Source organism: Haliotis rufescens, unplaced genomic scaffold (genome assembly GCF_023055435.1).
Source record: "Haliotis rufescens isolate VD_foot unplaced genomic scaffold, xgHalRufe1.0.p SCAF_13, whole genome shotgun sequence".
Taxonomy (NCBI): Eukaryota; Metazoa; Mollusca; class Gastropoda; order Lepetellida; family Haliotidae; genus Haliotis; species Haliotis rufescens.
Window position 1 is genome coordinate 36,185,453 of NW_025963813.1, and position 144,179 is coordinate 36,329,631.

The 144,179-nt window shown below is 41.2% G+C and overlaps 5 protein-coding genes and 2 long non-coding RNA genes across 8 annotated transcripts; 6 read left to right on the forward strand and 1 right to left on the reverse strand.

Moving 5' to 3' along the window:
• Positions 1–16,801: 16,801 nt before the first annotated feature.
• Positions 16,802–60,995, forward strand: LOC125378736. The gene is made up of 5 exons (XM_048394691.1): positions 16,802–17,242; positions 30,032–30,086; positions 34,812–34,842; positions 35,875–35,979; positions 60,912–60,995. The coding sequence occupies exons 1-5, from the start codon at positions 16,939–16,941 to the stop codon at positions 60,993–60,995; spliced, it is 579 nt and encodes a 192-aa protein (XP_048250648.1). The 5' UTR covers positions 16,802–16,938.
• Positions 60,996–65,525: 4,530 nt separating this feature from the next.
• On the forward strand, positions 65,526–95,073 carry LOC124152543. Its single transcript, XM_048394491.1, has 4 exons — positions 65,526–65,591; positions 73,160–73,212; positions 92,209–92,250; positions 93,306–95,073. The coding sequence occupies exons 2-4, from the start codon at positions 73,194–73,196 to the stop codon at positions 94,424–94,426; spliced, it is 1,182 nt and encodes a 393-aa protein (XP_048250448.1). The 5' UTR covers positions 65,526–65,591; positions 73,160–73,193; the 3' UTR covers positions 94,427–95,073.
• LOC125378644 lies at positions 74,911–80,391 on the reverse strand. Of its 2 annotated transcripts, none has more exons than XR_007220448.1 (3): positions 80,231–80,391; positions 79,895–79,976; positions 74,911–75,142 (listed from the first exon to the last, which is right to left on the reverse strand). It is a non-coding gene; the product is annotated as an uncharacterized LOC125378644 (long non-coding RNA). The 2 variants fall into 2 exon arrangements; XR_007220449.1 differs by lacking the exon at positions 74,911–75,142 and adding an exon at positions 76,424–76,459.
• On the forward strand, positions 80,469–82,578 carry LOC125378643. Its single transcript, XR_007220447.1, has 3 exons — positions 80,469–80,823; positions 81,294–81,352; positions 82,487–82,578. It is a non-coding gene; the product is annotated as an uncharacterized LOC125378643 (long non-coding RNA).
• An 8,238-nt stretch (positions 95,074–103,311) lies between the features above and the next one.
• LOC124152553 lies at positions 103,312–113,233 on the forward strand. Its single transcript, XM_048394692.1, has 3 exons — positions 103,312–103,357; positions 103,788–103,832; positions 104,958–113,233. The coding sequence occupies exons 1-3, from the start codon at positions 103,312–103,314 to the stop codon at positions 111,539–111,541; spliced, it is 6,675 nt and encodes a 2,224-aa protein (XP_048250649.1). The 3' UTR covers positions 111,542–113,233.
• Positions 112,516–114,223, forward strand: LOC125378737 (proteoglycan 4-like). Its single transcript, XM_048394693.1, has 2 exons — positions 112,516–112,581; positions 113,750–114,223. The coding sequence occupies exons 1-2, from the start codon at positions 112,516–112,518 to the stop codon at positions 114,221–114,223; spliced, it is 540 nt and encodes a 179-aa protein (XP_048250650.1).
• Positions 114,224–137,561: 23,338 nt separating this feature from the next.
• Positions 137,562–138,002, forward strand: LOC125378738 (fibronectin type 3 and ankyrin repeat domains 1 protein-like). The gene has a single exon (XM_048394694.1). The coding sequence runs from the start codon at positions 137,562–137,564 to the stop codon at positions 138,000–138,002; it is 441 nt and encodes a 146-aa protein (XP_048250651.1).
• Positions 138,003–144,179: the final 6,177 nt, after the last annotated feature.

The window sequence follows — 144,179 nt, forward strand, 5'->3', positions numbered from 1 at the left end:
ACAACCCTACCAGACACACAGGAGCTACCAGACACACAGAACATATGACACACACACACAACTTACCAGACAAACACAACCTACCATATACACACAACCCTCCCACACACACACAACCTATCAGGCACAAGCAACCCTACCAGGCAGGAGCAACCCTACCAGACACACACAAGCTACCAGATACACACAACCTACTAGGCATACAACCCTACCAGACACACACAACCTATCACGCACAAGCAGCCCTACCAGACACACACGACCTACCAGACACAAGCAACCCAAACAGACACACACAACCCTACCAGACACACACAACACTACAAGACACACACAACCCTACCACACACACACACCCTACCAGACACACGCAACCCTACCAGACACACACACAACCTACCAGACACACACAAACTACCAAATCGATCGGTTATTGAGTCAAATGGGTGTTCTCGTCATCTCATGTGGCACTTTGGACCTAGCTACGTATAGCTATATACTAAACTACCGGGCAAAAGAAAGTTTTCACCGACTTCACTTGACCAAACACCAAAAACAAAGGCATATGTGAGATTTATGATGATCAATTTATAAACAGAAATCATTTTCCATGAATTAGAATGAAAATGCATTGTAATGCCGATATTGCATTCTCCGCAGTACACAAAGAAAGAGTCAAAGGGTCCAAATTAAAAATTACACAAATCAGAGTTCATTGCAAAAAGTGCATGAAGAGTCCATTAATGACACAGTAGTCAGGTAACACGTTATCAATAGCGAGTGTGACCACCCTGTATATATATATATATATATATCGAAAATCATCAAAAGGCACCATTTCATCACTAGACTTTTTCATCTCGAACTATTAAACAGTTTAGAAGTTCTGCTCAGGATACGAGCACTACCTTCGTTTTCCAACTCCAAATCTTTCAATTCATGTCATTTCATGTCATTTAATTTAATTTCATGTCATTTCACTTCATTTCATTTCATTTCACTTCATGTCATGATTGACTGCAAATAAAGCAAAAATACCATTACTCTAGATTGTAAATACAAATAAACTAAACTCAAAAACGTTTCTTTGCAAAAGAACATTGATTTTAGGACACATTAGGAAATTTATGGTAATTACAAAATGTTATTTACCAGAAGCAATGTATTTAATTCAAATACATAAAATCAAAATTATACATCCAAAACTAAAGATATTAGTAAAAATGCTGTTGTATTTACCTAGTTGTTGACCACTTTTATCAACTCATGTGGCTACCTAGCCAGCTGCCATGTGGCTCTGTGCATGCCTTACATGCCTTGATTATAAATAGACTAGTGCACAGCGCACCCTATTGGGCTTAAAAAAATGAAAATAGTCTACCTTGATACCCAACTGAAGCATCATAAAATGAGAACATCTTTAAAGTGTATGACCATTACAGATGTCAAATTCTTTATTATGAGGAACACAACGTTTCATCAGGTGAATGAATGACATGAGACAGAGAGCATATATATGTACATGTCATTTATTCACCTGATGATGGAGTAAGCATATACTTCGAAACTTTGTGTTTCTCATAATAAAGAAGTTGACATTCATAAACTCTCTTCCTTGAAGTTCAACTTGTTATGAAAAAATAAAAAGTAAAAAAACTTCCAAAATCATCAAAATGCACCTGTTCCCCACTAGACTTATCTATATAGCCAGTTTCAACAAGAAGGTTTTTGGAGTTCTGTTCCGGAAACGGAAAACAACTTGTTTTCCTCATGAAAATTATGAAAACAAAACAAAAACCGGGGGTATAAAACCCTCTTCTTTATTGTAAGAAAAGTCATGATAATTGGTTTCTGGACAGTGGACAAACAGCCGTAAAGGAGACTAGACTCACTTTGGAATTTTGATACCTGTCATCCAAAATCTATATGTTATTGTGTCGGTTACTTATATGTTATGATGTGTAGTTGATAAAGAACTTTATTACACACAGAGAGTGTCTCAGGCTGTCTCAGTCACTAATCACAATGTCCAGACCAAGACTGAGAGTGAACCAGGTCGGAGAGTCATCCGTTAATGAATGCAGAGCCCCGGGTTCTGGTTAATTACCTGCACAGTAATACATTAGTGCGTTCTAACTGCATTCAGATCGATCACTCAAACTAAATTATTCAGAATGTTGTTTACCATCGTCACACCTGATGCAGAAATATCAATACATGGAGGAATGCATCACAGAATTAATCTGACTTGACAGAACATTAATGTCTACACTTAATGACGAATGTTCTTATTGTATGTAATTACCTCTTGACGCAAAGAGTAGTTGATAACAGACACTTTGTCTTACCAATAATGGGAATCTGAGCGACAAAACCCTTTAGAGTAATAAGACATCTCTGCTATAACAACCTCTTGACACAAGGATCTCGTACATGACACACACTTTGTCTTACCAATAATGGGAACATCAGCGACAAAACCCTTTCCATAATTATAAGAATTCTCTGCTAAAACAGACTCTTGACACAAGGAAATGGTACATTACACACTGTTTGTCTTACCAAGTAATGGTACTCTAAGCAACAGGATCTCTGCGAAAACAGTCCATCGCACGATTTGAAATATGAAAAAAGCATGCCTATATGAATCTTTTTCAAATAGTGATGATACCAGATGTTCGCGAACAGGTGGGTGTATCCATTATTGGCATCCGTCACAAACACATGCACAGGCAAGTAAATGGTTCACCTGAAAAAAAACATGTCTATCATAAAACATACCTCAGCTCTCATAAAGTCCAGGTTTACACTTAGTGTTTGTCTGTGAGTTATTTGAGAAAAGGGGGAACTCACCTTTGACCCAACAGGTTATGGGATCTCAGATGTCAATCACTTATTCACACACACACACACACACACACACACACACACACACACACACATACACACACACACACACACACACACACACACACACACACACACACTACACGTGAAGATCCGAGCTGGATATAGGTCTTCAGCAACCCAGACACGACTGTGCTTGTCATCCAATTGCGTGGATCGATGCTCATTATGTCAATCACAGGATTGTCTGGTCCAGACTCGATTATTGACAGGCCGTCATATAGCTGGAATATTGCTGAGTGCAGCAATAAACAACAGACAAACCAAAAAAACAAACACACACACACACACACACACAAATAAACAAACACTCTCACACACACAATTCACATATTTTCATTTTGCCAAACCCAGCAGAAATGCTGCCTCGACACAGAAACATATCAGCAAGGAGGGGACCACAGTTGGTTTCCCTATAGGGACCACCAACTCTTGCCTAAATGCCTAGACGACTGGGCCACCCGTGCCCCTCCCCCCTCCCCCCTTAAGAGTTGAAGACAGAGATGTAACTATTCATACGGTCACCACGTTTAGTGAGAGATGCTCAGTGGATAAACGAATGAGTTTTTTCTTTATTTTGTTAATTTGGATAATGGTGTACAAAGCGGAAACATCCAATGATAGAATTGAACTGAATCCCATTATGAGATTGCCAAAAAAATAGAAATTTGTGACAAATCAAGACCGGCTGTACCCTGGTTATGCTGTTTGAGGCCTTGCAAGTTAGAACAAGTACAACGTTTCATAGATGACAGCTGGCTAGGGCAGAATAGGTTTGTTCCAATTGTTCCTCCTTTTCAGTTAATGCATTCTACCAATGACAGCATTATACACTGACTTCACCCACGTACGCTGAAATACTTTTAACAAATACGTCTCCTCTTCTCCGAATGATCCGATTTCAATTTCAAGATAAAAGGTTAATTAAAGTAACTTCCATGCATTGTCTGCGGGTTTAAGTGTGGAGAATGAGTGCTGGTGTGTCTTTGTCGATGAGTCAGGAATTGAATATAATAATATATCCTTAAGTATTTTTCATAATGCTGATCCGTTTTAATGATATGTCTTTCCTTTAGCTATGGTTAGGTAACACACTACTCATTTGCCTTCGATTTTTTATGTTCGACAAAGCATACAGGATATAATACGTGGAAAGTTACTGTAATCAGGGTGACAAGAATCTAACATGAAGACATGGCCACACCTCTTGTGTACTGGATTCCAGAGCTCCATAAAACCCTGTACAACATAAGATATGTTGAGGGATACAGCAAATGTCACCAAATCCCTTTCTCAATGTTTAACCACAATCCTAAATACAACCAACTAAGGATTTTCTATATATATTTGCAATCTCATTAAAGAACCAAGTTCAAATTTGCACTCAGCAATATTCCACCTGTCTGACGGAGGTCTGTAAATAATCGAATCAGGACCAGATAAACCAGTGATTGATGTCATGAGCATTGATCCACACAATGGATAGTATCTGCACTTGTATGACCATCGGGAGCGTGCACCAAGCGGGTATTGAATTCATGAATGGAAAATATTTCATTATTAACCTGATTATCATTATGAATTAAAATTAATTGTCTTTGTCTTGTTGTTAAAGTTTGTGTACATATGCTCAGAAAACAAATTAAGGACCAAATGTAAAAATTTTGACTGAAATTTATAAAGCAACAACAGCAACGGAGTATAAAGTTTTTATTGATCTAGACATCTTTACAGTTCACACATTTACAGTGGGTGGGTGAAATGGGGTTTAACGTCGCGTCCAAGATTATTGCACTTATATAGCGACATGCATCTACGTTGTGTGTTTGTGTGGCTGCTTGTACTAGTCCGGACTGATGCCGATGTATAGTGCTAGCTCACTGAGATACCATGCCGCAGTTTAACATAAATACCCCACTCAGACACAATATACTGACTCCGAGCCAACCAGTCCTTGTTTTAGTCCCTTAAAGCCGAGCGTCAGACAGGGTAACAACAAGTACCATCTTTTAACGTCTTTTGGTATGACGCGGCCGGGGATCGAACCCCGGACCTTCCGCTTTCCGGGCGGACTCTCTCCCAGGGAGGCGGTGCACAAAGATATTAAGTCCTTACGTCATGATCTACAGTGTACCCCACAATATCTAAATCACTTAATCAGCACGAGAACACTTTATATTTGACATACAGGTCTTGAAAATGAGACTGCTAAAGAGCTGAAAGAGGGTTGTATATAGTTTAAGCGTGCAATGTCACTCATACTGCAATGGCATAGAGAGTGGTGTTAAGTAGAACATGGCTATGGATAATATCCTGCCTTACCATGTTTGAAGATCCTCCGATTTGAAGATCCTCCAGTTTGAAGATCCCCCAGTTTGAAGATCCTGCAGTTTGACGGTCCTCCAGTTTGAAGATCCTCCAGTTTGAAGACCCTCCAGTTTGAAGATCCTCCAGTGCGGAGAAAGAAGGATGGAAGGCAATGAACTGAAGCAAGTCCAAAGTATCTGACTGTTTACAACAGTTTCTTGAAGACAGAATGCTGATGGTTTTAATAAGTTTGGTCCGATACATTAAACCTGCCCCCTTATGTACTGCAAAACGAATATATTTCTTTAACATTTTTCAGCATCTCTGCACTTGTACACAAAATATGTAATTCATAATTAACACATCGTTTGTATTAGTTTTCACAAAATCAATAAATGCATTATCGTGGCACTGGTGATTCTTGTTTATCGATCACTTCATTGTCTGGTCGCCGTCGCAAGGCAGGAGTACTGCTGTGCAGCGTCAGGTAAGCAGTACTTCCTTTTTGATGAAAATTGTGTGAACAGCGTGTGCTAACGGAAGGGCAGGACGTACTTACCCTTACCTGGTGTGACTTTCAGTGGTTCATTCATATAATTTTCACAGCTATTTTATGTCTTTAAGCTTAATTTAAAACTGTGATACTTTGGACTGGATGTTCGCTTGCATTGACATATTATGTTTAAATCCTGGACTAATAGTTGGAAGAGTATGTTCTAGGTTTGCTTTTGCTTTTTGTATGTTGTCAACATTTCTTTCCGATGGAGGTTGTGGAGAGGATTGATGATTCTAGAGATAAATATGAAAATGGGAACTTTTATTATCCCAAACGGGCTCCGTCCGTCCGTCCGTCACGTTTCGTTTCCGGAGCATAACTCATAAACCGTCTGTCAGGTACATGCTGCACTGGTGCCTTTTGCTATCTAGAAATTGTAGATAGTTTTATTTTTTTACGTTTCCATGGCAACAAGATAGACTTAGGTTCCAAGCAATTAGGTTTTTGGGCAATTTCCATAAGAAGTTCCACCTCGATCAAAAAAGGTTAGGGTTTGTTTAGATTTAATTATGTCATAAATTCTGCAACAGGGGCCACGTTAGTGGCAAACTCTTGTTGAACTTGATAGTTTCAGTGAAGTAAGTTATTCTGCAACCTGAGTGGAGAACATGTGACGAATATCCATTTTAACCATGTCAAGTCTATTTGACATTATATTGGTACTGGCGGTCTGGTGTCAGAGGGTGTTCTGGTGATGGGTGCATAGATTTCCTTTGATTCTGTGTTTTGAGCAAGCTTTCTGGTGAACATCAGTTTACCTGTCTCCATTTGTTGTTTTCTGATTGGACAGTCTTCAGAGAAAGATAAGTGACTTCCAGTTCAGTTGTTATATACTGAACAACAAAAGTTCCTGTGACATTGAATAAGATTTAATGCAAAGTTTATTTTTTTACCAAACAATTGCGGTTTGCAACAGATAAAAGACTCCTGTAAGTGTTCAAATGGTTTAATTTGCCATACTGACTTCAGAAAATGTCAATGTCCAAATCAATAGCGTGTGTGTCCACCTCCGGTTGCGACAAATCTTCGTCTCATGGAATGGACCAGGCGTCGCACAAAGTCCTGTGGGACATCTGTCTATATCTGCTGGAGCATGTTTCGAAGTTCCTGGAGTGTCTGTGGAACACGTGGTTGACATCGAAGGCGCCGATCCATCTCATTCCACATGTGCTCGATTGGTGAGAGATCAGGGGAGCGAGTCGGCCAGGGGATGACATTCATGTTGTTTTGTTGAAGAGAATCCTGAACAAGTCGAACAATATGAGGCCGGGCGTTGTCATGTTGAAAGATAATGCCTGGCCCATGACGACGCAAAAACGGTAGAACAACAGGGCCAATGATCTCGTAGCGGTAGCGCTGTCCATTGAGATTTCCCTCTACCACTATCAAACGGGTCCTCTGTCTTGCTGTAATCCCACCCCATACCATAACGCTGCCGCCCACGAACCGATCTTCTTCCATGACACAATGATTGACGTTCACCTCGACATAGGTACACTCGAATCCGAGACTCGTCTGTGAATAAAACCTGTCCCTTCTGCATGGCCGTCCAGCGTAGACGCTGTCTGAACCACTGTCGACGTGTTTGACAGTGGTTTCCTGTCAAAATGGGACGTCTGGCGTGTCCTCTGGCGACAATCCCTGCACATCTGAGGCAACGACGTACGGTTTGTGAAGATATTGGTCGAAGGCCAGGGATGCTTCTTGCAGTCACTGTTGCAGGCTGGAATCGATTTCGTAGGTGTGTTGTTCGAATCTAGTTGTCTTGTCGAATATTGGTTACGCGTGACCTGCCACTCCGAGGATGGTCTCTGACTGCATTCGTTTGTTGCCAACGTTGCCATAAACACCAAATGATGTTTCTGTGGACGTTAAATTGTCTTGCAACATCACGTTGACTCGATCCTGCTTCAAGCATACTAATGGCTCGCAGACGCTTATTTTCGGACAGGCGTGGCATTTCGTAATGTTGAATAATTGCGTAATTTTGTTGTTTTTCTGAGTGGTTGTTGTCAGCACGATGCTAAACAATGCATGTGGAATCCCGTTAACGCACATGTTTTTATACCCATTCTTGGGTAGTGAAATGCATGGGGCTTGTATAAAAGTCTACTTTTGAATGGAATGCATGCTTTTCTATAGCAGTTGCGTTTTTGTGACTTGATTCCATACATGTACTACAATATTGAAAACCAAACTTTACTTGTTTGAAAAATACATTAAAATATTGGTGTCACAGGAACTTTTGTTGTTGAGTATACACTACTGCCTTAAGTTCATTCCCCTAACACGCGTTGAGAACGCGTGTAACACGCATGTGACACGGGTGCTCAACGGATTGCACACGGGGTGAGCACCCGTTGGACACGGGTGTGCAACGGGTGTGTAGCGCGTGTGCAACCCGTTGCACACGCGTGTAAGACGGGACCGGGTTCCAGTTGTAGTTGACAAATTTATCAAATGAATAGTGAGATAAAACAAAACAGTGAGATGTGAAATTTGAGTTAATGAGCGGCCATTGAGCTGTGTTCACCAGACCGTAAATACAAGGTCGGCCCGTCTTAATTAGTGTTCGGTTGCTAGGCTTTTATGGCATGAACCATTCCACTAGGGTCCAGTCTAGCCATTGTTGCTAGCCGACAGTAGAACAGTAGTGAATTTAGATGCGAGTTTATTGCTAGGGGAACCCCCGTGTTGACACGATTGTCGCGGGTTGGTAAATGTTCGCCATTAAGGAATATGTCCCATTTCCCCACACCCTACTTTCTGTTTTGTATTTTGAAAGACTAAATAAAAGAAGGTTTAGTGTGGGACACTTTTATACTAATTATTAGAGGATGTTGTAAATGAATATGAACAGCCATGCTGTCTGACTGTTGATAGAATTTGAGATCTTCACAATCACCGGGTGTGACCATGTAGACAGAATCTCGTTAGGGTTTGTGATTTTTACATTTGCCCAATGACCATTGTAAGTTATTATTAGAGGTTGTGAGTACCTATACCACGTAGATAGGATATCTTTAGGATTTTAATCCTTCTTTGAGAGGCATTTAGAAGTTGGAGTACTACGTTAGGATATATATTTATGGGTGACTTTAATCCTTTCTTTCTCTGTGGGTAATCCTTTCACGTTGATTGGAGGAAGTCACTCAACCAGGTCATGACAGGTCGTGAGTTTACTCACTAACTACTGTGAGCGTTTTTGGCATGACATCTTTTCTTGTATAAACATAGAAACGATGCTCACTCACTCACTGTTAATCTTCTGCAGTTTGCTGGCAAAGTGGGGATAAACCTCAGTGTCAAAGACGATAAAACTTAGTTTGAATCCTTGTTTATATGTGACATCTCCCAAATGGGGACATTTTCATAAACTTGGCAAGTGATGATGAATTTTAATATTAATATTATTATAGTTTATGAAATTGTTAATAAAACTTTAATAAAATTGTGCTTCACTCTCACGAAAAATATATTGTCTGTGAGTAGATTTATATGTCACGTTACATCGGCATTTTTCAGTGATATTAGGACTACATGAAACATGGCTGGTTTTACATTTCTGATACAGGTGCTTGACTGACTGAGTAGTTCATGATCAATTAGATAATTTTAAATCAGTCAAGTTTGCAACAATAGATGAATAAGTTGATACATTTGGACCGCAGTTACCGATTAACAACTTAAGACATAGAGACAGGGAGGAGATATATAACCAAACCTATGGTCCTGTTGAGACAGTTGACAGTTAGAACGTTGGATTAAATGACAGTAACTCATTTGAACATTCCCCAGTAATATCATAAAATACATCATAACTCATAACAGTCCGAGAGACAGCTTCCAGCCATATACTAGTATTGAAGGGACAATCGCTTTTGACAGTTTAAAAATAAACTCACCTTAAGGTGCTCGGCAAGTAAAAACTGATCTCCCCGAATATGTTTTTTAGGTTTGACAGCGACTATGCTTGTGGATTTCAGAGATAGACATGATTTGTTAACTAGATGTTATTACAATAAGCGAAAATGTCTTAAAAGTCCACAGTTTGTTTAATAGTACAAAAAGTGTGTTATAGATCTATCAACGTTTTCTTTTATTGAACATAACATTTGCACTATATTGCTGTAAGCTGTAAATAATCTAGCCTCCCCATGTACGTAACTTACATATATTTATTTTTGACCAGAACAGCAAATAAAGTTCTGGTAGATAGGTACCTCGGAGATTTAACGTGCGCTTTCCGACTTAAGCCTATCTCGCACACGGGGAAGCACTTATACTATTAGGGTAAAAAAGCGTAATGATTAAATAAAGAAGTGCAACCCCCCAAAAAATATATAAGTTTACAGCCTATTCTAATAAAGTTAAGGGGGTTGGGGTTTGGCTGGGTGGGAGTGGGTGATAAAAGAATATTCAATAATATGGGGTGGGGGGGGGGGGGTGGGGGGGGGGGGGTGCGCAAATAACTGTGTCAAGTCCACTGCCGGGCTGATACGGTGTCAGTGTCAGCGATGAACATGAATGCTCAAATTATAGACCTGTAGCACTCACAAGTTGCTTAGCCAAAATATTTGAAAAGTGTATATTCAATTCTCTGATAACAGCAAATATAACCTTAGAAATAGATTCAACATACAAACAATCAAATGTAGAACACAGACCTATGCTTAATCATTTCTTCTGGATATGATCAACCTGCGGAACCCTCTATCCGATGAAGTAACTAATGCACGCTCATTAACAGAAATCAAATCCTTAATTAATCGTTCTGATGCAATTATTAATAATTTTGACTTCAAATATTTTCATAGATCATGCCAAATTGTCCACTGTCGCCTTAGGCTCGGCTGCAGTGACTTAAACGCTGATAAGTTTAGACTACATGTATCAGACAAACCAGACTGCACTTGTTGATATCACCTTGAAGATGCAATTCACTGTTTCTATAACTGTCAAAAAATACAATAATATCAGAAACACTGTGTATTTCTACACACATGGGTATGGTCTAAAAATGATATTAAATGGCAGTAGTTAAGCAGTTCTACAAACATGACTCTTCTTAAATCAGTTCACGACATCATTGTCAAAAGCAAAAGGTTTGAGTAGCTTAATTTTATGCATGTAGTCAAGGAAAACTGCATTACCTTATTTCACAGACACCACTTGCTTCAGTGTATTGGCTTCGTGTATTTCATTTGTGCATTTTGTATGTTTATGTTCAGCACTCTCTTATATATATCCAGCTGTTGTTAAATTGTTACCCGGAGAGGTATTACATAAGCAAGTTTTGCTTGTTTACCGATCCAGATTTCTTTTGAAATAAAAATACGTTTAAGCCAACACAGCTAGCCCTAAAACACATGATTGTAAACTATTCAAAAAGGGGCACTTATCTCTGGCTTCTTCTCGGTTGTCGGACTCAAACTCAAACTCATTTATTCTTAGAAATAACATGACATACAATTATCTTCAATTTTTATTATGTACAATTTTACAAAAATAATAAAAATAGGATACGTGGATACTAATACAATTTACCAATTGTATTGTACACATTGTTAAGGAATTTAGATAGGCCTTTTAGATTTATTACACTGTTAGTGGTCATAATTTTCTTAAATGTTTGGAAACTTAAGATATTGCTTATTTAAGAGTTCATATCGCCGTTGGTGAAAAGCTTCACATCGGAATAAATAATGCAATTCATCTCCCACAGCGATATAATCACAGAGTGGACACTGGCTGTCTTCCCTGGGAATGTTCAGCCATCGACCAGTTTCAACTGGTAATCCTTGGTTAGAAAGTTCTGACTTTTGATATTGGGAGAAATATTGATTTTGAGAGCAGTAGATATTTCTCAAATGAAGGTTGATTCTTCAGGTAAATACGACCTTTGGATTTCCGCTTGGGCTTACTAGCTGCCGTGAGTCAATTTGCTCGTTAACGGAACCGAGCGTGACAAGAGACTGGGCTACCAGTCTGCAAGGACAGCTAAATAAACTTACGCATTTTTGAAAACTGATTGGTTACCCGTGATCTATGAAGATTTCGACAAAGGGCGCATGGTAATTAATTTATTCAGCCTAAACAAACAGACAAATAACGGCGAAAGCTCATCGGATGTCGTTATTTGGAAATACCCCTGATGGTTACAGTTGAATAATTAAAAAGTATCCCTGAGTGAAAGCATTTGCGGATTTCGGATTGCGTGGATGATACAATTACTACTCCCTCGTTGTCATCCATATTTTCTGGTATAACCCTACACTTGTGTATTTGTCGTAATTCATTTGCTGCTCAGTTAATGAATTTATAACATGTATACTTAGTTGTAGCACCACTCAGATTACCTTGTACTTGTCTTTCTTGTACCTGGGGTAATTATTCAATCTAAATCCAGGTTTGAAGTGAGGTGGAATGTGAATTATGTGATATGCACGTGGCAGCCCAGCAAGAGATGTATGGTCAGTTGCTTTACTTTTTTTGTAAATCAACTGATCATTCCCAGACATCAAAGGATCAACAGGAAATACGTTGATTGATTAATTACTGTTATCTTGCACAGTGGATATGTCAAAAGTAAGTGTTTACATGTGAAGGTAGGTTTACTAAACCTAGGGAATACACTCATATCAAAGGGTAACCGATAATACACTGACTGGTTGTTCATTGTTATCTAACACAATGTATGTTTTTAAGAACCGTGGACATTATAAAAATAGTTGTCACGTGGGCTTTCTCAGCTAACTTGGCACCTATGTTAAACAATTGAAACAAACTAAGTGATCAGTTAAGAAACAAACACGGGTTATAATATTCGATACATTTAAATAACGTTTAAAAAAGATATATTTAAATATTTTAATATATTTCATATATATTCCAAATATTGTTTCCAAATAATTGTTATTAAAGTATTTGATTCTCACATAGACATTTGACATCGAAAAAGTATTTTTGTACAGCTGCAGACGCAATGGATATCGTTCCTTTATGTTGATATTCCCGGATACATTATAACTTTGGTAGGTTGTAATAATGATATTTGCATTTTGTTTTCATTCATTCGCTGCAGCTTTGAACAGAATCATTCTTGTTCCTTTCCGTTTGGTTGGGAAGTTTTTCGATGCGCGATAGACGTTGTTTTCACAAGTATTTTCTTTTGTAAGCGTGTATATGTTACAGTCAACGTGTAAAATATGATTCACTCAGGCAATTTATTAAATATCTAAATAATTCAGTCATTTTACAAATTGACTGAATAATCCATTCATTTATTTAACCGACTGACTAAAAATGATAAAGACGATCAAAAGAGCTTAAACACATCACAATATATTAATTATGCTAAGAAAAGAAGCCAAACAATACAGAACTGTACTTGGTGATGATATTAAACATAAACAAATATTTGGAATTCGTTATCATATTAATAAAGATGGATATATTTTTCAGTTAATTTGTAAAATAAACTGAATATTTAGGCGTTTAATAAATTTCCTTAGTGAAATCTGTTTACATTTTGAATGTAAACATATACACACGGTAAAATAAGCAATGTTCAGATGAAATATTTACTTTGTGTTGCAAGTCAAAATAGTGTACACGAAGATCGCACAATTACCAAGCAAGTGACTTATCAAAACTGCATCACCATTACCGATGCTCCCCACAAATATACCTACATTTCCAAAACTGTATGTCATTTTTGTTGATCAATGTGACCATACGTCCTTCTACTATCAATAAAAATGCGCTTACGAATGGCGAGCACAGGTCGCGAACAAGTCTAGATTTCTGCTATATCATACGGGTACTCACTTGGAAAATACAGTAATGCACAGGTAACAACTACTCCCGCGGGATTGCTTTAGATCAGTGCTCCTTTGTACGTTGAAATACTATATATTGTGAATGCCAAAATGATGTATCAAGGATCAAGTAGAAGATGCATTGACCGTAGCGCTGGGAGTTTATTCAACAGACCCGTGAAAATAACACTGCTGTATCTTATTATTTACTTTAGATGAGGCAGTCAAAGCTCACTTCTCCTGGCGGCCATTATCGAACGGCCAGCTAAAACACAACCCCGCGCTTACGTCTACAGGTCTCTTCCTGTAGTACGGTAATTAGTATTCTCTCCCTCATGTGTATCCTCAATGATATAACCCACCCTCATTAGTTTCATGCTGCTCTTTTCCAGCCTCACGGATATGGAGCTGAGATAAAGAGTCCAAGTCATCATAAATTAATTAGGGTCCAATAAAAACAATGCGCCGCCAAACCTCATACATATTATCACTGAAAGTCGTACTACAGACGGTTAATGTCAAATCACAATAAAAGCATTTCAATTGCAATAACATGTTCCAGGACCATGTATTCTCTTAACCCCTTCGGATTTAGAAGCAATGGTCGTATAAAACAAGACAGATCTATTTAATCACAACAGTATTTTTATGTTATTCCCACAAATTCACATAAAGAAAGGAGACATTAGCAAATACATGTGTATTATCATTTTTCTTCAGGATAACAAATTTTTCTCTCCTTGTTACCAGCTCCAGGTTCTGCTTAACACGGGTCCTCCTTTGGTCAAACGTTTGTTCCCCCTCTAATGAGTGTGTCACGCGTTGCACACGAGTGGCGGACGGGGTGCACACCCGTGTGCAACGCGTTGCACACGGGTATCACACGCGTGACCAACCCGATGCACACTGGTTGCGTAACGCGTTGCCCATGCGTGTAAGGGGAATGAACTTCTAGGCAGTAGTGTAGTTACTGTGACAGTCTTCGGTGTACTAACTACACTGAGCTCCTGGAACGGACTTTGTGAAAGTATTTACACCATGGCCATATTTTTGGCATTTGAAAGATCGCAAAGGGATTGGAATGCTGACTTCAACATCGATATTACAGTAACCTGGCTTTGACGCATGGAGAAGAAAACGAACAGAGGTAAGCGTTTGCTAGTGTTTCAGAAATTTTGTGGGTTGTGATAATTTTTACATAGGAACCGTTTCTAACCTGGAATCCCGACGGGAAGAAAAGCACAGCTTGTTGGAGGCCTATTTATACCATAACACTAATCAACCCTAGCCATATGTTACAACAAAAATAACCAACTGTCTTCATTTGTTAATCACAATAAAAAGAAATCTCTGCTAAAAGCACAGTCGATGTACGATTATATCATGATCATGTGTTTATGAATAACTACCAAATCGTGATGATACCAAGTGTTCTCGAAAAGGTGAACGCACCCTGCCCTATCATTGGCACCTGTAACAAACACATGCAACGGCAAGAATTGTATGACGCTCTATGAAATCTTGGTAGGAAGAGCATGCTCATTTGTACCTCAAAATGTGAACTGTAGACACAAGGGCTAGAGCTGCAGGAATATTGCCAGACGTAAAGGGAAAATTGACTATTTGAAAGTTAAAGTCATCTTGTCATACAAACCCGTGAAGATCCGGGTTAGAATCGGTCTTCAGCAATCCATGCTTGCCGTAAAAGGCGATTGTGCATGTCGAAAGAGGCGACTAACGGGATCGGGTTGTCACGCTCGCTGACTTGGTTGATGCATGGCATCGTATCCCAAATGCGTGGATCGATGCTAATGATGTCATGTACTGGATTGTCTGGTCCAGCCTCGATTATACACAGACCGCCGTCATACTGGAATATTGCTGAGTGCCGTGTTACAACAACCAAATATTATTGAGTATCTGCAATTAGATAGCACGGGACCGAATGTGTTACACAATGAGAACTCCTCTTCCTGGAAAGAGGTCACGTCAGGCGTTAGATGGACCAGATTGCAAATTGTGCAACGTGGTTTACACTGACAGATCGAAATTCATTCTAAATGCTGCTGATGAAAGGTTCTGTATTTACAGAGGCGGGGAACGCGGAGGCATCGTAGTGGTGGCTGGCATACCCAGTAGGGGAGGAAGCATCGTAGTGGTGGCTGGCATACCCAGTTGGGGAGGAAGCATCGTAGTGGTGGCTGGCATACCCAGTAGGGGAGGAAGCATCGTAGTGGTGGCTTGCATACCCAGTAGGGGAGGAAGCATCGTAGTGTGGGTTACCTATGTTGGGGAGAAAGCATCATAGTGGTTGCTGGCATATGCTGAAGAGGAGGAAGCATCGTAGTGTGGGATGTTTACACAGTAGGGGAGGAAGCAGCATTGTGTGAGCTTAACTGACCTTGGCATCGTGGAGCGGAACATGCTTCCGTCTTCAAAGAGATCATGATGCGTGTGTACTGCCATCATCTTCTTTGCACAACATACAAACATGACTGATTTAGAGATTGTCCTATGGTGCCTCCCAAAATAATGATAAACTTAAAGTTCAGCATCCTTCTATTGTGTTGTTGTCGACCCCTTTAAATTGTTTGTCATCGTATCTTTAAAAAAAAACAGTTCACAGGTCAGATGTGAAAATATGTACACCAACGTTAATTTCTCTGTCTTGTAAGGTACTAGTATATATATATATCATAATACATCAGAATACCTGAAGGAATAGTGCTGGCTTCTGTACCATCAAAAATATGGTACAGGATTATATTTCTAATGTTCATGTTCATATAGCAACGCAGCTCCAGTATTTCTCTTCTATCTTGTACCAAGCGTCCGCCGTAAGGCCATCTCAGCTCATCTCATCAGCTACTGCATATGTCTTGTACCCGTCATCGATGTCTCTGGTTATGCCTCTCCCCAGCTCATCTCCCACAACGGAAATGTCGATAATCATCCACACGAACATTGTGAAGTATTCCTACTTAAATATGCATCATTCAGCTTGTAATAAGCAATAGAAGAAGACATTGCCTGAACTATAACTAACGATTTCGCACATGGGTAACCAATGTAGGGTAACGTCAATCGAAAGTTCCAACCAATCAGAGAAGCATGCCAGCAATCTGAAAACACTGAACAGCCAATAGGTGAAACACGTTAATAATGTAACCATTCTTACTCTGTTGGTAAAGAGCCTGGGTATGACCACAGTAACACCGCACCAGTTAGATCATCCAAGTGTATCCTGGAGACGATACTTGATGCCCGTGATTCAGAGGACTTTGAGAGAACATTGCAGGTAGCAGGAGTGACGTTCAGTCGACGAACCAGCTGGAACTACCCACAGACATGATGGCCGGATACTGGACCGTGTGGGCAGCTGCTTTGTTAATCGGTATGGCCACTGGTCAGAGAATCACTTTGACACAATGTAATACTATGTATGAATGCGACTTCTACCAGGACTTGTGGATCGAGAAAGGCATAAGACGACGTGTCAATGCGACCAGTCTGGTGGAGTGTTTGTTGTTCTGCCACCGATTCAGTGTCAGTAACTTCTTCTTCAACCAGGCCACCCAGGACTGTATCTGCCCCCTGGGTGAACCTGTAGGATTGTATTTCGCACCTGGTTATACGTACCACGGAAGACCAGGTGAGAATTCCAGATTATTTCACCTTAGATCCAAATTTAAGAGATAACAGTGTTGACAGGTAGCATTCTTACGTTCAATACAAATGAACATTCGACTCGGTTCGTTTGCTCTGTTATTCTTATTCTATGTTTTTTATTGACAATTTAAGCAGAAGACGTATTATTTACCTGTAGGTGTTGAATGAGATGTGTTTGTACCAGGGATGAAACAGTACACCAAAGGACATCTTCAATTCTTTGAAATTTCGTTTGATATATTATTTTCATACGTTATCAAAGTGAACGCTTTACTACATATAGTGAAATCTGTCAAAAACAGTATTTAATTCTGAGTTAAAATCCTGTTTCGAAAGATCACCACGAAAACAATGTCCTGACATCACTGAAGTTGACGCTTATCAAACTTAATGAAATTCATTTCAGAATACGCACAATTAAGAAAATTATACACGTACCACTATTTCTGGGACATAAAGGTCTCATTGCTTTCACACTCTGGCTTTGAATCTGTGAAATCTTGAAATTAACAGGTTCCTGTGTCAAAATAGCCAACTCGTCTGCAGCCGAAAAAGCGGCTTCAACCATGTCAACAGCCATTGGCAATCGCATTGTACCAGCAGGCTCATTCCCAGTAAAATCTACAGGTTCATGTTGAACCACATCAAAGATCGGTGTTGTCATCTTGCTCGTGTAACTTGTCTGAGGCACAAAACGTAAACACAACACCGTCAGCCATTGACAGTTGTGAGGTGTGAGTAACCGTGATGTAGGTCAAGTTCTGCCACATTCAAGTTCGGGGTGGAGAGGCATTTATTTTGATTTTTTAAAGTATCTAAGGGTAATTGCTAAGTAACTAATAAGAGTTACACATGTTAAATGCAGAATGGAATGTTAATTCATGAAGTTTGTTGTAGAAATATATTCGTTTAACATTTTAAAAACTATATTTTCAACCTGTCACCCCTACAATGAAAATGGCATGTTCGATTTCCAAGACATACCTCCCTCGCATAATTCTAAGAAATGAAAGTGCAGAACAGGTTGAAAGAAATTAAAACATTTGTCTTTGGACTAGGTTTGGGGGGTTATTTGTTAACTTCCTTTTGAAAAACTATAAATTTTGAACACTTATTTTGAACTACTCACGACTATGGTGTTTTAAATCTTCAACTTTAGTAATAATTGTAACATATATAACTACCTGTGACCACTTTTCGGAATGATCTAAGATTGCGGACCTGTGTGCCTGTGTTGTTACGCATTGCAAGAGAGCGCCGTTTTCAAAGCGTTGTTGCCGTCAGGGTAGAATGGAAATAAACCTGCTGTGTTTTGAAATTTGATGTAGTCCCACTGTAGAGTAGATATTAAAATAAAGAGGTATCTTGTCTACAGTGGGACTACATCAAATTTCAAAACATAGTAGGTTTATCTCCTAATTTATAGATTGTGACGAAGATGATTGAAGCATTGAAATGGTTTGTACTACAACAATATGAACATCGATGATTGATTGTTGTAATAAGCCTAAGGGAGATAATTCTCATTTATTTTTATTTTTCGCCTGGTGGTCCGTTTTCTACATTCTATTTAAAACAACTATTTTCTCTGTCTTTTTAACCGATGATGTTCTGTGAGTGAGTGAGTGAGTGTTTACACCGCTATTAGCACTATTCCTGCATCAAAGCGGGCGACACCAGTCACCCATGTAGGGATTCGAACCCATGGCCTACCGTGTGACGAGTTAATGCAGAGCTGTATAGAAAGGGATGATTACACTGTACTGTATGGAGAGGCATATATGCAACAAGAATGTGTTACACAGAGAGGAATGTATGTAATAATACTGGGATGTATGGAAATGAATGTATTTTATAGCACTGCCCAGTACAGAAATGCATGAATGTAATAAAACTGCTACACTGAGAGGCATGTATGTAATAACATTGTGCTGTTTAGAAGTGCAAGAATGCAATAACACTGTGCTGTATGGAAGCGCATGTATGTAATAACACTTTGCTGTACGGAATGACGTGTATGTAATAACACTGTGCTGTTTGGGAAGTCATGTATGCAATAACACTGTGCTGTACGGAGAGGCATGTATGTAATAACACTGTCGTGTATGGAATGGCATCTATGTAATAACACTATGCTGTATAGAATCACATGTATGTAATAACACTGTTCTGTATGGAATGGCATGCATGTAATAACACTGTGCTGTTTGGAAACGCAAGTATGGAATAACATTGTGTTGTGCGGAATGACGTGTATGTTATAACACTGTGCTGTACAGGGAGGCATGTATGCAATAACACTGTGCTGTATAGAATGGCATGTATGTAATACCAATGTCCTGTTTGGAAAGTCATGTATGTAATTGCTGCAGCCTCTGCTGGTCTGGCTAAATGAGGACCAAGCCTGCGGTGTGTGAGACACCTGTTTATTCTTGTTATGTAACGTGGCTGTTACATGACACTCTGTAATAACAATAAAATATGCAATTAGTATTCCTAAACACATCTATAACATAAATATATAAATCAATAAAATATTGGATAAAGGACAATTAAAAACTTATTGTCAAATCCCTGCATATCTATATATGATATGCAGCATTAGAATTTCATAATAAGTTAATCAAGTTAACTTATAAAAGAATAGCTATATACACGAAACATTTATACAGGTGTAATTGAAAAAGGCATATATATATATGCATGTATGACAGTTGCATCTGGGCAACATATATATTTCCTAAATAGAATTTGTCCATATGTACAGTATTCCTGATTATTAATATCAGATAATAATCATACAGATAAAGCTTAAAATATGCATTTAGATTGAAATATTGAAAAGCCATTACACTGAAATCTAACACATTGTTTCATGAACCCATTCATAACATTGATGCTCATAAATCACGAACTTTTTACAATATCACAAATATTAAATTACTGTAAGTTATTTAATTCAATCATTAAGATTAATATACTTTTAGACATTAGACTAAGTTTAGTAAGTAACAATATTAACTAACCTGTGAACTTGTACTGTGGTGCAGTGCTGTGATAGTGACTATGGTCAGAGGTGTTTAGATGGCTGGTGACATAGATATTCAAAATCACCAATCAAGACAAAGAATTAACCTTCACTCCTTTGATCAAGACTAATGAAACAATAATACTAAAATGGAATAACCTGACTACCCTTAAAATAAGAATGAACTGACCCTATAACTTGTTAAAGCTATGAGAGTATTATACTCGAGATAGAGATAGATAGTCAACTAATTACGACAATTGTTATAAACAAGCAGTAGTCTGTTGAAGAACCCTATATACATATATAAAATGCATAATAAAATGTAAATGGTACTAGTGAGAAAAAATGATTTTATCCCTGTAACACACTTCCCCCTTCTGACTAATGTCGTCCTCGTCTTGAAAGTTTTCCGGTCACAAGTTCCACTAGAGCATCTGAAGCTTTTTGGGAAAATATCCTCTTCGCTATGAGTGAGCTAAGGTAATCCGCCCGAGAGATGCATTCTTCATTCTTATCTGCAGATACTGCCATGACATAGTCTCCACTGGTATGCCAACCTGGTGGTATCTTTGCTCTCTGTGACCTACAGAGAGGTAGGGTTGGCAATATCCTCCTCCTACGATTTTCGGATACAAGTCTATCAGGTGGCGATGTTCCCGAAGCTGCATCGGGTGGCGGAGCATTATATTAGGTTCAACTCCCTGAACATCTGGAATTTGAATTATGTTTGCTGCTTCTATGTGACCTTCCTGAGCAGCGTGACCTTCTAACTAAACCTTGATCCCTTTCCAGAACGGTATCTGTATCAATTTCAACCTCGCCTTCCATTGGCCTATCAGCTGGTATACCAACTGAAACTGAAAGGTCTGGGTAGGTCAACGGTACAATTGTGTCGTCATCATAATCATCATCATCATCATCTTCTGAACTCTCCATGGCGGTCAATTCCTCAGGGACTTTCTGGTTAGATGCTCCAAAATGACACCTTGGGTTTAGATCTGTTAACTGGTACAGGTGTGTCTGGGACTGGTAACGAACCGATAGGAAGCAATAGATTCCTATGGAGTGTTCATGTCTTCCCTTCTCCATTTTCCTTCCTGACAACATAAACTGGAATAGCTGGGTTCGGTTGTTTAAGAACGACATAGATGCCCTCTTCCCATTTAGACGCCCTCTATCATTTATCTTGTGCGTGCCATCAAATGCTACTACTTTCACCAGAACCCGATCTCCCGCCTCCAGCATGGCTGCTCTAGCTTTGATGTCATAAGTCTCTTTCTGTCTTGCTTGAGATTTATTTACAGATTTAGAAGCAAGATCATAGGCTTGCTGAAGTCTGGAGTTACTTGGTTCAATCAAGCCAAGTCAACTGGTAGTCTGGGTTGCCTTCCATACATCAGAAAAAATGGGGATTATCCTTTTGATTCATGCCTTGTAGAATTATACGCATGTACAAAAGGGCCCACATGAGTCTTTCTTTCCGCCAGGATCAAGTGTCCCAAGCATGTTAAGTAGTGTTCTATTAAATATTTCTGTGCATAACGTGTAAAATGATCTGTTACAACAATGATGTGTTGTTGTCCTCCTTTAGATGGTTCAAGGGTCAAGAAATCCATGCTAACTAATTCCATAGGCTGTGAAGTTTTGATACTGACTAATCGAGCTCTCGCTGCTGTTGAAGTTTTTCTTCTGAGGCATCTCTCACAGTTCTGTACATGATTCTCGATGACATTTGTCATTCCTGGAAAGTAGAATCTTTCTTTTATGAGGGAATAAGTTCTGTCTCATCCAGGAAGGCCATTATGATCATCAAGACAATGAAGCACAGACTGTCGACATCTCTTTGGCAATACTAATTGCTTGCAATCTTCTCCATCCACTGATGTTATCGTGTAGAGAGCTCCACGACACAATCTGAAGTTAGAAAAGCTCTTGTTTAAGGTGATCAATTCTGTATTCCCAAGAGGTATCCTCTGTCATATCGAGATCTGAGTCATCCACAACTGATGATGATACACAGACACTTTCATCTTAGTGAGTGCAGTTGTCATGTTACAAATGACAGATTCTGAAGTTATCACAGATGGCTGTTGAAGTCAGGACAGTGTGTCTGCTTCAACATTTGACTTTCCTGGACGATACTCAATGTTGAAGTTGTAAGTAGATAAAGCTATCCAGCCATCTATGGTCTGTAGCATCTAGCTTGGCACAGGTGAGGACATACGTGAGTGGGTTGTTATCTGTTAGTACAGAAAACTCATGGCCATACAAATAATCATGAAATTTATCTGTTATAGCCCATTTTAAACACAAGAATTCCAGTTTGTTAGCTGAGTAGTTGTGTTCTGACTCTGCTGGCATAAGCAATGACTTGTTGATATTCATCATGATGCTGATACAAAACAGCTACAAGTCCATGGGTGCTGTCATCAATGTGTAATTCAAATGGCCATGAGTAATCAACATAGCCAAGAACAGGAGGTGATGTCAGATGATCTCGCAATTCTTGAAAGGCCTTTTCCTGAACAGGTCCCCATACCCACCTTTCTCTGTTAACTTTGTCTTTCCCTGATCTTGATTTCTTTGAATTTGTCTTTGGCATCAATTCTGAAAGAGGTTTAGCAATTTTGAAGAAGTTTTTTTTACAAATTTTCTATAACTTCCAGCAAATCCTAAAAACTTTCTCACTTCCTCTAGGCTTGTTGGCGTGGGCCAATTTTGGATCTTTGCTTTTTTCTTTGGGTCTGCCTCAATTCCATTTTCCAACACTATATAATCAACATATACTGAACAACTAAAGTTCTAGTGACATTGAATAAGATTTAATGCAGTTATGTTTTTTACCAAATATATGAAACAATTTCGGCTTGCAACAGATAAAAGACTCCTGTAAGTGTTCAAATGGTTTAATTTTCCACACTGACTTCAGAAAATGCGTGATTTCATAAAAAAACCATGAACATGCCAAAATGTCAATTTACAAATCAATAGCGTATGTGTCCACCTCTGGTTGCGATGCAAACAACACATCTTCGTCACTTGGAATGGACCAGGCGTCGCACAAAGTCCTGTGGGATATCTGTCCATATCTGCTGGAGCATGTTTCGAAGTTCCTGGAGTGTCCCTATAAACGTGGTTGACGTCGAAGGCGCAGATCCATCTCATCCCACATGTGCTCGATTGGTGAGAGATCAGGGGAGAGAGCCGGCCAGGGGATGACATTCACGTTGTTTTCTTGAAGGGAATTCTGAACAAGTCGAGCTGCCCATTGAGATTTCCCTCTACCACTATCAAACGGGTCTTCTGTCTTGCTGTAATCCCACCCCATACCATAACGCTGCCGCCCCAAAACCGATCATCTTCCATGACGCAATGATTGACGTAACGTTCACCTCGACGTCGGTACACACGAATGCCTCCATCGCTGTGGCTGAGGTGAAAACGAGACTCGTCAGTGAATAGAACTTGTCCCAACTGTATGGCCGTCAAGCGTAGACGCTGTCTGCATCACTGTAGACGTGCTTGACAGTGGTTTCCTGTCAAAATGGGACGCCTGGTGAGTCTTCTGGCGACAATCGCTGCACATCTGAGGCGACGACGTACGGTTTGTGAAGATATTGGTCGAAGGCCAGGGATGCTTCTTGCAGTCACTGTTGCTGTCTGGAATTGATTTTGTAGGTGTGTTGTTCGAATCCAGTCCGATTATTGGTTACGCATGGCCTGCCACTCCGAGGATGGTCTCTGACTGCATTCGTTTGTTGCCAACGTTGCCATAAACACCAAATGATGTTTCTGTGGACGTTAAGTTGTCTTGCAACATCACGTGAACTCGATCCTGCTTCAAGCATACCAATGGCTCGCAGACGCTCATTTTCGGACAGGCTTGGCATTTCGTAATGTTGAATAATTGCGTAAATTTGTTGTTTTACTGAGTGGTTGTTGTCAGCACGATGCTTAAAAATGCATATGGAATCCTGTTAACGCACATGTTTTTATACCCATTCTTGGGTAGTGAAATGCATGGGCCATGCCTAAAAGTCAAGTTTTGCATGGAATGCATGCTTTTCTATAGCAGTTGCGTTTTTGTGACTTGATTCTATACATGTACTACAATATTGAAAACCACACTTTACTTGTTTGAAAAATACACTAAAATATTGGTGTCAAAGGAACTATTGTTGTTGAGTATATTTTACACGATGTTGTCTTAGTCTATTTCCCCTACCACGATAATGTAAGTCTTCTCCTGTTGTACTTGCTTGTTTCATTCCAGCTACCTCTGTTGCAAGCTTGTTTAACATGACATTAACATCATCCATTTCCTTCTTCCGCTCAGGAGGCTGCTGTTCTGTGGCACTCTTTGCAGTGGCTGCGGTGCGCTTCTTGGCTCGGCAGAGCACAACTGGTAATTCTCAATTTCCTGTAGAGCTTGTAATAGGTCATCGAAGTTGTCCAGAGAATCAAACTTGTGCCGAGATATGTTCTTTAAGGAAGTTTTTAAGTCTATAGATACACAGCCATGCGTGATTGAGTGAAAGTGTAATAAACTCTAATGTGCTTATTATTAATTATGTTTATTTAAACAAAATTTGTTAATTAACTAGATTAGATTAGATTAAGCTGTGCTGTGGTTTCTTTCTTTAGTTAACTCGTGTGTGCTTGTTATTAATTAGGTTTATTTAAACAAAATTAGTTAATTAGTGAATTAACTAGATTAGATTAGACTAAGCTGTTTTGAAAATGGAGGTCGTCTTGCTTTAGTGGTTATGTAGTCGTGATAAGTCTTGCGTTTGGTCAATCTTGCTGTTGTATTACTTTGGTTCTTGGTACCTGCTACTGGTCTCCTTGTCTGGTGTCATTTTGTGCTTTTGCGGGATAAGCTGGTGATAGAATTCAGGATTTGATTACTGGATTTGAGTTGATTTGTGGTCTGGTTAGACTTCTGGTTTGTTTTCGCTTCTGGTATTTCTATAGGTTTTAGGTGTTTGTGGTTGCTTTCATGATGTGACTGTTACGGTTGATTTGCATATTCAATTCTTGTGTCAGTTATTAGTCTATGGCTTGGATATTTTTGTGATTTGAATATTGGCGTTTAAATGTTGATATCGTTGCGTGAATATCAGAACTGCTTTGCTTCCCCTCTATTGTGAATTAATATTGGACATTCATTCCTGCGTTACTCATCATGGATTTCACAGATGAGGCAATTAAGAACATGCTTGAGGTGTTTAAACGCGGAAAGGAAAAACCTAAAGCCAATACACCTGAAGACTTTTAAGAATGGTTAAAAGGTACCCTCACTGTCAAGACAGAGCCTACCCCAGAAGCACATAGCAGTGCTGCCCAATCCTCTTCAGTTGTTTCTCAACGTTTCCCTAGGATTCCCCCATCCAGTGGTGATAGGCATGGCAAGGACACCTCATATGATGTTTGGAGGTATCACGTTGACAGTCTTCTGGAATCCAAGAGCTATCCCAAGGATGTCAAGACTCAAGCTATTAGGGATTCACTGAAGGGAGATGCCACCAATATAGGTGTGACCATGAGGTCTGGAAGTGATATCTCCACACTCCTAAGGAAATTGAAAATCATCTTTGATATTGCAGAGAGGAAGGAATCCAGGATGGTCCAGTTCTATAGTGCCAAACAGAAAGATGGTGAAGATGTTTCTATGTGGGGTTGTCGCCTGGAGGAACTGTTGGCGTATGCAATAAAGGACACCCAGGGACACATTGATGGAGATGAGATGCTGTGGAACATGCTCTGGACTGGACGTAATTAATAATAAGCACACTAGAGTTTATTATACTTTCACACAAACACACAGCACTCAATCACGCATGGCTATGTATCTATAGACTTAAAACTTCCTTAAAGAACATATCTGGGCACAAGTTTGATTCTCTGGACAACTTCGATGACCTATTACAAGCTCTACAGGAAATTGAGAATGACAAGTTGTGCTCTGCCGAGCCAAGAAACGCACCACAGCCACTGCAAAGAGTGCCACAGAACAGCAGCCTCCTGAGTGGAAGAAGGAAATGGATGATGTAAATGCCATGTTAAACAAGCTTGCAACAGAGGTAGCTGGAATGAAACAAGCAAGTACAACAGGAGAAGACTTATATTATCGTGGTAGGGGAAATAGACTAAAACAACAAGCACGTGGACATCATAACTGGACATGCAACCCTGGCCGTGGTCAATCACAAGCAAGATATGATTCTCAGTGGAATACTCAAGAAGACTATACAGACAACCAGCAGTGGAATAATCAGCAAGGTTATTCAGACGACCAATCTACAAAGTAACAGTATTCTGTGGAAGCAAGAACTTGGAATCCGATGGGGCCTTCTTGCTGGAGATGTGGTCAAGTTGGATACACACAGTACTATTGCCGTGTGAGACTGGACCATAGTAGGAGAGGACGAGCTTTAAACTCGCACAGACCTATTGGAAGGGGCCGCCTGTAGGCATCTACGCGCGCCCTAAACGATTCTCGACTCGGATTGTAGTAAGCACGTTCCAACTTGGATACTCATTACTGCCCCTAGTTCTCACCCTCATGGTGCCTGACAGTCAGCTGGCTTTATACAGAGCTCCGTGCCGCACTGTGATGACGTCGAGGTTTCAAAAACATATACATTGCATCAACAGTGTTACAATGTGCTTATTTCTTCACACAGTGTAGGGGCGGACGGGTAGCCCAGTGGTTAAAGCGTTCGCTCGTCACGCCGAAGACCCGGGTTCGATTCCTGAGATGGGTACAATGTGTGAAGCCCATTTCTGGTGTCCCCCGCCGTTATATTGCTGGAATATTGCTAAAAGCAGCGTAAAACCATACTTACTCACTCACTCACTCACACAGTGTAACCAAATAATATAACATTCAGCTCGAGTTGATTTTCTTTCCAACAGCATCTCAAGTCAACAAATCGATAGAAGTGCTGGTATTGTCAGTTTCCTAATTTGTTTCATTAATCGCAATATGGAAGCACCCGAATGTGGCAAGTAAATTGAAACAAGTGCCCTTGTTTGAAATCTATGTATATATAATATTAAATAATTATAAAATGTTATTAATTACGTTTATATTTGTTATTACAAATAATGTATTTCAAAATACTTACTTATGTTATCACTTTAATAAATATAAGAATTTCACAAATTGCATCATATGGTATGGTGACGTATTTGTAAACTTTGTTCTGCAGGGTCCCGTTCCACAAAGCGATCGTAGCGCAGCGACAGTCGAAAGTTTATGTTAAAGTATGGGAGTTACAATCATCTTAGCGTTAGGATAGCTTTGTGGAACGGACACCTGAAGTCGAAAGGTAGACCGTTGTATGGTATTCAATTAATGCATGTCAACTTTTAATGTGTTTGAAGGATTATTCTGTTAAACTCAATTGGGTGATGCTGTCCATAGCGTAGATCTCTGCCGCCTATTTACACACGACGGTGGCTTTTTGAAAAGTAGTACGCGGCAAGTAATAAATAAAACACCAAACTCGGATCCGTGTAATGCCAATTATATGAAACATAGTTTCATAGTTTCATGGCTTCATAGACGAAGTTTCGCTCTTCAGATACCAGAACAATTTATTCATTTCATAAAATTGGTATCACAAGGGAGCTCTTTAAGTATTCTATATAATATGAATGTGTCACGTCACAAGCGAAAATGTATTTGTCAGGTTACAAACGAATATGTATGCGCCATGTCACAAACTGATATGAATGTGTCACTTCACAAACAAAAATGAATATGTATGTGTCACAAACGAATATGTATGTGTCACGTCACAAACGAATATGAATGTGTCACGTCACAAGCGAATATGTATTTGTCAGGTTACAAACGAATATGTATGCGCCATGTCACAAACTGATATGAATGTGTCACTTCACAAACAAAAATGAATATGTATGTGTCACAAACGAATATGTATGTGTCACTTCACAAACGAATATGCATGTCACGTTATAAACGAATATGAATGTGTCACGTTACAAACGAATATGTATGTGTCACGTCACAAACTGATATGAATGTGTCACTTCACCAACGGAATATGCAATATAGCGACAATGCCACTGCTTACGCGAAATCATTATCAAAGATATATGTATTCTAATTAACAAGCGTATTGTGAACTCTAAAAAATATTGATATTTTTATATTTTAATATACTCACACGCAAAAGAAACGCAAGTCGAGTATGCAGTATACATGTTATTTATTTTCAACAGTAAAGACAAGAAATACTAATAGGGCAAGATTGGTAAAAATTTGACTGAAGACAGTTTAATGGATAAAAAGGCAGATGACATAATTTTTGTTTTCAACTGTTAAGGGCTTACAGTTTCGGGTCAATACCCAAAATGTCAGTCAATACCTGGTGTGACCACCATTAGCATCGTTCACTGCCACACTTCTCCTGTACATTGAGTGGATCAGACGATTTGTGAAGGCCCTAGGGATCCTCCTGCACACATCCAGAGCAGCTGGGCGCACATTGCAGACGCCTTTGAACCTCATCCCACAAGTGTTCGATGGGGTTCAGATCAGGGCTGAGGGCTGGCCACGGTAGAACACGGATGTTGTTTTGTTGCAGAAAGGCCATGGTAGCTCTGGCAACATGGGAACGAGCGTTGTCCTGCTGGAAAATGTGTTGTTTATTTGCAAAAAATGGAACAACGTGGGGTCTGGTCACTTGGTCGATATACCACTGAACAGTGACGCTGTGTACTCGACCTTGACCAACATTCAGAAAGCACATGGGTCCAAGTCTCGCATTAAGTCTAATCCCTGCCCATATCATGGCGCTAGGTCCACCCGATTGATCCCTTTCCACAACGTTTCTGTCAGCGAAACGATCACCTCGACGCCGCCAAATTCTGACTCTTCCGTCTGCATGGGAGACACAAAAGCGACTTTCATCAGAGAAGATGACACGCCTCCACTCACGATGACGCCAATTGTGATGACCCTGTGCCCACTGAAGTCGTGATTGTCGATGCCGTGGTTGTCGATGCCGTCGGCGACATCTGAGGTTGTTGGAACGGAGACGTCGGATCACAGTGTCCCGGCTAATGTGTCGATTATGTGTTCCTATGGTCTGTCGAGCACTTTCACTTGCAGTTAGGAACGGATGTCGCTGGTAATCTGCCGATCTTGTCGAGGTGTGGTGACCCTAAGACGACCGCTCCGAGGAAGGTCATCTGTGGTCTGTGTAGCATTGTATCGATGCAGGAGACGGTAAATTGTGGTTATGTTAACGTTGAAATGACGGGCAACATCTTGGACAGACTCTCCAGCTTCCAAACGTCCGATAGACTGGTTTCTCTGAATTTGAGTTGGGCGAGGCATTGTTGACCAAGGAGTGGTAGGTCCAAGAATCGGCCACAGTTTTATACCCACTACAGTTCGTCACTGTTCGTGCATTTTCGATTTCGCGAGAAATGGGTGCCTGATACCCACATATTCATTGAAATGGTGCGTTTTGGCGATTCTTTTTTTAATTTTGCGTTTTTACTCGGGGCTTCCAAAATGCAACCAAAAATATTGATAACACCATCAGGTTCACCACATGCTAAAACTCGTATCAATTTGTGGTTCCCTGTTTGTTACCCATTTGCTTAAAACCACTTGCGTTTCTTTTGCGTGTGAGTGAGTACACATGTGTCTTTATCCTCTATTTGTAATTTGTAGTAACTTCGCTCCTGTTTCTTTCATAGGTCTGATTTACAAGTGGGTGACAGAGGCGATCAACGCTTCTTCACAAGACAATGGGTAGGTTTTTGTCATCCCTACTAGATTAGAATTAGAACAGCATATCGAATTTATGACTTGGTGTCATTATTTCAAATATTCCGATCAGGGTTCCAACACGTTGATGTGTAATCACGTAATCACATACAATCGACAAAGTCAACTCTTGAGGATGAAAATGAGTACCAGCGCATGCGATTTCTGCCCGGTAGAACAGTTTTATCACAGATGAGTGAGCAATGTCAATTATAGTGAGTGCGGTTTTACGCCGCTTTTAGCAATATTCCAGCAATATCATGGCGGGGGACACCAGAAATGTACTTCACACATTGTACCCATATGGTCAAGGGTAGGGGTAGGGTATTGTCGAGGGTGGTACAGTGAAGTGGTGATATTGTCGTGTGTGGCAGAGTGACGTGGATCTATTGTCGCAAGTGGCACAGTAACGTTGGATATTGTCACTAGAGACGACGTTGCAGTGGCATGGTGACATTGGAGCTATTGTCACGTGCAGCCCAGTCACGTGGGGCTATTGTCACGTGATATCCTGTCACGTTGAGAATTGTAACATTCTTTTTTTTAATTACAGCATTGACTTGTATTAGCAGTGATCACTTCAAAACGTTCAATTGTTAACATTTCATAACATTCATTTAATGACATTAAGTTCATAACATCTTTAGATCACTGTTTATCAAATGCATGTTCACATGTATTTAGCAGTTCATGACTTACACACAGGGAGATGTGTAGTCAATGATTTAGAAAGCTTGTAGCTTTTAGTGAAATTCTGAGAGTAGCCCTCGAAGAGAATTTCCACGGTATCTAAGGTAAATTATGTACTACTTACAGAAATATAGAATTGTTTTACTTTGGAGCGAACATTACATACGATATGTAAGTCGATGTCATTTCAGTATATAGCACGTCACGTGGTGTACTTATTAAGTGTAGGTTACATACCTATATAGCAGACAGTAAATTTTAGTTGGCTACAGGTGTACAACAATGTTCACAAATGGTGAAACAAGCAGGCTCTATTTGCCATGCTTATTAACTAAGTGTGAAGCTAAATCCTTACAGCACACTAGTGGAAATTGTTCATGTTCAAAATAGAGACATATTAACTGGACAATTCATTTGCCAAATTTTTCAATTTTCTGTCAAACTGTCTTATTGTATTGTTTTTGTGTGCAATTGATTTGTCAATCCGAAATATATTGATTAAAGTCTTCAGAAAGTTTTCAAGTGACAATTTGTTTTTCTTAATACTTGATACATGTATATATTTTTGTATGCCAGTACGATGTATTTAAACATAATGTTAGAGTTGTACCCAAGTAAAACAGAGTTTTTAAAATGTAAATTGTTTTAAACATTTTGCATTCAGAAAACATTCAACTTTGGCCCAAAACTCTTTAACATGCTGACGATCCCAATATGCATGAAGTAAGGATTTAGTATCAGTTTCACAAAATGAGCACAGATCATCATCGAGAATTTTCATTTTAAACAATTCTTTCTTTGAATTTATGATGCGATGAATAAATGTATATTGAAAGACAAGTAATTTTACATGTTTTGTACAGTTTCTGTATCTGATAAAAACATCCTTCCACGATATATTTATGTTAAGAATGGTATCCTTTTTTTCACTGTGATACTGTTGGGAGAATGGCTGTAGTTATAGTTTATCATAAAAATATCTGGAGCGCTACAAGTAAATCTATCAAAGTTGCATTTAAATGTTGATTATATAAAATAATGTGATTATTTCTAATAGTATCTTTCCAGGATTTTAGTATGTTTTATAGAACCTGGTAATTGTCAATATCTGTGCCTTTAATTTGGTATTTTGTCTTAAGTTCATTGAAGGGCATTATATCACCTTCATTACAGATATCTTTAATAGTGTAAATTCCCTTTAAAAACAATTTCTTATAATGAAATCAATTTTTTTAAACTGATGGTTACACCAAAGAGGTTCTGATAGTACTTCTTCAATGTTTGTGGAGTTAGTTTTGTGTCTTCTATACAATGTTTCCCAAGCAGCAAAAACATCTCTCCAGGAAGGGTTAGTTAAGTGCATACATTTTTTAATATTTGTGAGGTGAGGTGAAATAGGGTTTAACGTCGCGTCCAAGATTATTGCACTTATATAGCGACGTGCATGCACGTGTATGTGCGTGTATGTGGCTGCTTGTACTAGTCCGGACTGACGCCGATTTATAATGCTAGCTCACTGAGATACAATGCTGCAGTTTAACATGAATACCCCACTCAGACACAGTATACTGACTCCGAGCCGACTAGTCCTTGTTTTGGCTCCTTAATGCCGAGCGCCAGACAGAGTAACAACAAGTACCATCTTTTAACGTCTTTTGGTATGACGCGGTCGGGGATCGAACCCCGGACTTTCCGCTCTCCGGACGGACGCTCTACCATTAGACCACGGAGGCGGTCTTTTAATATTGACCCCAAGTAGGAAAACGTTTTTCAGTGGAGAGATGCTAGGGTTAGTACAGTTTTTGTTTTGAAGATGTTTTTTAGAACTGACAGTTTTAGAGAAATTATAAAATACCTTACCTCTATAATTCTCAGTCCGCCTTCGTCACTGTTGTTAGTTTTATTTTGTCCCTTTTGTCATTCCAGATGAATCTGTACAATATGTTGTTTAGTTCATCAATAAATTCACTTATACTCTGTATACCCATATTCTAAGATCCTTCCAGAAGAAATGAAAACTTCTACAGGGAATCCATCAATACCTGGGCTTTTGTGATTTTTCATAGATTTTACGGCCTTTGTTATTTCATTCATGTTAATCAGGTCTTCTAAATAATCAAACTGTGATTTAATAAGTTTTGTTGTGTTTAGTTTGTGTAATAAATATTTGGACTCCTTAGTTATTTCTTCACTTGAAGAGTATAGTTTCTCATAAAAAAGGTCTCTGTCCAGTTAAGATGGATTGTCCATGGCTTATTGAATCCCCTTTTTTAGTTATAATACTGTTAATTAGTTTACTGGTATAGTTCCTGTTTTCAAGATGACAAAAATATTTTGATGGTTTCTCTCCTTCCTCGTACCACTGGATTCTGTTTCTTATTTGAATTCCCCTTTATTCTTCTTTTAATTTTTCAAAAAGTACTTAATATTTAGACAAGTCTGACAGCTTTGATTCACTTATATTCTGAATATTTGCCCTTATTTCCTCTTCTATTTGCTTTATGTTTTCTTTTAAGTTTTTACTTTCTTCATTTTTGGTTTTCCTCAAATAAGTGGAAAAAGATATTGATTTGCCTCTCACTTTCATCCAAAATGTTTCCAAAAAAAGATCATCACTGATTTTTTATTTTAAGTTTTGGTGTTAAGTTTTTATGGTTCATCTTTGGAACATTTACTGTTTGAATATTCTAGCTTTGTTTCTTCTAGTGTATCTTTCACTATTTGGATATATTCATTGTTAAACAGTACAGAAGTGTTTAACTTCTAGTAGTCCCTAACTTTTCCTTTGCTAAGTGTATTTTAAAAAGTCAATGTTATTGCAAAGTGATCGGATTTGTATCCTGGTGCAATTGTAGATCAATAGTTATATTTGCAATGTCTTGTGAGACCAAAAAGAAGTCCAGCTCGTTGTTCTGGCTTTTTCTTCCACCATGTGTATTTTTTTGCATCTATATTTTTTTCTCTCCAAATATCAATTAGATCAAAGCTTTCTGGGTTTTTTTCAAGTACTTACTTTATTGCTTTGGGATTGTTGATATGCTTAAAATATTCCAAATCGACATCTGGATTGAGTACCAAGTTCCGTCACAGGGCAATGCAAAAAGGACAAAGTGTTCACGACGAAGAATTTCGTTCGTCAACCAAATTCAGTGATAAGGGTGTGACTTGAGCACTGTAACTGACTTAAAGCGATGTGATATAAGCATTACTATTTTACACAAGATAAATACATTTCATAAGTAACATAATAACCATAAGATTGAAATCCAATTGAAATGAGAATATTTTATTGCACCTCGCTTGATTGTCAATATCAACTCATCTCTGACTAATACTAATAGAAATAGAACTGATGTGTCAAGCACCACACAAATACAGAATCAGATACACGAAGTACAGGTACACAGCGACTAATGTATCCAGGTGAACTACCTATTTTAAAGGTGATTTACTGTTGGAATAGTGGTGGTGATATATATGTATTTTCTCATCCATTCATAAATAAAATCCAATGTTTATTTTCACATTATTGATATGGAAAGGGTCACTGTATGACTTGTAATATTCCAGATATCTATTAAGCAATGTCATTGGAGGTTCTGTCTGGAAGCCAAGGTCGGATGATGCAGCTCCGTGGATTGAGGTGAATATTATCGTTAGCATTACTTCATCAAAAAGATCACTTACAGTGTATCTTAGTTGGTGCAGTGTCTACACAAAAAAAATGTAGCACTCAAATCTATTATATAAACAATCTACATGACAGCTTGACCCGTTATGCATGTTTGTCATTTAAAGGAAAATACGCTTCAGGAAAGTAATTACACTAACTACGGAAATTGTGGGAATCGCCGACACATGTAAATCTAATACACTTATTAAATAACACCCGTCCGGGCAGCAGGGGTATATTGACCACTGGGATGTAATTGCCTGTGGCATGAAGAATCATGCCCGTCTGTCATTGCCAGTAAAGCAAAAGAGGCTCCAAGTGCAACTGGCTTTTTCTATTGTTCACAGTGAAGTCGGTGACTCAGTCTGTGAGTCCACTGTAAGTCAATCACTTTGTCCACAAGATAGTCTAGGTTCAGTACATGGAATTTAGTTCCCGACACTTTCCCTGCCAGAAAACATTTTTCCCAAACAAAATTCATAAATTTGTGATGCAAGTGTTGAATTACCCACAACAAACACCATTGTTTACAGAGCATGGTTTGATAACTTTAGGATATGAACATAGGTTCAATCAGAGTTACTGTGTAGTGCTCCACGTGATTCGAACAGATGCAGAATATACTCATAAAAATGCAATTAGAAAAATGCAATTCAAATTATTCTGTTATGACATTTATTATTCTGCATTCTGACTGGTCCGCCAGCGGTATCCTATCTACGCAGGACTTTGCTTTTGCTAATGATCGCGTCAATGCAGATGAAACTATTTCTTTGAAAGCAGTTACCTGAAACCCGACCGGTATTAAATTTAAAATACCGATTTTACAGAACAAATGTTGCGGAACAAAGTGTTCGAGATCCAGATTATTTATAGCAAATGTGACATTACTTTTTCAAATGGGAAATCCGACGAAGAACGTCTAAGAGAGGGTGTGTTAAGTTCAGTTACATTAACAAAGTTTGATATTTAGTTAGAGCTCATTTATAACGTCCTGTGACGTCATGTCTATCGCTTCATAACACGAGGGTGGTGTGTACAAGCTGCAAGGGTCGCTTTGAAAAGTGTTTACACAGTATGTGTGGTAGATAGTTCTAATGTCTCTTATTGAAAACATTTTAGTATTATGGTGTTAATTATGTTTTGAGTAAAAACAACCAAACAATCTCGGATTAAAGCTTACTGATGCCTAAAGTTGACCATTCAGCCTATTGTAAATATTAGACTTAATCCATGCAACGTCACTTATTACTTCTGTGTTACGAAATCGTTCGAGATTATTACATATTTAATGTATCTACGATGTATTTTGGCCTTCGGCGGAGAAAGAGTTTAGTAGGAAAAACAGATTTGGAGGTGTTTTGTCTAAGATGACGCATTCAGTAAATTTAACTGTTTTCTCTTCAACAGCTTGGGATAGATACTTTCCTCTACTTTGCTATGGTTGAAATCTGGCCCGACATCTCTACCTTCACGAAGGACATCTGGTTTCGGGACTCCAACAGGAACTGGATGGTGACATGGACGAGGAACGACGAGGCATCCATTTTGGGATTCTTTATTCCACACTGTAAAGTTAGTTTCTTATTGTACATGTTGAATTGATGCCAGTTTTAACACATTTTGAATTGATCGGTCTGAATTAGAAGAATAACGTCCACCCCTTTTGGGGATATGGGTATTTTCGCGAGTATGACTTGACAAAAAGTAAAGTCATTTTCCTGTTGTATGAAGTTGCTAGTTTTAACATCGATAGTTTAAACATTGAATAGACTATTGTCTATACATTCAACCACAAGTCCGATTTTATAGAAAATAATAATCTGCATATCGGTCATTTGTTGAAGTAAGCCCATCGCAACACACATACATTTCTCGAGAACTGTGACATCTACCTGTGATCCCTAAACACTGTGCTGGGGACGTTAACATAACTGTACATCGCCCTGTAACACTGCCATTTGTGATCCTTAGGAACCGTGCTGGGGACGTTTACATAACTGTACATCGCCCTGTAACATATCCATGTGTGATCCCTAGGAACCGTGCTGGGGACGTTTACTTAGCTGTACATCGCACTGTAACACAGCCATGTGTGATCCCTAGGAACCGTGCTGAGGACGTTTACTTAACTCACATCGCCCCGTAACATATCCATGTGTGATCCCTAGGAACCTTGCTGGGGACGTTTACATAACTGTACATCGCCCTGTCACACATTCATGTGGGATCCCTAGGGACCGTGCTGGGGACGTTTACTTAACTGTACATCGCCCTGTAACTCATTCATGTCTGATCCCTAGTGACCGTGATGGGGACGTTTACATAATTGTACATCGCCCTGTAACTCATTCATGTGTGATCCCTAGGAACCGTGCTGAGGACGTTTACTTAACTGTACATCGCCCTGTAACACATTCATGTGTGATCCCTACGGACCGTGCTGGGGACGCATACATAACTGTACATCGCCCTGTGACAAATTTATGTGTGATCCCTAGGGACTGTACTGGGGATGTTTACATAACTGTACATCGCCCTGTAACATGGTCATGTCTGATCCCTAGGAACACTGCTGGGAACGTTTAAATCACTGTACATCGCCCTGTAACACAGCCATGTGTAATCCCTATGGACCATGCTGGGGACGTTTACATAATTGTACATCGCCCTGTAACACAGCCATGTGTGATCCCTAGACACCATCCTGGGGACGTTTACATAACTGTACATCGCCCTGTAACACATTCATGTGTGATCCCTACGGACCGTGCTGGGGACGTTTACATCACTGTACATCGCCCTGTAACATAGCCATGTGTGATCACTAGGGACTGTACTGGGGATGTTTACATCACTGTACATTGTCATGTAACATAGCCATGTGTGATCCCTATGGACCGTGCTGGGAACGTTTACATTACTGTACATCGCCCTGTAACACAGCCATGTGTGATCCCCATGGATCGTGCTGGGAACGTTTACATTACTGTACATCGCCCTGTAACACAGCCATGTGTGATCCCTATGGACCGTGCTGGGAACGTTTACATTACTGTACATCGCACTGTTACACAGCCATGTGTGATCCCTATGGACCGTGCTGGGGACGTTTAAATAACTGTACATCGCCCTGTAACACAGCCATGTGTGATCCCTAGGGACCGTGCTGGGGACGTTTACATCAATGTACATCGCCTCGTAACACAGCCATGTGTGATCCCTAGGGACCATGCTGGTGACGTTTAAATAACTGTACATCGCCCTGTAACACAGCCATGTGTGATCCCTACGGACAGTGCTGGGTACGTTTACATAACTGTACATCGCCCTGTACCACATTCATGTGTGATCCCAAGGGACCTTGCTGGGGACGTTTACATAACTGTACATCGCCCTATAACACATGCATGTGTGATCCCTACGGACAGTGCTGGGGACGGATACATAACTGTACATCGCCCTGTAACACATTCATGTGTGATGCCTAGGGACTGTACTGGGGATGTTTACATCACTGTACATCGCCCTGTAACATGGTCACGTGTGATCCCTAGGGACACTGCTTGGAACGTTTAAATCACTGTACATCGCCCTGTAACACATCCATATGTGATCCCTAGACACCATGCTGGCTACGTTTACATGACTGTACATCGCCCTGTAACACATTCATGTGTGATCCTTAGGGACCGTTTCTGGGGACCTAGACACCATGCTGGGGACGTTTGCATGACGTACATCGCCCTGTAACACATTCATGTCTGATCCCTAGGAGCCGTGCTGGGGACGTATACATAATTGTACATTGCCCTGTAACACAGCCATGTGTGATCCCTAGGGACCGTACTGGGGACGTTTACATAACTGTACATCGCCCTGTACCACATTCATGTGTGATCCCAAGGGACCGTGCTGGGGAAGTTTACAAAACTGTATATCGCCCTATAACACATTCATGTGTGATCCCTACGGACCGTGCTGGGGACGCATACATAACTGTACATCGCCCTGTAACAAATTCATTTGTGATCCCTAGGGACTGTACTTGGGATGTTTAAATAACTGTACATCGCCCGGTAACATGGTCATGTGTGATCCCTAGGGACTCTGCTGGGAACGTTTAAATCAATGTACATCGCCCTGTAACACATCCATGTGTGATCCCTAGGGACTGTACTTGGGACGTACATAGCTGTACATCGCCGTGTAACACATTCATGTGTGATCCCTTTGGACCATGCTGGGGACGTTTACATAATTGTACATCGCCCTGTAACACATCCATGTGTGATCCTTAGGGACCGTGGTGGGGACGTATAAATAACTGTACATCGCCCTGTAACACAGCCATGTGTGATTCCTAGGGACACTGCTGGGAACGTTTACATAACTGTACATCGCCCTGTAACACATTTATGTGTGATCCCTACGGACAGTGCTGGGGACGTTTACATAACTGTACATCGCCCTGTCACACATTCATGTGTGATCCCTACGGACCGTGCTGGGGACGTTTTCATCACAGGACATCGATATGTAACATAACCACAGATCCTAGTCAACCATGATTAGTTAAGTTAACATCTGTCACAATTCACCAGTCTTGTTACACCACGGTGTTTTTCTCACAGATGCTGACAATTCCTACAGACGCAGTCAGAATCACAATGGACCAACACAGCAGTCTTCAAGTACAACGCGTCCGTGTGCATGGTCATATGTAAATTCATTTCAATACAATACCATCATTGTTAAAAATCGCCTCTGCCCAAACATCTTCAGCTATCACCAACAGCCTCGGCCCAAACGTCGTCAACTCTGTCACCAACAGCCTCGGCCGAAACATCGTCAATTCTGTCACAAACAGCTTTGGCCCAAACATCTTCAACTCTGTCACCAACAGCCTCGGTCTACACATCTTCAACTCTGTCACCAACAGCCTCGGCCCACACATCATCAACTCTGTCACCAACAGCCTCGGCCCACACATCTTCAACTCTGTCACCAACAGCCTCGGTCTACACATCGTCAACTCTGTCACCAACAGCCTCGGCCCACACATCATCAACTCTGTCACCAACAGCCTCGGCCCACACATCGTCAACTCTGTCACCAACAGCCTCTGCCCACACATCATCAACTCTGTCACCAACAGCCTCGGCCCACACATCTTCAACTCTGTCACCAGCAGCCTCGACCCACACATCTTCATTTGTCACCAAGACCGCTTTCGTGGTCTAGCGGATACAGCCTCTGCGTGGAGAGCGGAGGGTTGTGGGTTCGATTACCGGTACCTTAGTGGGCTAGCACCATAAAATCGGCGTTAGTCCGTACTGGTACAAGTAGCCACGCACACACACACACACACACGCCCGCACGCCCGCACGCACGCACGCACGCACGCAGACACACACACACACACACACACACCGTTAAACTGCATTTCACCTCACCTCACTTCATCTGTCACAACGAACCTCGGCCAACACATCATGCATTTTGATGTTGGCCTACAGTGTAACACTGTAGGCATGCAGCGTTTTATTTATCTAAAGTCAACCACTGCGTGCAGTCTATTTTCTTTAAGTCTGCATTTGTACTCTGCCCGATGTCTGTTCTGTATATGGGCATTCTGGAATTAGTCCCAAACCTGCATTTCCAAGTACGTATAGGCCTGACCTTCCACGAGATGGTCAATACCTTCCAAGTAATTGTTATTATTATTAAAGTTATTATCATTATTATTATTAACAGATTAAAATAAAAAATGCAGAAAATGGGGTTTGGGTGATCATGGCACAGTCAGGCTGGTTAGGCTCATCATCAGCTCAGATCCCTTGTCCCGTCTACACGCAGCCCAGGCAACGAATGGAACTTCTCCCAGGAAGCGCTGCCTAGTCGAACCCACTGAGAACTTTTCGGAGAATGTGAAGACTCCCCAACACTGTAGCCTTCTGCATTACCCAGAGTGTCGGAAGGGCTATATTCCTGGTAGCAAGCCCGGGTACTCTCTCAATGTCACTCAACAGATTAGGAGGTACCAAACCTAAGGCACCGAGAACAATGGGGAGTCGGACAACTTGGAACTTGCGATGAAAGTGTGGCATTTCCAAGCGAAGGACTCTGCTAATCTTCTCAACACACTGCACATAAATTCAATGCAGTGGTCGTTCAGATAGCCTCCTCTTAAAAAAACTGAGTCAGGGCAGAATTGATATAGCACTTTACAAGGTTGACACTCATTCCTGTACGGTCCAGCAGTACAGAACCATCAACAAAATCAACACTGACACTGAGATTATGTCCCACATCCTTTCTTCTTCTTCTTCTTCTTTGTCTTCTTCTTCTTTGTCTTCTTCTTCGTCTTCTCCATCTTCTTCTTATTATTATTATTATTATCAGTAGTAGTAGTGGTAGTAGTAGTAGAAGTAGTAGGAGTAGTAGTAGTGTTGTAATTCTTGATCATAATTATCAGTTATCAATGCATTATATAATCCCGTTGCCTTTGAATATTGTTGCGTAAATCAGTTTCTATTGTCGATTGTTCTAGATGACGTTTGCGTCATGGTGGTCAGGATGAAGTGACATACCACAAAACACTTACTTTTGTTTATGGAAAGATTCAGCGTGTCAAACCCCACCATTTATATCTGTAATGCGCATTTACGTGAGGTCGTGTAAATATGCATGGACATGTCATGGAGAAAGACGTGTACAATATCTGTCTAAAACAGCAATGCATTCAAACATTTGTAGATATGGCTGAAGTATTGCCGATGTGACGTTAAATATTAACTCACTCACTTACTCATATATTAACCACTGCTTGTTCATTGGATCAACATTCAAATCGGGAATCTGCAATACTGGCGAAACGTTTGGTTTGGTGATGAACCACGTGTTTTGCTTCAGCGTTGTGATGGGAGATCGACGTTCAAATGGTTGATGCATGTCATCGTATCCCAATTGCGTGGATCGATGCTCATGATGTCAAACACTGCATTGTCTGGTCCAGACTCGTATATTTACAGACTGCCGTCATATAGCTGGAATTTGGCTGAGTGCGGCTTTAAACAACAAACAAAACAAACAACATCAAATGACGTGTCCGAGGTCATATCCTACACGCAGAGATCAAACCCTGTGTACTTACAGGGGAATTTAACGGTTATTCGCTTCGGGGTGAAATTGTGAGACATTACATGGTTCCCATTATTGACTGTCGGTGGGAAATGTTCCAGCAAGATAATGCCAGGCCGCATACTCAACGTGCAACAGTTGACTTTCTACAGAACGAAAACTTTACAAATCTCCAATGACCTTCCAAATCCCCAGATATCAACCCAAAAGAACATCAGTGTTATGACCTGGATAGACGTCAATGTCAACCCATACACTTCAGCCACTTTTACACGCATTTTCTGGACGAGTTGGCTGGGATCCCACAATCCCAGTTTGTGGTTTGTGAGAACAACGCCCACGTGAACAGACGTCAACACTCAATGAACTTCACACGTCACACTGTCACACAGGCGCACAAATTGGGATGCTTTGAGGGTTTGCTTGAAATTGACCACCGTCGCCTCACTTTTTGAAACTAGTTGGCATTGGGATGTATTTCATAATGCATATTTTCTATATAATTTTTCAACATTTTCTAAATGTTTTGACACATAGACCACTGATGTTAAGGTTCAAGATCACACTCAAGTGGCAATATTGTTGTTAATACTATAAGTGATGACAATATTAGGATATCAGAAGTAGGTCACTGTGAACTACTTATAGTGATAAGCATATGCTTTTCTCCAATGTTACATTGCGGTTACCATATTTTGTATATTTGCTGGATAGCCATTTGGAACGTTTTTGAAACGCCCCACTGATATTCAATGTCAAATAACTTTCTTAATGAGGTAGCTAGGGGCATGGAACTTTAAAAAAGTCGTTTTGCATGAGGCATATGTTTTCCAAAACTGGACCTATTTTTATTAGACATGAAGTGCATACATTCTTATTAATGTTCTTACAAACACGGGACTTTCTGTTTAAAATTGTATTGCATGAGACGTTTCTTGTCCCTAGTCGGCAGGGGTGTAACTTTCTTATTACTGTTTTTGAAGGCGTGTTTTAAGGTCGCTCTGAATATGACGTGTATTTGCCAACACAAAGTGATACCATTCAACCTGAAGTGCGTAAAACCTTCTTTATAAAGTAGTTTTAGGTACAGGACCTTCTGTTGTAAAGTTGTCTTGCACTAGGCACGTATTTTTGAAATATGATTATTGAAACGACGCAATCAGCCTTGATGTCTGAGTGATGTCATTGCTTTGGAAATGGCTTTGGATTCCTCATTATGCTAGACCAAGGCAGGTATGGGGTTGTAGTAGGCATGTATTTCACCGTAAATTTCACATGTAATGGTACGACACTGGAAACGTGATGGTAGGTAATGATTTCTGAGCAGTTCTAGAACATGTGAGGGGGCTGCTTCTGTTTTTGCAAGTTCGTGCAAACACTTTTTTAATTATATATGTATGTATATGCTTGTGTATTACATTACATGTTTTGTTTGTTTTTAATAGTGTATTTGTTGTGTTTGTGCAGCTAACGACTTATTGAAACCACCGCTCTCTGGATACTAGCTCATGCTTTAATTCATTTCTAGCTGGGCTTAGCAGTCATATCACACTATTACGCTTAAACCCGCTTAGTCTGGAAACCCCAGTTTGCGGACGCTCATTCCGGATTAACTAGGTTTCGTTGTATTTTCCGAACACTTTCTCTATTTCTTCCGAAACGTATCAGAGTCACAACCAAGACAAGAATCACCATCTTCAAGGTGTTGGGACATTAATGTGAACGTCCTCGTTAACTTTAAATTATATAAATCAGTTGTAATTTGAGCTATGTAATCTTATTACTAATGTTTGCATTTTGAATGTAGTCTTGATATTGATGTCTAGGTGTCTCTGTGATTTTCCATTAAATTAATATTGTTGTAATCATGAAAATAATTGGCATTCACTTGCTTACGTGATCGAGGATCGATTGACATATTGCCACACATCTTGTATCGTTACATTTCCATTCCACTTACGAAAGCGTATACCAGAACCGAAAAACACACTTTTAGTAAATTGTGCAGCACATCATTTGATATTCAGATCAGAACAATACGTGAAACATGTTAAAGGAAGAACAGTTTTCCTAAAGTCAGTAATTCTACTCGAAATATTTTCTGATTTGGTGTTGTTTAATGTCTTTATGTTGTGTGTTATTTTTCAAATAAAAAGATGTTCAGCACCGTACACGTTGTTTATTCTCTATTCGTGTGCGTGTGCGTGTGCTTGTGCGTGTGTGCGTGTGCGAGTGCGTGTGCGTGTGCGTGTGCATGTTTCTTTTAACGGAAAAGCTGCCATACTCCCACGAAAAGGACAAGAATGGCCACGGGGTTTCACAAGAGGTCATTCCAGAGGTCATTCAAGGGTTGTACTTTAGCAGCAATATCAGGGGTTGTATCAGGGGACACACGAGAAGTCATGCCGGAGGTTTTTTCCAGGGTTGAACTTGAGGAGTGATAGCAGGGGTTGTATCAGGGGTCACACAAGAGGTCATGCCAGAGCTTATTTGCAGGGTCATACTTTAGGGGCTATATCAGAGGTTGTATCAGGGCTCACACAAGAGGTCATGCCAGAGGTTATTTCCAGGGTCATAGCTTATGGGCTATATCAGGGGTTGTATCAGGGGTTACATAAGAGGTCATGGCAGAGGTTATTTCAAGGGTTGTACTTAAGGAGTGATAGCAGGGGTTGTATCAGGGGTCACACAAGACGTCATGTCAGAGGTTATTTCAAGGGTTTGACTTTAGGGGTTATTTCAGGGGTTGTATCAGGGGTCACACAAGAGGTCATGCCAGAGGTTATTTCCAGGGTCAAACTTAAGGGGCGACATCAGGGGTTGTATCAGGGATCACACAAGAGGTCATGCCAGAGGTTATTTCCATGGTCATACTTTAGGGGCGAAATCAGGGGTTGTATCAGGGGTCACACAAGAGGTCATGCAAGAGGTTATTACCAGGGTCCTACTTTATGGGGGATATCAGGGAGTGAATCAGAGGTCTCTTACCCGGTCTGTTCGGTCAGATTACACTGTCATAAGGTTATAAGATGTCCCTCACAAAGACATAATACAAGATTAAAATTTAAAATGTCGAACTTTATTCAGTCAAATTCGCCTCGCTGCAGAGGTCTAGAAGTACAGATTTGGAACTAATATCCCTACCGTAGTCGCTAACATCTCCAACATTGCCTACACTTGTAAAAGGCATCAGCTGTGCCCCTACATGTATATGACGCTGATGTTCGGTATGTTAGACCGTTATTTTGATCATGATAACACTTATCCCAGTAATTTTGATCATGATAACACTTATCCCAGTAATTTTGATCATGATATCACTTATCCCAGTAATTCTGATCATGATAACACTTATCCCAGTAATTTTTATCATGATAACACTTATCCCAGTAATTTTGATCATGATAACACTTATCCCAGTTATTTTAATCATGATAACACTTATCCCAGTAATTTTGATCATGATAACACTTATTGCAGTAATTTTGATCACGATAACATTTATCCCAGTAATTTTGATCATGATAAAACTTATCCCAGTTATTTTGATCACGATAACACTTATCCCAGTAATTTTGATCAAGATAACACTTATCCCAGTAATTTTGATCATGATAACACTTATCCCAGTAATTTTGTTCATGATAACACTTATCCCAGTAATTTTAAACAATGATAACACTTATTCCGGTAATTTTGATCATGATATCACTTATCCCAGTAATTTGTCTACTTTCCCTATGGTCAGTTCACGATCGCCAGGTAGACAAGGGCAACGCCTTGTTTGTATGTAAGTGGTATATTTTTATTGCCATGCGTTTTCAGATTACGAGTTATTGTCAATGTAAACACATGCTATAAGAAGCATTGCTTACTTCATATATTTCTTTCTGAAATGACCGCCTCCGTGGTCTTGTGGTAGAGCGTCCGCCCGGAGAGCGGAAGGTCCGGGGTTCGATCACCGGCCGCGTCATACCAACAGACGTTAAAAGATTGTACTTGTTGTTACCCTGTCTGGTGCTCGGCATTAAGGGTCTAAAACAAGGACTGGTCGGCTCGGAGTCAGTATACTTTGTCTGAGTGGGGTATTCACGTTAAACTGCGGCATGGTATCTCAGTGAGTTAGCACTATAAATCGGCATCAGTCCGGACTAGTACAAGTAGCCACACAAACACATACACGTACATGCACGTCGCTATATCAGTGCAATAATCTTGGACGCGACGTTAAACCCAATTTCACCTCACCTCACCTTTCTGTAATAATGACAATAGCATAGATCTTGCTTCACCCCACTTCTAGCTTGGGCTAATTGTCATATCAAACTGTTAACCCGTCAGTCAGTGTGTATCCATGCCATGGCAATATGTGACCTGGTTACTTGTATATGTCACGTCTGAATACAATCACTGTGTATCACATGCTGTGACGAGGTGGTTAACCCTACCTCCCATACACAACCCTACCAGACACATAGAACCCTACCTCACACACACAACCCTGCCAGACACACATAATCTTACCTCACACACACGACCCTACCAGACACACATAATCTTACCTCTCACACAAAACCCTACCAGACACATAAAGCCCTACCTCACACACACGACCCTACCAGACACACAAAACCCTACCTCACACACACGACCCTACCGACACATAAAGCCCTACCTCACACACACGACCCTACCAGACACACAGAACCCTACCTCACACACACAACCCTACCGACACATAAAGCCCTGTCTCACACACACGACCCTGTCAGACACACAGAACCCTACCTCACACACACGACCCTACCGACACATAAAGCCCTACCTCACACACACGACCCTACCAGACACACAGAACCCTACCTCACACACACAACCCTACCGACACATAAAGCCCTGTCTCACACACACGACCCTACCAGACACACATAACCCTACCTCACACACACGACCCTGCAAGACACACATAATATTACCTGTCACACAAAACCCTACCAGACATATAAAGCCCTACCTCCCACACACGACCCTACCAGACACACAGAACCCTACCTCACACACACAACCCTACCGACACATAAAGCCCTACCTCACACACACGACCCTACCAGACACACAGAAACCTACCTCACACACACGACCCTGCAAGACACACATAATATTACCTCTCACACAAAACCGTACCAGACATATAAAGCCCTACCTCCCACACACGACCCTACCTCACACACAGAACCCTACCTCACACACACGACCCTACCTCACACACAAATCTTACCTCTCACACACAACCCTACCTCCCTCACACAACCCTACAAGACACATAGAGCCCTACCTCACACACACGACCCTACCAGACACATAAAGCCCTACCTAACACACACGACCCTACCATACACACAGAACCCTACCTCATACACACGACCCTGCCAGACACACATAATCTTACCTCTCAAACAAAACCCTACCAGACACACAGAACCCTACCTCACACACACGACCCTGCCAGACACACAGAACCCTACCTCACACACACAACCCTACCAGCCACATAAAGCCCTACCTCACACACACGACCCTACCAGATACACAGAATCCTACCTCACACACACGACCCTGCCAGACACACAGAACCCTACCTCACACACACAACCCTACCAGCCACATAAAGCCCTACCTCACACACACAACCCTACCAGACACACAAAACCCTATCTCACACACACGGCCCTGCCAGACACACAGAACCCTACCTCTCATACACAACCCTACCAGCAAAACATAAAGCCCTACCTCACACACACGACCCTACCAGACACACAGACTCCAACCTCACACACACGACCCTGCCAGACACACAGAACCCTACCTCACACACACAACCCTACCAGCCACATAAAGCCCTACCTCACACACACGACCCTACCAGACACACAGAATCATACCTCACACACACAACCCTACCAGACACATAAAGCCCTACCTGACACACGACCCTACCAGGCACACAGAACCCTACCTCACACACACGACCCTACCAGACACACATAATCTACCCTTTCACACACAACCCTACCAGACACACATAATGTTACCTCTCACACACAACCCTACCAGACAGACAGAACCCTACCTCCCTCACACAACCCTACCAGACACATAAAGCCCTACCTCACACACACGACCCTACCAGACACACAGAACCCTACCTCACACACACAACCCTACCGACACATAAAGCCCTGTCTCACACACACGACCCTGTCAGACACACAGAACCCTACCTCACACACACGACCCTACCGACACATAAAGCCCTACCTCACACACACGACCCTACCAGACACACAGAACCCTACCTCACACACACAACCCTACCGACACATAAAGCCCTGTCTCACACACACGACCCTACCAGACACACATAACCCTACCTCACACACACGACCCTGCAAGACACACATAATATTACCTGTCACACAAAACCCTACCAGACATATAAAGCCCTACCTCCCACACACGACCCTACCAGACACACAGAACCCTACCTCACACACACAACCCTACCGACACATAAAGCCCTACCTCACACACACGACCCTACCAGACACACAGAAACCTACCTCACACACACGACCCTGCAAGACACACATAATATTACCTCTCACACAAAACCGTACCAGACATATAAAGCCCTACCTCCCACACACGACCCTACCTCACACACAGAACCCTACCTCACACACACGACCCTACCTCACACACAAATCTTACCTCTCACACACAACCCTACCTCCCTCACACAACCCTACAAGACACATAGAGCCCTACCTCACACACACGACCCTACCAGACACATAAAGCCCTACCTAACACACACGACCCTACCATACACACAGAACCCTACCTCATACACACGACCCTGCCAGACACACATAATCTTACCTCTCAAACAAAACCCTACCAGACACACAGAACCCTACCTCACACACACGACCCTGCCAGACACACAGAACCCTACCTCACACACACAACCCTACCAGCCACATAAAGCCCTACCTCACACACACGACCCTACCAGATACACAGAATCCTACCTCACACACACGACCCTGCCAGACACACAGAACCCTACCTCACACACACAACCCTACCAGCCACATAAAGCCCTACCTCACACACACAACCCTACCAGACACACAAAACCCTATCTCACACACACGGCCCTGCCAGACACACAGAACCCTACCTCTCATACACAACCCTACCAGCAAAACATAAAGCCCTACCTCACACACACGACCCTACCAGACACACAGACTCCAACCTCACACACACGACCCTGCCAGACACACAGAACCCTACCTCACACACACAACCCTACCAGCCACATAAAGCCCTACCTCACACACACGACCCTACCAGACACACAGAATCATACCTCACACACACAACCCTACCAGACACATAAAGCCCTACCTGACACACGACCCTACCAGGCACACAGAACCCTACCTCACACACACGACCCTACCAGACACACATAATCTACCCTTTCACACACAACCCTACCAGACACACATAATGTTACCTCTCACACACAACCCTACCAGACAGACAGAACCCTACCTCCCTCACACAACCCTACCAGACACATAAAGCCCTACCTCACACACACGACCCTACCAGACACACAAAACCCTATCTCATACACACGACCCTGCCAGACACACATAATCTTACCTCTCACACACGACCCTACCAGACACACAGAACCCTACCTCATACACACGACCCTGCCAGACACACATAATCTTACCTCTCACACACGACTCTACTTCACACACACGACCCTACCAGACACACATAATCTTACCTCTCACACACAACCCGACCAGACACACAGAGCCCTACCTCCCACACACAACCCTACTAGAAACACAGAACCCTACCTCACACACACGACCCTACCAGTCACACAGAACCCTACCTCACACACACGACACTACGAGACACACATAATCTTACCTCTCACACACAACCCGACCAGACACACAGAGCCCTACCTCCCACACACAACCCTACTAGAAACACAGAACCCTACCTCACACACACGACCCCACCAGACACATAAATCCCTAACTCACACACACGACCCTACCAGTCACACAGAACCCTACCTCACACACAAGACCCTACGAGAAACACATAATCTTACTTCTCACACACAACCCGACCAGACACACAGAGCCCTACCTCCCTAACACAACCCTACTAGAAACACAGAACCCTACCTCAAACACAACCCACTGGGGGCTATGTCTAGGCTGTACAGTTAAATCACCCACCCTACAGCTCAGACTTAGCCTTTAGTGAATGTTTCTTGTGACCCACGTATATAAAAGGTGTTTATAGAAACCACGGTTAGTATATTTTCGACGCTTATTTGTAACTAAACCTGGTCCTGGGGATTTCCTGTTCTTAAAACCTTTTACAACTGTGATCTCGGACACAGATGCTGGATAGAGTCTGTACCACCCAGCAAGTCTCTATGAAAGTCAAAATTTTCAAAAGGACCAAACAGGTCGCAGTAACACTTGGACCATACGTTACACACATCAGAAGACGTTGTCGCCGATATGGTATTGTACACAATATTTTCGTCTACGTCTGTGCTAAAACATGAGTCAGTGAGTGAGTTGAGTGCTGAAACTTGAAAAAAAAAATTATAACAAAGATGATAAGATATCAAATGTAACTAGGATGTATTTTTGCCTGCGGCGGAGAAAGTATTTAGCATAAACATATTTTGAAGGTGTTTTGTTTCAGATGACATGTTCAATATTTCAAACTTGTTCCTCTACTTTCCTTTTCTTTTTTGGCGTTCGAATCTAACCCGACCTCTTTAACGTCACGAAGGACATCTGGTTTCGGGACTCCAACAGAAACTGGCTGGTAACATGGACGAGGAGTGTTGGGGCATTCATTAGGAGGTTGTCCTTCACTCCATATTGTCAAGTTAGTTTCACACTATATATGTTGAATCGTCCCAAGTTTTAACATCGGTGTGAAAGAGTAGACAATTGTCCACATAGTAGGGGATATCGGGATAATCACGAGTACGAATTTATAGAAAGTTATCTGCACGTATTCCCGAAGCAAGAGAGTTAACTGACTTTAAAAGTCCAGTTTCCACCCTTGCCGAACTAGGCTGGAAATCCTGGGTTCGATTGTAGCGCCACCAGTGGTTATTACGAGTTATGTCCCTTCTATGGACCAATCAGATTCCACCTCTCGTATCACTTGCGTTTGATTGAAACACATCTGATCGAAAATCAAGATCTATATTGTGATAAAACGGATCTTACATCGCGAAGTGAATCAAATCACGTTAGCACCTTGATTTAAATCATAAAAAAGATTTGGAATATATGTTGACAACGAGTTGGCAGTGCACATGATTTGCAAATCCTGCAATCGACCAAAATCAGCACGACAGTTTACAAACCGGCGACTTCGTTGCGCGATTTTGATTGGACTATGCATAGACACATTAGCCCAACCAAAATGTAACTCCATAATACCAGCCTAGTTCGGCAAGGGTGGAAACTGGACGTTTATAGTCAGTTAACTCCCTTGCCTCGGGAAGATGTAATCTGTATGTCTGGCATTCGTTGAAGTCAGTTAATTGCAACATGCAACCATTTCTCAATCACTGTATACCGACCTATGATCCCTAGGGACCTACTAGGGACGTCAACACCACTGTACTGTGATGCTAATATCACTGTATATCGGCCTTACACATAGCCGTGCGTAATCCCTATGGTCTTGACTGGGGACGTTTACATTACATTACTGTACACCTGTAACATAGTCATGTGTAATCCCTGGGGACTGTACAGAAGATGTTTACATCACTGTACATCGATCTGTAACATGGCCATGTGTAATTTCTAGGGACTTTGCTGGGGACGTTAGCCACAGATTGATATTCCAGCCAATCATGATTAGTTAAGTTGACATCTGTCACAATTCACCTTGCTATACCGAGGCCTTTTCCTTACAGGTGCTGACAGTTCATACGGACGCAGTCAGAATCACAATGGACAACCACATCAGTCTTGAAGTTAAGTTTATCTCCGTGGGTGTTAAAATAATTTAAATACAGCACCAACTATTCAACCAGCGTTTGGGGGAGGTGTGTGCGTGCGTGTGTGTGTGTGTGTGTGTGTGTGGGGGGGGGGGGGGGGGGGGGGGGGGTAGAAGAGGGAGATGGGGTGCGATGGAGGAGTAGAAAAAAGGGCTGGGGGCAATAGGATGGGGCTAAGGCAAAAGGGGTGATTGGGGCATGATAGGAAGCGGAAGAACTGAGGGACTATTGATTGGGGAGGAGGGAGGGATGGGGTCTAGAAGGTTAAGGGGAGAGGGATGGGGGACATGGTTGGTTGGGGGAGATGGGGGTGAGGCAGTAAACATATTATGGACATGGTTGGTTAAGTTGGGGAAGATTTGGATGAGGCAGTAAACTTACCACGGACATGTTTGGTTAGGTTTGGGGACATTGGGGTGAGGTGGGAACCATATCATGGACATGGTTGATTAGGTTGGGGGACATTGGGGTGAGGTGGGAACCATATCATGGACATGGTTGATTAGGTTGGGGGACATTGGGGTGAGGTGGGAACCATATCATGGACATGGTTGATTAGGTTTGGGGACATTGGGGTGAGGTGGGAACCATATCATGGACATGGTTGATTAGGTTTGGGGACATTGGGGTGAGGCGGGAACCATATCATGGACATGGTTGATTAGGTTGGGGGACATTGGGGTGAGGCGGGAACCATATCATGGACATGGTTGATTAGGTTGGGGGACATTGGGGTGAGGCGGGAACCATATCATGGACATGAATGATTAGGTCGGGGGAGATGAGGCAATACACATATCCGGGAGAAGACGGTAAGGGAGGAAATGTGCGGAGACATAGTTTGTTTGGTTGGGGGTGTGGGTTATGGTCGGAAGAAGTAAAGAAATGAAATGTGATTGGAAGAAAGACGAAGTGGGAAAGGGTTCCCGATGGGTGGGCGGGATGGATGCGTAGAGGCGGGTTTCGTACGAGCAGCGTGGGCAAGACGAAGGAAGAGGGGCGGAGGACAAGATGGGAGAGCACGAAGAGGTTAAGGTGGTTCATGGGACCAGAGGACTTCAGCGCTTCTTTGTGTTTGACAGTCATGGTAAGTAATTATGGCTGGACCTGACCTGCTTTTTAACATTAACAGAACATTTAGATGGCTCATAACAGTGTATGACCTTTGCTTTATACTCTCTCATAAACCAGCTGTCAAATCAATAAACTAATGACATGTTCACTGTTCTTGCGTTCAGTTTTGGGCCAAGAGCGCTTCACAGTTATCTGAAACCATATGAATGTGAAAGATATTTCACAGTTGTGAATCAATATTTCATAGTATAATGGTCTCCATATTAGATACATCTACTTGTTTTTTAATATTCTGAAGGGCAGAGTAACTGTGATCTTGTTTTTATGTATGGTATTGTCATATTTACAAACTTCTCTCGTTCTCGGTATAATAGTTGTATTCCCCTTGAGTAGCTGAAAGGGTGAAAGATAAAAGTAGAAAAACTGTGTTTACTGTTCAGCACTGGGTACCAGATATTACCCACAATTCTATTGTTTGGCACTGGGTACTGGAGAATACCCATACTTGTCGGTTATCAATGAATTATATAATCAAGCAATATTTGCTTTCAAGTATTGTTGTAATATTTGAGTAGAAGTTGGCAAAATCAATTTTATATGTGTATTGCTATGTTTGATGTATACATTATGGCAGTCAGGATGAAGTAACGTCAAGACAAATATAACAGGTACTAAGGTACGACTTGAGGTTCTCTGTTCTTAATGTTACACTTGGTTTACTGAGTATTTTACATTATACAGAAACCAAAATATTGTACATCTGAATTCTTCTTGCTCACATTGTATCTTCTCCCAAATGTGTGTATCAACACATCACACAGTTAAACAACCCCTTTACTGTAAGGGTTGGACTGAGGTTGATCGACACCGCCGCACTTTATTTGTGAAACCACGTGACACTTGGACAGCACATAATGCATACTTCCTTTACTTCCTAGGATATGTTTCACAAAGTCCAGTGATGTCAAGGGGCAAGGTCATCCTCAAAGTCGGAGCTTGAAAAAGGGAGTGTTTAAATCATGACCCAAGAAGCATTAGCTTCAGATCAATGGAACATGGTACATTCATCATTGGGACAGGGCCGCGACCTGGAAACTTTCTGAGTGACCTTCGTTGAAGGTCAACATCACAGTAAAAGTTTATTGGTGAAATGTTTCCTATTTCCACTAACTTGCCTTTTTCTGGAGACCCCTTTGTGCATGTAGTAGTTGAAATTGTTGAAATACATATTCTTTTCTTAAAAGTTACTGTCACGATTTCTCCATGGTGTATCACATTTGGTATATTTGATGGATAGCTCTGCGAAATGTTCTTGTAATGCAATTCTCAAGGTTATACACGAGAAATGTATCAGTGTTCACTGATCAGAAGGATGCAATCTGGTACATATAAACATTAGGGTAGGGAATTGAACTTGTATGGATTTGAGTGACCATCAATGAAGGTCAATATCACTGGAATGGTCATTAGTAAGCTTGTTCTGCTTCTTTGTTTACTGAACCAAGCCCCTTGGATTGTATGACATGTTAGCAGAGATAGATGGTCAAGGTTGTTAAACCAGCAGCGCATGTACCTGTCTTAGTAAGGTAGCTACAGGCATAGGACTTTCTATTTATAAGTTGTCTTGTATTAGACGTATGTTATCCCAAGCCGGGTGTGAAGTGCACACAACGTTCACATATATAATTGTTACAGCCATGGGACTTTCTGTTTAACATTGTTTTGTATAAGACATATGTTTTCCTAAGCCGGAAGTCATGTCATAAGACCTAGCGTGCATTTTAACTTTCTTATTATCGTTGTTATAGGGATTTTATAAAGTCGCTCTGCATATGTTATTCAACAGGAATACGTATAACAGAAACCTGAAATAAAGTCATCATTATGTCAGAGCGAGGCCAGGCACTTTGTTCTGGAATTAGACTGTAGTAGGCATGCATTTGACCAAACCAGAGTTAGTGGTCAGCACTGGAAATGTGATTACATGTAATGTGTTCCGAGGAAGTCAAGAGTGGGGATCTACTCCTGTTTTTCCAAGTTCTTTCAAACACGCGTCTTGTTTTTATGTGCATTTATGTGTTGGTACAAAAGTATATCTGTTGTCATTATTATACTGCTAACTGGTTATTGTCAATGTAAACACATGCGATAAGAACCGTGTATTTTATCAGGTATGACTTTCTGCAATAATTACGATAGAATAGTTCTTGCTCTGCTTCTTTTCTAGCTGGGGCTAATGGTCATGCGAAGCTATACCACTAGAGCCCTCCGGATACCCAAACTTACGGACACCTATTCCGGATTAACCAGGTTTCATTGTATTTTGCGCACACTTTCTCTTGAAGTTATCCGAGTCAGATTTAATCATAGACAAGTATCACCATCTTCAATCTTTCAGGGACGTTACTTTGAAGCAGTTGCTTCTTTTACCGTGTGTATATAACGTACTAGTACACTTTATATCAATGCTTTTGAAATTTGAGTTTTATAATCGTATTACTTATGTTCGTATTTTGCATGTAGTTTTAAAATTGATATCTTGTTGTCTCAAGTGTAATTTCCCTTAAATGTACATTGTTATATTGAATTGACATTTACTTTTCGTAACTGACCGACGATCGACTGAGCTCTTTATACTCAGCGTCATATATTTTTGTATTGTTGAATAAAAAGATCTTCTGCATCATGACAGGTTTTTTTATTCCTATGCGAAAAGTTGTCTTATTTGAGGAAACGAGCAAGGTGTTACTTGTGAATAAATAACAAGGAAGTTCGCTTGACATGGTTGTGCAAAAGATAGTTCGGCGCCTCATTCATGAAAAGAACTCCGTTTGTAAGAATGAATGAATGAATATGGTTTTACGCCGCTTTCAGCAATATTCTAGCAATACCACCGCTGGGGATACCAGAAATGGGCTTCACACATTGTACCCATGTCGGGAATCGAACCCGGGTATTCGGCGTGACGAGCGAACGCTTTAGTCACTAGGCTACCCGACCGCCCACGTTTGTAAGAAAACTCTGGATTATTAAAACATTTGTATTCTTCTATTGTACTAGCTATCTGAGCTAAATCACATTGAGTTGTTCCACATCATATTTCAGATTCGAAAAGTTAACAGATGACCAAATTAAACAGAATATAACTTGTGGGTTTAGGAAAATGATGTACTGTAGAATACGTATCGGTTAAGAATAATGATGGGTTATAGAACATGCATCAGTTTGGGATGGTGGTGGATGGGACAGTATGTGTCGACATTGATAAGGATGGGAAGTAAAACATGCATCAGTTTGGGAGGCGGGGATGGGACAGTATGTGTCGACATTGATAAGGATGGGAAGTAAAACATGCATCAGTTTGGGAGGCGGTGGATGGGGCAGTATGTGTCGACATTGATAATGATGGGTTATAGAACATGCATCAGTTTGGGAGGCGGGGATGGGACAGTATGTGTCGACATTGATAAGGATGGGAAGTAAAACATGCATCAGTTTGGGAGGCGGTGGATGGGGCAGTATGTGTCGACATTGATAAGGATGGGAAGTAAAACATGCATCAGTTTGGGAGGCGGGGGATTGGACAGTATGTGTCGACATTGATAAGGATGGGAAGTAAAACATGCATCAGTTTGGGAGGCGGTGGATGGGACAGTATGTGTCGACATTGATAAGGATGGGAAGTAAAACATGCATCAGTTTGGGAGGCGGGGGATGGGGAAGTATGTGTCGACATTGATAAGGATGGGAAGTAAAACTTGCATCAGTTTGGGAGGCGGGGGATGGGGAAGTATGTGTCGACATTGATAAGGATGGGAAGTAAAACATGCATCAGTTTGGGAGGCGGGGGATGGGGAAGTATGTGTCGACATTGATAAGGATGGGAAGTAAAACATGCATCAGTTTGGGAGGCGGTGGATGGGGAAGTATGTGTCGACATTGATAAGGATGGGAAGTAAAACATGCATCAGTTTGGGAGGCGGTGGATGGGACAGTATATGTCAACATTGATAAGGATGGGAAGTAAAACATGCATCAGTTTGGGAGGCGGTGGATGGGACAGTATGTGTCGACATTGATAAGGATGGGAAGTAAAACAAGCATCATTTAGGGAGGCGGTGGATGGGACAGTATGTGTCGACATTGATAAGGATGGGAAGTAAAACATGCATCAGTTTGGGAGGCGGTGGATGGGACAGTATGTGTCGACATTGATAAGGATGGGAAGTAAAACATGCATCAGTTTGGGAGGCGGGGGATGGGACAGTATGTGTCGACATTGATAAGGATGGGAAGAATAACATGCATCAGTTTGGGAGGCGATGGATGGGACAGTATGTGTCGACATTGATAAGGATGGGAAGTAAAACATGCATCAGTTTGGGAGGCGATGGATGGGACAGTATGTGTCGACATTGATAAGGATGGGAAGTAAAACATGCATCAGTTTGGGAGGCGGTGGATGGGGCAGTATGTGTCGACATTGATAATATGTGATGGTGTGGGATATCAATGGACATTAGAACATATATCGTTGTTATAACGATGGATGGGAGAGTATGTATCGACATGGGATAACAATGGCTGGAATATTATTGGAGTGGGATAATGATGGGAAGCAGAATGTGCATCGATGTTGGATAATGGTGGCTTGTAAAACATGTGTTGGCGTGGGATAACGATGGATATTGGAATATTATTGGAGTGGGATAACGAAGGGTAGCAGAACATGTATTGGGGTCGACAACGATGGATAGTAGAATATGCAATAGTGTGGGATACCGGTGCTAATTAAAATGTGTGTGGGTGTGGGATAACGATTGATGAAAGGGTATGCATGAACTTGGGAAAGCGATGGATAGTGGAGTATGTATTGGAGTGAGATAACGACGGGTGTTTGAATATGTATTATTGTAGGATAATAATGGATGGGAGAGTATGTATCGACGTAGTACAGAAAACAAAGTGAAGTCGAATGGTTCAATCTCCTTTTTAAACAAAGTTATTATTACTTCCAATTTGGATCATGTCTTACTGCATTTGAACATCAAATCAGAAAGTCCCATGGTTCTAGCTCAGTTTGGAGGGAAGTAATTGGTGCTTGCGGTTTAAAAAATATTGTTTCCTGCATTACAACTAAATGACATAAAAAATCCTGTCACTGTAAGTTAATTTAGTTTGTAGTCTTGGATGACGGACAAAATCATTGGATTATACTAACGCTTCTTTCAATGTGCTTACTCGGCATCTATTGTAGTGATTCGTAAACACACGCTCATGATATAGTCGGAATCGTACATTTGACTCTGCATTTGGCAGAGATTTCTTATGAAAAGGGGAAAGGTTTTGTCGCTTTTGTTTATTTCACGTAGTAAATCCTGAAAATCAGTCATGTCCACCAAGCGGCGTCACTTTCTCCATGCATCCCAAAAAGGAAAACGATGCAACATATGAGACAAAAATAGATCAGAAGTAGAATCTCATATGGCCGTAACCATCTCCTCCTCAACAGGCGTATCGTCAACCATCGTCCACTAAAGTATTCACGGAAATGAAAAAAACCCTGTTTTTTCGACCTCAAAAACTTAAATAAATGCAGTTATTATAAAAAATATGTAATTATACGAACAACTAAATTAGAACTAATTGGGCCTTGGCACAAATACAGCGTATCAAATGTTTTTATGCCTTTTTACACGTAAAAGTGTGTAAAAATGTGAATAAAACAGACTATTGTGAAACAGGGCATAACCAGGTGTAAGTTGATCAAGGTGACCTATGACACCTTGACGACAGGTGAGAACAGGTGCATAATGCCTATAGTCTGTTTCTGCTATGTTAATTTGGACTTAGTTTTATTTTTGAATGTTGAAAGTGCCGACAAATTACATCCTGTAAAGTACATTTTGTAATGTTCACTGAGATCAAACAAGCAAATCCAGACTAGTACTTTTCGAGTTGTTTTGTTATTTCGTATTTACAGCTACGTAACACTTTGTGTCGATTTTTAAATTGAGAAAAAGAGTTTTTTTTCATTTCCGTGAGTACTTTAGTAATACATCAGCTCCTTCACCTCCATCTCTGGAGTCCTTCAGGACTTCTGTGGACGTCCGCCTGAGCCTCAGGCAATATACGTCTGACCTGGGTAAGGTCCCTCCTTGAAGACACCACAGAGGTAGTCATCTGTTTTGTGATCACCACAGACCACTGAAGGATGGTGACCTGCAAGTAGCTCCGCCGGGTGTCCCCCTCTCCTTCACTCCTGTGCTGGTGTACACCCGGGCACAACATTCTACATATGCTGGCATTGATCTAATTTACAGAAATCTGCCTACTGCCCTCACCTCACGGACATGCAACAGATCTCCCTGCTTAGAGGGTTCTCCTTGTCTCTCTTAGGGGTGGTTCTTGGGTTGCTCGAGGTTGCAGAAACGAAGGGGAGGTGTGTCTGTGTGTGTGTGTGTGTGTGTGTGTGTGTGTGTGGAGAATCTGAAAGTACACGAGGAGTTCAGTTTTGCAGGGTACAAAATTTAGCATTGTCGCGTCCAAGATTTTTGCACCTATATAGCGACGCGCATACACGTGTGTGTGTATGTGTGGCTGCTTGTACTAGTGCCGATTTATAGTGCTAGCACACTGAGATAACATGCCACTGTTTAACATGAATACCCCACTCAGACACAGTATACTGACTCCGAGCCGACCAGTCCTTGTTTTAGACCCTTAATGCCGAGCGCAGACAGGGTAACAACAAGTACCAATAACGTGTTTTGGTATGACGCGGCTGGGGATCGAACCCCGGACCTTCCGCTCTCCGGGCGGACGCTCTACCACTAGACCACGGAGGCGGTGTATCGCAATGAATGTATATATCACAGTTATAATGCAACCTTGTCCTTTCTCTCATTTGTTAAAGAGACGGAATAACTCTTTGAAATCTGGCATAATTTGTTATTTTTCAGGGCTGAAATGTTCTTAATGATATCGTACATCGAAATTATATCATGATGTGTGTGTGTGTATAGATTACTCATCATAAATAGGGATGGTTGCTATGACGACAAGCAGAGGCAACTCACGGGATTGGGCGGTCAAGGTAGCTGACTTGGTTGATGCATGATATCGTCTCCCATTTGCGTCGATCGATGCTCATAACATCAATCACTGGATTGTCTGGTCCAGACTCGGTTATTTACAGACTGCTGTCATATAGCTGGGATATTCTTTGAGCGGCGTTAAACAACATAAAAAACAAGCCATTTTAATTGCTGTGCAGTATTTTGTATTAATTTGTAAACCTAGTTATTTTTGCAATACAATTGTTGATTGTATACCATTTGTTTTTTGTTTGTTGGTTTCACACTAGGTTCTTTTACGTACAGATTTCTGGGTTATCATCTTGTTTCGATTTGGTAATCGACACATTACATAAGCTTTGTTACCTCAAACCAGTTTTTCACAGCTTCACAATAAAACCACTTTCGTATGGTCAATTTGTAGCTAACACGACACATGTTTAATACTCACACGACATAGAGAAAGTACAATTGTACAATGCTTTCATTTGTTATTAATTCTAGATGAAAGACATGGACATATACTGCAAATCATGAACCTAATGCGTCACCAATTTCATCGCTTGTGAATGTGTCACGTTGGGCCTTGCATAGCTTGGCTGTAATTTTCTTAAAGAATCGTACTTGAATACGTCAAAATGATAACGTCACATACTCTTCATAAAATTTAGGGGATACTCAGAAATAGCTTAAAATATCCAAAACTTCTTGAAACATTTTATCCTTTAAAGGTTGTATGATAATAATGAACCAATTGGGAACATATTACAACAGGGAGTGAAGTACGACAGCAGATGTTATGACCCCAAACTTGAAGGACGATAGGTGTAAGATGAGAAATTCGGAGTTGACATTTTTATCAGTAGTGCGTAATACCGCCACTTTGTGCAAACACAACAAGCAATGAGATAGAATGCAAAAATATTTAATATACATGATAACAAACACATACATATAATGGTTTTGGCACGAACTTGGGAGCTGACTCATTCTTATCACAGACGAGGGCAGACCGAGAGCTAGGTGCTGTCCTGGAGCCGCTAAGAGGCTCGGACAGTGGTCTGCGGACCGGGGCTGCGACCTGAGCTCTGGTTTAGACTTGGGGGAGAAAAGGACACTCTAGATGAGTGGAAATAGCCTGGCCAATGAAAGGCCAATCAGTCAGCCCCCGATAATAAAAGGCAAAATTGAAAAACTGTACATATTTACAAAGCAGCAGCAAATTGGTACAAAGGTGAGGACCTAAGCCGGTGAAGATAGGGTGGGCTGGCGGGTATGGCAATTTTTGAAGCGAGTGTTGTCGTCCTTCTAGCTTTGGGAGAGGAATGGAGAGACACGGGGCTTATGGGTAAAAAGGCTCCCGTGCGCATGCGCAGAGGGGGAATTTGAAACCTTACGAGGGATAGTTGTAGCGTAACAAAACACGTACATGAGAATAAATTTTATAATACACTGGACATGCATATGGTAAGTAGAAAACAAAATACGTTGAATTTGCACAAACCACAATATTAAATTATCATTATTTGTCAAACATTCATTCACTCCACGAGGCATACAACGTATCAGTCTCACAATGGCGATTTGAGAGAGTCCAACTCTGAGGCAGCACCTGGCCAAGTTCAGCCAACATGGTCGTCGGCCTAAGACGTTGACGCACTCGTCACAGCCTATCATGTCCCAGACAGACTTATGAAGAGCCAGGTACGAATAGGTCTTCAGCAACCCATGCTTGCTGTAAAAGGCGACTATGCTTGTTGTAAGAGGAGAATAACGGGAACTGGTGGTCAGGCTCGCTGACTTGGTTGATGCATGTCGTCGATCCCAACTGCATGTATCGATGCTCATGATATTAACCACTGGATTGTCTTGTCCAGACTCGATTAGTTACCGTCATGTAGCTGGAATATTGCTGAGTGCGGCGTCAAACACCAACCAACCAACTAACCATGTCCCAGGGAAAGTTCTGGGCTCATTTCTGACCATGTCATTTTATGGATGTTGTGCTGCTGGAGGTGATCATTGACGATTTGTACACCGTGAGCACGGGCGCTGTCGTCCTGATAGACAAAACGTTGACCCACATGCCTTGCAAACGGACAACAAAGGGAGTCAGTGTGTTGTTCTGATAGCACTGTCCACTGACCCTTCCTTGCACAATATGGAGTGGGGTTCGGTCAGTCATAGTGACGTCATCCACACCGACCCATCGCCAAATCTGTCATGAGGTCTCGCTTGACGTTCATTTCGACGTCGCCAGACACGACCACACCTATCAATGACGTGCAAAATGAATCGGGACTCTTCTGAAAACATGACACGTGACCAGCGACGATTGCACCAGTTTCGAAGTAGCATAAACCATTGACGCCTGTGACGATTTATAAGGGGTGGCACAACAGGCAGCCGTCGAGAATCGGGATGAGCTGTATGTAGACGATGTCTAATCTTACTCGAACTCCAGTACACTGGTGACAGTTTGCAGCAATTTGATTCGCCGTATGAGCTCGATTTGGTAGAGCCTGGTTTCGGATCCTACACTGCTGTCGTTGACCTGGGACGCCCTGAACGGGGTCGATCGTCAACATTTGGGGTTTGTTTGTACCTGTTCAATAGTCTGCCATGCAGACTGACTTCTGCAAGTTTCAAGTTTCAATAGACCGTAGACGCTCAGCGCGTTACAGGCGCCGCATCGCTAGTTTACACACAAACAATGCATGCAATCCAGTGGTAAACCACAACTGTATGATAAGCAGAAAACAGATATAATGGTCCAATGAGATTAATCGACCTTCCTCCAAAGAGTCAAAAGCGTTTATGGCGCTTGAGTTCGGCACGTGAATCTGTCGGATGTGTTTGTTGTTACGTTTCACAAACGTTCGTCAAAACTTATCTTCGATCTAAGAATTTGTATTAATATTTATTGTTCACGATCCCCTACTTTTGCTCAAGTGCATAGTTACTCGTGAATGATAGGAAGGGGTGTTGGGACGACAAACATGTACAAGTGGCGTTCCATTTAAGCTTTTTTACAACTTGAATATGAAACCACTTTGGTCTGACGGTTTATTGCCAACAGCAAACATACACGTCTCTCACTCGTACATACTGTGTAACACCTGTGATCTAGGTAATAAATAGCATCTAATAAAATCACACGCCAACATGAGAATATGTCAAATCGATGTGATACTCGTCTACTATTATCAGATATTTTACGCCACACAAACTGTTTCCTTTATTGGAATCTCCTGAGCCAGGTAATTCTCCCTCTTATACCGTGATTCGTACACTAAGACAAATTAACAAGGCTTCTGTAAACAGCAAGAAACCAAAGTGACATCGCCGACTATCTTAGAATTTTCACTGACATCTCTGGTGGTTAATCTTTTGAAGAATAGTTTTACTACAATTGCTCATGAGACGTGAAGATGATCTTGAGGAACAACCCTATTTTTTTCTTGACACTCGTCAACGGTCTGGAATAAGACGAAGTTCAGAATATATCAATCAAACTAAAAGTTTTTGTCCCTATAGAAATAGGAATCTAATCAGTGCTAAACCTCATTTAATGTCTACACACATGTACGGTTGGCATAACGAGTGAGTGAGTGAATGTGGTTTTACGCCTCTTTTAGCAATATCCCAGCAATATCGCGGCGAGGGAGACCAGAAATGGGTTTCACAACAAATTGTTCCACATCATGGGGAATCGAACCCTGGTCTTAGGCGTGACGAGCGAAACGTTTTAACCACTAGGCTACCCAACCGCCCGCTGGCATAACGAACTTGGAATAGTTGGATGATCGTTTAGTTTGTATTTTAACTCAGCAGAGTGATATATCGATTTTATGTCTCCTGCGGTGTAACAGTTAAATTTAATATCAGATACTCAACATCATATTGCTTTATATACACACACATGCACTTCGCGAAGTCTTCCTGTGACTTAGCAACGCTCAAATAGAGCTTCACACTTTCAATAGTGCTTTCGATCCCATATTAACTGTTGAACACAGCGAATTATGTTTGTGGAGTCAGCTGACCAAAACCTCCAAACACCCAATCATCCGTCAACAGTTAACATTCAAAACGTCCCAGCCCCACCCCCTAGTGTATGGCAGAGGTCAATCCAATACAGCCGGTCGGGTTACCCAGATCAACGGGACCGCAAGGTGGTTGGCCGGCTGAAATCTGTCCTGTGAAAGGACCCTGGATAAATCATGTCAGCCGGTTATGAGTTACTGTCACTGATCAACTGATGTGAATTTAGATCATCAATACTGTTACTCGAAATCTGAATTTGCCAGGGAGAAATGTTCAATGGAAACCGGCTACGTGGGACGACCCCATAAAGCACGAATAGGGGACAAGCCACATATGAAGATGCTAAACTAGGTTGTCAAATACAATGACTCATGCGTCTTTCTCAGTTAAATACATGTATATGTTCTATTTTATGTAAATAACATCGAACATGATTCGCCTTTCTCTTCCAGCTCAACCCGGTTCTTATTCCAGATAAGAAACATGTCAGCTACCAGATAAGAAATAAACGCAAAGTGAAACGAGTACAGACATACACGGCATGCAGTGCTTGATGTGACCTGTACACGGAACATGAGGGTGATTATCAAGTATCAAGTGTGTATTTGTCACAGCAATCATATATTTTAGTTGACATTCTCGATTATCTACACAGCAGAAGTGAGTCCTTCGAAGTGAAACTGATTTATTACGAGGACTTACGATACGAGGTCCAGTCATTAACTGCCACAAACTTTAACTGTAAAGATCAACACTGTGTGGACACGCGGCTTAAAATTATTCTTCTATCAGACAAAATGTTTCACCAAACTTATTGTGTATATTATTAATATTAGAATTGAAACTTAAGCTGACATTAAAAGGGATTTCCGGGGTATTTACATTTTATGGTCCTGAGATGAATAGCTGTAATAAACTAACAAAAACAGTATAATGCAAAATCGTTTTTTTTGTAATTACGTACGAGTGCATGAAATCTTTCTGTGCAAGCATAACTGTTTAAAGAAGCACAAATTAATTTGAATATATCACAGTTCGTGTGTGACCAATAATTGTGTGAGTTGTGCATTCAGTTGCATTCATATCTTGCCATCATGTAAGTTAACTTTCCCGTGTCATGTACTTATTAAGCGTCACGTAATATGCATATGGGGATGGGAATTCAAAACGTGGACGCTAGATAATATTCAGTCTCCTTAAATGAAAAATAGCAAGTCTGGGTTTGTTTGTTTGTCTGTTTGTTGCCTAACGACGCACCTTGCAGTGAAGAGGATCTAAAATTGGAACGCCATATATGTGTCAAGGAATGGCGGGTAGCGAGCAAAACAAACATGATCGTCATAAAATGTTGTTCGGTGTACTTCATACTGCCCAATGTGTTGCAAACATGTCAAACTTATAATTACATGTTAGTCTAGTCCCTCTCTTGGGAGACATTATTTACGCACCAAACTGGTAGAATGTTTTATGGATTATATGATAAGGGACAAACGACATGTGTTTATGGCATAGATAAGCCTAGAGGTTTGTTGGAAGGTGCAAGACACTGGGCTGTGGGTGCAACTAAACTAATACCAGTGAGATCGGCTCACATCCAGGAAAAGAGAGACAGAATTATTCAAAATGTGATGTGGGTGAGTATTGTTTAGATAACGTCGATGCTTCGCATTGTGACATCAATGATTTTCAGGATCCATGCATATCGTGTTCTTCACAGTTTGGCTTTATTTGTTCATGCAAATTATCTGCAAGAATTGCAGGACATTCTTAACCTTTTCTTCAACACCTGGTGTTATCACTGATTCTGAAGGATCATGTCCATCACTGTTTAGCCTTATTTTGTGTCTGTTTCGGCGCAGCATCGTATGTAATCCTCGAAGGGACATTGTCGCGTGGTCGCCACTACAAAAACTAGCGAAAAGTGTGAAATTAGCCAAAGCGCGACAATGCCACAACGCGACATTTTGGCCATTTGTCGCACTGTCGCGCTGTGAATAATATTTTTTATTTTACCAAAGGGCGACAATGGGACAACGCGACATTTTTCAAGGTCAAAATATGTCGCGTTGTCGCATTGTCGCATTAAAAAATGTTTAAAAAAGGCGTTAAAATGCGCGATAACGGACATATTGGTTTCAAATAATGTTGTGCATGTGCTGTAAGTGAATTATACTCCTTTTCAATCGCTAGTGGTCTTTTGTCAGCTCCAACTGATCTAAAACCAAAACTAGCAATGGCAATTCTCAAAAAATTAACAAATTTGTCATGTTTGCTTTAGAAATAAGTTCATATATAATTATTGTCTGTGTTGGTTTCCATGAACCAAACGTGTTTTCACAGCAAGAAACAATCACTTTCAACTTCTATTTAATTTATTTCCGGTATCCGATATCTTTTCAAATCAATGAGGGCACACGGTTGACCCTATCGTTTTAGACGTACCAGAAAAAGACTGTGATCCTTGGTTACAATCCCAGCACCATACACATACATCACTAAGGGATTTCCTCCCACATCAAGCTGACACACTGTGAAATAACTGAAATTTTGTTCAAAGCGGCGCTAAACTACAGGTCACGTTAGTAACGGGAAGTCCTTGGATGGGTGACCTTGTTCGGCAGTATCTAGGATCTCGGTCCAGCCCCACACTGAAGCACCTGAAAAAACATTTTGTTTCTCCTTGGACAAGTGACTTTGTCTTAGATATGCCACTGTTCAGCCAGCAATCGCTCAAATCGATAAAATTCACTGTGCAGATTGGGCGACGGTGCCAGAAACCGTGTTCGTCCTGCCTATGTTTCTTGTTTTGGACCTACATCACTTTCGGCTTTCCTCCCAAATCAAGCTGACACGCCGTGACATAACTGAAATACTGTTCAAAGCGGCGTTAAACACTACTCACGCACTCACTTATGACATCCCTCTTGACGAAACGACGCTAAGAGAGCTTGGTAAATTAGGAGCGAATTTCACAATAATGTGTTTGTGATGTCTTTATTTGAATCATATATAGTGGGGATGTCACAATACGACTTTTTCTCGATACGATACGTATCGCGATACTTTATTCACGATACGAGACATATAGCGATACTTAAGTCGTGGCAATTTTGCATACTTTTATATATTTAATAAAACATAAACACTATTAAAAAGGTTTGAAACTTCCTGAATGTCTGGTCTCATATCTGAAATAAAAATGTCTCATTTTAATCAATAGTTTATTTCTGATAAAACTGGAGTGGCAACATAATTATGTTTTATTTTTAACGACAATAATAAAACCCCTGTTAGCGAAATATCTCAGATGCGCAACCCAGATGACATCCCTAGGAGTTTGACCGATGGAGTTTGAAAAGGAGTATAACTATTTACACGCATTGTACATGAATTCACTTACTACACAGGCGCACCATTTATCGAAAAGCGCAACAATGCGACATTACCAATATGTCGCATTGTCGCGCATTTAAACGCCTTTTTTACACATTTTTTATGGGGCAACAATGACCTTAAAAAATGTAGATTTCTTATGGATTTGGTTCGTCGCGTGGCGAATGCTTGTTTTTTTATGCAAACTGTTACGGTGATTGGTGATCATTCTCTGCTATTGCACAAGATCAGACTAATGAACAAATCCTTGACCTGGTGAAAGGAGATGGAGGTGAAACCGAAATGGTTTGACTGAAATGGACTTGTAGATGCCCCCTTAAATCGAAGCCATTGTCACAATTTCATGGGCCACTGATGATATCTCTGACAACAAAATGCAGCTTCTTGTGCGGTTTGTCGTTCTCATGTACCACAGAACCAGTTAATTTGGAGTGAGTGAGTATGGTTTTACGCAGCTTTTAGCCAATATTCCAGCATTTGACGACAGGGGCACCAGAAATTTGCTTTACACATTGTACCCAAATGGGGAATCGAACCCGGTTTTTCGGCGTGACTAGCGAATGCTTTAACCACCAGGCTACCCCACCACCCTGGTTAATCTGGAAGATCAATGAAGCAAGGCAAAATCTCTTTTCATAAAGATCTCACGACACTCTACCCATTCAGGTAGCTATAAATCAGCACACAGTACGTGCACCTTATCAGGGGAGACATGTACATGTATGAGGACAGGTGCTTGATAAACGCCCCACACTACCTAATCCTGCAGACAGGCGTTGGAAGAGGAGCCTTTCTCAGTTTTTTTTATAGCGGGTCTTAAGTGCTCTGCTCTGTGCAGCTGTGAAGTAAAGTGTTCCCTTTAAACACATGCATTGAACTGACATTCCTCGTCATACGTAACTTTAAGAAAGTTGACATCAGAGATTCAAGCAAAAGTGGCAATATGACTTAAACATACATTCCAGTTTTAAGTTATGAATTAGGTTCACGATTAGGGGTGATTTTCGGGTGATCTTAAATAATGGATACAGTTCATTTGCAATGCATAAATGAAAAGATGCATTCATTATATTTATAATTTATAATGACAATCTAAGCTTGTTATAAGTTTTTAAATTTTATTTATATATCCAATATATTCACAAATAAACAAAGGACTTGAATACAATATCAAGCTATTTGTATTTAGATGATGTAATTATTTTTTATCTGTAATAATTCTGTAACACATTTGAAAGTGACACTAATTTTCGTTCACAAAGGGAGGTAATTTAGGAATTGTCAAGTTACAATTCAAGACACTGTATGTTGTCTCATGAAACACGCCACAAGTTACATACATATAATGTGTCACTTTCTATCCTTTTAAGTTAAGTAGAGATAATAAATTGATTTCTTTGATTTGATCTGGCCTAGAAGCAAAATAACTACATTGTAAATGTGTGAAATCTATTCCCGAACGTAGTTCGATGAAGTTTGACTTGTCGGACAGCATTGCAGAGAGTGGTTTACTGGTATTTCTCCGGTGACCCTATTCTTTACGGTGATTTTATTGTATCTATATTTTAGTTATATAAAACGGGTAAATGTACACTTACATTTTAGAAAGACCATCATCAATTACTATTTTAAAATCGGTCCATTGAATGCAAAATTCAAAGATAAATGTGGTGAAAATGTCTATCAGTAATCAGTAAATATCATTCAATAAACAGTTTCTGTGAAAATATATTGGAGAGTAAATTTTGGACAATTTCGAAAATACGCTACTTTGTGACGACATTTTAAACCCAAACGAGCATGGGAACCCATCTTTTATTTAATTTTTCAAATTGCCATTCCTCGAAAATACGCTAAGAAAACTTGTGCTTAACTTTTGCTGTCAAAATTTCCATAAATTGCTATAGAATGCAATTGTTCAACAGACAATATCTAATCACTCATTATCCAAAATTTGTCTTTCAATATTATAGATAGCCTACGTGTTGTTTTTAAAACGAAACAAAATACAATTTCTTTTTTCCAGAAAAAGATTAAATATACTCTTTATAAGAATATACTATAGATATAATATCTTCGATTTTCGACAATCTTAGGATATCTTAGGGCTACGATAGTTTCGAAAATAGGCTACGATAGTCTACGATTTCCTTACGATAACTTTACGATAATTTAAGGGCCAGAATAGCAGTGCAATTTATATGATTGGATCATTGAATATCAGGGATGACGCCAGGTTTTGCCCCACGTCAAGATAATCCCAACGGTGGTTTATTATTCTGTCGTGATATTCAACAAAAGAAATTCAAAAGTATACACGCTGGTCAAATTTACAGTTTATAACGAAACACTTTCAAGAGAATAACAAACTGCAAGAAGCGATATTAACTCCATCAACAATCATTTGTCATTATTTTGCCTTGTCAATGTTGAACTAAACAGTTTGTATACAGGCTAAACACTTACGATAAAGGGAGATAACAATAGTTCCGTCAAAGTGTTATGTTCACTGCAATGAAAATATCACTTTGCTCAACTTGAGAAAAAGCAGTCGTTCACACAGAATTATATAAATTTCAACAATTTCTTTCTCGACATACATTTGAGATTTGAAACAATTCGATATTGATAAATTTGAAAAACATATTTAAGCCTCAAAGCAGTATCGCTATTGACGTTGCTGACCATGCAAAAAAGCACAAATAACAGAAAGTTTTAGCCGTAGCCCATTGACTAATGACCGATCTTATTGACTAAGCGTGTAACTAGACCTTACCGTACCTGTTCAGTTAAATTGAATAAAAGTATTAAAAAATGATTGATTACTGCATGTTATAATACAGGAATTGCTTTGTAGTGAAATCCTTTGTTGTGGACATTACACGATATCATAGAGATATAATATATACACAAACACGAATCAACTGAGCAAATTTTGTGACTTTGGCAAGTCAGTAAAATAAGGACTTAACGGATTTAAATACCCAAAACGTGATGCCTGGTGACCATGAACGGTCACATCCTTCTTATCACAGTATTATTACCACAACAGTTATTACTGATGATGACATGTTATAATTCATTCTCTCTCATGACATATAAGAATGCTTAATTCTGATTGGTTAAAAAGAGGTAATACGGTAGTTTGATACCAGATGGTTTGGCGACGGTATGATGTTCTAGGCCTTAACCCCGACTGCTTCGATGATGAGTTGACAAGCCTTAACGAAGACAGATATTTTGCCATCAAACGATAATGTTTATGAAACTGATAGGGACATGTTCGATGTCCAACAAACTCGGAACAGGCAATTTCCTTATTGAAACAAGCGACAATAAAAGTAAAATAAAGCATCATTGAAAAGTGTTATTTATTCTTTATTTACAACTTTATTCCCAATTGGTACCAGATTGTTCACGATAGTTTTGGCCATATTTGAATAACTGTTGAAGGTTGTTATTGTCAACAATAGAGAAGTCACCAATCGTGGCAGCCACAGGTCGTGGAATTTACATAAGCTGAAAAATCCATGTTCTGCAACAAATTGATAGCTTAATCATGCTCGTTTTTGAAAAAGGTCTCTTGAAATTCGAAACAACAGTGAGTGAGTTGGATTTAACGCCGCTTTCAACAGTATTTCAGTTATATCGCGGCGTGTCAACTTAATGTGTAGGGAAAGCCCGAAGTGATGCAGGTCTCAGACGTTTGCCCCGTCGGTGAACCTCACGAGCACGGGTATGGTGCTGACAAACCGAGAAACATAATCAGGGAAAGGCGGGATTCGAACCCACAATCATAGGTTTCTGGCGTGCCAAAGGGACGCAACTCTGCTTAGCGAATCGCGGCGCCTTAGACGACTGGGCCACCCGTGCCCCCTCGAAATAACAGCATGTGTCATTTTCTATATGATTATTTTGTACTTTACCATGTCATACGTAACAAAATGTGAACTGTAAGAAAGAACAATGGCTTGTTGTCGGCCATATTAACTATTTCTGACCAGTGACGAGTAATGCATGACGTCATACATCGCCACAGCTCAAAAATCAAAGCCACGTGATCAAGGCTCAAGATTAGAATGGCACTTACAGTTCTGTTACAGTGTGACGTAAATGATTCCATGAATATAGTTGATCATATGAGTGAGTGAGTGAGGGAGCGAGTTAATATTTAAAGTCACATGCGCAATATTTCAGCCATATTGTGACTAAATCAAGTTATATATTAATACATATAGACATTGAAATCTGTCGACAAGGGACAGTAAAAGTACTAGACTATCACAGATGTATCATATGAGTGAATAATGTTTAACACTTAAATAATATTGACACAGTTATCATTTCTAGAAGGGGATCTAGAACTGATCAGACCATTGGTGGCTTACGCCAGTGACAGTGAGAAACATGGCTCAGACATTAAGCGTGTTTGTATAAATCATTATAAAATTACCATTTTTTAAGCGTGGTTTAGAATGTGTCTACATCATGTGATAACGTAAAACTGTTTGCAGTGCCAGTTATATTTAACATGTGGACTCCTCTGAAATGTAAAGAATAATAGGCATCACTTTCTCCTTGTTTTAAACATTCTGTGAACGTATTAACTTTCTCCAGAGGTTAGCCATGATAGTCACGCATCAAAGTATGGGAATGGAAACTCGACTTTCTTTCGCTCAACCTATTGTTAGAATTTGACTGAACTATATTGTAGTTTTGTTTTTAAATGTATGAGAGGGAATGTTTTCTGACGCCTGTCTATGTGAAGGCAGCCTGTAAATAATCAAGACCTGATCAGATATACCAGACATTGTTATAATGAGCAACACCCAACACCGCCAGGTATGATGACAAACAATGAAGCAAGCCTTACAAGAATAGTCCTACAAGTACCTTTAACTATTCTAACCCTACAGGTGTATAGAGGTCATTCATCACAGCCCGAATGTGCGGTGTTCTGTATTCCATACCCATAACTTGTAACTTGAGGTAAAGTAGTGTGTCTATACAAATCTTGTTGAATGTCAAAATCAAGTTAAAAACCAAATGCCACTTTTGCATATTGTATTTAGGTACCTTCCTATCTCCCAATAACCTCTTTGGGTGTTTTACCTTTTCCTAGTTAGACCTAGTATGATGTTTTACTCTTTGCTAGTAAGACCTGGTGAGTTGAGTAGCATATAGAATTTGGACATTATGTTTCAAACGTCCGATGTTCTGAAATCGATGACAAGAAATTAAACGTTTTCATTATGGATGACTGGAATCGAACCTGCAATCTCACATCTCACCAGGGTAGGTGATGAGAGGTTGTTCAATATTAGATGTCATGACTTAGTTTTGTCTATACTACACGTATTTCTTTCTCTCGCACTCTTTGATCACATTCCTTTTATACCGCGACACACTGTATTGTTTCACTATAAGATATCGCGTTTATTCTTATATTTTTGTTATATATTTTCATTTAGATATTTTATGAGAACCTAGGCAATCGGGTTTTGGCAATTGCCGATACCCTTTTGCCTCGGTCTTACTTCCTTGACTGTTACGTCGGAGTCTTGCTTTTTCCTTCACATAAACGTACAGTAAACTTCGGTTATAGCGAACTCAAAGGGACCACTAATTTTAGTTCGTAATAACCGTAGTTCGTTATAAGCATATATACAGCATATATACAACAAATGGCCGGGACTAAAAAATAAGTTCGTTATATTGGTCAGTCCGTTATAAGCGTGTTCGTTATAAACTTAAACTGTAAATCCACCCACTAAAATATATGCATTTGACGTTTTGTTCACTATTTCAGGACCTGATACGGCGAAACAACACAATGCACAACGATGAACGGTGCTGCGTATGGTGAGTCTGATAATATAAAATTGTTTGATAATTAAAGTGACAAACAAAGAAAACTTCTCATATGTTCTTTTGGCATTCCTATTTGCCACTTGGTAACACGCACCAACACATATATATTGTTATAAGTTGGTTGTCCAAATGGCCTACAGGTAGCACCTGTCGTGAGTTGACTGCAGCCTTATGTCCATGCGGCCTACCGGTAGCAGTTGTAGTGAGCTGTCTGCAACCTTGTATCTAATTTGCTTACCATTATCTGTTGTCATGAGTTGACTGCAACCTTGTGTTCATATGGCCTTCCAGTAACAGTTGTCATGAGTTGACTGCAACCTTGTGTCCATGTTGCCTACCAATAGCAGTTGTCGTGAGTTGACTGCAACCTTGTATCTGTATTGCTTGCCAGAAGCAGTTGTCATGAGTTGATTGCAACCTTGTGTCCATGCTGCCTACCAATAGCAGTTGTCGTGAGTTGACTGCAGCCTGGTGTCCATGTGGTCTTCCGGCAGCAGTTTTCGTAAGTTGACTGTAGCCTGGTGTCCATGTGGCCTTCCGGAAGCAGTTGTCTTGAATTGACTGCAGCCTGGTGTCGATGTGGCCTTCCGGAAGCAGTTGACTGTAGCCTGGTGTCCATGTGGCCTTCCGGAAGCAGTTGTCTTGAATTGACTGCACAGCAAAAAAAAGTGTAGGTTTCCGTCTTCCGGAAACCTTCCGGAAACCTTCCGGATACCTACCCATTTTGGATCCGGCCCGGATACCTTCCGGAAACCTTCCGGAAACCTTCCAAAAAAAATGTCAAAATTATGTGAAATTATGTGAAACACATAAAAAAATTAACTTGAAAATACCAAGCAATTTGAAGGTTGTTGAAGGCATCTGGAAGGTTTCCGGAAGGTTTCCGGAAGGTATCCGGATGCAAATTTTCTTCATGACTTGCTTCTGGTAAATAATGTTAGCCTGTGCATTACAGATACCTGTTGTAATATTCTGTGTTATTTTAGTTGTAAATATCCTCCTCAAACTGAGATATGTGGGCATGCATTGTTCACAAGTTGTTTTGCGACATGGGTCCAATGTGTGAAGCTAATTGCTGGTGTCCCCCACCATGATATTTTTGCAATATTGCTAAAAGTGGCAAAACAGCATTCTCACTCAGAAAAAAATGGAAAGTCATTGACTATGTGCTTTGGCATTTGGCCCTGGTGAGATAAACAGATTAGTTTGGAACGGTATCAGTACTTATATCGGGACAGTGTAGTATCATGGGAATATAAAACAGAATACAATTGTCCCAAATTGGTGCATAAGACTAATGGCATCCATAGAAAGCGCCTAAAAGTACAGAAAAAATATCAATGTCATTTGTCTACTAAGGTGGAACTACAACTGTTGTTAAAAGTGAGCTGTATTTATAGTAGGAAAACATTCAGGGCATAAGTACATTTTATATTTGTTCAGCACCTATGTTATGGCTGATCAGTATTATATTTCTTTATGCTAATGAAGCAAAACAAATCATGTTTTTGGAAAAAAATCTTATTTATTGATTATATGGCATTTCATTGGTACATATCACAAATTGAAATTTGATCAAGCAAGAAGAGGAACTAGCATAAAGTAACCAGTGCCATTTTCTAAATAAACAAATTAGTCAAATCTCAGAAGAATTTTATTGAAGAAGAATATCTAGAAGAATAACAAACTGGACATAGTCACAGTGCTTTGGCATAAATTCATTCAGACTTCATTAGTGTCATAATAAAACCACCTACAGTAACACTGGTGTGGCATTATTCATTCAGAATCATCACTTTCTGAGGTGAATCTGTTGATTGTTATCAGGAGTACTGTTCATCATCCGGCGAGTCCCTTGTCTGAATTGTGTGAGCAAGATCTTCCAAAATGTAGCTGGTGTCAGATTGTGAAATCCAGGTACCTGAAACATTTCATAACATCTTTAGAAACTTGTTAGTCAAAAGTTATGAAACACACACATATTTACAAATGTTTAAAGTTGTTTTCTCGAACAGTGAGGTATTGACAATTTATCTTGCAACTGATATTTAACCAATCTTTGAACATGTAAATAAGCCATTGCAAACAGAAAAGTGTTCAGAAAATACAAAAATGTATCCGGTCTTCTAAAACAATACCACAAGGTTCACCTGAATTTTGCTTGAATGTTTGCATTACATCAAAATGTAAGGAAGGGTAAACAAGACTATGCAAAACTAAGTTACATAGGTTCTTATACATAAATACATAAATGCAACTATTCATAATTATCAAAACACATGTCATGTAAGTGATCTCAAAATACAACATAATGAGCGAGTGAGTTGGTATAGTTTCATGCAGCTTGTTAGCAATATTCCAGCTATGGGCTTCACACATTGTACCCATGTGGTGAATTGAACCCGGGTTTCAGAGACTGTTTCACCCACTAGGCTACCCTTGCACACCAAATACAAAAGAAAGTATATTAGGAATTCAGACAATAGATATTCTCACCAAATTCATTAATTCATTAATGGAAGCTATATTGAAATTCAAATTTTGACAAATTAGGATGAGACTGTAGAAGCATTTATCTAAGTTATTATGGATATTTAATATCTACCGTTAATTGGTAGTCCATCATAGACAGTGATAAGAAATTCAACTGGAAAGTACAACCTGAACCATCAACTAAAAACTATGTATATTACATTAAAGGGTCCGGTCATGTATTACCGGTATGCTCTCATTCATTTTTTTACACAACCCTCCCTGAATGAAAATGCAAAGCACTTTATATTTTATTGTCCATTTTGTCAAAAGCCTCCCCTAGAGACTCTCACATTTTGGGGTGACCCTCCCTGTTTGTTCTGATCTGAATTCAAATATTCATGACTCATTATCATATTTTATAATTTATCCTATCTTTTTTGAAAATTATCTAAATGAAGATTAACAATAACATGCAAATCTGCCAAAATATTGGCCTGGCAAAGTTTAAATTAATCATAATTACTGTTATACAGTTTTGGATCCATCATCTGTTTCTAAATACAGTGAAACCCAACTTTGACTTGTGTGGCATTGTTGTATCATCTACCCAATGTTCTTTATGCATTGATATGCATCTGCACAGAGTGGTCAAAGTCTGTGTCTGACACATAGTGTGCTGCAAGGGAGATATCAGTTTGTGTCTAGCCAAACTGTCTGATAATCTCAAGGGCTGCCTTGGTAGCATCAAGGGATGTAGCTAATCCTAAATAAACATAAAACAAGTGACATCATCTCTTCTACAGAACACATGATCAAAGCCTGCCCCACCTTTGATGTTTATTACCTTGCTACTCTAAAAACAGCTAATTAGCAAAATGAACTCAATGTCAACTCATTGTGGACTAGGGATTAACAGGGCAATTAGTGTCGGGTGGGTATTAGTACTTGCAATTGTCTGTTAATTACTTAATTGAGTAGTGATGGCTTAGTCAGTTGTGCCTTTACAACCACGCTGACTGCTATTCAACTTATCGAGTCAGTTTACTATGTAACATGCTTCTTGGGCCAAGGAAATGTATCTTGCTGGATAACAGTTTTTTCTAATTTATCAGAGATCAGAAATAATAATAATGACGTTTTTGATGTGCATTTCTTTGTTGTGTTTACTAGGATGATTAGTAGTGATGGTGTTTGAATTATTAGACACTATTTATTCCAAAAGAGGAATAGGGTTGGTGAAGAGGCAAAGCTTATTTGAACAACATATACATTGAATAAACAGAAACTGTACAAAAACAGATTAACTGTATCTACAGTTGAAACTATCATGATGCAAATTTTCACTGAATCAAAGTCATATCTTTTCAAGACTCAGATCAGGTTGTAGTGATTGAAGGTCACATAAAACTTGCTAATTTCAAATCACTCATCCCGCACTTATGATTTGGTTTGTTGTTTTATGCCGCACTCAAGCAATAGTCAAATATATATATATATGTAAATAATCGATGTCTGGACCAGACAGTCCAGTGATTGACATCATGAGCATCGACCCACACAATTGGGATCAATGACATGCATCAACCAAGTCACCGAGCCTGATCGCCACCTGATGGCGTTAGTCAACTCTTTAGACAAGCATTGTCGCCCATTAAGGAAAGTATTGGGTTACTTTATATTTTTGTGTCCCAATTACGCCATTATTAGAAATAAAATGTATTATACACATGAATATGATATAAAAATGGCAAATATGGTTGACAATATGAGCATTGATCTAAGCATTTGGAGCAGAACTACATGTATTTGTGTTTGTATGAGACGATGTGTGTTTAATTCCATATATTTTACTTCAAAGCATGTTATCACAATAAATTGAGTCGGGTATAGGATAAGTTGGAGTAGAGGCTAATTTCTAATGTAAACTTGTTTTAACATTTCACAATTATTGGTCTTTGCAAGTTATCAATCCAAGTTTAATTTCATTTATTTTACCAAGGTAAAAAAAAAATAAGGTATCATTTTCGTCAAGTAATAATCGCCGTTTTAGCTTTTGGCGAGTATTCCGCCAGTCAGTGCCGTTTTGCTAAGGTGTCGTTTCAGCTATAACCCGCTTATTGCACATTATAAGTTTAAAATCATTTCAACCACTGTAATAAGTAAAAAATGAAATAAAAGCATATAAACAATAAACAAGCACTTGTTATAAAATGTGCATCCGCAGGCAATATTTATAAGATAATCCTGCATGTAGCTGTGGCCATCACACTGAAGATGCACTTCACTTCTTTCTCATATGCCCAAATTACAATGATTTAAGACAGAATATGTACTATTATGTTAAGGGATATGATCTAAATTCAATTCTATTAGGTAATCCTGAAAGGACGTCAAAAATAAACTTAGAAATTCTTAAATCAGTACAAGACTACATTCAGCTATCCAATAGGTTTTGTGATTTTACATAGCATCTTAAATTTATAATACTATTCCTTGCCGTATATTGCAGTACACTATTACTACTAAAAATGCGACCTGACAGCGCCGACAACATAGTTTCTATAATAAGAACATATATATAATTGTATTCCTTGACTGCACTTTTGTCATATCATATTGTATTCTAATTCTGGAGCGGTATTCAAATAGGTTTTTGCTTGTTTACCCATCCAGTTCACAAGTTGTGAAATAAATATGTTTAAAACAATATTTAGTAAACAAATAATTAAAACTTATGCAACAAAATAGCGTGTGGAGACGATAGACCACTGAAAAGAGCATATATATGCACATCCAATGACCCCTGACATCACAAGGCATTGTTTTGCCAGTGTGTCAGGCAACAGAATACTACGAATTACACCACAGGGTACTGTGACCTGTTTGAAAAGTTAGGTACTGTATTCTAAAGGTAGGTCCAAAATTCCAGACAATCCAGTGATTGATATTGTGAACATCAATCCACACTGTTAGATGGTTATTGTCAGATGCCATGAACCAGGTCACCGAGCCTGATCACCTGATCTATTAGGTTATCTCTTATGGGTGAGGCTAAAACAGCACCTCGGCAAAATGTCACTGATTTCTCGGACGAAAACAGCACCTTGTTTTGGCAAAAAGGGCTACTAATTGTTGTCTGTTATCTGGAGAGACATGTTGATTCCTGGCCGAAAGATATATAAATGAAATTTCTATAAAATTACTATTTATTTCCTACTTACTAAAATAAATATGACATATATAGTATACCTGTTGTCCAGTTTCTTGACATTTTCGCCAGACTCAGTTTCAGCTTGACATTGAGCTAATCTGAGTAAAGCTACTTAAAACTTCAAAGCATGTGATCTTTCAATGATAAGTTTAGTTGCACCTCCCAATCAGAATCATGAGTAAATTTGAGCAGAGGCTAATTTCTAATGTAAACTATTTTTAGGTGATTAACATCTAACAATTATTTGTGTTTACAAGTTTAATTGCATTTATTTTACTTCAAAGAAATCAAAGCATATTATATTTTCACAATAAGTTTAGTTGCATCTCCAAATCAGAGTCGGCGAGTAGATGCTAGTTTTTAATGTAAACCTTTTTGATCATTAGCAAGGATTAACATAAGTTAGGTAGATTGCTTATCCTACAAAAAATAAATCACACATTTACTAACATAATTATATAAAACAGAATAAGTGGCTTACAGAAGATAAATAACTTTAATACGTGATCAATATTATTAACATATTCCTTACCTGAATCAGAGACCATATAACAGTCTATGTATTATGGCCTCTGTCTGAATTTCTCAGTTATTTGTGTTTACAAGTGACCATGCAAGTTTAATTTCATGTATTCGGGCATATTCAGACCCAAGGTAAAAAAAATAACAAGGTGCTGTTTCCACCAGGCAATAGTAGGCAAGGTGCTATTTCCCTTTATAGTATAACCCTCTCTTACAACTAGCATAGGTTGATGGGGACCAATTCCAACCCGGAATCCCCACATGAGTGGGTATGGTTTTACGCTGTTTTTAGCAATACCACAGCAAGGGACACCTGACATAGACTTCACACATTGTACCCATGACAAGAATCGAACCTTTGTCTTCAGCACTTCAACCACTAGGCTACCCCACCGCCAAAATTCCCAAAATGATAAAGTTGTCATCACGGTATTCTTCAACAAGTTCAAGTGAAAATATCCATACCTTTCAAATGTCTTATCTTCCACTTCACAATGTTCACTGTTGCAAAACTCCTGTCATTTAATTTGTTCTTGATTCTTCACACCTGCAAAAGTAAGTTTAGTCGGTACGGTATGAACTAAAAAAATGAGACACTTTAGAGTATCTAGATAAAGGAATATAAGTAAGCAAACATATTTCTACATCATATACATTAGCAAGGATTAACATAAGTTAGGTAGATTGCTTATCCTACAAAAAATAAATCACACATTAACTAACATATATAAAACAGAATAAGTGGCTTACAGAAGATAAATAACTTTAATACGTGATCAATATTATTAACATATTCCTTACCTGAATCAGAGACCATATAACAGTCTATGTATTATGGTCTCTGTCTGAATATGTCACGTCTTCAGCTCCCTGCAATCGAGGTTGTGAAACATTTCTGCTGTAGGAATATTACATCCGCTGGGATATCCCTTGTCACACTGCCTGGCATGGTAGGCAAGCGCATATTCCAAACACCACATAGATATACTTCCTAATACACACTGTCGAAATCCCCGCGGCTCCCAATATGGCCTGCATGAACTGTAATCGGCCAACCTCGTCTCTTTCCGTAACTGCTGCAGAAATGACCGCTCGTCATTCGTGACCAACTCGTGTTATTCCGGGACAAGCAAGTCTACCCATAATTCCCTGTATGACCGAGGGCGCCATTTTGGAACACAAATGTAAACAAACACTTAAACCTCGTGTAATCGATGTACACCGTGATGCTTGATTGCGATATGCTTACCTCGTGTATGAATACATTGTTCTCAATCACCTCTAACACGGAAATCCCGGTCGAAATCCACCTGAGCCATCCACAACGAGGACGTCAAGTATTTCGAAAACTCGATTGGCAGCCGAAGGAAGGAAGAGCAGCTTGCAGATGCCAGGTACGTAGCAGGGCTTCGAGACATAATGTTCCATGATTTCTATACAGAGATCTTATGGAATGGATTGATTTAGATATTTTCCTGATCTCCTTGTTACTACTGTAAACGTCGAGGACCTTTTAGTTTTGTTGTTTTCGGAAACCCTTTGTTATTATTATGATCAAGTGTTTGTTGTGACATGGTATTTCTATTTGGGCTTGCATAAGAGCTACAGGTGCAGGACTTTTAAGGGTCGTGTCCTTATTCTCATAACGCTGGGATTTGATGATGAGGGTTAGTTACCAAGGGTATAAATCTGGCAAAGTGCATGTCAAACAAAATGTGGCATTCAATTCCAATCATGTGTTGCCACCTGAACCGCCTGAAAGTGTGATATGGATCACAATGAATAATGACAGCTTATCAATCTTTAACAAATTCACACTGAAACATTGAAAGGATAAAGACAAGTTAGTTGTTTTCTGTTTCAGCATGTTCAGGGTTTGTGGGGAGGTTCACAGACATCCTCAGGGAGGATACCAAGTATTGAGTGAGTATTTTTGTTTGTGATAAATACAAACTACATGTATTCATCATGGTATATTTCAATGCAATGTGAAACATCACACTCACAATAGTCCAGCTCTGTGATGGCAGCTTGTAAATAATTGAACATGGACCAGGCAATCTGATTGTTATTATCAGCAAAGATCCATGCCCTCAGAGTATGATGACAACCTAGTCTGACCACCCAACTCATTAGTTGATTAGTGTTTGCAGCGATAGGAACTAACACTTTCAGTCCACTAGTCCTAAAATGATAGCATATAGCAAAACCTTTAAAATGTCAAAATGACTAGTGCCAATTTCTAACCCGCGTGTTTGGATGTTGTGTTTGTGTGTGTATGTATGAGTGTATTTAGGTTGGTTTGTTGTTTAATGCCGCACTCAGCAATATTCCAGCTATATGACGGCGGTCTGTAAATAATCGAGTCTGGACCAGACAACCCAGTGATTGATATCATGAGCATCGAGTCACGGAATTGAGATCAATGACATGCATCAACCAAGTCAGTGAGCCTGACCACCCGATCCCGTTAGTCGCCTTTTACGACAAGCATAATGGCCTTTTACGGCAAGCATGGGTTGCTGAAGACCTATTCTACCCCGGAATCTTCACGGGTCGAGTGTATTTAACTTAAATCATGAATCTTATGCTTGTTTCTCCATGCTTTTACAATGTAACCCAAATTTTCTCGGGAATAATAAAGTATTCTCTTATTTATATCATTTCTGAACAAAGTGTCATATCAAGGTTAGATCTCTGTCAAAACAGTGCCATGGAAAAGCCAAACAAATAGCCTAGAAATAAAAGTAAATACTGCATTGCATTAATCTGCATTTCAAGAAAATTTGGCAATAATTCATGGAATGATATTCACCTCGAACAAGTTATTTCCTATGTAATGTATGTGTTGAATGACCCTGACTTTGTTGTCAAAATATTGTTTTGACATTTGTTAAATATGGGGATAAATGTCATCTCTGAATGTTTGACATGAATTATTATGATTAGGGTAGTTCTAAGTCGGAATCACAACCGGGGTCTTTTCATTTGAATCAAATGTACAACATGTACAGTTTGGACATTTTTCTGTGATGTGAATGCTACTTATGTTTGTAGAATGTCCGGATGAATAAAAGAGACAGTCATCTGTGCAGCATCAATGCAAAGAAAGACCATAGAAGAGCAACAGTGACTGGAAAATATTTTGAAATTATTCTTCATTATGTCTTCAGTTTGTTCCTTATCGCTGTGGGCACGGATGTCCTATTATCTAAGGCACTACAATTTTCTGTGCAGAGTTGCATCTCTTGGGCTTAGCAGAAACCTATAGTCATGGGTTCAAATCCTGGTTCTCCCCGATTATGTTGCTAGGTTTGTCAGCATTATGCACATGCTCGTGGGATTCATCAAAGACCTGCATCACTTAGGGCTTTCTTCCCACATCAAGCTAACATGCGGTGATATATCTGGAATACTGTTCAAAGCAGCGTTAAAGCCAACTCATTTATTTAACACTGCATCCAGCAATAGTTTGGCTATATGACAAGGATTGTAAATATATATTTTTCCATGTTGATGAGTTGAAACAATCACTAAATGACATCTCATAAAAAGATTCCCAGCATTCCAAGCCTAATTAATAGATAAGGTAGTGATTGAGTAGGCTCATTGATCGCATGTAATCATACCACAGTGATGTGGGATATTGTCCATAATAGTTATCATCGGTTTGTCTGGACCGAGGTCATAACATTAGTCACTGGTTTGTCTGGTTGAGATTTGAGATGTGATTATCTTAAATGTTTAGCATATAACAAGACTCACATATGACAACTTAAGTGATTTTGCTGCCTTCTATCTGTAAGTACATGTGGCAACAATTCTTTTTGATTGCTAAAATCTTTTTACATAATGCTGCAGAAACTGCTTGAGATCCCTGGATGAGTACTCCAGGTTGACAGTCTGGAAGGACGAGACAAGGGAGTCCTAAACAGAGGCTGCACCCCTTCAGATATCAGAGGTGATTTGCAGACAGCGATGACGAGGGTCCTGTTATTTCAATGGAGGCCGACCGAGAAGTTGTATGCCAAATGGTACTGGGACACACAAAGGCTGGTCTGGCTAATGTGAGAAGACCAACCAATGCCAAGCTGGAGTGGAATTCTTCCAGGACATTCAGGAAATTCTTGTCTTGAGCCATATGGTAAACACTTGAAAGGAATGATAAATGGGACTTATTGTCTTTAAATGTGGACCCAAACACCAAATGGAAAGTTCACAATTCTACTAACACAATGCAGCAGAGATAGAGTCTAACTGGTATCCCCACATCCTGGTTCCTGTTCATCCATGGCAATATAGAAAGAAAAGGAGGATTGAGGGAAAGTAAGTTCTCTGAACTGGTGAACATACTCCGTAGGTACTGTCAAGCGAACAGTTATCACACTCTGTTATGAGTATTGAAGAATAGGATGAAATTGCATACTGCATCAGGAACCATCATGTGAACACTGTTCAATGTGCAATATACTATAGGCATATGAATAAAAGAAATTGATAATTTGATTGTTGCTTATGTTTCATTTGCCAGCTGTGTAAATGGGGATGTTTCATGATTTTGCCTCAGTTTAATAGCCACACTTATCTTATGAAACCATGCATTGCTTGGGCATCTCAAGATAAATAACACGTTTCCTTTGCTCTGAAAACGTCTGATGACACATTGATCTGTTATGTCAAAGGTCAAAGTCACAACCAGACAAGAACTTTGTTTGTGGTCTAACTCTTCCTTTGGACAGGGGTCGAAGTTGGAAAAAGGTCGTGTGTGATCTATATATAATACATTTTCCCCTAAATTGCCTTTTCTGCAGAAGTCTTAGTAACTCTTATGCATATACTGGTTACATTACTTCCATATTTTGGTCAATGATATGTTGAATTCTACCAAAGGACTGCATATTTGGTTTATGTGCTGGATAGCTCTTTGAAATGTTTTTGAAATATTTATCACTGATATTGAAGGTCAAATTCACACTCAAAAGTGATAACTCTTGAAGGGTTGAAGTGTAAGATCAAGGCAATGGTGAAGGGGTCATTCATAAAGTATTTCTGCAATTATAACTAAAATGCCTATTTCTGGAGATATTTGTGAAGTATTAAGCACATAGTTGTTATATTATTTGAATACACATATATGTGCAGTGGTTACAACTCCAGTGTCAAATTAACTCTCAATCCCTTTTAATAAAAGAATTCACAGTAGCTGAGGAAGAGCTTACTGTAGTACGCTAAAACTAGGGTTAGGCAAATTTCAATGAAGTTAGTATTTTGGATATAACAAGTACATGTACGGTTACAAATAGTCTTATTATCATCTCACTAGGACTAAAGGCCCAAGTGAGCACATTGTCAATGACTTTTTCTTTTTCTTAGTACAAACTGGAAGTCTGGACATGAAATTTAAGGATATCATTATACGAGAACTGATGTTTGTTCATTAAATAGCATTAACATCTGAAAAGGACAATATATGAAATTGAACAATTGTCTTCTCCAAAAATGTTTTAGGAGGATATTTATCATTAAAGTAACCCAGAATATTACAACAGCTACCTGTAATGCACAGGCTAACATTTTTTACCAGAAGCAAGTCCTGAAGAAAATTTGCATCCGGATACCTTCCGGAAACCTTCCGGAAACCCTCCAGATGCCTTCAGCAACCTTCAAATTGCTTGGTATTTTCAAGTTAATTTTTTTATGTGTTTCACACTTAAGTGAACAAAATGCACCCCCCAAATTTTGACATCTTTTTTGGAAGGTTTCCGGAAGGTATCCGGGCCAGATTTAAAAATGGGTAGGTATCCGGAAGGTTTCGGGAAGGTTTCCGGAAGACGGAAACCTACACTTTTTTTGCTGTGCTGCAGCCTGGTGTCAATGTGGCCTTCCGGAAGCAGTTGACTGTAGCCTGGTGTCCATGTGGCCTTCCGGCAGCAGTTGTCGTAAGTTGACTGTAGCCTGGTGGCGATGTGGCCTTCCGGTAGCAGTTGTCGTAAGTTGACTGCAGCCTGGTGTCGATGTGGCCTGTCGGTAGCAGTTGTCGTAAGTTGACTGCAGCCTGGTGTCGATGTGGCCTGCAGGTAGCAGTTGTCGTAAGTTGACTGCAGCCTGGTGTCGATGTGGCCTTCCGGAAGCAGTTGTCTTGAATTGACTGTAGCCTGGTGTCCATGTGACCTTCCGGAAGCAGTTGTCTTGAACTGACTGCAGCCTAGTGTCGATGTGGCCTTCCGGTTGCAGTTGCTGTAAGTTGACTGCAGCCTGGTGTCGATGTGGCCTTCCGGTAGCAGTTGTCCTGAGTTGACTGCAGCTTGGTGTCGATGTGGCCTTCCGGTAGCAGTTGTCCTGAGTTGACTGCAGCTTGGTGTCGGTGTGGCCTTCTGGTAACAGTTGTCGTAAGTTGACTGCAGCCTGGTGTCCATGTGGCCTTCCGGTAGCAGTTGTCGTAAGTTGACTGCAGCTTGGTGTCGGTGTGGCCTTCCGGTAGCAGTTGTCGTAAGTTGACTGCAGCCTGGTGTCCATGTGGCCTTCCGGTAGCAGTTGTCATAAGTTGACTGTAGCCTGGTGTCGGTGTGGCCTTCTGGTAGCAGTTGTCATAAGTTGACTGCAGCTTGGTGTCGATGTGGCCTTCCGGTAGCAGTTGTTATAAGTTGACTGCAGTTTGTTGTCGGTGCGGCCTTCCGGTAGCAGTTGTCCTAATTTGACTGCAGCCTGGTGTCCATGTGGCCTTCCGGTACCAGTTGTCGTAAGTTGGCTGCAGCCTGGTGTCCATGTGGCCTACTGGTAGCACTTGTGCGTTGACTGCAAGGTCACCTTTCCGAAAACATGGTTATTTTTTTAACTTATCCTGCATTACTCCGTATTGCATTTACTGCTATGTTTGACAGAGAGACGAACTGTGTGAGATCCAGCTGCTGAAGAAAGTTGTCCCAACCAGCCCAGGAGGCAGCGCCCTCTCACAGTCGGCACGTGACCCGGAAGTCATGACGTCACACCAAAAGACATAACTGCTTTGTCACCTCCACGGACGGACGTACTTTGTATCCCTTGTGGAAATTAAAGCTTATTATTTGTTTTTTATATTTTGCGTGTTTCTACATTCATTATATGCTGCTACATTGTTACCTGTTATGGGCCGTGACCTTAGGGTCTTCCCATTCGTAAATTGTAACGTTTATCGCTCGTCTGTGGCTCACGTCACAGTAATTTACGGGCGCAATGTTGTTCCCGCCATTTTGTTTTCTTTCCCGCCATTTTGGCCATTCACCACGTGGCCACGTAATGTCGTGTTCTGCGTTTTGAATTCTCTCTTTGGCTTGGGTAATACATTACATTTATGTATGTTGTTTTGGTGTGCTTAAAGCCTTGCCTTTTCGCTACCTCTAAGCGTAATTGTTTCTTCTCATAAACTTCAATATAATACGAAGTTTATGAGTTACATTATGTCTCCCGTACTCTGTGGTTTTGCCACATGGTTACGTGTTTGCTTAAGGCTTTGCCTTTTCGCTCCCTTTTAGCGTACTTGTTTATCTCATAAACTTTAATAAAATATACTGTTTTTGAGTTACTTTATGCTTCCCATACTTTGTGATTGGCCACACATTATGCTTCCCGCACTTTGTGGCTTTGCCACATAGTTATGTTTTGCTTAAATTCCAGATTTTCTGCCTCGCTGCACTTGTTGCCGCGGGAACAAATCTGGCCGGGGCCGCCCCTTTCTGCCGTGATTGTACGACGCCCTGTACTTTCACAAGGCAGTGCCGATGTTGCAGTCATTCGTTGCTGTGATCCTTCAGCTGTGAAGGATCCTCCGGCGCTTCTGATGACGCGGCGCCTCCGGCGCCTCTGATGACACGGCGCCTCCGGCGCTTCTGATGACGCGGCGCCTCCGGCGCCTCTGATGACACGGCGCCTCCGGCGCTTCTGATGACGCGGCGCCTCCGATGTCTCGGCGCCTCTGATGACACGGTGCCTCCGATGTCTCGGCGCCTCTGATGACACGGTGCCTCCGATGTCTCGGCGCCTCTGATGACACGGCGCCTCCGATGTCTCGGCGCCTCTGATGACACGGTGCCTCCGATGTCTCGGCGCCTCTGATGACTCGGCGCCTCTGATGACTCGGCGCCTCTGACTCGGCGCTCCCGGCGCCTCCGATGACTCGGCGCCTCCGGCGCCTCTGATGACTCGGTGCCTCCGGCGCTTCCGATGACTCGGCGCCGCTGATGTCTCGGCGCTCAACAAGCTTCATGACTTGTTCATGACAAGCTGATGACTCGGCGCTCCCGGCGCCTCCGATGACTCGGTGCCACCGGCGCCTCTGATGACTCGGCGCCGCTGATGTCTCGGCGCCTCTGATGTCTCCGCGCTCCGGCGCCTCCGCATCCTCTGATGTCTTCGGCGCTCAACAAGCTTCAGATCAACAAGCTTTATCAAGCTCAGATCAACGAGCCGACCATCCGATCTTCTACTGCGGCTTAAGGGGCACCATCGGCAATCGCCTCCCCGGCGCCACTGCCCTCTTCTCTTGCTGCCGTCTCATAACTCGTCACACGGAGAAGCATGGTGAAACAACTGTCGCCGCTCCTGTCGCTACTCTCCCGTCGGTCTTCGGGATCGTGACTATCGTACTACTTCCTGGGTGGAATCATTTCAACCAATAGACAGTTGGTCTGATTCAGCTTGCCCACTGAGACGTTATCCATAATCCCGTCGTTTAAAGCGCTATGATTCCGGAGAGATGACCTGCGGGTTTCCATCGAAACAGAGCGCCATGTGAACAGCGTCTGTATCAGATTCGATGACGACATCCACTTACAAAGAGTTTACTTCGTCGACATCGCAGACATCAACGCTGTTCTACCCTACCCTAGCGCCAGCGTTCCTGAGAGAGACTCTTCCTCGGCGCTCCCCGGGTTTTACACGACGCCCATGGGGTTCCGTGTTTTATCGCAAAACTCGGGTACACCACTTGATCGTCTCTCACACAGTTCATTGAGGATTGTCTGTGTGTGGAGTTTGCACCTCAGTTCCGACTCCAAGGCGGTTTTCTCGGCTACTGCGCAGAGTGATTTACATGTCATGTGTCAAGTACTCGGACTGTCAACAACTCCGACCGGATTTAGGTCAACTTACCATGGCAAGGGGTGCCATGTATTTCTACAGATTGGTTTCCATGTCTACCTGTACGCTTGGTGATACCACTCAACCAGGCGCCTGTCGCAGTCCATCCATGCACGGATGTTGGAAACAATAGACCTCCTCTACCAACACGGCTGTCACGAGGAACCTTGTTTCATCAACCCTTCGCTATAAGAACGATAGCGCCTATAGGCGTTCAAGGGATGGAAAAGATCGCCTTCCTTCGTCCGGTTTGATCTTTTCGACTACGACACCTTCCTATCTTCCGCCTTGACTACCGGACACAGTGTCGATTTGATACTTAAAGTCCCTCGGCCGTCCCACTGACCCCTGTTGCATACCTGCCTCGTATCGTGTTGTCGTCCTCCATCGTCACCTCGATATAAGAACAGGAGTACTTATACGCCGCTTCAGGGATGAAAACGATCTCATTACTTCGTGCAATGGCCATATTGCCTCGACTTCCTACTACCCGGTTACGTCGATGCCCCGGCGGTCGATTGTGAAGCTAGTTTACTTCGTCTACTTGGGGTTGGCTCGCAGGCGATCACACCTTTTTCCGAATCGTACCGACGGTACGCAATCGCAGACCCCTGTTGCTGACTACCTCCCCTGCCACCTTGTCAGTGGCTAGTGGCCCACGCCAGCCCACATTGTGACCACCTGTGATCCAGAGATCAACACCATAGGCACAGCAACAGCCTCGAGATAAATGCTTATCCAGGACGGCACTTGCTGACAGTGCATTCTCGGTCACGCCCTGTTGATCGTGTCCACTGACGACGTCACCGTAGTGTGGTGTTTGCGGACCCAGAGTTCTCGCCCCTCTCCCGGCGCTACAAACTCGACCGGCGCCCCCGAGAATCACCATCTAAGGCGTTCCAGGCGCCTCAAGCTCTCCGACGCCTCACGCTCTCCGGCGCCTCGGGCCAGACTATGTGAAACGGTCGACACCCCAACCCTAGATCTGTTTGCCTCATATCTGAATGTGGCCAGCAGTCGTCTTCCATTCCACCTGTGCCGGATACGACCGCTGTGGCAGTCGAAGCCTTCCATCGTTCCTGAGAAGGATTACGCGCGTACGCTTTTCCGACTCCGGTTCTCCCTCCCACGGTTCTTCAGAGATCCAGGCCACTCGACCCCTGCCATTGACTTTGGTCTCGCCTTATTGGTCAGCCAGAAGTTGGGTTATCGACCTCCGAAACATAGCCAGAGACAACCCCTGGAACTTCCGGTGTGGTCCAACCTTCTGCTCCATCCACACGGTCTGTTGCCACACCCTCATACCCGCATGTTATCGTCTGCACGCCTGACACACATGCAGAAAGCCAAGGGCTATTCGGCTAGAGCGACCAAGGCTATTGCTTCAGCCCACCGTCCATCTACAGGGGGACTGTATGCTGATAAATGATGCTTGTTCCAGGCATTTTGTTCTGACAAACACCAGGATCCGATGACAGCGTCACCGCAGATCCTGGATCAGTTCCTTCTGTACTTGTGTAGCACCCATCGGTTGAAGGGCTTACCACCCCCACATACCTGGTCGCCATCTACTCCTTTCTGGCCATCCCGGACGATCGGAGAAAGACGAAAATTCCCGACCTACGGGCCTGGCTGCGCTCGTTCAGTCTTGAAGACCTGAAGACCAAGTTCGGACCGCCTGCGTTGGATCTGAATGTGGTCTTCAATGCCCTTCGAACCACTCCCCTCGTCTTCCTTCTTCGACCTTAAGTAGAAGACGGGTGTTTCTACTGGTTTTGACTACTGCCGCTCGAGTCCATGTACAGCACGCCCTCGACGTCTCCCATGCCCGGTTCGAATGCGGTACCCAGGGCGCCGTTCATCATGGACCGTACTGGGACGTCAGCGTAAAGACTCAACTCCCAGGACAGCCTGATAGATCATTCCTTGTCCCCTCCCCCCTCGTCCAGTGTGGGTGCCGAGGATGAGGATGAGCGTCATTATGCCCAGTAAGGGCACTGAAGGTTATTCTACGATCTAAAGACTGCCGCAAGTCTAGGAAACACCTTTTTCTGCCGGTCTCCCCTTCGTCGCTGTCGTTGGTCAGCCGGAATACTTTTCCCTGTGGCTCCGGGCGGTCATCCTTAAAGCGTATGAGCCGCCGGATTGGACCCTCCCCCCAAAGGCTATTACCTGAAATAAAATGAGATCAGGGCGATCGTATTTACACTGGTTCTTCACGGTATACTGTTCCATCCCGTCGTTCAGGGAAGCCTGTTCGTGGCGATCGGACACCGCCTTCACCAACCACTACTTCCGTGATGTAGCCTTGAAAGTTGTCGCCGGCGTTCACAGTTTTGGTCCCTGGTTGTAGCCCAACAGGTCATCTATCTCCGACGCCACTGATTCTCCGATACCCTGAGCGGGGCCCGTCGACCTTTCTGGTGTTTATCACCCCAGACGAGACGGCTCTCTTGCGTTCCGCATTCGCTCTTAGGTCAGTTTTAGTTTTGGGTTACCCGACTCATTCTATTGCTGTCACCTATCCGGGTTTTACTTTTTGCATCAACTCTCGTTTCCTGACGACAGGAATGGTAGTAGATGTGGACACCGGCGCCGACGCCAACGCCGCTGCTTCTATGGTACCTGAGCGGTGCCCGTCGACCTCACCGGTGTTCCTTGCCTCCAGCCTAGAGGGCTCTCCTGCGTTTCGCATTCGATCTTGGGATTGGTCGTAGATTTTGCCGCCGACGCCGCTGATTCTTCGATTCCCCGAGCGGGGCCCGTCGAACCTCAGATTAGCTCTAGGTTCTACTGCGTTTCGCTTTCGCTCTTCGGTAAGTTATATATTTTGGCTACACGCCTCATTGTATTTCGGTTACCTATTCGGGCGTTTCGTTTTTGCATCGACTCTTGTTTCCTGAAGAAAGGAATGGTCGTAGATGTTCCGGTCATCACTTGTATGCGGTGCGGATTCATCGGACCTTGACGAGGGTTTAATATGGTTCACATCTGCAAGTATGCCCACCGGCCAAGCCGTCTGATAAAGATGCAATACGGAGTAATGCAGGATAAGTTAAAAAAATTTAGTAAAATCTAAATATTTTTTACATTTGTATACTTATCCTGCATTACGAAGTCTAAGTGCCCTCCCTTTCGCTACGCTACCTCCCCACGAAGTTTCAGATGTTATGTTTAAAGCAGTTATGTCTTTTGGTGTGACGTCATGACTTCCGGGTCACGTGCCGACTGTGAGAGGGCGCTGCCTCCTGGGCTGGTTGGGACAACTTTCTTCAGCAGCTGGATCTCACACAGTTCGTCTCTCTGTCAAACATAGCAGTAAATGCAATACGGAGTAATGCAGGATAAGTATACAAATGTAAAAAATATTTAGATTTTACTAAGATTGTTTTTTCTATTTTCTACTCTTTTCTTTCTTTGTATGGACTCTTTAGTATTTTTCATAATTATCAAACAAATATATATTTTCGAGCAGGATCACTGCCAATTGCAATGCCGCACAAAACAGACTGCTGCGTGTGAAACATTCAAAACACAACAAAAAGTTTATTTGATAAAGCATTATGATCGCCAACTTATTAACTTTGGTCATCTACTTATGAAATACAACTAAACGGCTTACAGTTCATGGCGATGTTTAAGGTAAATATCTTGTTTGTTCACAGATGGCATGTTCAACATTGATAGTGAAACAGAAGAGTTGACAGGTAATTAACCCTTACAAACTTGGATGTAGGTAATATGTATGAATTGTGTTAAGGTATGTCTACGCCAGGCGTTGGTTCCACAAAACGTTGACTGGCTTGTGAGGCATATATTATAATTATTGTATTTAGAAAAATATGATCAAGTTAAATGTGAAGTGATTACCACAAAAATAGTGGGTGTGAAAAACAGTCTGGATTAGACAAACCAATGATTGATAGCATGAGTATACAATTCACATACTCTCAGTACGATGATACGCAATGTGGAAAGCCTAATCACCCGATCGAATGTATTCGCCCCTTAACGCTAGCAATTGGATCGGTTCTGACAACATATCCTTATCCTGGATCTACGTGTTCATTTTCTATATTCAGTAGTGTTCTGTAATAATCTATGGTTTTAAACTGCTAATTAAATTTGCTTTACATTTCTGTCAGTTATATTATCTCTGTTTTATGATTCGTTGAAGGGCTAATAAACTCAGGACCGCAATCCCCCTGCAGGTTGCCTTAGTGGGGAATGATGTCCAATGGGGACTTCCCCTGACCGCCCGACCCGTGAAAACCCGGGGTAGAAGCGATCTTCAGCAACCCATGCTTGCCGTAAAAGGCGACCATGCTTGTCGTAAAAGGCGACTAACGGGATCGGGTGGTCAGGCTCGCTGACTTGGTTGATGCATGTCATCAATACCAATTGCGTGGGTCGTTGCTCATGATATCAATCACTGGATTGTCTGGTCCAGACTCGATTATTTACAGACCGCCGTCATATAGCGGGAATATTGCTGAGTGCGGTGTTAAACAACAAACCAACCAACCCCTCACTGCCCTGTGTACATGGTCATTTTCACATGCAATATGTGGAGCATCTTTTCGTGTTGCAATAATGTAATCATTCTACATTATATAACTGGGTGAATGGAGGATGACACTGAATTCGCTGGTCAACCAGTTCCTAGTGCCAGTTTCAGTTCGAAGTACTATAACATGAATATGTTTGGTACTCAGTGATATACAGATGTTCGTAGTTTAATCGTGGCAATATTATGTTGCAGTTGGATGCCAAGTCTGCACGTCAATAGGACACAGGTACGAAGACGAACACAAGGGAGGTCGTCAGCACGCTAAGATACAACTACATGCAGGATACAGCATCACACGGGGAAGGAAAAGCAAAGAAAAGTCTTCAGTTCTGGGGAAAGTAGCAAAAGCAGTGTCAGCTTTACGTAACAGTGGCGGGGGAGTGTTGCTGGTACACTTGGAGGGGATTTCACCAGAAGATAGGTGTCTCGAGTACTTTGATGAATTTGTAGTAAAGACATTCACGAACTTACTTGAAGGTGGGGAACTGTATACTGACTCATATGAACGTTATTTCCTCAACGAGAAACCGAAATTCACAGACGCGCGTGACTTTCTTGTAGTTGACGTTAACAAAACAGCTGGTGTAGCAACAGTTGATTTCAACACTAAGGCAAGCAATGACAATGAGAACCTGGTTGTAACATCACTGAACCTTTTGGAAGTATTGAATAAAACAGAAACAAATACGAAGAACCAAGCTTCTCTTAGGAACCTGCCAGATAATGTGAAAACATTTCATGAGAATCGACATATACAGTTGAAAGCATTTAAAGACAACACTGAAGAGATTCAGCGGAAACAAGCTGATGTGGGAAAATTGACTGATCATATCTGGCACACTCTTAAGCTGAAAGACAATATAACTTCTATGTCAAAGCTGGTTCAAGGTGGGTCATACTACTTGGGTGTTAACGAAAAGAAAGCTGTCACAGAGGGAGGTTATCAAACAAAGGTTGCAGACATTGTTGGTTTCAAGCTACACGTGAGTCAGGCATCCTTGATAGAGAGTATCTACAGGAAGGTTGAGACTGATCTGTCTATATTGACAAAGCAGGGCAAGTTTACAGACGCTCCTAGAAACCTGATAAACATAGAATTCTACCCTATCCAACAATCTGAGCTATTTGTTTTGGAAGTAGCTATTCGATATTGCGACGGGGTTGTTTTTTATGATAGACAAGGGCCGAGATCCTACATTCTCGATGAAAAAAACAAAACTGTAAGAAGAATGAGCAATGATGAATGGCTTCAGAAATTATCAAGTACTCCTGCTTTGAATGCAACATTTCTTAAGCTTCAGGTGTGTCCATGATGTGAAATCGTTCAAAAAACAAAGAAAGAGCAATTTCCTTTCCAGTGATTTTCCTACCTAAACAAGACCAGTAAAACATCTTCATCTGTTTCATATAATAGATGCACGCAGACAGATTCAGAGTGATATAAACCTCTCTACAAAACTATATGACAAGAGGGATGACGTCAACTTTCCAATAGTTAACTTTTTCCCTTCAGCTGTACTCAAGCAGCACCATCAGCTGTACTCAAGCAGCACCATCAGCTGAACACAAGTAGCACCATCAGCTGTACTCAAGTAGCACCATCAGCTGTACTCAAGTAGCACCACCAGCTGTACTCAAGCAGCACCATCAGCTGTACTCAAGTAGCACCATCAGCTGTACTCAAGTAGCACCACCAGCTGTACTCAAGCAGCACCATCAGCTGTACTCAAGTAGCACCACCAGCTGTACTCAAGTAGCACCATCAGCTGTACTCGAGTAGCACCATCAGCTGTACTCAAGCAGCACCATCAGCTGTACTCAAGTAGCACCATCAGCTGTACTCGAGTAGCACCATCAGCTGTACTCGAGTAGCATCACCAGCTGTACTCAAGCAGCACCATCAGCTGTACTCGAGTAGCACCACCAGCTGTACTCAAGTAGCACCATCAGCTGTACTCAATTAGCACCATCAGCTGTACACAAGTAGCACCATCAGCTGTACTCAATTAGCACCACCAGCTGTACACAAGTAGCACCATCAGCTGTGCCCAAGTAGCACCACCAGCTGTACACAAGTAGCACCATCAGCTGTGTCCAAATAGCAGCACCAGCTGTACTCAAGTAGCACGATCAGCTGTACTCATGTAGCACCACCAGCTGTACACAAGTAGCACGATGATCTGTACTCAAGCAGCACCGCCAGCTGTACTCAAGTAGCAGCATCAGCTGTACAAAAGTAGCACTATCAGCTGTACTTAAGTAGCAGCATTAGCTGTACTCAAGTAGCACCATCAGCTGTACTGAAGTACCACCATCAGCTGTACACAAGTAGCACCGCCAGCTGTACTCACTAGACACCACCAGCTGCACTCAAGCAGCACCATGTCCGACAGCAGTAGTGACACCTCAGTCGGGTCAAGCCCATACCAGTCTGACCAGGAAGCCATGACATACGTCATGGTTGGAGAAGACACAAATACAGGTAGGAAATTAATTGTCAATCCTATGAATCATGTCACCCCAGGGATACAGGTAGGAAATCAATTGTCAACCCTATGAGTCATGCCCCCCAGGGATACTTTAACTGTCATTCTACCATGAATTTGGAATTTACTCGATTCTGATTGGTCAATCAGAGGCTATTAAATCACAATAAACCCCCTCTGATTGAAACAGCTGGTTTGACGGCCGCATCACCGTGGAAGCTAATATTCATAGAATAGTACTATTTTCTGTCATTGTCGGTAGGCATATTTAAATAACTATATCTACAATTACAGGTTACAAAATGCACATGTGCGGTTACTACAATATTCAAAGGATGTGTGGCAATACATTTCGTGCAGAAAAACACGACATAAATCAACAAAGGGAATGTATTTACGTTTTGGAGACAACAGAGAGCTTGAAATTTTGGCGCTTTTCTATATACGACTGTGACGTCATATATTTTGCGTCACAATGTGCGATATGACGTCATAATGGTGACGTGAGAAGTAGAGCGAAAGACTTGCAAAGCTTCCTTTGTTTTCTTAGGGATGGCCACCTCATGTTAGTTTACCAAGTTGCCGTACTTATATGCTTTTAATGCCTGTCATATGTTCGAGTGAAGTATTACGGAGTAAACAAACTGCTTGAGTATATACAGCACCATATTTTGTTCGGTGATTCCGTAATTCAGATCGATAACCCACTCAAAACACTGAACTCAACCCATGCCGCTTCACTCAGTATATTTGCTAACACCAAAGAGTTCGCGTTTTATTTAGTCATTGTAGAATGGAGATAAACGTACTGTGTTTTCAATGTAGAGCTAGGTTACCTGTAGATTTAACCGCGCTAAATTTAGCGTTCGGTTCCAAATTCAATTTAGCGGGGTTAAATCTACAGGTAACCTAGCTCTACATTGAAAACACAGTATGTTTATCTCCTAATTTAGCACTGTGCTTTGAATCTCGGAATAACACTCGGTCCTTCGCACCGACGGGGTCCCGGCTGTGCAGTCAAAATGGTTCGTTTTCCTTGATCTACCAGCTGAATTTATATCCTGTCGTCACCATTTTGGAAGAGGGAAATCAGAGTGTTCGCCAAAGACGTTTATGTCTGCTTACATGTCAGTAACAGTTTCGAACGAAGGGCAAGGTCCCCATCGGAATAAGAAAAGACAACCGTCATCTACTCACAGCATTTTGCGCTTGAAAATAATATGGAACGTTATTTTCACATTTGTGATGTTTGGGCCACACAAAAAACAGAAGTCAGGTACACTTCCATGGAGTTTTTGAATGATTTGTATCGGAACTGTTCACTTTGAAAGCCACCTTCGGAAGCCATGTCATAAAATACGCTTCGAATGGGGGCACTGATGGCACAACCGGGGCTTCCAGCTTATATAACGTCTGTAGTAGCTCTGTGTTTAAATAATATTGAATGCAAAGCGAATTTGATGCGTGTGACGACGATCGTGTTTGGTCTGATAAAGTGTGTGTCAATGTCTCTCGCCTAGTTGTAAAAATGAATGACGTAGTTCCGGTGAGACTGAGGTCACGGTTATCGAATCAAAACGAATAAAACGACGTCAACCTTGTACGACTCATGTGACTTACAGATTTAGTATCTTACCATCTGTATCTTCACCACGTCGGTAATAAATCTTGGTATCTATGTCACAGCTACATGTACACTGAGATGGGGGAAAACCTGTCTACACTTATCACAAGCTGAGAAAGTTACTCTTCATCTATTAAGGTGTATTAAGCGTTATTAGCACAATGTAAATATATCAATGTTCGTGTTTGACAGAATGATCGCACCTATTGTAATCTACGCCTCAGACGTTTGACGATATCAATATGTAACGTGTTTTTAAACAGTGCAGTTATAGGAAGGTAGATCTTCCCGTTATTTCTACTGTATGTTATGAAAATGCATATCCTACTGGAAAAAATTGTTGTCCATGCAATGCCATGGGTACCCAAAAATTTGATAAAATATGTTGCCGGGCGGCAAACAAGGGTCGGATTTTTTAGAAATATTTAGTTTGAACATGGGTATGGATTCGTTTGGTTAAATCAGGGTGTCGGGAAGGCGCAAATACGTTGAGTTTCTTTTGCTCAACGATTGAAAGATGTATCAAGTCAACATTGGCTTTGTATTACATATGGGAAAGTAAATATAAGTTTTTTATGAACAGTGTAAATGTGTGTTACAACCAGAACAGTGGCGAGTAAATATTAAGAGTCAGTTTTGTTTGTTTGTTTGTTGTTTAAGGTCGCACTCAGCAATATTCTAGCCATATGACGGCGGTCTGTAAATAATCGAATCTGGACCAGACAATCCAGTGATTGACATCATGAGCATCGATCCACACAAGTAGGATACGATGACATGCACGAACCAAGTCAGCGAGCCTGACCATCCCGTTAGTCGCCTTTGAAATCTTGAGTCTAGACGATTGGAAAATGGTTTGTAGGAAGGAAAATTATGTTTATGTTGTATCAATGTGTGTTTAAATATAGTTATCAAAAAGGAAGAACATTTTTGTTGATCTGCCTTTGTGGGATAATTTGAGGAGTCAGTGAAAGCTTTGTGAAAGGACATTTCAACGTCATCATGAAAATTTGTAATAGCTAACATGCATTGAAACCAGGTGTATAACAATTATGGTATCAATGTGAGAAATCAATACATTGAAAAAACACTATGATATGAATTAATAGAATCTACTGATAATGCATACTGATTGTAATGCATTGAATGTACAAAGGCGGACCGTTCACCAATATATTGTTTGTGAAGAGTTTGTGAATTATGGGCTTGATGGCCAACATTTCCGAAATAAAAACATATTAAATATTAAAAGTACATTTGTTTATTTTGAAACAATCTTTTGAGTATATGATTTATTAATTCAAGACATTTGATGAGACTTGTACGCCATTAATAATTGGTCAACATGAGTCAAATCACACTGACACAATGGGGTGTATGCGGTGATCTTAGAACTAATTTACATGTTAGCTAGGGCCATCCATTTCTTTATCACTTTATTATTTATGTAGTACGATTTTATCATATTTATGATTTGTCACGAAACCGGCACGTGTAAGGTTTCCTATCGATATTTGTGTTGCAATAGTTTGGTTACTCTGAACAAGACAATACATTGTTGTGATCCATAGCAAATTGTCACCAGGATAGCGGAGTTATGCCCCTTTTCTTTGTGCATGTGTATACCTCTCTGCCTTCTTTTGACGTCATAATGATTTCCCTCATTCATGTATCGAATATATAACGTTATAAATACCCTTACAAATATATTTTATATATCACAATGTCATCAAAATGTTAGGCAGTATTTTGTTCGTATAAAGTTAAATGAAGCTGTCAAATAAACCTTTTGTAGCACAGTACTTGTTTCGATGTAGGAGTAAAAGTGGCAAAAGATTGCTGTGTTTTTACGCATAACAAAATTTCAGTCTGTTTTTTAGATCAATCTTATATTTGCAATGATTATACACACTCTGATAGGGAATGCAATATTCTAACTGTATAGTTAGAGATAGATGCAGTGCCGCGCGACCGCACTTCTCGCACAACGTTTACCTTTTCATCTCGGCATCCAGTGGGTTAAACTGCAACTATATTTGTCTAGTGATATCAGTGATGTACCACATGACGTTGATTAAGCTCTACAATTATTTACAGTTTCAGGAGACACACGTGCAAGACACAATAATGACAGTAACACGGTAAGGCAATAACAATAGACAGATGAAGATCTGCAGCTCGAACAAGCTTTAAATGTGAATAATATTAATGAAACACACTCTGTGTCTTCAGCAAATCTTGATTCCATGTAATTGTTATATAAATATCACCAAATATATGCAAACAGTTTGGATGTTTTTCATCACAGGTAAGACTTGAAGAGCAGGATAACAATGCATGCCTTGACGGAGCAGGATGTTCAACAGACATACCTCAAGGTGCGAACGTTTCCTTCATAAGCGTTTTGATAATAAATCATCTTAATAAGTTCAGAAGATACTTGTCACTGTAGAAATACCACACACCACTCATAATTAGGATTCAGTATTTACGACTGGAAAATCCAATTTTGGCAGCTTAAAAAAGTTTACGTTAGATTCAGATGCTCTGAAGCGACATAGGCCAGATCTAACCTTCCTTCTACATCTCAAGTAATGGGTTTGTACTCGTCAAATAATCCAATACCCACATACTAACTAAAACCGCTGCACCGGTTGACAAGTGGAGCTGAAGGTGTCGTAGACCACAGATATTATCTAGGTACCTTTATGTATACCGAAATGAACCCTGGGCGAATTCGTGGGACCAACGGTAGAGCAGGATATGCTTTCTTTATCATATAAAGGTTTCTCGGCAGGATAAAGCCAACGGATAAAAACGATATCCGTTGGGGTCAAATGCGGAAAGAGATGCAAATATCAAAGGTCAAGTAGGGACTACTTTCACTGTTTATAAACAAACATGGCGTCGCCCTCGTCATTTGGCGATCGAGTCAGAATTAACCATCGGGAATCTGGATAAACTACAGGGATAATTGCTATCATTATCAAAAGAACAGTCTAATATACTGAAAATCAGTGTCTAACTGTGACGTAGCTAAGGCATTTTATAAGTTTTGGCAACTTTGGAGATATAAATTTCGTAACAATTTTGCGAGGGCACGAGGCCTAGCCAAGTGGGATCAGTATCCATGTCTGTGCTTGTAGACCTCTGCGGCTTGAAATCTTCTCCACAAATTAAAGTAGTTGGATTTGGAACCAAATATGTTTGAATTGTTACCTTGTTTCGTTTTGTCGCTGTGTGTACATCTGACAACACTTCTTAACATTATGACAGACCGACGGTCAACAACGTCTGACCGTGGCCGTGACGTCTCATAGACTAGGGTAAGAGTAGCTTCCCTTTGACAAAGGGCAGTTACTCTAGCGGACAGACCGATGGATTGCCGCGAAAGGCAAATAAAAACAATCGTTGTTTTGCGTATATGTTGCTTCGCCACTGTATAAGAAACAGATTTCAGTTGGAAGTATATTGGCTACTGTCACTGTCCGACTGACACATCACTTACCCTGTGACGTAATAAATATTAATGCGCGCATTCAAGGAAAACTCGCAATGTTTCGGTAATGTTTGTGAAAGAGGGAAAGTGATTTTGAAGCACAGAATTAAAGAATGACATTATATGATAAAGAGGTTATCACGCTTGTGTGTTTGGGGATGGTAAATATCCTGTATTAGGAATAAACACTATGTATTTAGCTCGCCAAGGCTCGTTAAATACAATGTTTATTCCTAATGCAGGATATTTACCATCCCCAAACACACTCGCGTGATAACCTCTATTTTCGTGAACACTTGCAATCATCACTATTCGATAGTGATTCATTGTACTTGCTCATGATATTGTCGAAATCGTAATTGGACTCGTCGATCACTTAGAAGTTAGAGAGTGTGAAATTTAATAACATCAACATGGCTTGACTTTTGCCGCTACCCTATCCCGTACTGTGAGGTAAGGCCTAAAGCGTCACAATGTTTAGACTTCCCATCTGTAGAACTATATGACATCATAATAGTGGTGTGCCTTTTAGAAGTCCACGTCCTGCAAACGTTCATACAGTAAAATGAGTTAGTGTTCGTAAAGGTAAAGGTATGATGGTTTCCGAAATTTAAAATATCAAGGAACATTTAGAGAAGCTGATTTCTTTCTGGGAATGTTACTTACAAATTCAGGAACATTTAGTGATCAAGTGGAGCCTGTTTCAGGCTTGAGGGCGAAGGAACTGCAACGCGTTATTTAGCCACTTTAAACATATAAGATGAGTTTTTGAAATTGGCAAACGGGTAAGTTTGCGAGAGGAGTAAAAAATCTGAAAACATCTCATCTGTTGCGCGGTAATCAGAACGATCATGGTCTTACATATAATCGATACTTCTGAACGACCAATCAAACTGCAGGAATCGCTTTTTGTCATGTTAGAATATTACAGAAATGTTTCATGGAATTACCATTTTTCCTCAGGTCACAACGTCAGGCTTGAGGAAGAAAACATTCAACTGAAAAAGGTAGCTGTTGATCAGAAATACAATAAGGTGAAATAGGGTTTAACGTTGCGTTCGAGATTATTTCAAACATATAGCGACGTGAATGAATGTGTTTGTGGACGCTCATACTGGTCTCGACTTGCGTACGGTTTTATTGTGTCGAGACAATGCCAATCGCCAGCAGGGTTACAAGTATTATCTTTTCCCTTGGTTGTGGCAGCACGCTGGCAGGGTCTAGAACACCAACCCCCCGCTCTCCAGTCAGATACTGTACTCCCCAGGGAGGCAGTAATAACACGTTGCTATGAAATCACAGAAAACGTATACATGAAATAAAAACAACATATTGTTCAAACAGTTTTAAAACAATACTGAAAAAAATCAAAATACTTAAAAACGACCGAGAGAGAAATCAGTTCAACAATCTTTTATTGAAAATATAGAAAATATTTTGAACAATAAAGGTAAACTTCTATAAATGAGTTCAATATTTTAAATGAATGAATTTCAGTTCCTGTGAACCAAGATGATGGTAACTTAATCCACCCATCTGAAAGTAAATAGCGGGACCCTAGTTCTGATACTGTCGACGTCATCGCAGAGTGATATGTCAACGAAACATGCGACCCGTGAAGATCCGGGGTGAAATAGGTCTTCAGCAATCCATGCTTGTCGTAAAAGGCGGCTATGCTTGTTGTAAGAGGCGATTAACGGGATCGGTCATACTCACTGACTTGGTTGATGCATGCGATCGTGTCCCAATTGTGTCGATCAATGCTCATGTTATCAATCACTGGATTGTCTGGTCCAGACTCGATTATTTACAGACCGCCGTCATACAGCTGGAATTTTGCTATTGCTGGAGTGCGGCGTTAAACAAAAAACAAATAAACAAACAACAAAACATGCAAATATTCCTTATTGTGAACATATTTCTTCTCAATCAATATGCTAAATTCTTAAGATCATTTTCTGAATAGTTGATTTCAAAGCAATAGCTCTTCTTGGTAAATCATTTATTTTGTATTATCAAACAGAGCTGATTCTTCCAACAGTATATGGGGCCGACTATTGGAATTTCTGGTATGACCTGAGGATTTGGTTTTTAAAAGTAATCTCTTATCGAAAACACTCGGAAAAAGTGGTCTAGGGTTTTACTAGATATGCTTGATCTTCTGCATAAAATGAGCTGTTTGTAAAAGTAATTGTTTGGCTTCTTCTTTCCAACATGAATGTTACCCCGTTTTCTACATTTCTTACATTGATATTTACTCCTGCTTTTGCACTTTTTGCATCCGTAGAGAATAGAGGAGCTGGAGAATTTCGACCGACGGTCTCTTGTTTCTGGGGACAGCGGCTTCCACAGTGAAACAAGCAGTCTGGCATCCTGGGGCAGGGGTCCAAGAGGTCACCATGATAAAGCGGGCCATTTTGGCAAGATAAAAGATAATCTTAAGAGGGTTTTCACTCTTGGACGGACAAAACAGAAAGGTAAGTGAATGTGTGAGATTAATATTATTACCACTACTTGTATTCCCATTCAAGCGATATGACAGAAGAACCACAAAATGTGCTCCTGGGGAATTAAACCTGAGGCTTCAGTATGACGAGAACAAGCTTCAACAAGTTGGCTACCCGGCCGCCCTTCTGTGACCACCAGAGAAAATATGTAGTGCATAATATACTACCATAAAACTACATATACGGAATGGTGATACTTACTGTGCCTATGGCACCATAGTGTGCCTTTAAAGTACAACTATGCATATCATTCCCTGGATAGCTCTATGTTGTATTTCCGACAAACAACATAGTACAGGAGTGGCACAACACTGGTGGAGGTGCTAGGAGACAATAGGACTAAACTGGCAATACATAAGAAGGCGATACTGGACTATGACCTTGTGTTGATAATAAGGAGGATACACAGGATTGTCTTACACTAAATAGGCATTGATATGTCATGTAGAATGTAACTTTGGTATGAAAGGGGAGCTTATCTCCAGGGTGGCGGTGAGACGTAGACTTGGAAACACGGACTACACTGGGCGCTTATCTATTTTACTTTTTGCATTGCAGATGAAGTTGCCCTCCATACCTCAGTCCTGTGGGTTGGAAATGAAGGTGAGCAACAGATCTCAAAAGCTACACAGAACCAGGTCATGGAAAAGCTGGGATAAGTAAATGGGCATTCAAAATCATCATCTATAAGTTTGCTTCCCATGATAGGGGGAGGTAATCTTCACTATTTAGATTGACGGTGACAGGGATCAAAGTACTATATTGGGAGCAGGGGGCCAGTGTGAGGTAAGATATCCCTGGGTCACATTGGACCTTCTTCCTATGTGGTCAGCTGATGTACAGGGGTGACGTGAAAGGGGGCGAAGGGCACTGAGGTTGCACAGGGAGCAAGTGTATATGGTGAGGAGCGAGCGAGACTCGGGGCATATGCAATACAGTGGGATCTGATCCACAGGGTGGAGGATCTACAAGTCGGAAGGCTACACCGCCGCCCACAAGAGTGAGTGAGTGAGTGAGTGAGTTGGGTTTAACGCCGCTTTTAACATTATTCCAGTTATATCACTACGTGTCAGCTTAATGTGGGAGGAAAGCTCGAAGTGATGCAGGTCTCAGACGTTTACCACTTCGGTGAAACCCACGAGCACAGATATGGTGCTGACAAACCTAGAAACATAATCGGGGCGAACCGGGATTCGAACCCACAAACATAGGTTTCTGGTGTGTCCAAGCGACGCAACACTGCACAGCGAATGTCGAATCGCAGCGCATTCTGGGCCACGCGTGGCACACACCCCCACCCCCCAGCAAAGGTTTGCTGCACCAACACATGGACGACCAGCCCGTGGCGAGTAATGAGAATTGCCCTGCTGTAGATAACGTCTGTAAAAAAGGTGATATTATATTTCGATATACATCAACTTTTAGATATGCTTGAAGCGCACAATAGAGGTTTCAGTTCAGCCAATGAGGGCGAGCTTAAAAAGGTGAATCTTAATTGGCGCTTAAAAATCTGGAAAGTTGGGGAAACTCTACATTTTAGTGGGCGATTGTTCCATCAGCAGAGGAGAAGGTCTTTACTTGTGGTAAACACATACGTGTATGGTATGAGTGGCAGAATGCTAGTTGGTTGAAATGAAGTGAGTGCGTATTTGGTAAGTTATTTATTTGTAAATAGATTATTAATTCTATCTGGCTTTGTTATTCCCTGTTGTGACCCTCTTCATGCAGATACAGACCTCCATTTTGCCTGCAAGAAGGGTGACCTGAACCGGCTCAGACACATCTTATCGAAGAGTCTGGTAGACCTCAACAGAAGGGGCCAGTGCGGGAGGACACCCGTGATGATGGCAGCGGAGGAGGGACATAGACAAGTGTTTGACTTACTTGTGAAAGAAGGGGCTGATGTATCATTAATGGATGATAACAGACACAACATCCTTCATGTGGCCTGTCTTGGAGGACATGTGGACATGGTGAAGAATGTCCTCTCACGGAAGGTTGCAGACATCAACAGTAGGGGGAAGTACGGGAGGACACCCCTGATGGTGGCAGCAGAGAATGGACACAGACAAGTGTTTGACTTACTTGTGAGAGAAGGAGATGATGTATCATTAGAGGATGATGATGGAGACAACATCCTTCATGTGGCCTGTCTTGGAGGACATGTGGACATGGTGAAGTATGTCCTCTCACTGAAGGTTGCAGACATCAACAGTAGGGGCCATTACGGGATGACACCCCTGATGGTGGCAGCAGTGAATGGACACAGACAAGTGTTTGACTTACTTGTAACACGAGGAGCTGGTGTATCATTAGTGGATGATGGCAGAAACAACATCCTTCATGTGGCCTGTCTTGGAGGACATGTAGACATGGTGAAGTATGTGCTCTCACAGAAGGTTACAGACATCAACAGTAGGGGTCCATACGGGCGGACACCCCTGATGGTGGCAGCAGTGAATGGACATAGACAAGTGTTTGACTTACTTGTGACACAAGGAGCTGATGTATCATTAGAGGATGATGGCAGAAACAACATCCTTCATGTGGCCTGTCTTGGAGGACATGTAGACATGGTGAAGTATGTCCTCTCACAGAAGACTGCAGACATCAACAGTAGGGGGCAGTACGGGCGGACACTCCTGATGTTGGCAGTCAGCGCGGGACACAGACAAGTTTTTGACTTACTTGTGAGAGAAGGAGCTGATGTATCATTAGAGGATGATGACGGAGACAACATCCTTCATATGGCCTGTCTTGGAGGGCATGTACACATGGTGAAGTATGTCCTCACACAGAAGGTTGCATTCATCAACGGTAGGGGACAGCACGGGAGGACACCCATGATGATAGCAGCAGAGAATGGACACAGACAAGTTTTTGACTTACTTGTGACAGAAGGAGCTGATGTATACTTACTGGATAGTGACGGAGACAACATCCTTCATGTGGCCTGTCTTGGAGGACATGTGGACATGGTGAAGTATGTCCTCTCACAGAAGATTGCAGACATCAACAGTAGGGGGCAGTACGGGGAGACACCCCTCATGAAGGCAGCAGAGAAGGGACACAGACAAGTGTTTAACTTACTTGTAACACGAGGAGCTGGTAAATCATTAGTGGATGATGGCAGAAACAGCATCCTCCATGTGGCCTGTCTTGGAGGACATGTAGACATAGTGAAGTATGTGCTCTTACAGAAGGTTACAGACATCAACAGTAGGGGGCAGTACGGGCGGACACCCCTGATGGTGGCAGCAGTGAAGGGACACAGACAAGTGTTTGACTTACTTGTGACACATGGAGCCGATGTAACGTTAGTGGATGATGGCAGAAACAACATCCTCCATGTGGCCTGTCTTGGGGGATATGTGGACATGGTAAAGTATGTCCTCTCACAGAAGACTGCAGACATCAACAGTAGGGGGCAGTACGGGGAGACACCCCTGATGAAGGCAGCAGAGAAGGGACACAGACAAGTGTTTGACTTACTTGTAACACGAGGAGTTGTTGTATCATTAGTGGATGAACTCAGAAACAGCATCCTCCATGTGGCCTGTCTTGGAGGACATGTAGACATAGTGAAGTATGTGCTCTCACAGAAGGTTACAGACATCAACAGTAGGGGGCAGTATGGGCGGACACCCCTGATTGTGGCAGCAATGAAGGGACACAGACAAGTGTTTGACTTACTTGTGACAGAAGGAGCTGATGTAACATTAGTGGATGATGGCAGAAGCAACATCCTCCATGTTGCCTGTCTTGGAGGACATGTAGACATGGTGAAGCATGTCCTCTCACAGAAGGTTACAGACATCAACAGTAGGGGGCAGTACGGGCGGACACCCCTGATGGTGGCAGCAGTGAATGGACACAGACAAGTGTTTGACTTACTTGTGACACAAGGAGCTGATGTAACGTTAGTGGATGGTGGCAGAAACAACATCCTCCATGTTGCCTGTCTTGGAGGACATGTGGACATGGTAAAATATGTCCTCTCACAGAAGATTGCAGAAATCAACAGTAGGGGGAAGCACGGGAGGACACCCCTGATGGTGGCAGCAGAGAAGGGACACAGACAAGTGTTTGACTTACTTGTAACACGAGGAGCTGGTGTATCATTAGTGGATCAACTCAGAAACAACATCCTCCATGTGGCCTGTCTTGGAGGACATGTAGACATGGTGAAGTATGTGCTCTCACAGAAGGTTACAGACATCAACAGTAGGGGGCGGTACGGGCGGACACCCGTGATGGTGGCAGCAGAGAAGGGACACAGACAAGTGTTTGACTTACTTGTGACACAAGGAGCTGATGTAACATTAGTGGATGATGGCAGAAACAACATCCTCCATGTTGCCTGTCTTGGAGGTTATGTGGACATGATAAAGTATGTCCTCTCACAGAAGACTGTAGACATCAACAGTAGGGGGGAGTACGGGGAGATACCCCTGATGAAGGCAGCAGAGAAGGGACACAGACAAGTGTTTGGCTTACTTGTGACAGAAGGAGCTGATGTATACTTAGTGGATAGTGACGGAGACAACATCCTCCATGTGGCCTGTGTTGCAGGACATGTGGACATGGTAAAATATGTCCTCTCACAGAAGATTGTAGACATCAACAGTAGGGGGAAGCACGGAAGGACACCCCTGATGGTGGCAGCAGTGAAGGGACACAGACAAGTGTTTGACTTACTTGTGACACAAGGAGCTGATGTAACGTTAGTGGATGATGGCAGAAACAACATCCTCCATGTGGCCTGTCTTGGGGGATATGTGGACATGGTAAAGTATGTCCTCTCACAGAAGACTGCAGAAATCAACAGTAGGGGGCGGTACGGGGAGACACCCCTCATGAAGGCAGCAGAAAAGGGACACAGACAAGTGTTTGACTTACTTGTAACACGAGGAGCCGGTGTATCATTAGTGGATGAACTCAGAAACAGCATCCTCCATGTGGCCTGTCTTGGAGGACATGTAGACATAGTGAAGTATGTCCTCTCACAGAAGACTGCAGACATCAACAGTAGGGGGCAGTACGGGCGGACACCCCTGATGGTGGCAGCAGTGAATGGACACAGACAAGTGTTTGGCTTACTTGTGACACAAGGAGCTGATGTAACATTAGTGGATGATGGCAGAAGTAACATCCTCCATGTTGCCTGTCTTGGAGGACATGTGGACATGGTGAAGCATGTCCTCTCACAGAAGGTTACAGACATCAACAGTAGGGGGCAGTACGTGCGGACACCCCTGATGGTGGCAGCAGTGAATGGACACAGACAAGTGTTTGACTTACTTGTGACACAAGGAGCTGATGTAACATTAGTGGATGATGGCAGAAACAACATCCTTCATGTGGCATGTCTTGGAGGACATGTTGACATGGTAAAATATGTCCTCTCACAGAAGGTTGCAGACATCAACAGTAAGGGGCAGTTGGGGGAGACACCCCTGATGGTGGCAGCAGAGAAGGGACACAGACAAGTGTTTGACTTACTTGTAACACGAGGAGCTGGTGTATCATTAGTGGATCAACTCAGAAACAACATCCTCCATGTGGCCTGTCTTGGAGGACATGTAGACATGGTGAAGTATGTGCTCTCACAGAAGGTTACAGACATCAACAGTAGGGGGCGGTACGGGCGGACACCCGTGATGGTGGCAGCAGAGAAAGGACACAGACAAGTGTTTGACTTACTTGTGACACAAGGAGCTGATGTATCATTAGTGGATGATGGCAGAAACAACATCCTCCATGTTACCTGTCTTGGAGGACATGTGGACATGGTGAAGTATGTCCTCTCACAGAAGATTGCAGACATCAACAGTAGGGGGCAGCACGGGAGGACACCCCTGATGGTGGCAGCAGAGAATGGACACAGACAAGTGTTTGACTTACTTGTAACACAAGGAGCTGATATATACTTAGTGGATAGTGACGGAGACAACAACCTTCATGTGGCCTGTGTTGGAGGACATGTGGACATGGTGAAGTATGTCCTGTCACAGAAGGTTGCAGACATCAACAGTAGGGGGAAGCACGGGAGGACACCCGTGATGGTGGCAGCAGAGAATGGACACAGACAAGTGTTTGACTTACTTGTAACACGAGGAGCTGGTGTATCATTAGTGGATGAACTCAGAAACAGCATCCTCCATGTGGCCTGTCTTGGAGGACATGTAGACATAGTGAAGTATGTCCTCTCACAGAAGGTTGCAGACATCAACAGTAGGGGGCAGTACGGGGAGACACCCCTCATGAAGGCAGCAGAGAAGGGACACAGACAAGTGTTTGACTTACTTGTAACACGAGGAGCTGGTGTGTCATTGGTGGATGAACTCAGAAACAGCATCCTCCATGTGGCCTGTCTTGGGGGACATGTAGACATAGTGAAGTATGTCCTCTCACAGAATGTTGCAGACATCAACAGTAGGGGGCGGTACGGGCGGACACCCCTGATGGTGGCAGCAGAGAATGGACACAGACAAGTGTTTGACTTACTTGTGAGAGAAGGAGCTGATGTAACATTAGTGGATGATGGCAGAAACAACATCCTGCATGTGGCCTGTCTTGGAGGACATGTAGACGTGGTGAAGTATGTGCTCTCACAGAAGGTTACAGACATCAACAGCAGGAGGCAGTACGGGCGGACACCCCTGATGGTTGCAGCAGTGAAGGGACACAGACAAGTGTTTGACTTACTTGTGACACAAGGAGCTGATGTAACATTAGTGGATGATGGCAGAAACAACATCCTCCATGTTGCCTGTCTTGGAGGACATGTGGACATGGTGAAATATGTCCTCTCACAGAAGATTGTAGACATCAACAGTAGGGGGAAGCACGGGAGGACACCCTTGATGGTGGCAGCAGAGAATGGACACAGACAAGTGTTTGACTTACTTGTAACACGAGGAGCTGGTGTATCATTAGTGGATCAACTCAGAAACAACATCCTCCATGTGGCCTGTCTTGGAGGACATGTAGACATGGCTAAGTATATTGTGTCACAGAAAGTTACAGACATCAACAGCAGGGAGCAGTGCGGGCGGACACCCCTGATGGTGGCAGCAGAGAATGGACACAGACAAGTTTTTGACTTACTTGTGACAGAATCAGCTGATGTAACATTAGTGGATGATGACGGAGACAACATCCTTCATGTGACCTGTGTTGGAGGACATGTGGACATGGTAAAGTATGTCCTCTCACAGAAGATTGCAGACATCAACAGTAGGGGGCAGTACGGGGGGACACCCCTGATGAAGGCAGCAGAGATGGGACACAGACAAGTGTTTGACTTACTTGTAACACAAGGAGCTGATGTAACATTAGGGGATGATGACGGAGACAACATCCTTCATGTGGCCTGTGTTGGAGGACATGTAGACATAGTGAAGTATGTCCTGTCACAGAAGGTTGCAGACATCAACAGTAGGGGGAGGTACGGGAGGACACCCCTGATGGTGGCAGCAGGGTGGAGACACAGACAAGTGTTTGACTTACTTGTGACAGAAGGAGCTGATGTAGCCTCGGTGGATGATGGCGGAGACAACATCCTTCATGTGGCCTGTCTTGGAGGACATGTGGACATGGTGAAGTATGTCCTCTCACAGAAGATTGCAGACATCAACAGTAGGGGGCAGCACGGGAGGACACCCCTGATGGTGGCAGCAGAGAATGGACACAGACAAGTGTTTGACTTACTTGTGACACAAGGAGCTGATGTAGCCTTAGTGGATGATGGCAGAGACAACATCCTTCATGTGGCCTGTGTTGGAGGACATGTGGGCATGGTGAAGTATATCCTTTCACAGAAGGTTGCAGACATCAACAGTAGGGGCCAGTTTGGGTGGACGCCCCTGATGGTGGCAGCAGGGTGGAGACACAGACAAGTGTTTGACTTACTTGTGACAGAAGGAGCTGATGTATCATTAGTGGATGATAACGGAAGCAACATCCTTCATGTGGCCTGTCATGGAGGACATGTGGACATGGTGAAGTATGTCCTCTCACAGAAGGTTGTAGACATCAACAGTAGGGGGAAGTACGGGCGGACACCCTTGATGGTGGCAGCAGAGGAGGGACAAAGACAAGTGTTTGACTTACTTGTCAGAGAAGGAGCTGATGTATTATTAGTTGATGATAACAGAAGCAACATTCTTCATGTGGCTTCTCTTGGAGGAGATGCAGACATGGGGAAGCATGTCCAAGCATTGAATGTGGTGAACATCGACGACAGAAATGACCATGATGATATAGTGTGTGGCCTCATGGTTGCAACACAGGGTAGCAGTCATGTCTGACACGGAAGAACAAATAGTGACATAGTACTAGTTTGTGTGTGTCTGATTTCCTGTCAAAGAGAAAATATATTGCATCGTTCTATCATGACGTCATTTCTGCACATTCGAACTTACGCTCGCATCATAAATTGGACAACGTTATTTTTTAAGGAAGTGTCTCGTGCGTTGTTCCCCTTAGATGCTGTTGGACAACGCAGATAAACGCTATGATCGAATGATTGCATCCAAATATGGGCGAGACATATAAAGGGACTTATCAGGCCAGTCCTATGTCCGTCTGCCTCCGCGTCGGAGATAATCGGTGACAACCTGGATATGATATAACCTGGTATTGTCATCTAGCAGTTCAGACTTGTTGCAGATATATCCAGCTAATGGAACAATATTGTTTGGAAATGTCCATTGACAATAATCAAATCTGTTCCCATGTCATGTGTGATACCGCCCTACACCATGCCAACACCATCCCCATGCCAATCAAATGTCGTGTCATCCGTGCGAATGAATAGTTATGTAAAGGGTACACGTCTAGTGTCAGATGTGGATCTTGCAGTGGAGCGCTAGAACGCCACAGACCACCACTACACCTTAGACCAAGGTTGGGTGCAACTACTTCATACTTTTTAACATTCATGGATTGTAAATCCATGTAGCTTATTTAACATTAAACATTGAATGTGTGGTACATACTTGAATTATGTTGTTTAGCATATTGTATATTGCAAATGTAAATATGGAGTAAAATTGACAATAAGGGTTTTAAAAAAAATTATTTAGCTATTACTATTATTATTAATGGTAGCTGTATGAACATATACACCAGTATGTATACAGTGTATTTAGACGAGTTCTAATTACTTTGAAGTAGTAGTGTTTGATGTGACTCCCAGCAACATCTGAACCATCTGATCCAGTGACAACTAGATGTGTAGCTGGGAGAACGTCGCTTGGAGAACGTCTGAAGGGAGGCAGGCATGACCTACCACACGGTTGCTGTGGTCAGTGTAGATGTTGCCTTCAAAGTGTTGTATCAGAGTGTAGTGAGTGAATGTAGTTTTGATAGTGTAGTGTTTGTTTCGGTGTTGTTTATTGCCGCACTCAGCAGTAATCCAGCTATATGACGGCGGTCAGTAAATAATCGACTCTGGACCAGACGATCCAGTGACTGACATCATGAGCATTGATCTATTGGGATAAGATGACATGCATCAACCAAGTCACAGGTCGAGCGTGTAGTGAGTGAATGCAGTGTTCACTGATGAACTGTGGTCATCAAATATAATACATTGACTGAGGTCAATTCAACATTCCCATTGTTTGTCGTGGAGGACAATTTTCAAGTGACTATCTGTTGTCTTTAACATTCCAAGTGTGTCGTGAAAGACCGGAACTATATTTTATAGTTGGACAATGCCCTTACACATGTCAGTTATCACTATACGATTGTGATGTGAAATAAGATGTGATGTGTTTTATACCTGAACCTTTGATATTGCATTGTGTGTATATGTAATTGTAGTTGATTTGCTGTAGTATAGCACAACGATGGCTGTTGTACCAACATTAGTAGTGGTAGCAGTATTAATTGTAGTGGACATAAGTTTAGTTGTTGTGTTGTAGTAGAAGCAGTGGTTGTGGGACAGTGTTACAGTTTACTAGTAGAGTAAGGTAGCATTAGTAGGAGTAATTCGTAGATATGTATGTATCTTTTCTCTTTGGAATAAATGTTTAAAAAATTTCTTTTGGGGTTTTGTCATTTCTACGTCCTCTTGTGAATACCGTGTAACACTACCCTTTCTTTATATGTAATGGTAGAATAATTGCACTAGCCCAAGCATGTGGACACTGACCTTTCTATATTGTTATCAGTGGTCCATTCACAAATGTTGTACAGATATTTTGCCCTTTACGCAAAGTGGATTCTGTTTTGATGGATATTCTAGACTGTCAATTTATGTTTCACCATTGGCTCGGAAGCATTTATCAATGCTGAGTCAAATACAAAAGAAATGTCTAGACCGAGATATTAAAACTGTCAGTGACAACTGAACTATCTGACCCTGAGCCAACTGAAAAATCGGATCGAGTGACAAGTGAACCATCAGATCCTGAGACAACTGAACCATCTGATCCAGTGACAACTGAACCATCTGATCCTGTGACAACTGAACCACCTGAACCTGTGACGACGGACCATCTGATCCTGAGACAACTGGACAATCTGATCCTGAGACAACTGAACCATCTGATCCTGAGACAACTGAACAATCTGATCCAGTGACAACTGAACCATCTGATCCTGAGACAGCTGAACCATCTGTTTCAGTGACAACAGAACCATCTGATCCTGTGACAACTGAACCATCTGATCCTGAGGCAACTGAACCACCTGATCCTAAGACGACTGAACCATCTGATCCTGAGACAAATGAACCATCTGATCCAGTGACAACTGAACCATCTGATCCAGTGAAAACTGAACCATCTGATCCTTTGACAGATGAACCATCTGATCCCTTGACAACTGAACCATCTGATCCAGTGTCAACTGAACCATCAGATCCTGTGACAGATGAACCATCTGATCCTGTGACATCTGATTCATCTGATCCTGTGACAACTGAACGTTCTTATCCTGAGCCCACTGAACCTTCTTATCCTGAGATCAATGAGCTTGACTAGAGACAGGAAGAGATTAAAGTGCAGCGATCTTGTGCCAAAGCAGAGCTCAGGTGTTACTGCAGTGCGCATGATGAAGAGTCGCATTACATTAATTGCAGGTGCAACAAATTGCAGGTGTTGTTTTACCTATACCACAGGTAGCAGAGGAGACCTATCCTGGACAGGAATGAAAATGATCAATACACCTTTGCAACAAAAGGTTGTATCCTGAACAACATGTTGAACAACAGGGACACACGTGCCTCACTCAGATAAGCACTGACACATTTATCCATTTGTGGTGGATAAGGTGAGTTTTAACAGTATTCCAGTTATATCAAGATGTGTCAGCTTAATGTGGGAGGAATGCCCGAAGTGATGCAGTTCTCAGACGTTTACGACTTAGGTGAAACCAACGAGCACGGATATGGTGCTGACAAATCTAGAAACATAATCGGGGTGAACCGGGATTCGAACCCACAATCATAGGTTTCTGGCGTGCCCAAGGGACGCAACTCTGCACAGCTAATCGCGGCGCTAAAGACGACCGTGCCCCCTTGTGGTGGATAAGGCTTTGTCAAACGTTGCTGCAGTGGAACCAAGAAGTGTCGGACACACAGATGCAAGTGTCACAAAGCAAACCTGAAACGCAACAGCTGTTGTCACTGTAGTTTGAACTCCAATAACAAATAACTACTTGATACCTCTCTGATCACCATCTCCTGAATTGTTCCAACAGAAGATGTGAAACTTGCTGATCATAATAATTTTTCACATAATGGTTCAAGATAACAGTTGACAGGGACAATCGTTTCATGAAATAAATTAACATTCTAGTCGTGTCATGAAATGTTTGCCTTTAATTTTAGCCATTTCATGAAATGACTAGAATGTTAATTCATTTCATGAAACGATTGTCCCTTTCAAGCAGTTCATGAAATGACGGAACTTTTCATGCATTTCACGAAATGACTGGTTTCTCAATCTGTCTGTAACAAATACACATCAATGAATTCATTAAAATAAACATTCACCGAATGATGTAACCCTAAAACGTATAATAAAGATGTTCTTAATTCTCCTGTCACAATCCTTCTTATGGTCAGACATTATTTCATTATATAATCATCTCATTGTGGTTTCCACCTAATCTCTAAACCCGCTCAGGTCCGGGTTAGAATTGCATTGGACTTCAGCAACCCATACTTGCCGTAAAAGGCGACTAACGGGGTCGGGAGGACAGGCTCGCTGACTTGGTTGATGCATGACATCATATCCCAATTGCGTGGATCGATACTCATGATGCCAATCACTGGATTGTCTGGTCCAGACTCGATTGTGTGACGGGTCTCCGCCCGCACGGGCCAGTTCTGTAGTTTGTTCGAAAGAGCCGCTGGGACAAGGCATGCTGAGTTGGAAGGTGAGCCACAGAGTGGGTAACAGTTGCTGTAGATTTCCTATACGGAGAAAACCTGTAAAACCTGGATCGCTTCTTCTCAATTTTCTTAACGGCTTTGGCTTCAGCTCGGATCATCCTTCTTTCATCGTCGGAATTGTAGCCAGCTCATTGTTCTCACATTGACGCACTTTCCCACCCAGCTTCTGACGTATGTGCTTGTTTGATGTGCTTATTTCTTCTTTCAATGCGTGAATTCTCAGTACCGATCAGCTAGTGAAGATACTCCCCTTTTCTATAGTAAAAAACCCGTGAAGATTCCGGGGTAGAATTGTAACCAGGAGTTGCACACCCGGTTATAATTATCTATAAATACGTAAATTAAATGCAAGTATTTTGATGTACATGAATTATATATTACTATGAAATTGTTAACTTCACTATGAGATGAAATGACTCACGTTGTATACCTATATGTATGAGGAGCGCAGGTGGCGGCCAATTATATTTAATTAATTGGTTTTCCATAAAGGATGACAGGGTACACAGTACCGGGATCTCAGAGTCATGTAAAGAGTTAAGGTTGTCACGAGTCAACCAAGATGATTAAGGGGTATTAGTGGGTAGCATTAAACTATACGAATTGTACAAGGGAGGGAACCAGTTTTACTCTTGTAATTGGAAGCTAGATCATATATTAAAGACTTAATAGATATGGTAAACCTGAAGGTACGAGGTCAGAACCTCGGATAAGTCACAAAGAAGCTGGGTACTACTCAATCTTCATAACAGACTCACGTGTTGGTCAAACCTCATGACGTCATAGTAATTTATCATTTGAAAAGTGTAAGGATAAAAGGGGGTGGGAAATCATGATTCGGGGAGATCGGTTTGCGGGACGCAGGTAGCTAGGTCAGAGGTCACTGCGCTCCTAAGTAATTCAGATTGCTGCCAGTACGTTTGTGCGGTATCTGTTTTACATTCTCCAAACCTATTTTAAATTAAACTCATCGTATCTCGAAAACAAGTCGTTGTGTTCCTACTGTGGTGACTCCTGATTGTGAAGATCAAGAAAAAGGATCCAGGTTACAAGCTAGACAGATCACGAGCCGAAATTTTATGGTGCCGAGACCCGGATCTTGGAAAACAAATCTCCAACCAGGAGCACCCAGGAACCGAAAGACAATTAGGGAACTTCTCAAGGTAAGTTTTACCCTGAATGACTCAATTTGTTCTGCTAGCACATAGTGAATAGATATTAGTTGCGAAGAATTAAGTTAGGAAAAGATACAGACGTAAGAAAAACTAAAGGAAGGTAGTTGATGGAAGTGGAATGAACTCTGAACTCAGGAATCCTACGTCAGAAGCTAATAAACTACATAGATTTGCGGCGCAGGTCGGAATAGTGTGCAGATTTAGTGCAGAATTAATAGAAAACGATATTAGGGAGTGGGTACACTTGTCCCCGGTACTGCGGAATTGGATAGGAAGACAAAAAATCGAGGGTACGGATAAAGAACACAATTCTCCGGACCATATAATAGCTGTGTACATAACCTTTTTAAGGAAGAAGAAGGCAAAAGAAAACGCAGAAAAAGAACAACGGAGATTAGTAAATATTCAAAGACGGAGGGAGAGGTATTTAGCGGGTTTAAGGAGGAAGTAAGAGGAGATTAAGGCCAGATAGAAAACTTTAGATTAGGAAATGTGAGTAGGATAGTATAATGAACGCCCACCCCCTATCATGGGACGCAGCAGAAGAAATAGCTAGAGTTAGCCCGGTTAGCGCTGCAACAATAGAAAGAGATTTAGGGAATTTAGTAGGAAGATCCCGACTACTACAGTCTTGGATAGTGTTCCAGAAAAGTTGTGGCACGGAGAACCAAGATAATTCTTCCGCCCTGATTATCTCGGTATATTATTTTCTAAAACACAGGAGAAGGGTAGAAGAAGTACTGATTAGGGAAAGATACAGACGAGAGGTAATGAGAAGAGGAAGAGGTAAAAGATTACCTCGAGGATAGGATAAAGGGTACATGTAAATAAAATGGTAAATTAAGCAAGTGAGGATTTAAAATAAGTAAACAAAATTAGGATGGCAGAGGGAGATGAAAGGATACCTGATCTCCCAGCAGATTTAGTAGCTACCCATCTAACCAGGGTAGAGAAGGCTATCCAGGCACAGGGATTGCCACAACAAGTGCGAAACTTTTCGGGGGAGGGGTACAAACGATTTACTGACTGGATAAAGGAAGTAGAAAAGGCCTGCATTTCAGTTAGCGCTCCCGACCAGGCTAAATGCACCTTAGCCATACAGACCGCAGTAGGGCCAGCCGCAGATTTCCTAGTAAGGAAAGTTAGGGAAAATCCTAATATCCCCTGGGAAAACTTAAAGACGGCGTTAAAAGAAAGGTTTAGTGACTTGAGTGACGTGCAATACGCACAACAGAAACTCAAGAAACTGAAACAAGCCTCGGGGGAGGTAGTGCAGAGCTATGCCGACAGACTCATGTCTCTGGCTGATGAATGCTATAGTGCGGCAGAACAGAATTCCCCCATAATTCAAGGAATATTGGTAGATATATTTGTAGATGGTCTCCGAGAAGACCATGTGGCAAGGAGATTAATTAGGGAGCGACCGACAGATCTAAGGGATGCTATGAGGAAGGCTTCTTATGAACAGCAGGCTTCCAGGACATACAATTTAAGGCGACATAGGGAGGAAACCCCTATGGAAGTGGATTCCGCAGATAAGGACCACAAATATGAAGCCTTACGAAGGCAGACAGAGGCTCTGGCTCATCAGACAGAAGTACTGGCTCAGAGTATGGAGCGTATGATGTCAGTAAACGTAGCCCAGTCTAACTCTAGACGACAGGCGGAGACCCCACGTCCAGCTGACAGGCAGCCGATGGGCCAGCCCCCGAGACAGCCCAGTGGACCCAGAGGGAGGGGTGCAGGTGGTTCACCTTGGCATTCCGACACAAGACGAACCAGTAATATACCCAGTGGTTCGAGGCCGGCAAATTTCCGGGGTTATACGGACAAACCGAGTTTTCGGGGGTATACGAATAAACCGGGATATGAATGGGCTCCAGACGGATCGCCCATATGTAACCACTGCGGGGTAGTGGGTCACACTCAAAGGAGGTGTAGAACCAGACAGTACACTTACGACGGACCGAATCAGGGAAACTATTAAACCCTGTAGGCGATGACCGTAGTCACGCAGGGGCTAAGGACACGGTTAAGGAGATGACAGGCGACGTGCAAGGAGGATTAACCACTGAAGTATCGATAGGTCGGGTACGAGTAGACGCTTTAGTAGATACTGGGGCAGACCTTAGTATAATCAACAAAGAAGTGTTTGATTCAATACACCAGAAGAAAATATCAGTTTACCAAACTGACCCCATTTCATTGGTACCGATGATAGGAGTTTCGGGGAAAAATTTAAACGTGGTAGCCAAAGCTAAGATTGAAATAGTTTTGGGTATGTCAAAATTTAACGTGAATGTACAAGTTATTGAAGGGTTAAGGAAAAAGATGATTTTAGGAAATGATTTTCTGACAGGCTTTGGAGCTATGATAGATTTTAATAGGAAGACTCTAGCAATACAAGGAGAAATAGTACTGCTGGAACCCGCCGAGAAGCACGCTCCCAGAAATCAAGAGTACTTAGTCAAAGCTACTAGATCAACTCACATAGCACCTAAGTCAGTAACCCTAATACTCTGTAACATAGGGACAAGAACCGGTCCAAATTGTTTGTTGGTATCACCTTTAGATAACTCAACTCTCTTCATGAACCAACCGGGACTACTTATGGCAAGCTCGATAAATTACTCTAGAGAAGGGGTAATACAAATAGAAGTGATAAATGAGACGGGAAGAGCTTATATGGTTAAGAAAGGTCAAGTGACGGCAATAGCCGAAGGGATATCAGAAGGCAGTGTAAGGACATTAGAAGAACAAATGCAGAGAGGGGGAACAACTAGTGTAAGAACGGCAGAAGTAAATCACATGAGTGGGGCATCTACGACAAACAAATTGAGAAAAATACAACTTGACCATGTACCGCCCGGCCAGCGCTATTCGATAAGGAAAATATTGAGAGCAAATTCAGAGCTTTTTGTAGAGACAGATATGGAATTAGGAAAGACTGACGTCATTAAGGCAAAATTGGACACAGGGGATCAACCCCCCTTTAGGCAGAAACCCTACCGGGTACCCATCAATCAAAGACCAGAACTAGAACAGAAAATTAACGATCTGTTAGATGCAGGTATTATCAGGCCGTCTACGAGCGAATATGCTTCTCCAGTAGTGCTAGTACAACAGCCGCACAAACCACTGAGAGTATGTATAGACAGGAGAATGTTGAACCGTCAGTTAAGGCAAAACAGCTACCCTCTTCCGCACATGGAAGATGTGATATCAGATTTGGGCGAGGCAAAGTATTACACTGTGCTGGATTTAAAAAGTGGTTATTTCCAAATAGAATTAGAAGAAGAATCCAAGGTTAAGACCGCGTTCACAACCAGGTATGGACTACATGAGTTTAACAGATTACCTTTCGGTTTATCTACAGCACCGTCTATATTTCAAAATTTGATGGACAAAATTATGGCTGGAGCCTTGAACAAGTATGTGAAAGTTTTCATTGACGACATTTTGATATATTCAAGGACGTTTGAAGAGCATCTTAAACACCTAGAAGACGTGTTTGCTGGACTGAAAGAAGCAGGGTTAAAATTGAAAACCTCAAAATGTGAGTTACTTAAGAAGGAAATTAAATATCTGGGACACCACATTTCCACGGATGGTATAAAGCCAGATCCTGGGAAGGTAGAAGTGATACAAAGGTTGGAACGGCCACAGACAGTGAAACAAATCAGGTCATTCATAGGATGTTTATCATTCTACCGAAAATTTATACCAAACTTTTCGGAGTTAGCTCAACCACTGACGGCCATGACAAGGAAACACGTTAAATTTGATTGGACAGAACAAGCGGATACAGCGTTTGAGGAGTTAAAATATAGACTAACGGTAGCTCCCATATTGGCCTACGCGGACCCCACCAGACCATACAAACTATACACAGATGCATCGTTACATGCTGTAGGGGGGATACTAACGCAGGAATTCGAAGAAGGTGAAAAAGTGATACAGTACATATCACATCAGCTTAGCCCGGGACAGCAAAAATGGCCATGCATAGAGAGGGAAGGATACGCAATAATCTATTGTGTGATTAAACTAAGACATTTCTTAGTGGGGGCAAAGTTCACTATTTTTACAGATCACAAACCGTTGAGGTCATTGTTTACGGCCGAGATGAAAAACCCTCGTATACAGAGATGGGCCATCATTCTAGACGAGATGAATTGTGAGATAAAACACACACCGGGAAAAGATAATGCCCACGCTGACATGTTGTCCCGCATCAAAGCTACGGAGCCTTACACTGCTGATGCAGTAGATAAACAAATATATGTGATGGATACGGACAAGCCCGATTATGACAGACTTGAGTTAGTAGAGACAGAGGACTCTAGCGACGGGGAAGAAGGTGGATCTGAGATAGATAGTAAGTTAGGAATCACTAATCCTAAGCAGTTGCAGAAAAATGACCCAAGTTTGAGGGAATTGAGGAATAAGATAAGGAAGGGGGTGTCGGATAAGACTACAGAGGACTATGTTCTATTGGAAGGAGTGCTATACCATATAGGCCGACCAATAAAGAACGACAAGAGTCCCACGTTACAGTTAGCAATACCCAGCGGAATGTCTCAAACTATCTTGGACGGTATGCATAACAATGTGTACAGTGGCCACACGGGAATAGACAAGACATATGACAAAATAAGAAGTAGGTATTTCTGGTCAAACATGTACAAGGATGTAGTTAATTACGTGGGCAAATGTGATAAGTGCAACGCTAAAAAGCTACGTAGGCAGAACGTTTTTATGCAAGACATGCCACAACCGGAATATCCCTACCAGATTATTGGCATTGACACATGTGGAGATTTTCCGCTGAGTGACAATGGGAACAGGTATATGCTCACAATCATAGATCATTTTAGTGGATGGCCAGAAGTTACACCTGTTCCGGATAAGAAAGCAGAGACGGTAGCCAGAGTATTGTTGGAAGAAATAATACCAAGACATGCTTGCCCTAAAAGGATTATTTCGGACAGGGGAACGGAATTTTGTAATGAAATAATTAGCCACCTTACGGGTCAATTAGATATACATCACATCAGAACTTCAGCTTATCACGCAGCATCAAACGGGAAAACCGAAAGATTTCATAGGTTTTTAAAAGACACCATGAGTAAGTATGTAAATAGAAGGCAGACCGATTGGGATAGGTACATCGCCCCCATATTGATGGCATATCGTACATCTGTGAATGAGAGCTCAAAGTTTACACCATACTTCTTGATGTATGGGAGAGACCCGTTATTACCAATGGACACACTGTTAGAACCCAAGCTTAAATACATGGGGGAGGATTATGTTCCTACTATGTTGCAACGACTGAATACAGCCTTTTCAGAAGTAAAGCAGAATATGGGAGAAAGTAGAGCTAAGAACAAAATCCAGTTTGCAAAAAGGGCTAAGAAATGCGAGTTTAAAGTAGGTGATGCAGTATACTACTATGACCCAACCACCTTGTTGGGAGTGTCAGCGAAACTAACCTCCAAATGGAAACCGTACTACAGGATAGTTGAACAGATTTCACCAGTGAATTTTAGGATAAGACACCAGATGACAGGGAAGACAAAATTAGTACACGCAGAAAATATAAGGGAGGCACATCCCGAAAATACTTGGGATGAGGAAAGGGAACAATACCAACCGATATTGAATAAGGTTAAAGTAGGGAAGGCTAGGAAGGAATTACCGGTATAACCACGAACACAACCCATTAGGAGCGCCAGGTTAAATGTACCTAATACCGGAGGTAGCGGGGACCATGGGAAGGGGGGAACAGAACCGCAAGGTTACAGCTCGGGGGAAGAGAGTATGGATACTGACCCCGAGGCAGATTACGACCAACCGGCAGGTGCGAACGAAGCACTCGTACGAGGTCAAGGACCTCTTGACCCGAACGAGGCTGACGCTGAGGAAACAAGGGCCATAAATAATGACGGACTTAGTCTAGACAGTGACAGTTCGTACGACACAGAAGACGAGTTACCGCTCGTGCATTGGTCAGCCGTTTCCCCTACTGAGGAGACTATAGACGTGGATAGTCCAATGTCATGTAGGGAAGGTCTGAAAAGGAGGGTGGTCTTATCCCCTCAGGTAAGCGAACAGGAAAAAAGGGCCAGAATGGAGCAGAATTATTCAGACAGTGAAACCGACATAGAGTTCGACGATTCGGAGGACGTTTCAGAAACGGAGGACTCTGGACTAACCAGTAAAGTGATAAGACTGATAGGCCTATGGTAAAGGTCCCAGATGGCAAACTCACAGCTAAATTCAGTAAGTTGAATGGTTGGAGTAGGTACCTGATATACTTGAACGCAAGTAATCACGGTTCAGGGCGTAGTCAGGAACGTACTGTCACGCCAAGATAAGTAAAATTACTGGTAATGTCTCTGCATACAAGTATAGTATGGCGGGATTAAGGGGGAACTATATATGTATCAGTATATATAAAATGAATGACAGATGTGCTTGCATATATATACGAAGTAATGAATGAATACAAACTTGTTTAAATTGTATGTTACAGATGGTACTAGGGTATCTCTCAGTGTTAAGCTTTATAGGGATAATTGTATTAATGCAGTCAGTGCAACCAGGGAAAGCCTTAGCGGGAGTAAAATTTGTACATTTGAACGATGTGTACGCTTCTTATAGTACCTGGCTAATATCCTTCACAGTGGATCTTAGACCCTATGACCGACAACTGAATAAGATTAACGACAATATTCATATTTTTCGGAATACGGTGAATGCATTAAAAATACCGACGAGTAAATACGAGGACGTGACTCAATACATACATAACAGCAATCGGGCTTTACTACAAAAAGAGAGCCAACAGATATTGGACAAATATAACAAGTTTATAGTTTTGTATGGAAAACTACAAACGGTTACACGGACGCAGGGCGAACGAAAAAGACAAAAGAGAGCGCTACTGAATGTAGGCGGATTCCTGTCCCAACTGTTTGGTACAGCGAGTCAGGACGAGATGGATAGAGTTAGGCAGAACATAAATTCCTTAAGAAATAGCCAGGAAAAGGTCATTCATGTATTAGAACGCAGCCTGACTATATTAAACGTCACGAATGCAGACATTCAAGTAAATCGAGCAAGTATAAATAGGCTAGGAAATCTCACTGTTACTATGACTACCAAAATTTATGAACTGTATGACAAAATTAGTCTGGGAATGAGGCCAGTGATATCCTATACGGAAACAGTAGGTCAAATTCACGCGATGTTTCACTTGTTAAACAATGCAATTGACTCCCTGGGCGCGACTTTACAAGATATGTTTAATCAAGTGATAAGATGTATACAAGGACAGATTTCTAGGACATTGATCCCTGAACATGCCCTACGTAAGGCCTTGTATACCCTGAAACGGAGGTTACCACCTACGCTAAGACTACCTTGCGTGGTGAGCAAGGCTACCTTAAAATTGTATTATCAAAACTTCCATACTACGCTTTTACCTGATCGAAATTATTTCCATGTAATAGTGGCGATACCACTGCTACAAATTTCAGCGTACTTTGAATTATACAAAATAGTAATGGTACCTACTCCAAATCTAGTCGGGAATACAACTTACACCTTCCAAACCGAGACTGACTTTTTGGCGATATCACCTGATAAAGGAAAATACACGCTATTAGACAAAGCTGAAGTTTCATCCTGTGCAAAACGGGATATAGCGTATTGTCCCCTGATTGCGGCTACTTATGTTACCACGATGGTTCCAGTGTGTATAACCTCGCTGTTTTTACAAAAATCAGATAAGATAAAGGAAAATTGTGAAATCAAAATTAAACCTCCGTCAGACACTCCTATCATTAAATCTTTAGCGAAAGGCAAATGGTTGGTATATACTAAGGAAAGATTAGATATTGAATTAGCTTGTCTTCCTCCAAACTCCGATCTACCCACTACTATTTCAGTAGAGGCAGGGGCAAGTGTGATATCTATACCCATCCGATGCGCTGCACACTCGACTCATTTTAGCTTACCAGTTTATTTGAGGCCTGAGTCGCAATATAAAATTAGACCTAGTTTCCATAAAGAACTAAGTCTGGAAATGTATACAACGCCGTCGTCAAAATCCACTGCTAAATTAGTAACGACCACTAAGGGACCTACACAGTTTAAGATTCCACCGATAGAACCAGTTGATAACATTGATGAATTACTGGATGAACTGGATAGTGCAGACGAAGATATCGATTTTAATAATGGTGTTCAGTCTAATCCATCAAGTACCTTAACCATTGCGTATGCCGTTACCGGCGTATGTGTAGTGCTTCTAGTTATACTTATACTAATTATTATATATTCAAGGAGTAAGTGTAGAAGTAGGGAAATTACTAGCAGACAAAGTGATCATGAACGGGTAGAACTGAGAGAGAGAAACCCTAGAACCCACCGAACAGCCCAGGCAGAGTTGATTCCTATGACTGAAACAACCACCAACACACGATCCCAAGAAGTTTCGCCTAGACCAGCTCCTCGACTAGCAGGTCAGAAGAGAAAACATTCACCGGTTTATCGGGAGAAGAAAAGCGAAGAACGAACATCCCGCGATGAAAACTCTGATGAGGAGACCATGCATCTTACATCGGCACCCCTTGATGTACGCAGACAAAACCCAAATCAAGGAACAGGTTCATTCCGATTGGTGCAGTAACAACTACCAACAAAATGGCGGGAATTTCGAGGAAATGGTGTGTTGCATGTGGATAAAGGCGTGTAACTAGCGGCTACGGTGTGATTAATAATTGTGCAGCCAAAAGTGGATGTGTGGCTGGAATTATTCGAGGATGAAGATAAATGAAGGGATAGTGTATTCTCGTATGAATATGCCGAGAAATCCCTAAGAGACTATTCATCAATGCAGACCAAGAACTGTAAACTATTAAGTACCAAAAGAGACAAGTTGTGCTAGTGGACTATGAGTATATGCAAGAAAATGTAATTGTAAATACATTTTCTTACCCTAAGAAAGGGAGGATTGTAACCAGGAGTTGCACACCCGGTTATAATTATCTATAAATACGTAAATTAAATACAAGTATTATGATGTACATGAATTATATATTACTATGAAATTGTTAACTTCACTATGAGATGAAATGACTCACGTTGTATACCTATATGTATGAGGAGCGCAGGTGGCGGCCAATTATATTTAATTAATTGGTTTTCCATAAAGGATGACAGGGTACACAGTACCGGGATCTCAGAGTCATGTAAAGAGTTAAGGTTGTCACGAGTCAACCAAGATGATTAAGGGGTATTAGTGGGTAGCATTAAACTATACGAATTGTACAAGGGAGGGAACCAGTTTTACTCTTGTAATTGGAAGCTAGATCATATATTAAAGACTTAATAGATATGGTAAACCTGAAGGTACGAGGTCAGAACCTCGGATAAGTCACAAAGAAGCTGGGTACTACTCAATCTTCATAACAGACTCACGTGTTGGTCAAACCTCGTGACGTCATAGTAATTTATCATTTGAAAAGTGTAAGGATAAAAGGGGGTGGGAAATCATGATTCGGGGAGATCGGTTTGCGGGACGCAGGTAGCTAGGTCAGAGGTCACTGCGCTCCTAAGTAATTCAGATTGCTGCCAGTACGTTTGTGCGGTATCTGTTTTACATTCTCCAAACCTATTTTAAATAAAACTCATCGTATCTCGAAAACAAGTCGTTGTGTTCCTACTGTGGTGACTCCTGATTGTGAAGATCAAGAAAAAGGATCCAGGTTACAGAATAGGTCTTGTGCAACCCATGCTTGTCGTAAAAGGCGACTAACGGGATCGGGTGGTCAGGCTCGCTGACTTGGTTGATGCATGGTATCGATCCCAATTGCGTGGATCGATGCTCATGATATTAATCACTGGATTGTCTGTTCCAGACTCGATTATTTACAGACCACCGTCATATAGCTAGAATATTGCTGAGTGCGGCGTTAAACCAACCAACCAACCATAGTCAAAAGCAGATTTGATTCGCTTTAACTTGTTTATAGTGTTAGCATTGAAGTTATACTGTATTTTATGGTCGCCACGTTTCAACGCGATATCTTTCTCAGCTTTAATATTCTGCAGTTCCAATGATTTGTTGTTGTTTTTAACGTCACAATCAGCTATATGACGGCGGTCTGTGAATAAGCGAGTCTGGACCAGACAATCCTGTGAATAAAGTCCTTCCATGATTGTGTTTCGGATTATGGTTATTCTTTGAGGCAGAAATTTATATGGGTATGTGTTGGAGCCAGCAATATACCTCTCTTTGTACGGATTATTAGGGAGGTGAATCAGGGTGAATTACGGACATCGAGTATGGGACACAATCCAAGATGGCTGGCATCTGAGACCGGTCCTCACTTCTACACACACACACACCAACGGTGTCTCAAATTGTCGAAACAAGAGGTGCACATACAATATTTTCCTGCAGAGGAACTTTCCCAGCGGCATCCACCACCAGCTTCAGCAGCAGCCCAACGCTCGCCAGATTTCTCCATCAAGTAATTAAAAGTGTTAAATCTAATCACACTGTATTTTTTATTTTATTTTATCCTGTGTGCACAATATACTTGAAACCGAGCCGACTAGTTCTTGTTTTATCGCTGGAGCAGGTCGCTTCACAAGGGAGAAACGTAAACAATGGCTCTCTTGGTGACAAGGAAGCCGGACCTGCATAATGTTTAAACGTTACCATAGCAACAACCCATACAATGTGAACTCTACAGGCACAACGAATGCTGTTCCATGTGGCAGACAATGACTCGAACCAACACATCACAGGATCTTGACACATCTAAGGGACGCAACTCTTTATAGTGATGTGTGGAGCCTTGGCAGCTGTTCCCCGATTTTAGGGCTTAATATGTTACACAAACTTCACAATCAATCGTGTGGGATGGTATTTCCAATCAAGGAAGATGGATCATTGTTTTGGCTGGTTTATTCAGTTTGAGGCCAGGGAAGCATCATAATGTCGACTGGTATATCCAGTAAAGGAAGAATCATTATAGTTTCTACCTGGCATTCTGACTGGGGGAGTAAGAATCACAGTGTGAGCTGGTATATATGTTACAGTCAATGTCAATAATCAAGCAATATGTATATTGACTGAAAATTTCAGTCAATACGTATATATGTTGACTGATTCACGCAGGCAATGTACAAATTGCCTGAAAAATGAGACTGGCAGAACATCACGCGAGCTATGCAACGGCTTTTCCGTTCAAATGTCTATCCCATTGAAGCGAGGGACAGACGATGATTTTGACGGAATCAGTCGTACAGGCCGTGACTGCAGTTGGGAATACCTTGTGTTAACCTTTTCGAGGTTAATACCATTAGAAAACACATTCCGACTTCACTTTCCTGATCTGATAAGCGATGCTTTGAATGGTCGGATGAAAGGTCGTTCTGGTGTGACCAGTAATGGAATGTCCTCAGATCTTTATTCAGCGGTAACGAGATCGAAGATCTGTATTTTAATGAGATTGTGATTCAACAGACTGGCTTTTGGGATTGCGTTTTGTACCATTTAAATAAACAGCAGCCACCGTTATAGTATCAAACAATCACCATACAAAGCCTTGTTTGGTACTGAAGCCAAAGTTGGACTTCCTTCGAAGTCCCCACTTACAGAACTTCTTGAGAGTGAGTAAGTGTGTGTGTGAGGTCTCAGACGTTTACCACTTCGGTAAAACCCATGAGCACGGGTATGGTGCTGACAAACCTAGAAACATAATCTGGGCGAACCGGGATTCGAACCCACAATCATAGGTTTCTGGCGTGTCCAAGGGACGCAACTCTGCAAGGGACGCGTAAGACAAGTGGTTCATCCGTGCCCTAAAACTTCTCGAGAGAATGTTGTCTAAAGAAGATCTTATTGCAGCATACTCCCCCTCAAACCAGACAAGTGAACTTGCCACATTGTTGCAACAAACACGTGAAAACGCCACAACGCCAGAATCTAAAGAGACCGAGGATGTTCCAGGGCTCAGCTGAGGACCATTGAACTGGCAATCAGGGTCAAAGAGTTTACAACCCATGTCCCCAAGTGGCCCCGCCACTGCTACACTTATCTCTGTGAATTACTAAATGTGGCCATACGTGGCCCTAATGCTCCATAAATAGCCCTGAGGGTCCCTCAGATGAACAGAAAAAGGCTCCATTAGCACAACATAACCTACAACCCATTTCAATAGGCCCCAAAGTCTCCATCACTTATACACATGGCCCTCAAAGGCCCTTTCCCCCCTTTCAAATAGCCTCACTACTACATACAAACTGATTTTCCCATGTAACTGTAGTGATTACTTATGTATGTATACATGCAAACTGATCTTTCCATGTGACTGTAGTGAAAACTTGTGTATGTATACATGTATACATGCAAACTGATCTTCCCGTGTAACTGTCGGGAATACTTATGTATGTATACATGTATACATACAAACTGTTTTTCCCATGTAACTGTACTTATGTAATTATAGGGGCGGTCGGGTAGCCAAGTGGTTAAAGCGTTGCAATTGGCTCGTCACGCCGAAGACCCGGGTTCGATTCCCGACATGGGTACAATGTGTGAAGCCTATTTCTGGTGTCCCCCTCCGTGATATTGCTGGAATATTGTTAAAAGCGGCGTAAAACCATACTCACTCACTCACTATGTAATGATAGATGTATACATGCAAACTGATCAACATGTAACTGTCGAGACTACTAATGTATGTATACATGTATACATGTATACATGCAAACTGATCTTCCCATGTAATTGTAGTGAATACTTGTGTATGTGTACATGTATACATGCAAACTGATCTTCTCGTGTAACTGTCGTGACTACTTATGCATGTATACATGTATACATGCAAACTGATCTTCCCATGTAACTGTAGTGACTACTCGTGTATGTATACATGTATACATGCAAACTGATCTTCCCATGTAACTGTAGTGACTACTTGTGTATGTAAACATGTATACATGCAAACTGATCTTCCTATGTAACTGTAGTGACTACTTGTGTATGTATACATGTATAGATGCAAACTGATCTTCCCATGTAACTGTAGTGACTACTTATGTATGTATACATGTATACATGCAAACTGATCTTCCCATGTAACTGTAGTGACTACTTGTGTATGTATACATGTATAGATGCAAACTGATCTTCCCATGTAACTGTAGTGACTACTTGTGTATGTGTACATGTATACATGCAAACTGATCTTCCCATGTAACTGTAGTGACTACTTGTGTATGTATACATGTATAGATGCAAACTGATCTTCCCATGTAACTGTCGTGACTACTTATGTATGTAAACATGTATACATACAAACTGATCTTCCCATGTAACTGTAGTGACTACTTGTGTATGTATACATGCAAACTGATCTTCCCATGTAACTGTCATGAATACTTATGTATGTATACATCCAAACTGATCTTCCCATGTAACTGTAGTGACTACTTGTGTATGTATACATGTATAGATGCAAACTGATCTTCCCATGTAACTGTAGTGACAACTTGTGTATGTATACATGTATAGATGCAAACTGATCTTCCCATGTAACTGTAGTGATTACTTATGTATGTATAAATGCAAACTGATCTTCCCATGTAACTGTAGTGACTACTTGTGTATGTGTACATGTATACATGCAAACTGATCTTGACATGTAACTGTAGTGATTACTTATGTATGTATAAATGCAAACTGATCTTCCCATGTGACTGTAGTGAATACTTGTGTATGTGTACATGTATACATGCAAACTGATCTTCTCGTGTAACTGTCGTGAATACTAATGTATGTATACATGTATACATGCAAACTGATCTTCCCATGTAACTGTCATGAATACTTATGTATGTATACATCCAAACTGATCTTCCCATGTAACTGTAGTGACTACTTGTGTATGTATACATGCAAACTGATCTTCCCATGTAACTGTCATGAATACTTATGTATGTATACATGCAAACTGATCTTCCCATGTAACTGTAGTGACTACTTGTGTATGTATACATGCAAACTCATCTTCCCATGTAACTGTCATGAATACTTATGTATGTATACATCCAAACTGATCTTACCATGTAATTGTAGTGACTACTTGTGTATGTATACATGTATACATGCAAACTGATCTTCCCATGTAACTGTAGTGACTACTTATGTATGTGTACATGTATAGATGCAAACTGATCTTCCCATGTAACTGTAGTGACTACCTATGTATGTGTACATGTATACATGCAAACTGATCTTCCCATGTAACTGTAGTGACTACTTGTGTATGTATACATGTTTACATGCAAACTGATGTTCCTATGTAACTGTAGTGACTACTTGTGTATGTGTACATGTATAGATGCAAACTGATCTTCCCATGTAACTGTAGTGACTACTTGTGTATGTATACATGTATAGATGCAAACTGATCTTCCCATGTAACTGTAGTGACTACTTGTGTATGTATACATGTATACATGCAAACTGATCTTCCCATGTAACTGTAGTGACTACTTATGTATGTGTACATGTATAGATGCAAACTGATCTTCCCATGTAACTGTAGTGACTACCTATGTATGTGTACATGTATACATGCAAACTGATGTTCCTATGTAACTGTAGTGACTACTTGTGTATGTATACATGTTTACATGCAAACTGATGTTCCTATGTAACTGTAGTGACTACTTGTGTATGTGTACATGTATAGATGCAAACTGATCTTCCCATGTAACTGTAGTGATTACTTGTGTATGTGTACATGTATAGATGCAAACTGATCTTCCCATGTAACTGTAGTGACTACTTGTGTATGTATACATGTATAGATGCAAACTGATCTTCCCATGTAACTGTAGTGACTACTTGTGTATGTGTACATGTATAGATGCAAACTGATCTTCCCATGTAACTGTAGTGACTACTTGTGTATGTATACATGTATAGATGCAAACTGATCTTCCCATGTAACTGTAGTGACTACTTGTGTATGTATACATGTATACATGCAAACTGATCTTCCCATGTAACTGTAGTGACTACTTGTGTATGCATACATGTATACATGCAAACTGATCTTCCCATGTAACTGTAGTGAATGCTTATGTATGTATACATGTTTACATGCAAACTGATCTTCCCATGTAACTGTAGTGACTACTTGTGTATGTATACATGCAAACTGATCTTCCTATGTAACTGTAGTGACCACTTATGTATGTGTACATGTATACATGCAAACTGATCTTCCCATGTAACTGTAGTGACTACTTATGTATGTATACATGTATACATGCAAACTGATCTTCCCATGTAACTGTAGTGACTACTTGTGTATGTATACATGTATACATGCAAACTGATCTTCCCAAGTAACTGTAATGACTACTTGTGTATGTATACATGCAAACTGATCTTCCCATGTAACTGTCATGAATACTTATGTATGTATACATGCAAACTGATCTTCCCATGTAACTGTAGTGACTACTTGTGTATGTATACATGCAAACTCATCTTCCCATGTAACTGTCATGAATACTTATGTATGTATACATCCAAACTGATCTTACCATGTAATTGTAGTGACTACTTGTGTATGTATACATGTATACATGCAAACTGATTTTCCCATGTAATTGTAGTGACTACTTGTGTATGTATACATGTATACATGCAAACTGATCTTCCCATGTAACTGTAGTGAATGCTTATGTATGTATACATGTATACATGCAAACTGATCTTCCCATGTAACTGTAGTGAATATAGTGAATGTATGTATACATGTATACGTATTGGCGTCAGGAAGACTCTCGCTCTGGTATGACATTAACAATTTTATAAACGAGTCACAAGCTGGTTTTAGATCAGGATACTCAACCAAAGACCAAAATATGTACTCTCCAAACTACTGCTCAGAAACACATCTCAAATACCTAGGGCAGATTTTACTGCATCTTCATTGACTTTGGGAAGCGTTCGAAAGAAAAAACCATGATGTTTTCATGCAAGTTGAAAACGAGTGAGAATATATGGATATTTCTTATTGTTTTATTTGTTTATTTAAAACGCCGCACTCAGCAATATCCAGCTATATGACGGTCTGTATATAATCTTGTCTGAAACAGACAATCCAGTACAGTAAACTACGGTTATAACGAACTCAAAGGGACTAATAATTTTAGTTCGTTATAACCGTAGTTTGTTATAAGTACATATACAGCATGACTACAGCAAGTAGTCGGGACCAAAAAGTAAGTTCGTTATATCCGTCAGTTCGTTATAAGCGTGTTCGTTATAACCGTAGTTTACTGTATCTGACATCGATCTACGTACCTGGGATATGATGACATGCATCAACCAAGTCGCCGAGCCTGACCACCCGATCCCTTTAGTTGCCTCTTACGACTGGGATTGGTAGCTGAAGACCTATTCTAACCCGGATCTTCAGAGGAACTCTTACAGTTACCCACATACATGCGCTTTGATCTATCCGCATGCGTTCGAAGGGTCTCTCCAAATAGTTCAGCTGTCACACTGGCATCCGTCCTGGAAGTAGCTTGAGACCAAAACTGTAAACGTATGTGATGATTGAAGGGAAAAAGGTGGTACAGGAATATTTATTAGTATCGAAATGCCACATCTTTTTGCAATGTTTAACGACGGATGATGTCTCTTCAATTGCCTTTAATATTACAATGAATAAAAAGATCCCTGATTGATGGTGATTGGAAATACTTATCACTTGTGATGGCAAAATCAACGCAGTCAAGCAGGAGATGCTTGACGATGATTCTCTCATTACAAGGGATACGAAATGGAGGATCCTCACCTTTCAATAACTATTCACGTGTGTATCTGCTGTGGCAAATACGACATCATCGCAAAATCTGGACTGACAACGCAATTAAATGTAACCGATGGTTGGTTTAATTTGATGACATTATGGTTATTACCGAACACTGGCTAGACGACACGCGTGAATCATTACTCCATGACGTGGATGATGACTTTAACAACTATGTAAAATGTCAGCATGGCCACTCATCTCAAAGAGGGGCAGGTGGTATAGCCATATATATTCGCAAAAGTATATGTTTACAAGCAAATGTAAAACTATACGAAGTATGATAGATTATGTGTTCAATTATCTCCAGCATGTTAGTAACGTTGTTGGTTTTACATTAGATACTGGAGTTCAATACTCAGTATCTGACCATTGTCCAATATTCCTATTTTGAGTACTGATTCCCAGCCACGCCACTATGGCGGTGAACATCTTAACTGGCGTAAAGCTAATGACGTAGACTTTATGTTATTCCTCTATGAAACTGAAAATCATTTTAAATGTGCTCTATTTGACGAGATCAGTACGCACCTCCTCATGAATACATTGGAATATATCACGACTATATCCTACAATCGTTACATGCTGCAGCTAAACTAAGTACACCACCTTAATAATTCCAGTCGCATTTAAAACCATGCTGGAAAAAAGACAATTTGAATAAGTTGCATCGAACAATGCGACAGCGCCGTAATGAATGGATCTTTTATGCTATATCCCATGATAAAGTGGATGAAAATAACATTGAGTATAAAAGAGCAAAACATATCTCTAGGAAGCTGCATCGTCATTCCAGACAAAAGCTGAAAGACGAAAAGTTTCAGTAAATATATGAAGCAGCAGAGAACTTTTGAGTAACCAAGAGATATAAAAGAAAGAAGGAACAAACCCAGACTCTTGCGTGTAATGATAAGTCCTGTAATGCACAGGAAGGAATTTGTAATCTGTTTTCCAAATATTTCAAGGATTCGTCAATGCCAAATTATGATGTAAATTGTAACTCAGACTTTACTGATTATGTTTATATTCACATGGAACAGATTGAAAATGATTCGTGTAATGGCCAAGGGGACAGTGACGTTAGTTCCAAGTTGTTATGTCCTTTCACATCTGATGAGTTATTGGCGACTATAAAACGTCTAAAAAGCGGAACGTCGCCTGGTCCCGATGGCATAGTTAATGAACATATCAAATACTCTGGTAGATCTATTGTTCAAAGCCTTTTTACATTCTATTATGAAATTGTTTCTCATGAGTAAGTACCAAAAAAGTTTAATGTTGGAAAGATTCTACCTATCCATAAAGGCCATGGTAAATGTAAAGACGACCCCTCTAACAACAGAGGTATTACCCTCATTCCTGCATTAAGTAAACTGTTCGAAAGACTCCTGTTGAATAGAATTAAAGGGTGGACAATCAAATCTATAGGCTCCTCCCACCTCTTTCAATTTGGATTTAGGAGAGGGGCTGGGGCAGAAACTGCCCTGTTTACATTAACTGAAAGCATAGCTTATTATAACGAAAGACAGTCTCCAGTTGCCACGGTGGCGAATCATTGACACGTTAATCCAGACCAACCAGTGACTCATTATGTGAGTAACGTCCAAAGCCAGTTGGGTACGATGACACGCAATCAAGCAGGTCACCGAGCCTGACCACCTGATCCATTTAGTTGCCTCGTACAACAGACATAGATTGCTGGAGACCAGATCTAACCCTGGGACTGTATATGTTGCTGTTCTTTGTGTATTGACATCAGTTGATTGTATACTACGTGTCATTCAAAGAAATATTTAATATTTATGTATATTTTCACCTTAAATTCAATTAAAGAGTTAGCTACTAAAACAACAACAACGTCCGATTTCACTGCGGTCTAGGCCACGATATCGTTGCAGTGTTCCGTTAGTAGTTGTCCCAGGTGATGTATCACATAGTTCCACGTGCCCACACATGAAGAGAGATTCAGTCCTGGGATCTGTTGCTACCTTAGACTTCTCTTGACTGATACTCATTTTATTGTGCCCACACCAAGTGTTTAATAAGTCTAGTAGAGTCATAAGGTCTTCTTCATTTTCAGCCAGTATAACAATGTCATCCGCATAAGCTAAAACACCATCGTACAGTCGTCGCCTTTGATCTTTCAGCCGAGCATCTTAGTATGTACGAATAACGAGTCGTTTATTACTTAGAAAATATCAACACGATGCACAGCCTCTTTAAGGATGTCAGTAAAATGTACACGCTCAACAAATATTAACCCCGTTCGAATCTCCAAATATGACGTCATGACAGAACTATGTTTTCTCGTAGATAAACCACGCTTCGTTCTTCAATGTTCTTTGCGATTTATCAGGGTTTGCTCAGACAAGATTGCCTAGATTCACGGTATTGAATAGTCGCGTACATTCGCCAACCACTCGCTCCTTTCCGTAGCATGTAAGAAGACTCGTCTCCCTATTGATCATTGTCATGTACGAAAAAAGACCATTCAGAAAAGCGTGTTCAGAAATTGGGGTACTTCGATAAAAATAATCCTGTGTACTTAAACTAATTATGGCAATATGTGATCGTTTAACAAATCACGAAATGATTAAATATGTTTTTTTATAAAGTGCATGGGTAACAAAATTGTATTGTACGAATTGTAATTGTTAATACCAAGAGGGCTAGGCACGGTTAGAGATTCAAATCCACACACGCGCGTGTGTTTGTCTCTGACAATCTATTTGGCTTTCCAAACTTAACTCTTCGGAGAGGTGATAAATATTTTAAAGTATTTGAAATAGCTAAGAGTTTCAAAACAATACATACTTATATAAAACTAATTAATATTAATATAAGGTTACATTTCACATCAATGTGGATGATTTCAAGTTGTTCAGTTAATAAAATCTTAATGGAGGACAATGAAAAAACGAAATCTGATGTTTTGCGGTATTAACACTAAAATCTAATGCAAGTTTAGACAACGGTATTAGTATCTATACATGTAAACTAAATCCTTCATATTCATTTCCATGAAGTCTTAAGTTTTAATTCTGTGAAAGCCTTATCCCTAAGCATTTTTTCGCCAATATCAAATCCTTCCAGAGTTGTACGAGTTGCCATTCGCCTTGTCTCGGAATGACACCAGTTTAGTCACGAATGCGTAGCGTACAAGTGGTTAGCAACCTATCTTGTAATGTATACATGAATGAGTGAGTGAGTTGTGTTTAACGCCGCTTTTAACAGTATGCCAGTTATATCACGGCGTGTCAGCTTATAGTGGGAGAAAAGCCCGAAGTGATGCAGGTCTCAGACGTTCACCACTTCGGTGAAACCCACGAGCACGGGTATGGTGCTGACAAACCTAGAAACATAATCAGGGCGAACCGGGATTCGAACCCACAGGGATCCATTCGTACAATCCGGAACAATCCAGTACACACAGCTGCTCACAGCTGTAATTCCTACTGTCATAACTCGTCAAAATATCAAGCTATCTGAACGGACATTATGACGTCACTTGCTTACCATGTCACAAATGATCCCGATCTTGCTTTGGATTACTCAAAGTCTTAGGGAGGTCACAAGGTAGATCTAATTGTTTAACACAAATATGTCACCGATAATATGCCTTTATAACTTGTGAACTAGTCACACTAAATACATACTGTTAAATTTAATTTTTTATTATTTATTTATATAATAAAACCATATGAGAAATTAACATATAATACTTTTCAATATTTGTTTATAGTTTGTGTTTAGAAACCATGTTGAAGATGAATTTCTTCAGATGTAAGTATATGTACGTGACGGGGTGTGTGTTGGGGGTGCACCCCTGATGGCTGCAGCTGAGAAGGGACACAGACAAGTGTTTGACTTACTTGTGACACAAGGAGCTGATGTATCATTAGTGGATGGGAACAGAAACAACATCCTTCATGTGGCCTGTCTTGGAGGACATGTAAACATGGTGAAGTATGTTCCGTCACAGAAGGTTGCAGACATCAACAGTAGGGGGCAGTACGGGAGGACATCCCTGATGTTGACAGTCGGGGCTGGACACAGACAAGTGTTTGACTTACTTGTGAGGGAAGGAGCTGCTGTATCATTAGTGGATGATAACAGAAACAACATCCTTCAATTGGCCTGTCTTGGAGGACATGAGGACATGGTGAAGCATGTCCATGCACTGAACGTGGAGGACATCGACGACAGAAATAAGCATGATAATACAGGTTTTGATCTCCTGCTTGCAACACAGGGCAACAGTCATGTCTGACAGGGAAGAACAAATCGTGTTTGTGTGTATTTGATTTCCTATCAAAGAAAAAAAGATATTTCTGCTTGCATTTATACCTCGTCACATTGAATTTCGATTCTTTGTTTTGGTCACATGATTATGTGACAGATATCATCGTAATAGGAAAGGACCAAGTATTACCTATTTTGCAGCTGGGTTTATCCTTGAATAAAGAAGCATGTTTTGATGATATACATGTGGAACAAATTCAAACTTCATATCAGGTCCGTTTCCTTTTCTTGAAATTTGACAGCCAATTGATAAAAAAATGTTTTATTATGTTTAACAAATCAGCAAATAATACTTTTTAGCTTGAATCTGCTGAATTTGGTTCAATATTAAGCACATTCTTCAATCAACTAAATATACTCTTAAAAAATGTTTTTGTGTGAAGTAGGAAAATACATTTATACGAGGAACCGTAGAAGGTAGTGAGCCAGAATTTTGTGGAGAGAACGCTTGGTGATTGTAGTCATCTCAGTTATCGGCACATAGGAAAAGTCCAAGGTGAAGGTCAACTACAATCAATCACGCGTGTGTCCCCCATTGGAATCGATAGCGGCCTGCACCATCTGCCCATGGTAGAGATAAGTATGGGAATCACATCCTGGGGGTAGCCCACTCGGCCTGCAACGCAAACGCCAACTGTTGCAACGTCTGGGGTTGTTGTTGACGTCGGCATAGCCGTCTATCCAATTCATCCCACAGATGCTCTATCGGGTTCAAATCCGGGGATCTGGAGGGCCGGGGGTGAACATCAATGTTATTGTGTAGACGGGCTCTTGTGATCCGTGCTGTATGGGGTCGAGCGTTGTCCTACTGGAATACACCGTTGCCCTTAGCTTCAATTGGGAGGACGTGTGGTAGGCAAATTCCGTTGATGTATCGTTGAGCCGTAAGATTGCCCTGGATATGGACCAAAACTGTACTGCCATGATGAGAGATATCAACCCACACCATAACGCTACCCCGACCAAATCTGTCCACTTACTGTACGCAGTTTCATGCGTAACGTTCTTCCCGACGTCTGCAGACCCGTGCTCTTCCATCCCCTCAACGGAGGAGAAATCTTGATTCGTCGTTGAACCAGACATATCTCCATAGCTGTTGAGGCCATCCCCTGTGCTGACAACACCAATGCAGTCGTTGTTAACGATGGCCGATCACGTGTTGACCCATGCTGTTGAAAACGATCCCATTGCCTTTTGGTGGTCCCCGGCGCTAAATTGGAAACCCTGGCTCAGCTGATCGAAATTCCCCTGACTGCAAGCGGTCTATGACGTTGTTTCTTTTCACTCCTGTTAATCTTGGCATGTTGTCAAAACCCTGCACTTTAATACCGTTCATAGTGCTCCTGCACGTGCAGGTGCGTGCAAGCTCCACGACCTTTTCATTAGTGCACTGGGTGCCTTTTTCCGAATCGTACGTGTTTCCCGACAAATGGTTTGCATGTCCTTGTTGTGATCATTTTGATCCGGAAAAATTGTCACTGACACTATAACACAAACTCTCTATTTGGACCGCTTGGTCCACTAATTTTGCATTTATGGCCACAAATATCCGTTTATATACAAATAAAGAATTGCGTTTCTTTTTTTAAAGAGAATATATACACATATATCTTGTTAACAATGTTTTATTACATGGATGTATATCAAATACACCGTGTAGCATAGATTAATTTCAGATATAAGACAGCTATCACAAATATCTGTACAAGTATCACTTGTCCCCATCTTGATTCAAATAAAACTGCCCTCCCTGGAGTTTAAAGATCAGCTGGCATACTTTCTCCGCTTGTTCGGATAATGTTGAACTTGCACTTGTCCATAGGTATAAACACAATTTCAAGATATTATCGTAAATGTACACCTCATCGAAAGCTACATTTAAATCATTAGTTCCCTTATTCTTGTTGGTAGTTATAATATAATAATGCCAAAAATCAGTTGCATGAGGTACATATTTATCATTAAATATTATCATGGTCAAGAATCTGAATTTATCTGACATCTGTGTCAACTTTACACGGCATTACACGGCGGGGGACACCAGAAATGGGCTTCACGCATTGTACCCATGTCGGGAGTCGAACCCGGGTGTTCGACGTGACGAGTGAACACTTTAACCACTAGGCTACCCGACCGCCCCTCGGCGCGAACATTATTTCGAGTGTATTACGTCATGTCAGTTAGACAAAACCTGAAAGACATTTAATACGTTAGTGATACCACGAGCGTGAGCAAGTTGATGGCATTCCAGCATTTGATCATCAGTTTCTGGCAAGCCTGTTGGACGTTACTCTGCCCAGTGACCACGACCACGACGACGGGCCAATCATGCCCCTCGTGGACTTGAAGAGTTGTTCTTGAGAAGCAGGTCTGTGATTGGCAGAGCCCAGGACGACAGGGTTCCCCATGCCCCATTGGTTGTGTCCCTTGGGTGACAAAGCAGTTGATGACAGGGGAGTTCCTAACGTAATACGTCTAAAACCTGCGTCACATCTGACATTCGCACGCAACAGAAATACTGTTGAAAACGGCGTTATACCGAATATACCCACCTATCATCAATACTATTCTAATTGCAGTTATTAATCTGATTTTGTTTGAATTGAATATTGAATACGCCAGAATATTGTCTGTTGTCCTGACAAATTTCATAAGCAGAAAATATGATTAAAGTATGTTGCACTATTTGCAACACAGGGTCCTATCTGAAGCGATGATACTATACTTATAATGTTCATATTGGTAAATAAGCAGACCCATCTACATTGAGATGTTTTAAGGCTTTATTTTCACAATTTGTTTTTAAACTATATAGTGCTTTGACATTTCAGAGATATCATATCATATACATCTCTTATTGTTTTTACACATTGATATGACATGGCGATGGGAAAGATCGTACTCAAGATCTCAGCCTAAAAGATTTGTTTTCTACTTAACTTGAGGAGGATGTACTTTAGGTCAGTGAAATGTACCACTGATCACCAGTGAGGACGAGTGAGGGTCGAAAAGGTCGTCAAAGTACAAATTATGTATGTCATTTTCAATAAAATGTCCTCTGATTTTAAAAAAAATCTTAAGCATATAATGACTATAAACCATATTGATACTAGAAAACCGTGACGCACCTCTTTTCCGTGTGACTGTATTATAAACATTTTTTAGTCGGAATTGTACAATCGATTCTGCTTTATGCAGATATTTCTATGAGATATGACAGGAGTTTTTTCGCTATATTTATGAATCACAATAAAACTGTGTGTAAGAAGTCTGTTGTTACCCTTTATGATCAGGACCACCTCTTGGTCTGGTGGTAGAGCGTCCGCAGGTCAGGGGCTCGATCCCCGGCCGCGTCACAACAAAAGGCGTTAAAAGATGGTACTTCTCCTTACCCTGTCATGGCTAAATCAATGACTTCCCGGCTTGGAATCAGTATACTGTGTCTGAGTGGGGTATTCATGTTAAACTGCGGCATGGTTTCTCACTGCGCTTGTACTATAAAATCGGCATTAGCCGGGACCAGTACAAGCAGCCACACACACACACACACACACACACACACACACACACACACACACACGCGCGTACACACACACACACACACACACACACACACACACACACACACACACACACACACACACACACACACGCACACACACACACACACACACACACACACACACACACACACACGCACGCACACACGCACGCACGCACGCACACACGCACACACTACAATACATAAGTGCAATATTCGTTCGACGCTACGTTAAACCTTATTTCACCTCACCTCTCAATATAATCAGCTCAGTAAATAATGTAATACATTTTGAAAGATAAGCCACGTTTAAAGTGTTTGTGCTACAATCCCAAGGAACAGCAGTACCTAATCCTATTGGAATACTTAGTTTGATCTCGTTCAATGTGTTCTTTACTTTCAAGTTTTCCACACCACATGTTAGGATAGGTTGCACCATAACAATCTCTAGCAATATCTATATCCAGCCCACCACATAGATTATGGAGTTTAAAGATCAGCTGGCAAACTTTCTCCGCTTGTTCGGATAATGTTAAACTTGCACTTGTCCATAGGTATAAACACAATTTCAAGATATTTGTACCAAGACACAACCTTTATTCCCTCAGGATACCCCCAGTACCACATTGTTTCTTCAATTATTCTCTATTCCGAAACACAACGATCTGAGATTTATTAATGTTTTAAAGAAAGACCCCTTCTGTTACAAAATAATTAATTAATCAATTAATGAATCAATGTTTATTTTTTTCATGGCGAACTGACCTAGTCTGTACAACCATAATAGTGCAATTGTATAACAAATGCGCATTTATATCTCGCACCACAAATGTTTAGCACATTATATATATATTCCAAACATGAATAAGCCCTTGGGTCAAATATCTGTCTTAACATTCGATAACATTGATAGGGGTATATGTTTGCAGGCATTGTTATTGAACTGCTTGTTGTTGCTTTATATGTATTTACAATGTTTAATACAATGTGTAAGGTCAAGATAAGGATATTTTAAGAGTGCTTCAGTAATTTCTTGCCAAGCGCAAAGGGTAGTTACTATGGTTTGTGAACCGGTGGAAACTATGTTTTTTGAGAGAGGCAGACATGCCGGTTGAGTGAGAAATGCTTGAGAAAACACATTGTGAAATGTGTTTTTAGTTTTCGTGTGAAATAGTTTTCGTTCGGTGTACACAGTTTTTATGTACTGTGTGCATGAGAATAATGTTTCAGTAAACATGGCAAACTCTGTATGCAGCATATTATGTACATGTGTAATTTCAGTTTGAATTGTTTATTGGATGTTTTAGTGCTCAGTGAAACAATTTACATTGTATATCCAAGTTTTCTATCTCTTACAGTCAGCCAGCTCATCTGAGAGAATTGTGAAAATGAGACAGGAACAAAGAATAAATTGGATGAGAGAGGAATTGGCATTTTGTTCATTGTACAATGTTTGTTGTAGTTAACATATAATGGATGTCTACAACATTTCCCATAGACAACAACATTAGGGAATGATTTGCTAACATTTGGAACAAAATCTTTTCCGTTTCGTTAACCCCCCATACGTCACTACCATGCATCAATATTGGTAAAATATTTATGTCCAGTATTTTAAATACCACTCCTGGACAAGCTTTGATCGGCAGGTCTGGTAGTAATAATGAATCCAAGGTAGTTATGAGTTAATTACTTGAACTACATTTTTTTAAGTCTATCTTCAAGTGTCCCCCGTTTCTATATATTATGTTTTAGTTTTATTGAAATGTATTTCCATGACCAATTTAACACAATAACCATGGATAAAGAAGTCGAACTGTTTCTGCAGGGTGACGGGTGTATCTGCAACCAATATTAGATTATCTACAAAAAGGAGTGAAAAAGAATTATACATAATACCAAATATGACAATTCCATTATTCACAACGGCATTCATAGATTCAACCAGTTCTCTGATAGATGTTACGAAAAGGATAGAGCTAAGTGTACACCCTGGTCTGACACAAGTAGGACAATCGAATCGTCAGATAGTTTTCTTTCCTGCTAAAAAATAACAGATGTAACATTTTCAAGTTTGAAGCACATTAAACTTTCTCTATGTTTATCGTTCTTCAAAAGTGAGTGAGTGAGTAAGGTTTTACTCAGCTTTTAGCAATATTCCAGCAATATCACGGCGGAGACACCAGAAATGAGCTTCACACATTGTTCCCATGTCGGGAATCAAACCCGGGTCTTCGGCGTGACGAGCAAACGCTTTAACCACTAGGCTACCCGACCGTCCTTCTTCACAAAGAAGACAACGTAACGTCCTATTAACCATGTCAAACGGTTTTTTTTAAAAAAACTACAAAAGCGCAGTAACTTGTACTTTTCTTCCGAGTGGTGTCCGAGTGGTGACTGTAATATAAGAGTATTATCCTAGTAGAGTGGTCGTTCCTAAAACCAACTTAGTATTCACTAAAAAATGTGAGGATTTTCGATATCGTATCCAATCCTCATGCATAGAGACCGCGTCCGTGGTCTAGTGGTAAAGCGTATCCCGGAGAGCGGAAGGTCGGGGATTCGATCCTCGGCCACGTCATACCAAAAGACGTTAAAAGAAAG

What these genes read in the sequence shown, in the direction of transcription:
- LOC125378736 (XM_048394691.1), top strand. Translation starts at nt 16,939, where the DNA reads ATGATGGCCGGATACTGGACCGTGTGGGCAGCTGCTTTGTTAATCGGT. An exon ending in TACGTACCACGGAAGACCAG is followed by an intron (nt 17,243 to 30,031) that starts GTGAGAATTCCA and finishes TTTCTTTCATAG; the next exon opens with GTCTGATTTACAAGTGGGTG. An exon ending in ACTCAGTCTGTGAGTCCACT is followed by an intron (nt 34,843 to 35,874) that starts GTAAGTCAATCA and finishes TCTCTTCAACAG; the next exon opens with CTTGGGATAGATACTTTCCT.
- LOC124152543 (XM_048394491.1), top strand. An exon ending in TGAAACAGAAGAGTTGACAG is followed by an intron (nt 92,251 to 93,305) that starts GTAATTAACCCT and finishes ATTATGTTGCAG; the next exon opens with TTGGATGCCAAGTCTGCACG.
- LOC124152553 (XM_048394692.1), top strand. Translation starts at nt 103,312, where the DNA reads ATGACGAGAACAAGCTTCAACAAGTTGGCTACCCGGCCGCCCTTCT. An exon ending in GGCTACCCGGCCGCCCTTCT is followed by an intron (nt 103,358 to 103,787) that starts GTGACCACCAGA and finishes TTTGCATTGCAG; the next exon opens with ATGAAGTTGCCCTCCATACC. An exon ending in CCTGTGGGTTGGAAATGAAG is followed by an intron (nt 103,833 to 104,957) that starts GTGAGCAACAGA and finishes CTCTTCATGCAG; the next exon opens with ATACAGACCTCCATTTTGCC.
- LOC125378737 (XM_048394693.1), top strand. Translation starts at nt 112,516, where the DNA reads ATGACCTACCACACGGTTGCTGTGGTCAGTGTAGATGTTGCCTTCAAA. An exon ending in AAGTGTTGTATCAGAGTGTA is followed by an intron (nt 112,582 to 113,749) that starts GTGAGTGAATGT and finishes TCTGATCCTGAG; the next exon opens with ACAACTGGACAATCTGATCC.
- LOC125378738 (XM_048394694.1), top strand. Translation starts at nt 137,562, where the DNA reads ATGGCTGCAGCTGAGAAGGGACACAGACAAGTGTTTGACTTACTTGTG.